Genomic DNA, 132,510 nt, shown 5'->3' with positions numbered 1-132,510 from the left:
TGCTCTGCTCTCATTTGCCTAAAAGAATCTCAGATTGTGCAACTCACGCACCTCCTGCTCTTCCTTTTAATTCTTTGCTCAAAATCCAGTGCAAACTTCCTCTCTCATCCTGACTATTTATAAGTATACATAGAAACAAATGTTTTGTAAAGATGTAAGAGACATTCTTCTTTATTCCCGAGGGCAAATAAAACCTTTTATTTTTAGCCCAGTTTCCTAAGGAAATGAGACTGATGCAATCACATTGTCTATTTGTCTGTCTATCAAATTGGCCCCCTTCCCCCTTCCCTTCCCCATCAACTTCTCACCATTAATTTCTTTCAACCAGATCTGAAAGAAAGGCAAAATTCTTTCAAAAGTGTAAAATGCACACGAGTTTTATGAAAATCAGTGGGTGGGCCAGAGGAGAGATCTTATCAGTTCCCTCATGGGAGAAGCCTGTTCTGGCTGAATTCAGTGGGTAGGCAGCAAAGGGCTGTCACCTTAGGCATAGCTGTAACACCACATGATGCCCATCGTCCCCTGAAGGTAGAAGAACTGGAGTCACTGGGCTGGGAGTTCAGAGGTACTTCTGGAGAGGCTCTCCTGGGTACTTGGCAGTATTTCAGGGGTGGGGAGACAGAGGTGTGACATCCTTGATTTCTCTTGGTGTCCCTCTCTGTCTCCAAAGATTGACATTCTTAACTGATGCTCTCACTGAAGGTGTTGAAGGTGCAGAGTGCTGTTAATACAAATGTTTCAGAACACATAGACTTCCAAACAATTTTGAAGGCTGAGCAATTTTGCCTTCAGCAACTGAAATAATTTTGCAAATATTTAATATATAATTAAACCTTCTTTTCCTATCAGGTGATCCATCCTCACCATATAACTTTAGATGCCAGGATAGAAGATGATGGTGAGGTGGGTAAAATAAAGAAATAATGGGTAGAGTCTTTCTATTTGTAAATATACTGTCAGAAATAACCTGAGTCCCTTCTCCAAAAGGGAAACCCTAGATTTCTTCAGGATCCTTGTTTCATGCTCTATGCATCCCATGCTTGTGTCCATAAATGTTTCCCTGTGATCAGCCACCATCTGCAGATCTGTGTCCCAGGATGCCAGTTGTTGCTGCATTTCTTGCAGAGATCACACCAAGGACAGACACATGCAGTCAGTGTAGCTGGAGAAGTGCACTCTCTCTCAGCCAGCTACTATTTCACATGTATTAGCTGCCGGAGCCTGTGGTTTGGCATCAGCACAAACTTCTTCCTATCACAGCATTAGAAGTTGTCTAATCAAAACAAAAATGGTTACCTAAGCCTGTCACAGCCACCTCCTGGTTAGCAGTGGTGACCTGTTTGTGCACCAGGTCCTGTCTCTGTTTTTTTACAGCAGTTTTGGGTCAAAGGAAGCTCTTCAGAGGACTCCAAGAGGTCAGAGTTCCCTATGCAATAACTCTGTAGCTGCTGCTTATCACCCCTGCTCTAGATCTTGATGCAGTTTCACAACCCTGCAGCACCAGAAACCTCAACTGGCAAGGCCTGATGTAAACAACAGCTGTCAACATTCAGCAGCGTAAGCAGCATCATTTCTTTGCCAGGACCCATCACTGTCAAGTAAGGGTTAAAAAAGACCACTGCTGAAATGCCCTTCATGGTCAGAGCCTTGTGTGTGCATCCTTCTGAAATAACATCACAGTCCAAAACAGGAACAGCTCTTTCAATGGTGCAGGATCCATGCCTGGGCAGCAGCTGGAGAGGACAGGAGAGAAAAAGCTGAATCAGAAGTACTTTATTTTTAGTAGTTTAATAGTGGACTAGGATAGTTTGTGAGCTGGAGTTGAGGAAAAACAAACACATCTTTCCACAGCACATGGTTAAAACATTTCCTTAGGTATTCCATGTTGGTGATAATTTGAAGTCCTAGCCACCCTCCCAGAACTCCTCATGTGGACTTGCATCTGTAACTGTGAATTAAATGTGTGCATTTGGGCATGTTTGGTTTGTCTGGATATCCACATCCACATATGTAAGCCAGGGTAAATCTTACAGCAAGAAATGGGCAGAAGTATAACTTGGCAAAACTTGTGTGGCAGAACTGAAAGCAAATCATCAAGTTTGCCAAGTCCCAGGGCTGCTTTGCAGTGAGAAAAGGGCAAAGCAATAACACTACCACCTTGATTTCAGTTTCTCCACTAAGTCACTGGTTTCACCTTGTAGGGATATAAAGGACCTGTATGTGCATATCCCTGTATTTTTGTAGGTAGGGTTTTCATCTTTAGAAGATAACATGCCCTAGAGCCAGCTCCTCAGTTTGCAACATCCTTCATCTGGCCAGAAGCAGCTGCTGCAGCTTCCACAGACCATGCCAGGTCAGAGTAAACTCTATGTCCCATTGGCATAGGGCACATGGGCTGAGAGCTACTTTAAGACAGTCTGATAGCAGGGCAATACTTCAAGAAATGCTGTTTTGTTGAGGTCCTGAGTCTTGTTCCTGGACAACATAGACACTTGTGTCACAAGCCACGGTGTCCTTCAGAAGACTTAATCTGTACCATGAATGGAGCAACTCTCATACATCGACCAAGGTGAGTATAACCTTGTAAAAACAAGCATGGAGAAATGTCAATAGTGTGCTTACATAAATGGTTTCAGCTGGAAAAATTGAGTTTGCTCAGTGTGGTTTATTTATGACCTGAATATCAAGAGCATTTCAAACATCTACTTGATCAACAAAAGAAGAAACCACTCTGTATTTACACAGTCTTGTACCAACCTCCCCTTTCCCACTAAGTCTTAAACCTGCGGCTATTTTCAACCAAAGGAGAGAGAGGGATAGAGGCCTGGAAGAGATGGAGCTGTAAAATCTCCATCTGCTGGAGACCTGGTGGAGGGGAAGGGCTCTGCCATGGAGTCTGCTGTCAGTTTTGCTGCCTGCTCTCTCAGCTCTAACCAATTTTCCTGCTCTCACTTTTTGGCCATTTTGCAGCTGTGTCAGACCAGCTGGCCCCAGCAGGGAGGCTTTGGGAGAGAGTCTGAACCACGCTGGGAGGAGGGGAAACAGGAAGCATTGCAGGAAGGGGGGACTGAAGATGTAAAGGCAACCATGGGGACATGGAGAGAGAGTACAGGGAGACCATTACAGTAAGGGAGGGGCAGGAGAGCAGAGAATGTTACAGGTTTTGTTGGTTTTGCTGGCTGCTAAATCCTCTTCTTTGACATGTGAAAGGAATGTGAAGCTGCAATTAATAAATATGCAGTAGTTATCAGTGCTTTTCAATTCCAAGGGGTTTATAAACATTAATGAACCTTCATAAGCTGTTGGACAGGTATTTAAGCCATATTCCATTTTCACAGATAAGGAGATGAAAGCTCTGGCTCAAGTCCAAAGTTTTCAAAAGCAGAAACTACTTTTAAGAACCCTCCTTGACACTCAACACCAAACCTCTGAAGGGATTGATTTCACAGTTGTCATCAATGTTGATTATATTTAATCAACATTGCTATTTACTTTCCTATTTACTTCTGCAAAGCTAGGTCTAAACATGCACACTCAAAAGCAGCAATATCTTTTAAAAATTCAGGCTCTGTAGGTCTTTTGGGTTCTCCCAAGGAGAAACTGGTTTATGAGAGAAATAGATATGCAAAAATTGCACCATAACAAGAATGGAAACAAAGACTTTGCTGGCCTACAACAGTTAGAGAAAGGGCAAAGTAAAACAAAGATTTAAAAAAAAACAGAATTCAAGAAGATCCATTCCCCTGTGCAAATAGGAAAGGAAGCAGAGCATGTTTTCAAATCTTTCTACATCTCCTATAAAGACTAGGCAGATGGTTTGGGTGCATTTCTGTAAGTATGTGATGAATATTTTATCCCTGAAAGGAATATGAATATACCACATGAATGTGTATGTATCACCAGCTTCACTGAGTGAAGAAACAACAGGACTTCATCAGCAACCATGTGACTTGGTAGTCTAGAAAAGAAAAAAAAAAATAGCAGTATAGTAAAAAAGGGGAAGAGAGTTGTAGTTATTTTCTTTGAAATCATGCATTCTCAATTTGAATTGTTCTGTGGCCATGCAAAGATTAACATCTTGTTTGCCTACCTGCAAAAACATAGGTGGTGAAAAAGCCTCCAAATTCTGTTAGAATGGCAGGTGTCACATTTAAATTAGCCAGCAGGCAAAACAAAAGGAGATCATGGAACTTTCACACAGAATATGGCAGCCAGGTAGAAGCAGAAATGCAGTGTTGATCAAAGACAGCAAGTTCAAACCCAGTCCTAGGCATGTGCAGCATGATTCCTACCCAGCAATATCAGCTATGTACCGAGCTCAGCTAGCATAGCTTTGAGTGTCATAGTGGGAAGATGTAAGAATCACAACAGAAATGCTCCTTTAGGGATCCCCCAGTGCATAAAAAAGAGGAAAAGGTTGCCAGAAAAGATATGTTAAAGTGTGCTTCAAAGGCACTCACATACACACTTTAAAACTTGTCTCAATGTGCTGACACTTCTGCAACAACTAAGCTTGTGCTGTGACACAGTTTTGCCACTGCTGCAGCTGAAGCTCCCCACAGGTATTTTGAAATGCTCAGAAGGTGAGCAGAAGTGGTGGCTCCTCCCTACACCTTCTGCTGCACCACCATGCCCAGCACAGGCAGCACTGGCAGTCCCAGCACGCTCACCCTGAGCACTTGGGTGATAATGTGACGCTTCCACCCTTGGTGGAAGGTGCCAACTGTCTGCAGCTGCCAGACAGGCAGGCAGGATTCACAAAAAATGGAAAACAGTAGAGCTTTATGTAGCTTCAAACTGGCTGTAGGGTCCCTGTGTGCACAGGGTTATGACAAATCCCATATGGGGTCAGACCTTGTGGCATACAGGTGGGATAGAGACCATCATGACTTCAAGGGACATAATGTGCTTTCATGTGTTTCTGTTATGCAGCTCTTGTGAGGCATCTCTGACTGAGAAAAAGGCACAAGTGATTCATGATTTTAAAAGGCCTTACTGTCCACACAAGTTGATATCCCAGGGGATCAAAGGAAGAACAGGGTAAGCATCTAACAAGAACCTCTGCAGCCAAGAAAAATGGAAATTCTTCCAGTTTTCTAGGCCATACTTTTAGCTAAGGCAAATTGTACCCAAATCCAGCAAAAGACAGCTATGGTAGGAAAACCACTGCCCATCTCCATGCAGAAACAAGATAGGGCACTATAAACAATGCTGGCATACTTTTGGAGGTGGTTTAGGTTTGGGATTTTTTATTCCCCAAATCATTAAAGTATTGCTGAACTCCTGAAGACTTTTGATCTTGGAAGATAAATTGGTATGGGAATTTTGAATCAGGAAACAGTGCCGGAGGAAGCTGCTGCTAACAGAAGCCATTCCACTTCAGGCTTCCTTTGAGACTGCCTGGGACAAGTGAATGCCAGCAGCTGTATTTTTGGTAGCATGTTAGGGCAGCAAGACATTTTTCCTGTCAAGGTAATTTGCTATTGCTGCTGAAAGACCGCTGCTCTACAGAAAACTGCAATTAGAAAGGGGGCAGGTTGCAACCTCTGTTCAGGAGCTGTTGTCCTCTCTGCCCTGGGCTTTTAACCTTGTCACAACTTACGGAGCCTTTGCACCTTTGCTTTTGATTCTGCCTCCTTTGTTCCTGGCTCTGCTAATTTGCTCTATTGTTTAAGGTCTTGTATGTACCAAAAGGTAGAAAAATCACTGGCTGCTTGATTCATTCTCCCTAAAGAGCAGAAATGCATTTTAGGAGGCCAACTCTTCCATTCCCACTGCAGTGACTTATGCCAAGCCAGAAATAAATTGTATTCTTGAAATGCAGTTTTTTTTACAGGGTTGGCCACTCCTCTTCTTTTGTACCAGAATAATTTTAGTGTCTTATCTCAGTGTCAGATAGGGTTGTATATAGGAATCCTGAGAGGATGGGGTCTACCCACTGCCATATCTTGAGAATGAAAATGAGGATGGGCAGGGAGGGTATCCTGGGCAGTGACTTGAGAAATACCTTTTTCTTTCCATCATAACTGAAATAATCTACATCATCTCCTCCCAGCTTCCTGGGGTCACTGCCACTGTGCTCAACAGAGGTCTTCTGCACCTGCTGAAGGTGGGGAGGAAAGCTGGTGTGGCTGAGCTCTGGCAGAGCGCAGACACATTCTTAAGCACTGGTGGAGAGGGTGTTAAGTAGTGGGCAGGGCAAGACAAGGCCTCACTCCCCTGCTGTCCTTTGGAAAAACGGTGGCCATGGAAGCCCCTGCCTTGGTTTCCTCTCTATTACCTGTGTGCTCTGCAGGCATCTTCTATCTATGGGCTAAGGGATTGTTTTTCTCATCCAGCGTTTTGGAGAGCTGGAAGCTTAGTGAGACAAGAAAAAGCTGGAGTTTACTGCCTTAAACCACATGTATGTATTATTTTAATCATGTGTCCTGAGAGAGGCTGTTTCATAGGAAATGTTTGTTAAATGCCTTGAAATGTGATGACCTTTCCAGTGTCACAGTAATTGTGTGGTTCCCAGAAGAGCTTTGACAGTGCTAAATTGCAGAAGTGGGTTTTACAACTGGAAGTGAGGAAATTATGCTGGAAGTAAAATAAGAAGTGGAATCAGCCACATAATCATTTTGGATATTGCTGTTCTATTGCTGGTACTTGAAATATAAAAATGCACATTATAATGTTATTGACAGGGAAAAAGCTGGGAAATATCATTGCATAAAACTGTGAGTCAAGACTTCTAATGTGTTTTCACAGTGTTGCCTACAACTTAATTACACTTGCTCCTGACAGTGTATTGTATCTTCTTGTATCTTCTTTATTGCACAGGCATTAATTTAATCAGAGATAATGAATGAAACCTCTGGAATTAATTACAGGTTGTAACAGTTTTGTTACTTTGCTAGAACAGGCAGGAAGACAAAAACATATGGACCCATAAACATTAACTGGCTTTTGCAATCCAGCCATTACAGGAGAAAAACAATGAAGATTAAATTACTTGGAGATGAAGCAGAGAATGCTCAGGCAGTTTCAGTGTTCCTGAAACTCAGCAGTTCTTGGTGTGGAAGACCTTGACTACTACATTTCTGTGACCCTTTCAAAGCAAAAAACACCTTGTGTTTGAATCTATTCAAAAGATCTAAGCTTAAGAACTGCTTTTACAGATTCCCAGGATCTGATCTGTCTGGCAGGAGGGGTCTTTGCAGTCCTGTTTCAATGGAGGCATGCTGCCAGGATTCGGGATCTGCGTGAGCTACCGTGATTTCCCTTTGGGCCCTCTCATCTCTGCCAAACTTGAAGTGGACTTTCTGTGAGTGAGAAGCAAACATGGCTCCATTCCAACAGCACAATATCTGGGAGGGTGTCTGACAGGAAAAAACCTTGCAGAAGAGCCTTTCAAAGCATCTTAAAAAAAAATCCCCTCTTGTAGGGGATTTCTTGTGGAGAAAAAAAGTCAGTACCTGTGCTTAAAAGGCAGAGGGTATCTTGCTTGGTTGCCTAATTTTTCTGATCACAAAGTTAACATCATAGAGTAACTCCATCATACATGAAATTATTTATCTTATACTATTTCTAAAATGCCTCTAGTCTGGTCCTTGATGTGCTATTCACAGAAAAATACTTTCAGATCAATCTGATTTGCTTAGTAAGCTTAGTACTTAATCTTAACTTCCATTTTTTTAAAAAAGCAAAAAATCCAAACCTCTCATGTTGCATTTAGTGAATCACCATTTTAACGCAATAAATACATAATCTTCTTTGTATTTAACACACAGGTTCCTGTAGGCAGCAATTTTGTTCTTTACTTCAGTTGTCACTTCCAGCTGAGTTCCACATATATCACACCAGTGCAGTGTGAGCTCACAAGTCAGCTTTAAACCCTTAATAATTCCCATTGTTCTTGTATTTTCTCCACTACATCTACATTTTTCAAATACTGAAGTAGTCTGAAATTAATATGATACATCAAGAATGGTCCCATCAGATTTTTGTAGAGGAGGATTATTATCTACCTGGTCTGTGAAGGGGATTTGTCTACTCCATGCAGGAAATATAATCCTATGTTGTGTGGAAAGCCTGGCAGTGTGAGCAGTGGGTATTTTGGATCTTGAGAGTTCTTTCAAGAGTGAACCAGTGCCTGGAGCAGCGTGCTGAGGGCTTAGGGCTGCCACTGGGCACTGACCCAATGTGTCACTACATCTCTCCTTTGTCAGGTGTAGGTGGGAGATAAAGTCTTTTCAATATGGTGACTCCGAAGACTTGTGGCTTCATTTCCTCAGCAAAATCCCTTCCCTGCTCTGAGAGTGCTCAGTGGTTTTCAGCCGGGGGGCTGTGGATCTCTGCATTGGCAGATGGCTTCAAGAGGACATGCCACAAAGAAAAGTAAATTTCCTGATGCCTGTTGTCATCTGATCTACAGGAGGCTGAAGCTGCAGTAGAATATTTTTGGGTTTGCAGAACATAAAGAGTTGAAAACAGCAGCTGTTGATTAATCTCTGCGAGGTGTGGGTTTGTTTTTTTGTTTTGTTTTGTTTTTGTTTTGTTTTTGTTCCTGAAAGAAGTATGTTTTAGTTATTTTCTCCTAGATGCATTAGCCAACAGTTTGAATTTCCAGTGTTATATTCACTAATGTGTATTATTTCCCTAGCACCCTAAACATTTCTCTGCACTAACTGCTGTCTCTATGTCCAAACTCAGGATCATCTGACAGTTTCAGCAACTCTGTCTTGGGAATTGAATCAGCTCACTGATCAAGGTTTTTCAGACACTAATAAACATACAAGTTAAAGAATCAAAACTGGACACATGGAAATGATTGGACTGTGCACCTGCAGAATTATAACCAAATTCCAGCAGTCACAATATGACTAAGGAACTAACTTAAAAAACACATTAATAAATTTAAGTTTTCAACTAGTTTAACTAGTTAAAGCCATTCACTACTAAGTCTGACAGGAGTCAGGGAGGGAGCATGGACAGCCTGTTTTTGCGGCAGCCCATATGTGCATCAGCTGCAATCATGCACCTGCAAGCCCTGGAGCCTATCCTGGAGCACTGCACACTCACAGTCTCCCAAGTTTGTTCATGTGTTGCCAGTCCCCTCTGAAGGTTTGGTACCCTCTGCAGAGGGCCAGCCAGGCAGGAGGACAGAGCACCACGGCTGCCTCCTTCCTGCCATCATTCATTTTATGCACAGGAGGAATTTGCCTTCCTTGAGCACCTCAATGACAACCAGAATAAAAATTATGTATCTGTTTGATGGATGAAGAAGGTGAAGTCGTGTGAAGTTAAAGGGCATGACTAGTGCTGGGAAGGCAGCCAGTGACAAAGGTAAGAAGGAAAAGCATAGTTTTCCCTGTGAGTGTTCCCTATGCTGTCTATTTCATGGATGCTCAGGATCTCTGCAGTTTATTCTGGGTATGACTGATGCTCCAACATAATCTGAATGGCAGACTGCCTTGTGCTACTAGTACTGAAATTTAAAAAAGATAGATAGCATCATAAATAACACAAACACAGTCATTTCAGAGTGTGTGCTAAGGGTGCTATAAGGCCAGAAACCTCATTTTCTTTCTGTTCTTTCCTTTCAAATACATCTTTATTTTTTAAAGCTCTTTTTCTTCAGTCTAGTAACCTTAAGTACCTTCAAAAAAATGAGTAAGATAGTCCTATCTTTTCTAGATTTTATCAGAGAATAAATGAAAAGGTATATAACTTCTCACAGCACTGATTTTTGTCTCATAATCTACTAGATTCCCATCCTCCCTGGTTCTATGTACCTCTCTAGACATCAGCATTTTAAAACTATTGCTTTACAGGAGACTTCGTAAGATCCTCATGTCATCCAAATCCTATTCAAATACTGGTTGTGAAAATAATCAGTACATTACTGTAGGGCTTTCTTCATGAAATAAATTTACTCTTAGCTGTTGCCAAAGACTGTCCAGTTTTCAGGTAGAAGCTGTGCCTCAGGATGTCAGGGACTGCCACGTGCAATGCCATATTGGGAAAGAAGTAGATGCATTCAGTAGATGCATTTATTACAGTATATATTACAAAATGCTTTGTTTTACTCTGTCATCCTGAATAAGTTTTCTCTCATCCATCCCCCTTTTGCTTCTCTGAAGCCATTCCTCAGAGATTCATTGCTAATTATCTGCCACCAGTTCTATGTGTTGGAAAAGCTGCTTAAAAAGCATGAGCACTCCCATTTTGATTGAACAGCTGCTGGGCCAACTTGGATGTGGTTCCAAAGCCCATGGCCCTGAAGGAGTACTGTTGGTGGGGCCCAAGAGAAGCTTGTCTCAGAGTGTAAGTAACACAGGCAGGAATGCATGACACTGGATCCTCAACTGCTTTACTCTTTTGCTAACTCTCAAGCTCAAAAGGAAGTCAAAGGTCAGCAACTTGTTTGGTTCTCTTCTAAATTATGTCTCAAATCAGCTGCCCAAAACCCAAGACTGAATGTAAAAAAAGCCCCAAAACCAATAACCGAAATCAATATTTAAGTATCTGCAAAGGGAAGAAATATTCACCATCTCACTTCACTCACTCACTTCCAAGCATTTAAATTTTCAATACTTACATATCTTCGGGATAGTTTTGGGGGCAGGGGAAATCTCTGAGCTATTCTTCTCCTGCAAGAGCATTTAAAGTAGTTTCTCCTTAAGTTCTCATTAATTTTTAATACATTATTATGTCGATGTCCATCTTCTCCTTTTGACAGTTTTATTTTTATATCAGACAAAGTGCTTGCTTGCTATTCTATGTATGGAAATAAAATTGTTGCTTTACACAGAAATTGTAAAGAACACAGATCAAACAGTGTTTACCAGATTGCAGCTGAATACAGAATTTTGACTATTAAATGATCCCACTAGCAACTCAGAAGCAGTGCACATGGCCACCTTCCAATTCCCAGCTAATAATTACTGCTGGCTGTGCTGAGTAGCGCACTGCAGCACTGGTACCTTTCAAAAAGCTGGTACACAACTCTTGTAACCATAGGCAGAGGTTGGGGAAGTGAAGCTCAGGTCTTTATCCCTAATTGAAATTCTCTACTTAGAGGCATCTTGGCTGAAATTTAGATGTGATTTAACCCACAGTGACTCAGGTCTTTAATCTAGAAGAGAGAGGTTTTGCAGGCTGCTAATTCAGTTGTTGTAAAGTAATTATTCAATATTTGCAGTTAACTGGAAAAGGAATGTGACAGGAAGTAAGTACAGTGGTCATGTTTTAATCATAGAATAATAGAAAGAGTTGTGTTGTGAGGGACCTTAAAAGATCTAGTTCCAGCCCCCCTCCCATGGGCAGGGACACCTATTAGATCGTGTTCAGAGCTCCATCCAACCTATCCTTGAACACTTGCAGGGATGAGGCACCCTCAGCTTCTCTGGGCAACCTGTACTAGTGTCTCACCACCCTCATTAATGACAACCTGTGCTAATAAAAATGTAAAATACAGTGTCGAGGTTTTGAAACATAACGTGCTGTAGCAGTAACCATTGTGCAGGTTCACAAACGGTCCTGTCAGTAGCTCAACCGCAAGCAGTGACAGATTATTTCTTAAAACGAGAAAAAAACCCGAACTGTAAAATTTAGATTCTGACTTTTCAGTCAGATACGAGGTTTCAAGCATCGGCCTTTAAATACTAAAGCAGCTGCGGGTTCACGCTTTAGGCTTAGATCTAGAAGGAAACAGGAAGGCAGAGACACCCCCATCCCCCCAAGCTCTCTCCAAGCCCAGGACACCCTTTCCTTCCCGCACTGCTGACGGATCCGCGGGGGGACCCGCGGGGCGCACGCCGGGGTGCGGGGACTGCCCCAGCCGCTGGAGAGCACTGCGGGAGCGGCCCGGCTGCGGTCCCGGCGGCACGGCATCCTCCAGGACCCCGCGGTACCGCGGCGGCCCCAGCGGGCTCTGTGTGGGGCTCAGGGCGCCACGGGACCCCCGAAAGGGCGAACCTGGCCCTCTCTCCCTCCGGCCCGAGCGCCCCGCCGTCCCCCCTGACGGTGCGAAGCAGCAGAGCCCCGGCGCACAAAGCCCCCGGCTCCGCGGGAAGGGCGGCCCGTGCCCGGGCTCCTCCCCCGGCCCCTCCCCGGCGGCCGGGCCCGCGCCGAGGGAGCCGGAGCCGCCGCCGCGCAGCCCGCGGGGGGCGATGTGACCCGGGCGGCCGGGTGCGGTGCCGTGCGGGGCAGGCGGGCTCGGAGGGGGCACAGAGCGGGACTTCGAGCCGGGGGAAGATGTGGCTGAAGCCCGAGGAGGTGCTGCTAAAGAACGCCCTCAAGCTGTGGGTCACGCAGAAGAGCAGCGGCTACTTCATCCTGCAGCGGCGTCGGGGCCACGGAGACGGCGGCGGCCGCTTCACGGGTACCTGCGGGCGCGGAGGTCGGCGGGGCGCCAGGCCGGACCGGACCGGGCCGAGTGGCAGATCCCCCCTGCGTCTGCCCCACGGGAACTTGGCCGCGCCGGGGCACCCGCCGGCGGGTCGGGCTGCGGGAAGCGGGAGCGGCCTCTTTGTTCGGGCCGGGCACGGGTGGCCCGGCTCGGCGATAGCGGGGGCGCCGCGGGTCCCCCGCCGCGGGCGGTGCGGAGGCAGCTGCCGGCCGGGAGGTGCGGGCCGCCCCGGCTCCCCTCCAGCTGCCTGGGGAGCAGCTTCGCGTTTCTGTAGCCTTGAGCACCCCTGAAGCCACTTTTATTGTTACTTCCCCGCTCTCCCCTCCCGATGGGTTTCTCGGCGTGACTGAGGGCGGGCGCGGAGCCCGTCCGGAGGCGCGGAGCCGGTGCCTGTGGCCGGAGGATGCGGCCGGGGAGAGCCGCCCGGGGCTGCAGCCCGCGGGGCGCGGCGGAGGTCCCTGGGGCCGGCGTGAGAGGTGCAGGGATGGTGCCGGGGCACACAGTGGGATGTGGTACCCGTGCCCCTCCAGGACCGTCCGCGACCTGCCGCTCGACTCCCCTTTCTGTAACGAGAGCTGTATAAGTACACATAGGACTCCTGGCTTTTGGGCGATACATGACATTACGGGGCGGGGGTTGTGAATTCACTGTTGTGTAAAGTGCATTCTGTCTTATTTTTTGCATTAATTCTGCTCCCGGTTATGGTGGCTGTAGATCGGGCACGTTATATCCATGTGGCACTCCAGATACGTGTAGTGAAGGATATGCACGGAGTTACTCACGCTCTACCCTCGCAGCAGTGTGGATCCGTGAATAACTCCGGCGAGAATGATGTGTTAGGCTGCGCTGACGTTGTAGCGTAGGGAATTCGGGCCAAACTTTTAGTTCAAACACAGCAGCAAATGAATTCAAATAAACAAGGCTTTGGAGAATTAATATAGTTTATCAGTGTAGTTCTTACTGAAAAGCAAACGAGGCTGTTTTGAATATTATAAAGTGAGAAGTTTTAATGGTAGCCTATATATGTGAAAAAATTGTCAGATATTTTCAAAATCAGTATTTTCTATGGATTTTAAGAAGCTGCATTACTACATTCGGTATTTATTTTATTAAAATCTTTTTTTTCCTGAACTATTGACCCTTTCCATTTGATAATACTGCTTTCTGCATTGTTGCCTTTTTTAATTGGATCTTATCCTACCTGTCCATAAAGTGCACAAAACTTGAACTGTGGCTTGGTAGATTGCATGCTGTCAATGTATCACTAGTGAAATGGAAGTTTTGCCAGTGAGTTAAAACACTTAACCTCCTATTTTCTTCTGCCCGCCTGTTTGGAAGTCAGGCCGCTCTTTTGTGACAGTAAAGACGATGTGGATTAATTTTCAGAGTTAAAAATAGCCGTTTACAGCTGCTTGATTTTGGTCCAGGACAATCATGAGGTTCAGTTTCACAAATGTTAATGCCTTGTGCCTGAGCTTTTCACTACAGAAATTTGCAAGCTTAAACCAAACAAACTGCTTTTCTCTCTGGTTCAGTTTCAGGTGAATCATTTTGCTGAATCTACAGTGCACAGGCTTGCTCAAATCTCTTTTGGCTGGCAAAGGAAAGCCACTCCTGTCTTGCACATTTTCCAAGGGAACTGTAGGTTCTGACTGTCTCTTAAACCATTTGGAAATGTTTATATTTAAAGGGGCTTAGGAATTTGAATCCTAAAACCAAAATGCAGGAGTTACAGAGCATTAGATATGGCTAGGGTTAGATAGTGTAATTTTTTTTTCAGTTTTTACTTGCAGTGAAGGAAATGGAGATGGGTGCTGAGAAACAGCAAGGCTTTGCTGGTGTGTGTTTGGTTTCAGTGCAAATCTTATCTCCTGATTCTTGCTTTACATGACTGCAGAGACACTCAATTAGTACCTGTCTTTCCCAGACTGGCAGAAGGGCAGTAAAGCTCTGCCACATTTCAGAGTATGATTTGCCAAGTAGCAAAGCCAAAAGCTAGAAATTTTTGTCTATTTTACTGGGGAAACAAAGCTTAAGTGAGAACAATATCCACATCTCTTTTCCCTTTAATAACTTGATCCCTGGGCAATTGCAGTTACATTTTATGAAAAGGAAGAAGTTTCAAAGAAGTGAAGATTTCGGTACATGAGAGCAGGTGCCACAGCAGAAGAGAATCTCAGCTCCTGCAGGGAGGAGGAGGCTGTGTTAGACCTATGTAGGATCTGCAGAACAAAGCTCTGAGAATGTTAGATTTCATACAGGTGTAGATGGAGCAGCTGACTACCTGTGACATGATTTGCTTTCAGCAGGGTGGAAAGGTGTGATGCCTGAGTTGCCCTTGTGCATGTTGCCACAACGTGGTGTTTGCACTGAACCTGTGTGAGGACATCTGTTTTATGGCCCAATTCTCATATTTGCCTGTCGCTTTCTTCTAGGACTCTTCTTTGTTCTTACCAGGGCATTTTAACTATTAGGTAAGAGTAAGTTAGCACAGCTGGAGGGTGTATTTTATGTGGATTTAATTCCTGAAGAATGCACTGAAGACAGTCTCTTGTACAAAAGTGCTTTTCCCCCATATCTGTGTTTCTTTGTGTACTGTGTTTTTGTCAGACGCTGAGCAGATGTTTGTGAGTGAGACTATATTTCCTACTGTTATTTAATTTGTGTCCTAGGGCAGTTCCCAAATGCACACTGGGCTTGCAAGCAGAGGGTACGAACAATGATGGGGGTTGTATTTAACTCTTCATTGCTTCACCAGTCTCATTCTGGTTTTTGTCTTTCTTAGGGATATGCTTTTTCAAGTAAATATTTAACTTGCTCCTTTACCTGGATCTCTTCTTGACAGCTCTGCTGGTTAGAGACTTAAAAAGAAAATTGAAAATGTTTAGAAATACTTTAAGAATATTAGTCGTAATTTTTTATTTAATGACTAATTTTAAGTTATAGATTGAAACAATTATTTAGCTTATCAATATCTGTTGATTTTGGGGTTTTCTTTGCCTAATTGGAGAGCACTGTAGTGATCCCTACAGAAAAAGATTTGTGATGTAGCCATGATTAACAGATCAGAGTTAGTTGGATTTAATACTTACTGATGTCTTTGGTACTGAGATTACATATGAATGATAAGCCTGATATGACAGTAGTAAAAATACTGTTAAATGCCTTGTGGTAAATACTGCAAGATGGTTTAGCCTTTAAATGAATCACTACTTTAATTTTTAGGAAGGGATATTGAAACCTTCATGCACCTTCCTGTTTGCTTAGTTTTCTGCATTTTGACAGCAACACTGCTTGTTCTGGGATAAGTTGGGAAGGATTTTATCACGAGTGCTGGACTGAGCAGTCTTTCACCCTTCCTAAGCAGCTAGTGCTGCAGTTTTTGTTTATACAGTGCTTCACATTGCACACTCTTAGCATATAAAAACCCACTTAGCAACACTTGTAAATCTTTCCTTTTATAAATAAGATTAAATAAGACCTTAAAATGAACTCTTGTTTCAAGCAGCTTTTTGTCTGGTTGAGATACAGTGTGCTTTAACTTCGCTCTTGAACTAGATCAGTAAAAAATTATGTTTTGTTCTTGTTTTACCCATGTTTGTAATTTAGCTATGATATTTTCCCCTACTCTTCTAGCTTCCATTTTCAGCTCAGGGCACTTTCCAAGCTGGATATAGTTTTGCATTATTTGAAACTTGCAGAGGACTAACATTTTAAAAGGAAATTAATTTATTTTTTAGTTCTTACAAAACTTTTTGGTTCACAACTTTGAATATAATAGACTGGCAGAAAAAACATCTTCTGTATATGAATCTAAGCTTTATTATTGATTTAATAAATATAAACGTGGTAGGCATGGTAAATACATTTCCAAGTTCCATCTTTAATGGAGCTTGGAGGATTTAAATTTTTCTCTTAAATAATTTTTTTGCAGGGCAATAGCTTTTGAAATCACCTACAAACTACCTCTTGAGTGGAGAACTGTCTAGTTTGTGTGATAAGACCTTTCTTCCTTATTTTCACTTTTTTTGGGTGTTAGTTTTTATAAGGCATACAGAGAAATGGCTACGGATAAACTCTGGAAAATTTTCCTGGAAATGAAAAATTAAAAGATCTTTTGCTGCTCCTTCATACTCTACTGTCCAAGCAGTCGTGTAATCATTGTCAATAGCTCAGCTTTTAGTGGCCCTGCACATCTCCCAGGGCCTGAAGGAAATAACTTCATAATGGAGTCTATTTCTGGGGAAGGCAGTAAGAGGACTTCAGTGGATGAAGATTGCTGCAGCTCAGATGGGGAATTCATCTAGATTGCCCCTGTTCATTACATTGCAGCAGAAGAGGGTCCAAAATACCTGAAGACTTGGATTTTTACTAGGGAATGCAAATAAGAATCCCCATACTACTTTTTTTATTTTCTGGAGAGGCAAAAGGTGGAATTAGTAGCCTTTCATATTAAATGAATTATTCATTATCAAATATCATAATATTAATTATAAAAATATCATAATTAGTCATTATCAAATAGAATAATATTAAAAGGCCTATCCCAATACAATTTTCAGAAAAGTGTTCCTTTTTGTCTTAATATATGTTCAGGATACCAAAATACGTTAGGCTCAATCTCAGCACAAATGAAAAAACCCCAAACCCAACAGTACACTTTCATTTTAAATTAAGCAGTTTGAGGAGAGGAAGGTGCCACAATACTGATGTTAATAGAGGATATTGGTAATGGTTACTGTCAGTATTCATGGTTTTGTTTCCTTAAGGAACAGCTCTCTGAAGCCTTGCACAGGAGAAGGAGAAATATGCATACTTTATTGAAAGCTTGGACTCTTGTCAAAACATTATCTAGCCTTGCCCACAACTGGAATTCAGATCAGCAGGTTTTTTTTCCCTTTTTTCCTCTCTTTATTTTACTGTAACATTTTTTTAAGGAGAATGCACACTTACAAGTGCTTTCCCAAGAGGATGGCTTCTCCGTTAGTGTTTGGCCAGGAGGCATGAGCTGGAAGGAAGGATAGGAGCAGGGTGCCAAGCTGCCACCTGCAAAGCTGGGCACCCCAGTTCCTGACCTCTGAGCCCCCTGAGCTGTGTGTGCCACTCTGGCCCCTCTGCTTGCCTTTCTGGGGTGAGTTACCTGCTCCTGAGCACTGCTGAGGTGAAATGCAGGTGCTTGTGTTGAAATGTTAGCAGTGTGTTAAGTGCCAGTATTAAAGGTGAGGAAATACCTGTGCTTGGAAAGGAGGGGCTGGGTAGTGTCTGCACAGGGACTGACCACCACCTTGTGCAAGACTAATCCAGTAAACCCTGCAGTGGCTTTTTATTTTCATGATGTGGAGGCCAAATGGCACAGAAACAGGCAGGAAAATCCTAGAATGATTTGGGCTGGAAGGACCTGGAACACCACCTAGTTCCAACCCCCCTGCCAAGGGCCTGGACTGCTCCCACTAGAGCAGGTTGCTCAGAGCCCCATCCAGCCTGGCCTTCAACACTGCCAGCACAGGGCATCCACAGCTTCTCTGGGCATCCTGATTCAGTGTCTCACCACCCTTGCAGGAAAAAATGTCTTCCTTATAAAATAAATGAACATGTCAGTGATGGGTGAGTTAATGTAGCACTAGTTTGGTCTATTCAGCATTATTTACAGAACCCACCTGTAAAAAAGAGACTTTTTTTATATTCCCCTGAGTAGTGGTGCATGTCTGAATAATTTACAGGGCTGCAGCAGCACCTGGTATATCCCATCTTCTTGTCCATTTTCAGGTGGAAAACAGTTTCAGGTATTTTTACTTGTAACATGAGAACCAAAGCATTTGGCTCAGTGGCCTTCAGGGTTATAAAAATAGGCTTGGCTCGAGCTGGACTGATGGCAGAGGACTGAGATAAGCAGCTGTGAGTGCTTTGCCATGGCAGCATGCCCACCTGGGGAAATAGCCCGTGGGGAAGCTGTGCTGGGGAGAAATAATCGGTGCTCCAGCGTGGGGATGCCATTTCCACCATTCCCGGAGAGACAGTGCATAATTCATCTCACTTCTTCCTCCTGTGTGGTCTCTCTCTCTGCGTGTGGTGGTCTGACACAAGCACTTAGCATCACATCCAGGGATAGGGGAGTCATGGGGACCATGGGACACAGCCCCAACGGGAAATGCTTGAATTCCCCACATTTCTCATGTCCACCTTCCCTCCATAGCACTGAGACCTAGGCATAATGATTAAGTATTTTGTTACAATTTGTTTCTATATACCAGGCTGAAAAAAGTCCCAATTAAACAGAAACCAATTTACCCAGTGGCAGTGTTTGATCTGGCAAGGTCTGTGCTGGAAGTAATGTAAGGGCTTGGATGTTGGGTATTTTCCTGGGTGAATAAATACTTGGAGCATTAGGTCTTTGTGCTGAAATCTAATGTTGTCTGTGCTTATCTTTCAGTGTGGTGAGCCCTTATCATTTCAGAGGAAACAGAGCCTTCCTACAGCCGTTGCAGGAGTTCTCCTTCATCCTTTTTCTTATGTACTTACCCAAATGAGTTTTGCAACTCCTTTTTTCTGGTGGTAGAAGTGTCATGAATACTTTTGAATGGGCACTGTATTGGATCAAAACCTGTTTATACAGTTTTGCAGAATTCAACAAAGACAGTGTGGTTGCATTAAGCTGTTGTTATTAGCAGCTTTGCATAACTGATGGTGTTATTATCCATCAAAAACATGGATTTTAGCATGGCCTGAGTGAAATCAACAACCCACTAAACATTTGAGTTCTGAACTTTTAGAGAAATCAAATGATATGAAAGATCTAGAGATGTTCCCAATGATTTATGCTGGGGGCCACCCCTGGCCAGCAGTAGCTTCATGACCACTGCCCTGGGCTGTATCCTACCTTGGTGCAGCTCAAAAGCCCTGGGATGCCCAGGGCTGGCACTCCCTGCGTGAGGATAGAGGCTGCAGGGTTCCTCACTGCATCTCAGCCCTGGGTCTTGCTTTGGGCCACCCATGGGGTCATGGTCACAAGTTAGAGCTCCTGCATGGTGGGTGGTTGAGGCCTGATGAAAATCAGCTTCATGGTCCTGCCATCCCTCTCTCAGCAAGGACATTGGTCTTAGGGAGAGCTTCTGAGATGCCTTGCAGAGCCAGACAAGCAATCTGTGCTATTTGGTGCTGTCCCAGGAGTGCTCTTTGGCCAGGCTGAGCTTATCCGGGTTGGTGTGAAAAGCAGCTTTGTGTTCCAGCTGGAGCCCAGGATGGCAGGGCTAGGGAATGGGTACTTCCACGTGTCCCTCCCTGTGTTCTGCCTGGAGATGGGCTGTTCCTTCAGGCAGTTTGCTTGCCTCCCCTAGCATGGCTAATTGCTGCCCACCACGGCTCTTCTGAGACACTAATTGTTTGTAAATCATTGCAGGATGGAGGAAGCTATGTGGAGAAGTGTAATTAGGATTCAGGGTATGAAGTGCTTCTCTGCCTCAAAAAGCCAAGATTAATTCTGCTTTATTGAAGCTGTTCAATTTCACTGTCCTTAAAAAAATCCCCACCTTTATTTTTATGATCATGTGAATTGTTTGATATTTTTCTTTTCTCCCAATTCACATGCCTAAACAGCTTAGAGTGATTCTTGCAGCTATTAACTCTCCTTGTAAAACTGCAGCCACTGGGAAGCAGCCTGTTCCTTCCACTTCCTGGAAGAGCTTTCTCCTTTCCAGTAAGAGTACAGCTTTTTTCAGACAACTGGGCTTATTTTTCTTTCTTCCCCCTTCTTTCTCTGGTGCAGCAGATATAGCAAGCAGCAGTGAGCTCCCAAGGATGAATTCGAAGGCATGATTTTTCCTTCATGGTTTTGCACTGGAGCAATGCTGCTCTGTGACTGTAATTGTAAATACCCCAATTTGCTGGTTTTGTCTTACAAAAATAACCTAGTCTGCCTGAAAAAAGAGGGTATGAGTACTTAAAACATGGCTTTGGCATGATATGAGTGAGCATAGCCACCAAGTGCTCATTTTCATGTTCCTACAGATCAGTCGCTGCAGTCCCTAGAGACCATGTGGTGCCATAATTTTCTTGACTTTGGAAGTGCCAGGTTCCTGCAGCTGAGGGAAACCTCAGCTTTGGAGTCCCTGAACATCTTGGCAATCTGGTTTGGGTCCTTGTGTGGTGGTGGTCCTGTGCCTGTTTTCTTGGAAGGGCTAGATGTGGCAAATACTTTTCAGTCAGGACTTAGAAGAGGAAGGACAGTTTTCTCTCTGCTTCAAACTTCTGCAGCAGTCACTTTGTTTGTACAGTGACTAAAGGTGTTCTCCAGGATGCTGGAGATGCAGGCTGGACTCTTTTCATTTGTAGAGAGGGTGTAAGTGCTTGATTTGGGAAGTTCATGGCTATGTGGGAACAGGTGCCTCTGTGCATCTGACCCTCTGTTCCCCAGATTTTAAAAGTGCCATCAGAATTTCTTACTGACCAATTGCAGGTACCACATGTAATTGCTTCTTGGAACTACATTGGCTTTCATTCCTCACTTTGTAATGGATGGATGAGTTTGTGTTAATCAAAAGATCCTGGCTGTGGTGACTAAGTGTCTTACTTAAAAACCAAGGAGAACTGAAAGGGTAACAATGCTGAGTGTTGTGACACCGCAGGCTTCCTTGTCACTTAGATTTAAATCTCCTTTTTTATCTTCTCCCTGTTCTTCTTCCCCCAGTGCCCCCCTTCACTTCCTACCCCCCCTGCCCCCATAAAAAAAAAAAAAATGCAAGCAGTTTTGGTCTTTTCCCTTTTTGTTTTATTTTTTTTTGGGAGGGTTTTGTTAACTTGTTAGTCCCGGACTCCTGAGTCCCTCTGTCTTGCAGCATGGTTTAGCTGCTGAAGTGGCCACCCCATTTTTGAGAAGTTCTCAAAAATTTCCCTTTAAGACCTTTCATATATGATGGAGGTAGGTAGAAATCATCTTGCTGTATGTAGAGGGTATCTTGGACTGCCTCTTGAATATTGTCTTAAAAGGTGGAAATAGTAGATAGTTTTTCAGTTTGAGTTTCTAGTTTGAGTTCAGCTTTACTCACACTCTGGCCCATGCATTGGAAGTTTAAAATTATTTAAAAAATCCCATATAGATGATTAACAGTGATTGGGGAAAGGAGCCTGCATTCTTTAGTTTGAAAGATATGGAACATTTAGTAGAAGTTGGTGTAAAGTTAACTTAATATAAACATGTTCCTTTTACTAGATTAGTTGTGAACATGACACAAGAGACATTGTAATGCAATCTTTTATCTTTAAATGGGAGGAGAAACCATATCTTTAAAGAAGAAGAGTAGTTCACTTTTGATAGTTCATTTGAGAACCCGATCCTTATAGAAATATCCTTGATTAATTTTTTGTGTGTGAAGAAATGCTCAGCAAATTCATAGTGCATGATGTCCTGTTTGTGTTCTATGTGGTTATAGGTTGACCTCTGTAAAGCAGAGACGGTACTTACCTGTTGTAGAATTTGAAATTGTTTCATGCTAATTTTAAACTTAAATTTATTTCTTCTATTGTATCCAAAGTATGCACATACATTTGATACAAAAAGATGTGTTTTACTTGGTGTTTTCTTCAGTCAAGCAACCAAATATGCATGAAAGTAGATGTTTCAGTGAAATAAAAACTACCAAATAAAGCATGGGATTTCTAGTGCGTTTTCCAGATATGTTTTGTAAATATACTTCTGAAAAATATAGATAGATGTTGCCTCTATCTGAAATCCAGCTTCCAGCTAAAGTGTTTAGATTTATTGAGAAGCATATAACTTCAGTAGAAAAGTGTCTTTCCACTTCTCTTTCTTCTCCATATGTGTCAAAAGTATGTATATTACACCAGACATCTGCCTATGAATTTTAGCCTAAAAATATTCCTTCTGCATGAAGAAACTTGCACCTTTTGAGGAACCTGCCATGTTCTGTCAGTGGTCTTTCGTGAGAGGCTTTGTAAACCAATGTCTGCAGCTTTCCATAGTACAGTTACTGTATGGTAAATTGCTTTTCCTGAAATATTTCTGTGTCTTGGGAGGTCAGTAAATGGACAAGAAGCTGGTGAAGTGGCTCATTAAAGGGGAAGAGCTACTCTGAATTTTAAGTTCCTCCCAAAAATCTTGTCTCATATAGGGTGGGGAAAAAAAAAAAAAAAAAGGGAATTTTGGGAAGAAAACCAGGGTAGCAGTTCTCTTTCCCTCTTCTGCTTCTGTTTCCTTTTCATTTTTTGCAGTGTTGAATTATAAATGGTTTCACTTTCATCTATGATGTGGAAGAGGTCTGCATCACCCTGACTGAAGGCAAGCTGATACATCAATATGTGAGCCAGAGACTCTTAATGTAATTTATCTTACTAGCCAGATACCCTTCTGTTTTTTAAACAGATTCTCTTTTATAAGAGACCCTTCCATGGAACCAGCTGTTTGGACACGTTACGAGGAAGGTGTTTGCTCACAAGCTGGGTATTTTTCATAGCATAAGTTTCAACATCAGTATACTGTTGTTTGTTTCTTCACTCAGGAATCTTTAGGTTGGTTGTTTTTCAATGTTATGATGCAAAAGTTACCCCAAATGAATTATGAGGCAACTTACCCTGGAAAAAAATTTGCCTCTATTTTTTGTAATTTTCTTGCTACCACAGTTTGAACGAAATTATCATATTGGCCAGGGTGTGTATATTAATGTTGAATCCTTTTCCTCCCTCTGCAAATGCACTCTTAGTAATCTCTTTTCTCTGTTCTCTATCTCTGTCAGTCTCAGCCAAAAAATAAAGGAGCCTCCAAACACGGGGATAGGACCCACTCTTTGTGCTTGCTCAACTTTAGCAGTACTTGCTCTGATTTTCCTTTGCTCCCCTTGTGACCCCACTGCAGCCCCTCCTGGCAGCGGTGGGACAGGACAGGACTCCCTGTGGATGGCTTGGGATTTGTGTGTGGGGTTGCTGTTCCCTAGCACTCCTAGAGGGGCCAGGCCACCTGGGCTTTATTCTGGCGCGTATCCTGATGGCCACACTCTTTTTCTTCTCTTTGTGTCTTAGTTCTGGCTCCTCTTTGTCATCCTGAGCTAATATTTTAGCTATGAGTAGTTTAGAAAAGGGAGGTGATTATTTCTTTGTACAGTTGAAGGAGGAATGGGTTTCTTTTTAATAGTTTGTAAGCAAAATGGAAATTGTAAGCAGAAGTAAACAGTGAGAAGAGGAATTGGGTTTTCTGGTCTGTTATTCAGGAAGAGAAAAAGGAATTAATTTTGCACAGGCTAAGAATTAGTAAGGCAAAACTTTGCAGCTACTTCTGTGCTGTCATGTGTTTTTTTCATGGTTTCTGAAAGGAAAAAAAGATATTTCACAAATCATATTTTCATTAAGCATTCTCTAGGGATTTTGGTAGCACTTGCTGTTAGTTGACTTTTTTCTATGACTTTAGTGAAATGAAAAAGAATCTTTCTCCTAGGCCTATCATCAATTCTGAAATTTGGAAGTTAAACTCTATTTCTGTTCTCTGCATCATTAAATGCTCTCTTACTGGCTTTAATCCAATGTTTTGAAGACTGCACACTAAAGTTTTCTGCATACTGTTTTCTGTGAGCACAGCTAATTTGGTACCTTTTATACTAGGATGAGTTTTATGCTTTTTTCTTGTAGTTATAGGAGAGCATGTAGCAATTTCAGATATTATACATGTCATCAGTCTGCAAATTCAGATCTCCATTTTAAATAGATGGGTGTAATATCTGGTCACATATTTAAGTGAAAAGCAAACTGCTGTTGAAGAGTGTTTCACTGAACAGTTTTAAAACATATTGCATCCAACTTCTGCTTGGCTTTGAAAGCATCATTGATGTTTTGTGTGTGTGCAAGGAGGAAGTATTTAATGTAATTTTCTTTGCTCTCAGGTTATTGATGCTGTTCCATGTGAGCTTCTTACAGCTCCTGGACTCAAAAGTGGTTCAAATGCTGTTTGGTTGTGTTATGCTCAAATTAATTAGCTGTCATTTGTTATCCAAGTGAGAAGGCAATTAGGACTTTGTAGGTCTCTATTATTTCCATTAATCACTTGGGTGATGGACTGGAGAATGCTATATTTAAAACAACATGTGGTGCCAAGAGCTGGCAAACCTTTTGGAGATGGAGATTAGTTCCTTTTGTGTTGGGTTAATGGTGAAGAAACAAAAATACTACAGGTTTAAAAAGTTACAAAGCGAAAAAAAGTATTACCAAAAACTTCCTAGATACTGTAGGGATAAAACAAACATGGTAAAGCTGTTCCTCACTCTCTGCCCCCCCTTTCCTTAGGAGATTGTGTCTCTGCAGAATGCTTGGGAAAATTGAGTATAAAACTGCCCTGAATTGCTATTTGTAGGCACCATAAACCAATTTTGCATTACTTTAATATGCCAGCTTGCATATGCAAATCATGACATTCAGATAACTTTTTCATGGATAGCTTGGTTTTACCTGCTCAGGGGAATGGGTAGCAAGAAACTCCAGGAACTCCAGGTATCCTCCAGACTGGAAAGTCATTTTGGGGTCAGCAATTGCTGCAGCTCTTCAAAATGAATTTGTCTGTACTGAAATCAAGTGGTGATTTGCAGTGGAATACTTCTGCAAGCTTTCTTGGATACAGTGGTAGGGATGCAAGATACAGGAGGTGATCTTCCCTTCTGCCAGTGGTGAGCCTTCAGAAGCAGTGAGCATCAGGTCCAGTTGAGCGTCATTCTTGAAGATAAGCTGGAGAGATTCCAGTGTAAGTTCAAGAGCAGTGAGCTGTTTGAAAAACATGACCAAAAAGGAATAGATGAGATGATTTGGATTTCTTTAGAAATAGAGAGAAATCATTAAACCATGATAATTTTTGTTATGTTGAACATTAATATCAGAAGTGCCTGTGGCCAGTTACTCTGCATGTTCCAGGGAGCAAGATTAATTTCCAGCAGGAAAGTTTAAGATTGTAGTAGTTGACTTGTTTGTTTAGGGTAGGGTTATTTGTTAGGGTTTTTGTTTGGTTTTGTTTTGTGTTTTGTTTGGTTGGTTTTTGTCATTTTTGTTTGTTTGGTTGGTTTGGTTTTTGTGTTTGTTTTTTTTTCTTTGGTAAGAATATTTAATAAAAATAGTGGAAGAGGCTACCTGGAGAAATTGTTGCATCTCGATTGTGGTGGGTTTCGAAGAACAGGTTAGACAAACACCACTTAGAGCATAGGTGTATTTATCCAACTTCGGAGCAGGGCTGGAACAGTAACTTCTTAAGATGCCCTCAGGTCTTTCCACTTTAGTTATGTGGTTATATTCATATATATGAGGCAAAACCAGAAATGCAGATAATTCTATATGCTTTTGATCTTCTAATCTGGTTTGCCTTTTGCCTTCTGAGCACCTTAAATTAGAAGATAAAACTGGGGAAGAATTGTTACATTCTGTATTTTAGTTTTATGGCTGTAACTGTGAAACAGCTTGCAGGCTACAGAAGTAAGAACTGGCATTAATCCTCTTTTCCCCTTTTTTTCTTGGCAGGTCGCTTGGTTGGTGCCCTGGACGCCGTGTTAGACTCCAATGCCCGCGTTGCTCCATTTCGAATTTTACTCCAAGTTCCAGGCTCTCAGGTTTACTCTGCCATTGCATGTGGTGAGTTATTGAATGGATCAGAAGTTTACTGGGCCATAGCTATTGGTGAGTCACAGACGGAAAACCCCAAACTGATTCTGAGCATGGTCAGTGTCTGCATGTCCAGGAAGCTCAAGGTAACCCCAGCTAGCTGTGTGTCTGTGGAAAGCTTGTTTAACAACAAAATTAACCTCTGGTTAAAATCACTGAAAAAGTGTTGCCTAGGAACATTAAGTTTCAATGGAAAACTTGTTTAGCTGAGGGTGGTTTGCTGCTTTAATTTTCTCTGCTGCAAAGTAGTGTGGTTCTGTTCCTATGCATATCTTTTCCTACAGTAGTGGTCATCCCTTACAGCAAGAAGCTACTTAGTCTAGGCTTTCACCAGCCTAGTCCTTCACTTGCTTACTGTGAAATGTCTTCACACACTTTGCTATAATGAAATATAACTGGAACATTTGGAAGATTTAGGAGATGAAGTTGTTGGAGAGGGAGAGAATGTAAAATTGCTGATCTGTTACGCACTAATCCCTTTTGCAATGTTTCTGCAACTTCTGAAAGTCAAGCTCATCTTCAGGAACGTGATATTAACATGAATTGCAGCCTTGCCATGACCCAGTAAAAGCCATCTGAAGTTCCATTCACCCCACTGTTGCTTGGCCAGTGTGTAGGACTGTTCTTTTCTCTTCTGCTCCCATCTAAAAAATCCTAGCACTGAAATTTACAGCAGTTTTCTTTTCGGAATGGTTCAAAGCTGTGGCTGGGGAGCATTAGGAAGCATCTCTTTAATGAAAGGATGGCCAGATGCTGGAACAGGATTCCTTCTGAGAGGTGGCTGATGTCCCACCAGACCTGCCAGTGTTTAAGAGGCATTTGGACAATGTCCTTATTAACTTCAGCTTTTGGTCTGTCCTGAAGTGGTCAGGCAGTTGGACTAGATGATTCCCAGCATTTCAAAGAAAACAAGAAGAGCTTCTTGAAATGCATAAATAACAAAAGGAAAACAAAGAATAATGTGGGCCTGTTACTAAATGAACAGATTGCCCAGAGTGGTTGTGGCGTGTCCCTTACTGGGGACTTCAAGAGCCATTTGGAAACAATCTTGTGCAATGTGTTCTGGGATAACCTTGCTTGACCAGGGAGGTTGAACCTCATGACCCATTGTGGTCCTTTCCAAACTTTCCCATTCTGTAATTGCTGTAGATCCCTTCCAAGTGACAATATGCTATCCTATTCTGTTCTTTCTTATACAGATCAAGCCATGAAATAGTTAGGTAATGTAAATATTGATATGTCATTGATACTGTTTGACATAGTAGTCCCTTAAGTGGAAGAGTCATAAGTTTATATATTCACTCTAACCCTTTCCTCTCTACATGCTCATCCAGCAATTTTTCCTTGGTTCAGCAGAGATTCCTCTGCATGTTCCCCATTAATACTGGGAATTTTTCCCTGGGCCAGATGTGTGTGTGAAGAAGCTTGCATAAAGTCTATTTGGGCAATTTTTTTTTAGCTAGGTTTTCTTTGTTTTACAATTGCTCTGTGCTTTCTATCTCTCCTCCCCTCCTTTTTATATTTAAGTAATGCCCTCTCATGGAGAAATTTAAGAGCTTCATGCTGGTACAGTCCTGTGATGAAACCAGGTAGCTTTCACTGGAAAAGCTTTCATGGCTTCTTGGTTATTTGAACATATGCAATGCTACTCTCTGGGGGCAGATCCTTGCCCCACCCACACTCTTACTGCACACAGAAGTTGGTGTGATTTTTTGATTTTGGTTTTTTATTTTTTGAAGGAACTACAAATGACAAACTTGCTGTGTTGGAATGGCTGAGGATTTTGCTGAGACAAACTTACATGATTAATGTTCTCTAAAATTCTCTTTGGCTCTTCTGAATGGATGCTCATCCCTGAGAAAATGAGATTTATAGTAATAGAGCAGAAAGCAGAGGGGTCTGTTTTGTGCGCTGCATGGGTAGAACATGCACAGTTGCCAGAGCTGCACAGAACTAAACCATGGAGCAGAAGCTGTTTGTGAATAATATTGCTGCTGTGAAACCCTGACATGAGTGTCCAGGGGAGAGCTGGCAATGGGAGGCAGAGGAGCATCACCCCAGCCCCTTCCTGGAAAGCTGGAGAAGGACATTTCCCACACAGAAGTCACCAGTTCCTGCTGCTGTACAGTGAGGGCAAGGAGCAGTTCCAGGAACTCCTTCCAGTCTTTCCTCTGCAGTGGAACTTAATTGTGGACAGCCATCATGTCATCAGGCAGTTAATTAAAATGACATTTTGCATTGTATGTTGGCAGCCCTCTGTTCCAGGAGCTGTAGGTTTAGATGATAATATATGCATAAGGGTCGGGTCTGTTACAGACATTTGCAAATCTCAGAGGGGTGCTAGGAAATCTGATCCCTGCACGGCTGTTCTGGCAGAGATGTTTTAATCCAGATGGTTAATCATGTTATACCAGTACAGGAAAAAAAAAAGTCTAACCTCACCCCTTGTGTAGAGCCACTTGAATTTTCCTTTCAGAAGGCTCCTGGGCAAAAAAGAAGCTCAAGGCTCAGTCAAGCAAAGTTGGTTTTAGGAGAGGGAGAGCAAAGGATTTGGTGAGAAGTGGGTTCAAAGAAAAGATTCTGAGGAATGAGGCAGTGGTTTGCCAAAACACTTGACATGAGCAGATGAAGGAGGTGGTAAAAGGTGGAATGAAATTCTGTGCAGAACAGCAGCACAAGAAGAGGAAATAAGAGATTGGCAGTGCTTGGGTCAAATCACAGAACAACTTTAAACTATGAAATAGAGATTATAAATAAAGAAGGGACTCAAAAAATTGAGTTGGCCTGACCAAATGAAAGGGCCAAAATGATCTTTTGATATTTGAGCAGAAATCCTGGGGGCAGGCAGGAGATACTGCAGGAGTCCCTGTGGAGTATAGCTGCTGCCTGGGCTCAGAGCAGTCCCAGCAGTGGGGATGCTACTATGAAAGGGATCTTGCTCTCAGCTTATTTCACAAGAGGCAGCCTGACAGCTTGCCCATACACTTGGTATCTTGTAGGTTACTCAGAAATAAAAAGTCAACTGAGTATTTGCTTTGTGCAGCCATTTCAATATAAAATTACTCTTATTTCTGGTGTTCTTAAGCATTTATATAATTTGTTTTCTTGACCTAAAGGGCTTTTAAGTGTCTCTAATTGTATGATTTTTTAATTTAAATTTAACCTTGATTAATGATATTTAAGAAGTTCCATTACAAGACCTTCCTGTCAGGGAAGTTAAAGCATGGAAGGTTTCCCTGCCAGCTGGCATTCTGCATGGAAAACAGAGCAGAGGGAAATGGAAAATCCTCACCTAAATTTATCATTTTTTGTTGTTGTGAGGCAACATGATGCATCACTAATGTACACACAAAATAAATCTTGAGATAATGGGTCTTCTATTTGAGATTAATTTTATTATTATATTCATGTGTGATTTGTATTTCTCTTACATACAGCTATTTCTCTTCTTTCTTCCACAAGCAAGGCACTAGGAGAAGCACCTATTACTGCCTTTACTTTTTTACCTATAATGTCTAATTACTGACCAGTAGGATCTGGAGGCCTCAAATTTTCCCTTGTTGGCCCTGTATGGTGCCCATCTTGCTATGACTTTTCCGTCCTTGTGTCATGTAGAGACAATTCAGTTTCAAGCAGAAGGAGCCAAAGCAGATCAGTAATGAGGGAAATATTATTTCTGGAGTTAGTGTGAACAGATTAGATTTAAAGAACCAGCAAACCCCTCAGGTGTTTAGAGAAAGAAGCTTTAAAGATTTGAAAAGCTGTATTAGTCAGAGATTGCTGTTTGCTTTATTTCTTCCCCAAACTGTAGAAATGTTCTCTTGTAGAACCTTTAGGTGCTGCTGAACCAAACTCTTTTTTAGGTACTTTATTTATTGTGTAGGGGCTTGTATTCCTCTCAAAGGGTGTGCATGTGTTTGTGTGGGGGGGGTGTGTGTGCATGTGTGTATTGAGGGAGGGAGAGAGGAAGATCAGGGACTTTTGGGAACAGGGCATAAATCAAGTGGCCACTTAGAGAATGTCATGCTAGAATAAGCTGCAGTCTGGCAGCTCAGGATGAAGTTTTGATGTTTTTTCTGCTTTGACTTTTAGTGCAGCATTTGCTGGCTGAGAGCATTTGAGAAGATAAAACTAAAAGCCCTAAAACTAATTCTCTAAAACAATGAGGGTTTTGTTTTTCTCTAAGTATGCTGCTATGAATGAGACCTTTTTGACCTGTTTGCTACTAAGAATTCTGAGGCTGAAAGTTCAATTTCTCCAAATGAATTTATGAAATAGTGCATTTTATTACTTTTTTCCTCCCTTCCTTTCAATTTTATATTGCAGGATTAGTTTTAATATACTATTTTTTGCTTTTCCAGGTGCCACTGCAGAGGAAATAAATCAGCACTGGGAATGGCTGGAACAAAACTTGCTCCATACTTTGTCTGTGTTTGACAATAAAGAAGATATTGTTAGTTTTGTCAAAGGGAAAGTCAAGGTAAGGAAACTGTCTCACTTGCACCCTCCCCTGTCCAATTACATGTGGTTTATTAGAAGAATGTCATGAAGCTGTTGTCAGTCATCCTTGGTTTTGACCAAATAAACATGACTTGTTTTCTATGTGGCTCTTGCACCTGATGTGGCCAGCACATGATGCTGCTGGCTCACCACAGGGTTGGAGAAATGAGCATCCTTTCGGAAGGTTAAAGAATTTTAAAAGGAAAGGAATTTTGTGACCATAAATCGGATTTAAAAAAAAAAACAATGGCATGTGGGGAGTAACTTAGAAAGCCTGGAGTCCTGAGCTCTGCTTTTAATGAAATACAAACTCTAAGAGGAGCTTGGTGATGTCTGGGTGGGAGCGTGGGTTCACTGGTGGCTGCTGTACCTCAGGTCCTGCTACAAGCTTTTTCTTGCTAAGAGTTTTAATGGGATGCTCTTCCCTCCATAGCCTCTTTTTCAGTTTGGAAATTTTGTAGGAACATAATGTATTTGTTGAATTTCAGCCTTGCTGCTGTGAGCTCTGTGGGCTCTGAATCTGGGGAAGAAGAGGACAAAACCAAAACTTCACTGTACAAATCCTATTTTTTTCCTGCTTTCTTTAAAAAATGGCATATTGTCTTAAGTGCACTGAAACACCAAATACAGTTAATCTCTCTTGATAACACAGTGACAGCCTGTTACCTAGCAGAATACATATCTAAAATTCTTCAGGTTTCATTAGTTAATGTTAAATCCAGGTTTTGGACCCTTGCACGTGCTGAAGACTTTTAGCACGTTAGGATTGCTTGGTAACTACAAACTAATAGCAGGTGCTGTAACATATGGATTATTTGTCTGCCTGGTGCAATGCATACTTAACTCCTTTGTTGTAATACCACTATTAAAAATCTGAAATCTTAATTACATTTATGTAGATGTTCTTGAAATGGTGTTTGTAATGGTTCCAAGCATGTCTCAAGTTGTTGACACATCTGACTGCTTTGCTTCTTCATAGGTAAATAGTACTGGTCAGGAGCCACAACTGTTACTCTATTTTTACTCTGTGTATACAAAATAAGAGCAGTCATAAGCCATAGTGAAAGTGCAGAGATACAGTTCTGCCAGACTTGTTGAAAAAACTATGAATAAGGTAAAGAAGGCCCCAGAAGTCTTGCTTTGGGAGCATTCAAAATGTGTGAGAGATGCAAGCGCCAGAGAAATTTCTCCGTTTGTGAAAACTGCAAATTGACTGGAATTTCTTTGTAATAAAGTGTTGCATTATTAGAATTTGAATGGGCAGCTTGTAGCAGCTTGCCTGAGTGTGCCATAGCTTTATGCTGACATATGGTCTTGTTCTGGGCTCAGGCACTGATTGCAGAGGAAACGAGCAGCAAACTCGCTGAGCAGGAGGAGGACCCCGAGAAGTTCCGAGAAGCCCTGGTGAAATTTGAATCCAGATTTAATTTTCCTGAAGCAGAGAAGTTGATCACCTATTATTCCTGTTGCTGTTGGAAAGGAAAAGTTCCTCGGCAAGGCTGGCTTTATTTGAGCATCAATCATCTCTGTTTTTATTCCTTCTTCCTGGGCAAAGAATGTAAGTGTAAATGCATAAGGAATCTTATGCTGGGGAGAAATATAAATACATTTAAAAGCAAGAATAACCAGGGTTCTCATGAAAAGCCTAGCTGACCTCTGAAGTTTAGTTTCTGAGTTTTTAGTTATTAGGTGAAAAATCCTGTTTAATTAAAATTTCACTCCAGCCTTTGTGTTTTAATATGAATCCAGTAATTAAAATAACACTGCAAGAGCACACAGACATAGTTGTTACCTGTTTTTTCTTTTTGCCATGGTGAAGCAACCTTAACATGTAGCAGACCTCCTACAAGTTCTAAAATGAGGAGTTTTAGTGCTGAAAATGGTGAGGAAGGATGGGTCCCTCCCACAGGTAGGAGAGCAGAGTCATCAGATTGCGGCAGGGTGGTAGGGGAAGGGCTCCTGGGGCCAGGGGTGCCTGAGTCAAGCTGCCTGCCTGAAGAAATCCCAGGACAAATAGAAGGAATGTGCCCTGGAGAACCAGGTGAAAATTCAGAGCTTTTAAGGAAGAACAACAGCAATTTAGGGATTTGTTTGTGTTTCTGAATAGCAGTGCAGTAAGGTCAAAAGAGGCATATCCTGAGGCTTTTTGGCCCTTCAGATGGTTCAGCAAGTTCTAAGGATTTAGTTGTGGTGTTCTTCTACAGAGAAAGAACTGTGAGAATGGAAAGCCTGACAGAAGAGATATTAGAAAGTAAAAATAAAAGTAGCAGATGTAAAATGTAATAATGAATGTAGCCATTTAAACTCTGCAGCATTTCTCTGTTTAGTAAAATTGTGCATAAACCTCTGGCCTTTTAAGGCCTGTTTATCCTGCTGGAACTTAAACAAAGTCAGCAATAGAAACCTATACTGCTGTAAATATAGCAATGTTTGTCAGATCAGTTAGGAAAACTTTGCCATATTCTAACTGGATTTAATATTGAGACATAGCGGTAGATTTAGAAATGAAGTTCATCTTAAGAAAGATAGTAACTTGTAATTTCTAAGACTGGAAACATACAAAGACATTCTTAGAGCTGGAGGTCGTTTCTTCCCTTAGATTATTTCAAGCTACTTATTTTGTCATATCACTAAAGATGGGAGAATTATATTTGAATATATTTGAAGTGCAGCTAAGTTTGGGAGAATTATATTTGAAGTGCAGCTAAGTTTGTTATTCACTATAAAAACAAAAGTTGAGTTATGCTGGGAAGAACAGAATGGAATTTCTTCATGTACTAGGTATGTGAGTTCTTGTTTAATCCCCTTGTTTTCTGGTTAGTATTAAATTTTTTGTCAATCATTTCTTCTTATTATCATTGCAGGTTTTCTCTTATTAAATCTGAGATAGCCAGTCTGCCAGAGCACACAAAGCAGAAATTATACTTATTAATGATAGATAACAGTAGAAGGAGGAGGGAGAGCGAAAAACCCTTTGTATGGTTCCAAAAATTTTGTTTATGCAATACCACAGATTGTTAAATGATAATGGAAATAAAATATCATGTTGTATTGTTTAAGAAGAGATTTATTCTCATATATTTTATGATATTCATTATGAAAATCACACAAACACAAACAAACAATTATGCGTTTGCAACTTTTATTTTGACCATGGAAAATGCACTGTTCATTCATCAGTGCAGTCAGTCACATTGTCTTCCCATTTGCATGGAAATGTGAGAAAACCCCCTGAATTTTCTTTTGGTTAAACAAACTTCCCTAGCTCCGTGGGAAGCAGCATATATGCTGAAATGATTCCCACTTCCTTGATTGTGATAAAGCAGATTACTTCTGTTTCTAGGCTAGTGTTTTGTCATGTTTATGAAATATTTGTTTTACAGGGAATAATCCAGATTTAATACTGTTCTGGTTGTTACTGTTTGAGAAGCTGATGCTGATTACATGCAGAACAAGTGATTCATTGCCTTTGTCTTTTTCAGGCAGCAATCGCAAATGAAATCTGGTTAAATCTGGTCTTGAAAATATTGCTAAGAAATCACATTTATTGTATTCTTCAATACTACACAGAAAAAAACCCTCAATATATGAGTTGCAATAAAATTAATTCTCAATTGTGTTTTACCTCTATAAAAATCCCTCCAAATCATAGACTGAAATCTATTTATAGGCAGAGTGTTACGTCTTCTGCTTCTGGCAAGTCTTTTCCCTTCTTTTGTTTCATTTTGTGTTGAAGTGACCTGGAATGTGATATTAGAACCTGTTTTCAACTTCTCATAAAATTAATTTACGATTTATGTGAATATAAATTCCATGGAAAATTTTTTTCCAGGACAAGTCCCTTTTATCTAAACTTCAAGTGTTTGTAGGATTTCAGAGGTTTAGATCATCAGATAGCTTGGAAGGGTGTGCCAAGGTTTCTTCACATTTTTAATTAAATCTGTGTTTTTCTGCAACTTCGAAGATTTTGTACCTTTTATCAGTGGCTTGAGTCCTGTACAGGCTGTTGTGCTTTTTCTGTAACCAGCACTGTAGAGCCTGTGTGACTCTGACCTGCCTGAACAGCAGTGCTGTTGCTACAGCAGTATTTAATCTTTCTTCCCTTGGCTGGGCTGGTGCAGTTGATTTTATGATCATTTGCAACAGTCTCTGCATGTTGATGCAGCTGTGCTTTATTTAAGTAAGAAAAAACGCAATCTGTAAATAATCTTGACAGCTGTGGTTCATGTAGTACAGAAAACTTGCTGAGGGTTGCTCCTTAGGTAATGAATGATCTTTGATAAATGTCATATATATATGACAATGTTTGTTATTACTGCCTTTTTATTGCTTTATTGGCATCAGGAGACCAGCTAGGGATGTTAAGGGGTGTAGCCTTGATGTTATTAGCACAGAGAAATCTGGGAAGCTTCCAACAGTTGTTAAGAAGAAATTGAACCTGTTTTAAAGTCCTTTCCAGCCTAATTTCTACCCAGAGATTCCTGTGAGAGGCGAGTAACATCCTGCAGTAATTATCTAAAGTAAGCTGATTCTGTTTGCCACTTGTATTTATATGATTCAACAGCTTTAAGTATAGAGAACAGTGTCCTACACTTCTTGTTCTCTATAAACAAGCCTGACTATAGTTAATGTTTAGGGCAAGATGTGCCCTGTGCATCTTTTCAGTAAAAAGTAACCAAATGGAAAGATCCCAAAGGCTAGGCAGCTTTTTTAATGTCTTGTTTATAGTCGTAATTATACTTTATAGCAGTCTCCAAAAAAAGCTTTCTTTTGGAGGGGACCTAGCTTTATTTTAAAACCTAAAGTAACTGCGCATGTAATTGGTTTTCCACCTGCCTAGTGTTTTGTTTCTAGGAGATAACAAAGCTTTTCCCTCTCATCTTTGTATTCTGGAGATGAACTGCTTCTTCTGGTGGTGAAGAAGCAGGCTGCAGGAATGACTTGTAAAGGAATTAGGAGCACAGGGTATGGCAGATGTTCTGCAAAGGTACCACCCCAGTCTAGCATTTCTTGTGAAGATAGTTAAAATTTTGAGGGAGAGATTCTGAAAAAGGAGTGGGTGAGATTGAATGCAGAGTCGTAACAGACATTTCAGCATGTGCTTGGTCTTGCCCATAAAAATTTCTCTCTCTCCTCTTTGGTTTGCTTTTCATTCTGAATTTGATTGTTTCCCAAATCTGAAAGATGGAAGCAAAGTTTCCAACCCACTTTTGCTCTTCTCTTGGATTGCAGTGAAACTTATCATCCCTTGGGTTGAGGTCCAGAAGCTGGAAAGAACCTCCAATGTCTTCATGACGGACACAGTCCGTGTCACCACAGCAAACAAGGAGCGCGACTTCTCCACCTTCCTCAATATTGCTGAGGCTTTCAGGATCATGGAGCAGCTGGCAGATGTGACACTCCGAAGGCTACTGGATAATGAAATCTTTGAACTGGATCCAGGCCTGCAGGATCCTACTCAGATTACTAAGAGGTAAATAGCTCAACTGTCATATGAGCAATAGTGGGATTCATGGTTTGGTGTGTTAGCTGGCTAAGATTTCAAAGCTTTGTTTGATTGGATGCAAAAGAGACTTCATAGTGTGTTATGGTGTATCCAAAAGGTGCATTTTAACTTTATGCAAGATACATTTATTGACTTTACATTCTTCCCTTAAACAGCATAAAGTTTCAAAAATACTGTTCCCATAGAAGGGAAGATTGCAGCAAGGGGTATTTGTCATCTTCCCTGAAGAGCAGCATTATTTTGCTTAAATTTTTGGTAATATGTAGGCTTTCCTAGTACCTTCAGTTCTCTGGAATTACTGCTTTTGATCCCATCTGAAACATGGAATTCTCACTAGTGTGATTGCCATAGCCAATTTAGCAAGTAGTTACAGGACTTAAAAACACAGTTGTGGTATTGCTATTGTCGGCTCTACCCCTCACATCCCTGAAATGCATCCCTGCATTCCTCTCCCACTACAGAAATGCATCTCAGGGAAAGATTGATGGCTGTTTCTCTGCTTACAACTCTGTGTTTTATTTGCTGCTTCGCTAAAGGGGGAGGGAAGCTGCCCTGAGGAATTTTAGGTGGGCAGGATGGATTAGCCCTAACTGGAATTTGCCTGGGGCATCAAGGTTAAGGTGGTGATTTAAAATACTTCTTTTCTGAATGGGATGTTTGTGGAGCAGTTATCTTCTCTTGAATCATGCTCTTTCCTGCTCTTCCTTCCTCTCCCTCTGCCAGGGTTTGAAGGGAATCACTGAGGTGTTGCTTCCTGACTAAAACATGAGGAATGCATGGTACCATTTCCCAAAAAGAGAAACCAGTAGCCATTTTGTTGTTTCTGAGGGACATTTTTACAGTGGTGGTGGGCCTATATCTCAGCTAAACACTTCTGCAAAGTTTCATAGTGGAGTTTAAAACAATAAAATGGACTTCCTCTGCAATTTCATATGTACACACAGTAAGGAAAATCAGTGACACCAGGATTTCATCATTGAAGAATTCACTTGAGGTAACACAGTGGTGAGCAGCCATAAACATCTTTGCAGGCTTTTTTAATAACCAAGGTTCCTTGGATACAAGAGCTGCCATTGTTTTTACACTATCTGTGTAACTTGGTTTTTTTAACATTGGAGGCTTTTGGCTCAAGAGATGTAGGGATGTTAGTGCTTTAGCTAATGCAGAACATGGCTGTGGTAGGTTGTATCTCAGCCCCTTTCCATGGTTTACCATTTTAAGTTCCTCCTGCTTTTGGGCTGAAAAGTTAGATGCAAGAAGAGAAATCCAGAGGAGATGTAACAAAAACCTGGGGGGAGATATTTTTCAGCATCTACCAATTTTTGTTGTTGTCATTTCCCAAAATAGTCTTTGAATCAGGGATACTAACTGAATGGAAAGAAAATAAAATTACAGTTTTAAAGAAAAGCATAAGCTTAGTAATATGCTATAAAAAGGGGCTCTCAGGGAGTCATCTTGTAAGTACCTTGTGGCATTTTTGAAGAGCAATGTCCCCATTAGTGGTCAAGCAAGAGAAACCATTTCACACACTTATTCAAACTGATTCTCTCTCTCCTTCCCTCCAACTAAAGAAGAAAAAAAATAAAGTAAAAGGAGCACAGGGAGAAGGAAGGATAAAAATATATTTACTGGAGATTTCCTGGTTAAGATGTTCTCTAACCTGTACTGTGACTTGGGATGGCATGGATGATACCAAGATCCCATTTCTTCTGCATGAATTAGGTAGTGGTTGGATAAGTTGCTGTTTCTGGTGCCCTTTGTCCCACTTCAGCAACCACTTTGATGTAAGGTGATTAAGCAAGACTGTAGTTTGAACAGTGGATAAACTGGTTTTTAGTGTTAACATGTTTTGGGGGGAATGTTTTTCTTTTTTGGTGTATGAAGTTCTGGTTGCTGCTTTTTTTCTTGAAGCCATTTTAGTACTACAAGAACAATTACTTTCCTCTCAACATGTTCCTTCTAATTGTCATTGTTAGTTCTTGTACATGATTTGGAAGCAACTAATAATCTATGAAAATGAAAGCAGACATATATATCATTTGAACTATTCCAGCTCTGACAAATTAATGAAGTTGTAGGTGTCTTGTGTTTGCTAGACTCTCTTTTGTGAGAGGCTTGTTTCAATATATTTATTTTTATAAAAATACATTTTCAGTGCTGTCATGATCTGTTTATTCTACAGTCTGAAAACCATAAACCTTTGCCATTCCTGAGGCTCTTGGAGTCATCTTACTGAGCAGTGGAGGGATGGGACTCAGAGGGGCCATGGGATTAGGCCCACAGCCTGTGACATAAATTATATCATGGCCAGAGTCAAATAAGTCAGTATGCAATTTTTTGTGCTGTCTAATGAAATTGTTATGCACAGAACAATGAATTATGAAGGGATTAATGGCAATGGAGGTAATTGCCATAAAAAGCAAAATAAAGCTGATGTGTTTGGTACCTATGATTGCCATTTCTTGTAGGCATATGTGTGTGCCATAGAATTTTACTGGAACACATATGTGACTATTTTTTCTTTTTTTTTTTTTTTTTAAAGGCTGCAGCAGTTTCTGGTATAGGTTTCTTGTACTTCTAATTTCCATCTCTTTCAGGATGTAAAAGTACCCATTTCATTTCTCAAATGTAGTGAGAAATTCTCCAGAGCAGAACCCACAATTTCAAAGCTTTAGTGCTGGTATAAGTAAGGTTTCAACAGTGTGATATGTTTTCCCAGGCTCTAACCACATCAGGTTTTTTTCTTCATGTTTAACTGTGAGTTACCAGTGAGAATGACTTTGCTTCATGTGAAGGCAAAGAAGGTTGTTAACAGTGATCTAAGCTCAATGGAAACTGTTTGAAGTATCCTGAGTCATAAATGTCACTTCAATCTGCATTTATTCCTTCAGAGACAGAATCTGAGAATGCTTTAAACCTTGAGCAACAAGTAGAATGTGACTAGAAAAAAGTTCCTTTTATTGCATCTCTGTAGCAAAAGGTAGGGTTTGGGTTATCTCTTTGTGATTGCCAATGTGTTTTTTAGGTTTTGCAGTAAAGGGCATATCAGGATCCATACCAGTACTTCACTGTTCTGTCACTTAGAAGTCTGAGGTCTAACTTGAATCTGCCACACTTTTTGGGTCTGTCACTTTTTGTTCTACTCAGTACTATTGAAGAGATCAGAAGTGCTCACTTTCATTAGAGCACTTTGTGCTCACTTAGAGCAATCATTTGTGTGTTTGGGGGTTGATGTGTATCTTCTTTCTTTTTTTTTTTTAAACCTGTACTGCCCTACTTCCACCAGGGTTTTCTTATCAGTGGATTTTAGCCATTCTGGTCACTCTTCCCTGGACATTCATCGCTGATGCCATGTGGGGGCAGGTGCATGGTGGTGGGATATAGAATTGCCCCAGTAACCTTGCCAGTTCTGGGACTGCCATGCTGCATCTTGGTAGCCAGGAACTTCTGCAGCCCAGTCAGTGTTCCTCTTCCTTCTGTGAGCATGAGGCTGTTGGCTCTTGTTCAGCGTGTGTTCCTTTGTAACATCCAGGGATGGCTCCTGGTGGAGTTCATCTCCGTGCTGCATTTGTGAAGCTTATGATGTACAGCTGAAAATATTTGTAATTTTTTTTTCCACAACATCCCCTAAATTTATGACTATAAATCTGAATTTCATCCTTTTGTTATGTTCATTAGCCTCTACCAGCCTTGCATCAAGCGCAGGTTTAATGACAGTCTCTTGATCCATCATACAGGTTGCTAATGAAGACATTGAACAGAAGCTAATCTAGGACAGATTCCCAAGGGGGTCCTCTTGATACAACCTTCTAATTTATTAGGAAGCCCTGAAGGACTGTGTTTTGAGGCACTCTTTTGCAGCTGTCTTGGTCCAACAGTTTACCAGTTCGAGTTTAATTAGTTCCATGAGAGGCTATATCAAGACTTTCATAAATTTTGGCTAAAACATTCATTGCAACTCCTTCATCTACAAGTCTAGTGTTCCTGCTGTGTAAGGGAACGGTGTTCAGTTTACATGTGTCCTGACAAGACCATGTTGGCTCTTCTCAGATAACATCTCCTGACTTGCTTATAAGAAGCCTTTCTTCCCACATAAATTTAGCAGTTCTTTCAAAAAACAAGACATATATTGTTGGATGTATTATTTCCAAAGTATCTTACTTTCTGGAGTCTCAATAGTAAGAAGGATGTAGTAATCTGTCTCTTGAAGCAAGAGGTCAGCAAGGCTGTTTAGATTTTAGACCGGCTACAAGTGACTCAGCAGAGCTAAAATCTTGCCAAGTTGGCTTCTGCTGGATTTAAAGCACAGAAAAACATTTGACAGTGAGGACAGCATTTGAAGGATCCTGATGGTTTTAGGCATTTTGTTAGACCTGTGCGTGTTATTTCCTTTAATTTAAAGCTCTTGGAAGGTAATGTGGGGGTCATGCACAAGGAGTTATTGCAGTTCAGGCTTGCCTTTCACTTTGAAGTGCTGGAGTTGGAGGCAGTCCACGATCCCATAACACACAGGTTGGGAGCTGCACTCAGAAGGAATTGCTGAGTTTTTTGAAAAGTAGGGAACAAGGCAGTTGCATCTTGTTGCCTTTTATTCTTCTGATGCTTGTGTAAATACTCAGTAAACATTATTTTAACATAACGATAGCTTTCCTTTTTTTATTTAAGTACCACTGCAGTATCCTGCATTTGCTTAAAAACCAAACTGACTTGGAAATAGTTAAGCAAGAGTAGAAATTTTAGAACAGGTAGGGGTGCAAGTAGAAAGACTGCATTTCTCTTTGGTGTTGGAGGTCTTGTGAAACTCTAAATGGAAGCTGTGGAACTTGGTGATGTGGCCCATCTTTGTTGTATTATATTTTAAAAATTGCCTGTCTTGTTTTAGGAGCTAAATTTGTTTGTGGGTTTTTTAGAGTTGTAGGGTTAGGGGTTTTTTTAACCAACTCTAATTTTGTTTGGCTGTGTTTATGAAGGGAGACCTTTAAGCCCTAGAATTTGCTTGCTTAACAGGAAATATATTCTTGGTATTCAACTTTAGAATAAAACCTCTTGTTTGAGCCCACAGTGGTAGGTGCTGACAGGATCTTGTCCCTCTGCTACCATGTTTTATTCCGGGATCCCTCCCCCAAGCAGGCTGGCCCATTTCAGCACTTGTGTCTGGGGCAGCCCTGGCTTTGGTGTGTTCCCTGTGGTGTCCCTGTGTGAGTCATGGGGGAACAGGCAGTTCCAGGGATGTTGGGATTGGCAGCCTTCCACAGGTGAGTGGGGGTGGATACAGTGCTGGTGAATTTACTTGGTTTCAGATGTGACTGTCATTCTTCTTCAGCTTAGAATCCTGTGGTTTGTTGTCTGAAAGTCCCTGCATGTGGAGCCCACAGCCCCAGGAAATGCAGGAAAATCCCGAAGACTCAGAAACTTCAGATTTTGGAGCATAAGAAACAGTCAGCTCTTAAATAACAGACATGCATGCCTCAGTAGAGGGCCCACTCTTCAGTGTAAGGCCTCTTTTCACATAAAGGTCAAGAAATCTCCACAACCAAGTAGATGCAGGGGGGCTCTTACCTTGCAGCACAATAGCAGGAGAGCAGAGCTCTACAAGACCTGACTGCAGATGCTATCAGCAGCATTCATCTGTGCTGTGCAGAAATGGAAAATATTTTAGTGGTGAGTTAGCTAGGAGGCATATCCTGATCCAGCTTTGTCACAATGGTAGATCGCTGCAGGCACTTATCAGAGTTACTCTCGCTGTGGAATTTCAGCTCAGGAGCAACCTTTTTGTCTTTCTTCACAAAGAGGGTTTCTCTTTGTTCTCTGTGAAAAAACAGGAGACTATTTGCTTTCTTTGGATAATATTATTAAGGAAGATAATGCTTGAGAAGGAAGCAGAAGCTGAACGCTGGTTGAGCGCATTCTGTCTTTTCTGTTGCTTGCAGATACAGATCCTCCCTTCTCAGGTCTCTGTTCTGGATTGTCTTCCTCCCTGTTTCTTGTGGCTAAGTCTTTTTCTATGGATTAAACTAAACTAAAAAACCCAAAACCCAAACAAATAATTTATTTACTTATTGAGCCGGTGGCTTCATTTGTCTCAACATATATTTTAACAGGGAACAGGGCTGGGGCAGAGGGAAGGTGTCTGCAGAAGGAGGTGGGTGAAGGAGGGAGTGGAGAGGGGATTTACAGCACCAAGGTACCACTCCCTGTTGTGCTTCAGCCCACGCTTTAAATTCTTTCAGTGGCACAAAATCAATTTTTTTTTCCCTTTTCCCTAAGGTGAATCATGCTAGGAAAAATTTACTTGTAATAAATAAAATAATAGAATTTGAGCCCTAATGTTTCTGGAGCTGCTGTTGGTGAGCTAATAGCCATGGCCTGTTCATAATGTAATTGCGTAGTTCTCTAATTTACTGCAGGCTTCTTCATTAAGAAAGGAGAAGAAAAATAAGTCCCCAAAGCCAAGTCTGTATAACCATGGCTCAGTAATGAAAGTTTCATTTATTTAAATTTTTCTCTTCACTTAAATGTGGATGGGTGGCTGGAAGGAGGCCAAGTTCAAACTGAGTGTGGCTGGTGCTGTTAATCCCAGCTGAGTCTGTAAGTGACGTGAAACTGTTCTGCATTTTGAAACTGTTCTGCATTTTTAAACTGTTCTGAGGGCTCTCTTGCTGATACTCTGCAAGTTAAGGATTCCATCATGTAAATGCCACCATCATTAACACTTCTGTTACTGACCACTTTGGAAGTAGTCATTGAGCAAATGCATTACTTTTGGGCACAGGTGCAAGTCCCTGGGGTGATGCTGGTAATGCTACTGTGAACGGAAACAAGGAACATTAGGCTAATCTCCCTTGCTCAATATGTGTTCATCAGATTAAAGATTTAGTTGTCTCCTGGGCACTGAAATTTGTGACTCTTCGAGTCTGTAAAGTCATAGAGCAGCCATAGAAAATGTGTGGTTAAAAAATAATGTAAAAAACCCCCAAACCAGCAAAACAGCTGATTCAAATTAGTGTCCTTTCCCTTCCTAGTCACTATACTAGTTGCTTTTGACCTTATTGTTGAACAAGCAGTTATTGATAATGTTTTCCTTTTAACTTATTTCAAAGTTGCTTGCAGAGTGCTCTATTCACATAGGCACTGAAGATTGCTGTGCATGGTGCTTTTATTCTGTATCCCTTGCTCTTGGTGAGGCCCACAAGAAAAGTTAACCTCACACTGCATGTCCTGACTTTCGGGATCTTGTGATTCGTTCTTGCTGCTTTTTCTTAAGGGATCTTGAAGCCAGAGCACAGAATGAATTCTTTCGGGCCTTCTTCAGATTGCCCAGGAAGGAGAAGCTGCACGAGGTTGTGGACTGCTCTCTCTGGACGCCCTTCAGTCGCTGTCACACAGCAGGGACAATGTATACTTCAGACAGTTACATCTGTTTTGCCAGTAAAGAAAATGGCTGCTGCACTGTGATCATCCCACTTAGAGAGGTAGAGTTTTTTGTTTGTTTAATTTTGGATCCTTATCTGCCTTTTTCTACCCTAAGCCTCCGCTGCCACTTGACTTAGCTTGACAAAGTGTTGTTTGATGAAAAAGAGCAGAATGTTTGTGTGTATCCTGCCTACAGGATAGTTGTACAGCTTGTTCTGGGACTCCTTAGGGCCTGAGCTCCTAAAAATATGGGTGATTCAAAACTATCCTCAAAGTGAAGTATGGACAGGTAATGTAGCAGGACAGAACACTGCAAAAACAGAGTCTGCTTGGCCCAAGACTTGGACAGGGCTCCTCTCCCAGCTCCACAAACACATACATCCATCTTGATGTTGATGGAGACTGGCTTGGACCTATTCCAGCAATGCAAAAGCATCCTTGCCTGGGATCAGCACAAGTATTGAGCTTTCCCTCCATAGACAGCCTTTAACAAACCTATGGGTACTTTTCCAGGCTGTAGGGCAGAGAGAAAGAGGGGATGTTATGCATGCAGTGATGCGCCAACAAGTTTCCATGAAATCAACAGATGAGTTTAAATGAGGGAGAGCACAAGGGAAGGTGGTGGGAGTAGAACAGGAGAAGGAAGATGTCAGCTAACACCTGCCTTATCTGCTGTGGATACAAGGCTGTTATGATCTCTTAATTAAATCTTTCCTTTCATCCTGGACTAATAATAGAGTAACATCCAAATCATATCCTAACTGTAGCTACTTACCTTCCACTGTTGCAGAAACAGAAAACAATATGAGAACAGTGTTGTATGCATAATGAAAATTAGCAAAATAACTGTTTTTTCCCATCTTCAAAGGTGGGAAAGTAAATTTCCTCCTCCACACCCAGAATTCGATCAAGTTGATCCTTTTATAAATATTTTTTTTTAATCATACACTCCTTTCTTATCTTTCCCCTCAGTCTGCTGTTTAGAATTGGGATGCAAAGTAAATTAGGAAAAAAAAAAAAGCATCTGGGATACTTTTTGGCATCTGCTTTGAGCTTCTGGAGAGACCATGAACTTCAGGCAGTTGGATGTGTTTGATCAAAGAAAGCCAATATGAATAACCACATTTAAAGCATGCATATGAAATGCTGTGTTTTGGTACATGTAGAAGATTTGAATATGTTTTTGTGGATGTGGTGCCTAATATGTTTTCTGTAATGTCTCTGGGAAAGGTAATCAGTATAGAGAAGATGGAGGACACAAGCCTTCTCCCTAATCCCATCATTATTAGCATAAGGAGTAAGACAGCTTTTCAGTTCATTGAGCTGAAGGACCGAGATACTTTGGTGGAGAACCTGCTCCAGAGGTTCAAAGAGGTGAACTCCAGCAACACATTGCACTGCAACAACTTGCAAAATAACAATCAGGTACTGAGCTTTTATTTTATTAATAATTTAATATCCATTATTCCAGTGTCCTGCCTTCTTTAGGAGGCCCCCAAATTGATCTTGAGCTAATGCTTATCTGATGCCACCTTTGAAGACCTGGCTGGTGGGATAGAGGACACTCACAGCATAGTTGTGATTGACATGCTGGGGAGAGCAGGGACTGGGATGGGCAGCTGGGTTGCCCTTCACAGAGACCTCCATAGTTTGGGGGAATGGGCTGATAGAGACCTCACGAAGTTCAACAAAGCAAATGTAAAACCTGGCAAAACAAGCCCATGTGACAGGAGAACCGGCTGGTTGGAGAACAGCTGCGTGGGAAAGGAGGAGGAGTCATGAACAAGTTGAGCCTGTAAGTCAGCTGTGTGCTCTTACAATGCTGAGGGACAACCCCATATCAGGTTCTACTAGCAGGATTGTAACCAGCAGGCCATGGGATGTTGCTATTCCCTTTTATTCAGCATTTACGAGCCTGATAAGGAGTACTGTGTCCAGGTTTGACTCTGCTTGATTACACATGAAAAGCATTGATAATTTGGAGTAAGTCTAGTGGAGGGCTATAGGATGGTCAGGGGCTGGAACACATGCTTTATAAGGAGAGGTGGAGGGAGCAGGGCTTCCTCAGCCAAATAGTGGCAAGCTGGAAGATAAAGGCACACTCTCCTTCCATATGCCAGTGGAAAGAGAAGCAGCCACAGCTTCAAGGTTTAGCAAGGAAAAATCTAAACAGATAAAGAGAGATTTCCCCTCATGGTTAGGCAGAACTGGACCAGGCTGCCCAGAGCAGCAGTGCTCTCTGCTTTCTTGGAACTACTCAACTTGACTGGGCACTGACTCCAGCAGCCAGGGCTGAGGGCTCCTGCTTTGAGCAGGGCATTGAAAATGATAGACCTCTCCAACCTAAATTGTTTTGTGATTTTGTCTTTCAAATCATAACAGTAGAAGACTGTTGGGTATCTTGTCATCACGGACACGTAGAATTGGCTAACAACTTTTGTTTTAAAGTAACAACCCTTTTCCTGACATGCAAATGAACGACAATTTGTATAAAGTCTTGAGTAAGACCTTTCTTCCTGAAAGGTGTTAAAGGTTTTGATGCAAAAGGCAAAGGGTAACCCAGATCTGGCTTGAGGAGAGTTGAGGATGTAGTTCTTAGCCTTTTCAGTCATTACCACTTTGATTTGGCATTGCAGAACAGCCTTGCCTTTGGATCCATGTGCACGCTGGGGGATGATGAGCCTGCGTGTCTGGGAACAGAGGCTTCACACGGGAAAGAGAGAAGTGAATGTGAGAAGGAGAACAATTACTTGCTCAATGCAGAAGCACTAAGGTCAGACTTTCATCAGTCAGGAATGCCAGGCCTTGATTTTGGAAAGGTATGTAACATTTGGGGAAAGCTGTAGGAGATTTAGGTTTTGTTTTTAAAAAGCTAGGGTTATATTCAGACAGATGTTTTTAGTAAAATGCATTCTGTATTGGTTGGAGAAGTTAGATACAGGACAACTTTTTTATTTGGTTGGATTTTTTTCTTCTCCCTTCATTTCATTCTGGTAAATATTTCTAATTTTTATCGCTGTGTGGTGAATGAAATATGCAAAGTGGGGAAAGTCAAAGTCCCTAGAGCAGACTTCCCATTTCCATTGGTAGTGGAATTTCTAATATGTGAAATGCTTTTGTTTACCAGTTCTCACATGATGTTTTTTATTTTTAATGTATGTTCTTGTTCCCAGTCTAGGGAGCAAATCAAAGAGAGCCTGTGGGATGACCATTTTGTGGAGTATGGCAGAACCGTGTGCATGTTTCGCACAGAGAAAATCAGAAAACTTGTTGCTATGGGAATTCCCGAGTCCTTAAGAGGCAAACTCTGGCTGCTTTTCTCAGGTGGGCATGCTTAGAAATGTTGGCTGTAGGCATCATCTGATTCTGGAGATGGCAAAACATTTAGGCAAGAAATTTCTCAAGGGCAATTAATGTCCTTTACATGGGACCTGTGATACTGCTTAAGGAAAAGACATTATCTGAACTGAACTAATAAATGCAAGGAAGTACCTGGGTAGATGTGTAAAAGTTTTACCTCAGGATGATATCATATGACATACAGAAGAATCAAAATAACATCTTTGTAATCTATGTAATTTAAAATTAGCATCATGTTTTCATAAAACAATGTTAATCTTCAAGCAGCAATTAGATTGTAGCATAAATACTGGGTTAGCTCTAGACAAATCAGATTATTGCAAAATAATGACAGTCTCAAAGTTGGCAGACCTGCTCCTGCTTCTTGTTGAATGCTGGCAGGGCTTACAGAAACTGGAGATGGAAAAAACAGCTCATTTCATTGACAGATATGGCAGAGCCAGAATGGGCCTACATTCTGAGGCCCATTCTTGAGTGTGATCTCAAGTTTAGTCCTTAATCCAATATATGGCATACTCAGGCATTTGTAAATGTGGAGCTTTTCCTCCTTGAAGGATATGAGCAGTGCTGAGTACATTTCTCCCAGTAACATGTGAGGGTGGTGAGACACTTGGAAGGAGTTTCCTAGAGAATCTGTGGATGCCCCATCCCTGGAAGTGTTCAAGGCCAGGCTGGATGAGGCTTTGAGCAGCCTGGTCTGGTGAAAGGTGTCCCTGCCCACAGCAGGGGGGTTGGAATGAGATGATCTTTAACCAATACTCTCAGCCCAAACCAATACTTCCTGCTGGAGACATCTTTTGCTCAGTCAGGGTGTTCTGAATGATGTTGTGTCATGTGAGCTTTGCTAATACTTAATTTTTAAGACGTATGTTCTGCTAGGGCTTTGTCTTTTAGGCCTGGATATTCGCAGATCTTGGGGAAAGCCACCTTGCTTATACCCTTTTGAGCAGTAATTCCCACAACACTTGGGAGTGGATAAGGACGATGCTGAACCCATCTTCCTCTTTCTCCCTTCCTGCTGGCTGCAGACGCGCAGACGGATCTCGCCTCGCACCCTGGCTACTACGTGCACTTGGTGGAGGCCTCCATGGGCAGGTGCTGCATGGCCAGGGAGGAGATCGAGCGCGACCTGCACCGCTCGCTGCCCGAGCACCCGGCCTTCCAGAGCGAGACTGGGATAGCCGCCCTCCGGAGGGTGCTCACCGCCTACGCGCACAGGAACCCCAAAATAGGATACTGCCAGGTGGGGCATGCCCGAGGGATTGTGCTCCCTGCTGCTTCCTCCCCTTCTGGTGCTCTCTCAAGAGTGCTTTTGGTGGTGCTTTTTATAAATAAAGACCTTTTAGTTGGAAAAGTAGATATTTAAATGTTATTTTTAGATAATTAAATGTCATTTTTCCTTGGAAAACAACTACATAGTCTCACCAAAAGGCTCTGTTCTACCAACGATATTCCTTCAGCATTTTGCAAACTGATTTATAGTTACAGGAAGGGAAAAAATTGTTTCTGATGCTTCTGTTTGTTGAAAAGGGCATTTATTGGACAATACTTGGCAGCAATGCAGGGTGAATTGGCCTGCACAGATGAGATTTTATGTAGTGCGCTGGGGCACAGGCTTAATGAACCTTTCTGCCACTTTATTCCAAAACTGATGATAAATTATGAAAGTCATTGATCTAGCTGGTCAGCTCCCTGAATTCTGATTAACATCAGAGTGGTCCTGATACTGGAATAAGGGGCAGTGAAAGCAGCTCCAAAACATCTTGCACTATCAGTTACCCGCTTTGTATCTTGGCAAATCCAGAACTGTGCTTTTCTCCATTGTTTCCTATTGCTCTTACGAATAAGCTTGGAAAACTTGCTGTGCCTGTGGGTTGCAATTATGTATTTGTTGTGTATTCTCTCTTTTTCTTGCTTTTTTTTTTCCTTAGTTCTTTACATCCTGTTACGCTACTTTTCTTTCTATAAAAATAGCCACAGTTGAGCTCTTGTCAGTAGGATTTGCTGTCACTAACAAATCCCATTTTCTTCTTTGCCCTTGTAAGTCTATGAACATTTTGACCTCCGTGTTGCTCCTGTATGCCAAAGAGGAAGAAGCCTTTTGGCTGCTGGTTGCTGTGTGTGAGCGGATGCTGCCGGATTACTTCAACCACCGAGTGATAGGTGAGCCTGTGTTCCCTGTCCTGCAGGCTGGGAAGGGGCAGCCATGTGGCACAGGGCTGGGGAAATGCTCAGGGTCAGCTGGGGCCCAGACCCCATGGATGAGGTGCTCCTTCTACCTGTGTGCTGTGCAGGGACAGCAGCAGTGGCTGCTCAGATTCCAGCCAGGGCTGGTTTGGTCTGAAGGGTTTGAGCTGCACGATCTGTAAATGCTCAATTTCACAGTTGTTTTTTTTTTATTTCCTGTTGGTTAGAAGGTGGGGACACTTTTGGCTGTTACATAAATAGAAGAGCTTGTGGGTCTTGGCTAGGGGTATGCAGTGTTAGAGACTCAGACTGTTTAAGATGAACATAGGAAAGATCTGCTTTGTGATCTAGACTCTCTGAATTGCCTGGCTGCTGGAGCAGTGCAGGCTTGCATCTGCACTAGCCCTTTGTAATGAGAGCTGGTACAAGTCCCTGTGCCATGCACTGTGTGTGCTGTGTAGTGCTGTATAGTGCTCCTGCATAGTGCCATTATTTTAATGATCATTGTGCAGACTGCCTAATGCACTGAAAGAGAGGGGCTAAGCAGCATATGTTCTTTGCAGTCACTTCCTTCCCTTACAGAAATGTTTGGTAGCTTTTCCCTTTTTATTGCTAACCTTAGTCTGTAGCTGCAGCATCTGCTGTTACACCCTTGCTGTGGCAGGAGAGGGACCAGGGTCACGTGTGACAAAGTGAGATAGGAGCAAGTCCCTGGCAGTAGAGGTTCTGGGAGCTAGGAATGTTCTGGGCACTCTTGTGCTGCCTGTGGAGTGGAAGAGACACTTGAGAAGATTTCCAGTCTTTTCCTTGAAGGATGGGGTTGTCATATCTCCCTCTAGACACTGTGTCACTGCTCAGTTTCTGTCTTGTCACTGAACTGGCAAGAAGGTAAGTTAAAGCTGAGTTACTCCAAAGTTTAGCTGGATGCTTAGAATGTTTTGTGGTGCTTTGAATGCCATTGGTATTTTCTGAGCATTGTAACTGTCCCACTTGTCAGAATTTTTCTTGTCTCCAGACATGACTTTAAACTCCTATTTTGATTACTGACTTCCATGTTTGTCTGTCTCCTTCCCTGATTAAAGGAGAGAAACACAGCTCTATCAGTACTCAAGCATTTCTAGATATCAGCAGTGTGCTTTGGATTACTCATAACTTTTTGATGCTTGCTGGATTATTGTCCTTAAGTGGCATTCTCTGCTACTCATCTGAGTTGTCTCACCTGGCCAGCCAAATCCCTGCCTTGAGTTGTTCTTGATTTGTGCTTTGTATCTTGCCTGTCACTTGCCATGGCTACAGCCTACACTGTGTAAGTGCTGAAAGTTTTGGTTGTCCTGTCTCTCTGTTTTCTGGCCCTCTTTATCCCAAGGAAGAAGTGCTGTGTCTCTCTGCTGCCATAGCTCATAGTTCACTGTGTGAAGAGCCAGGAATTCAGTTTGGAAGCTGCCCTGCTCTCCCTGGCTGAGTGGCACTGGTGCAGTTTTGCAGCATAGTTCCTTCACTGAGCACAATTTCTGCAGCTCTGCTTTACCCTAGAACTTAACGTGCCCAAATTTGTGCTACTGGTTTTCTCCACGCTGCCCCTCCTCTGGTTCCTGTTGCTTGAGTTAGTGTTCTTGGCTCTGCATTTCAGTTGACCTTCTTTTTGATTTGCAACCAGCTCTTGTCTAAACTTTGTATTGTTTCTTCCTGCATAACACTTCCAAGATCAAACTTTTCCTCTTTGTGCACCCTGCCAATACTGTTTGTCCAAATTTTGATCTCTCAATAACTTTGGTGATCTCTGACCTTGCTACTTGTCACTGTGCTTTTCCTCTGCAGTGTCAGCCTGTAATCTCTGCACTCCAAACAGCTACCAAATTAATGACCTTGGTTATACAGGCCTTCTTAGCTTCCTTTTGTCTCAGACCTTTTCTTTATAACTTTCAAAATCTTCTATTTATTTATATGTGTGTTTAGTTAGTTAGAATTTTTGCTTTCAAAACTTAGGTCCTACTCAGCCTTCTTACTTTTATCTCCCTCCTTCAGCCTTGCCAGCTCTGACACCTTTCATAAGCTTTTTCATTATTTCACTGCTTGCAAATGGGAAAAGCCTGCAGGCAGGGCTCCTTCTCCAGGAATTCCCTCCGTCCTTCTTGTCTCTGCAATGCATAGAGGAAATTATAGGCAGATAGGTGCAAGATACAAACAGGTTGTGTATGGGTTAAGAGTGGTGGCAAGGGTCAGGCATATCCTGTTCTCAATTACCATGACTTTTTCATCTCCTGCATAAACCAGCAGGGCATCTTACCCCACTTTACCTGTTAGACTGTCATCAACTTGACACTGTATTTCTTGAACCACTGAAAACGTTATTTCATTTCTCTGATTTTCCTTTTCAGTCCTGAATATGTCATATATCTTGCATCTAAGGTCATCATTTTTCAAATGCATGCCCTGGTATTTTCCTACCTCATTATGGTCTCATGCTGTAATACAGATTCATTTGTTCAGATTTCATGAAAAATGAAAACATATGAAAAAATAGAAAAGTCCATTTTAATACAACTGTTTCACTTTCATCTACAGTGGCAGCACTTTTTATAAGAAGGTCTGTGAAACATCTGGGCAGTGTTGCATGTTCCTTTTAAAGCTCTGGTTTTGCTCGTGCTGTCTCTAAGTCTGGAATGATCTATTTATATATGTCTTGCCTATCTGTCTCTGGCTTCCTTCAAATACCTCTAAATCCAGCTCTGTTTTTTGGGTCTTTGTTAACTATGGCTATTAAATTGTTTGCATTAAGCTTATTAAAAAACCCAAACAAAAATTGCCCTCTGTTGAGTAACTCCAGTCTGTTTTTCTCCTTTTCTTCAAACTTATGGGAAGCTTTTTCTTCAAAACATCATGCTTGATGTGTTTCTTAGAAGCTTTTTGGATGACCATGGGCTTTTATTTTTGATTTGTGGTGCTGTAATGTTTGTTCAGTCACCAGCAGAAGCTCTTTTGGCCTGATGTGAAAGGTTCTAAGACAGAGAAATGTCTTAGCTATTTTTTTCCCTATGAATTGGATGCAAAGCCAAAAGATGCTGGCTCTCTGCCACAAATTGTTCAGGTTATATTCTGCTTTTGAGCAAGAGAAGTTTTGAGTGCTAGGGATATATATGTTTCAGCAATTAAAATTGTGTCCTAATATTAGCAGAATATGGACTGTAAGAAAGAAATTAAATAACTTGAAAAGAAAGACAAAATAATTGAAAATCTAACTCCATTTTGTATTCAGGAGTATTTTTAACTTGCAGTATCTTTGGTCAAAGCCCTGATGTGGCAAATTTGGTTTGTAGACACAGTCTACTTCATTGAGAAGAAACGACATTGATTCTGTAACAGCTGCTGACAAAGCAGAACTGAACTAGTAGCTAAACCAGAGCCCAGATCTGCTCCTTTGGAAAAACTGGTTGGGACAGTTAGGAAATCTTTTATCTGGGCATTGCAGAAATCTTTTGTTCTTTATGTGTAGATACATATGCTTGTAAGTATATATTTGTATGTGTGCGTGTACTTTCCTGTAAATACTATTCTTCCTGCCTGGTGTGTGTAGGTATATCTGGACTTCCATCCTACATTTTCTCATTTAGAGCAAAACCTTTCCTGCCCACTTCCTTGAGTACATACATCAGAGAGGAATGTGTACTGTCTTATTTTCACTGCATACATCCCAAGTGGAGCAATAAAATGCTTTAAGATTGCTTTTGCTAGCACTTAATTATTATGTGCTTTTGTAGCCAAGACCAACAGCTGCTGCTATTGCTGTTTCATTGCACCCTAAAGGCACTTAGGAGAATTAACACACTTTTTGCAGAAAGTTGTACAGTAAGGTTTATGGACACAAGGGTTGGGCAGCAGGAGGATAATGGCATTTTTCATTGTAGATGTGTGGGTACCTTTCATGTTTAAATTTTAAGAAAGTCTTGCAGTTTACAGTTGACAGCAGTGATTAACTTAAAAATAATTTTTTCCTGTGTCAGTCCTGGCTAATGCTGTTCCTTTATAACTTGTAGGTGCTCAGGTAGACCAGTCAGTGTTTGAAGAGCTTATAAAAGAGCAACTTCCAGAGCTGGCTGAACATATGAAGGATCTGACAGCCCTAGCTTCCATCTCTCTTTCCTGGTTCCTTACCCTTTTCCTCAGCATCATGCCCCTGGAAAGTGCTGTGAATGTTGTGGACTGCTTCTTCTATGATGGCATCAAAGCCATTTTCCAGCTGGGCTTGGCCATACTGGAAGCCAACGCTGTGGATCTGTGTAACAGCAAGGATGATGGGCAGGCCCTGATGATCCTGAGCAGGTATGGCCACACAGGAGTGCTGCTTTCACCTCAGGCCCTTCTGCCCTAAAACAAAGGCATTGCTCAGTAGGCACCAGGGCCCTTCTGTGTCACCCTGCTGCTGCTGCTGCTGTCGCAGTGTCTGCCTCAAACAATGGCTTTGCACGTTGGACGAGATGTCCTGTGAAATTTCCTGGCACTCCGAGAGCTGCATCGCCTGCGTCAGCGTGCAATATTTACTGCTGCTCTCCGTGCCTTCCCTGGACTGACAGGCTTCCTGCTCCAGACTTCAAGGAGACAGGAGTTTTCTTCCTTGGGCAGCATTTAGTCATTTAGCTGGCTTACTGTTCCTCAGATGAGTAATCACAAGGGCATTTTTGAAAAGTCTAGCTTGCCCAAAACTCAATTTATTTCTAACTCTGAGCCATAAGGCCTACTGCATGTTTGAATTGAGAAGAGCACAGTGCAATGTGATCTGTGTTCTTATATATTTCCTCTCTTCAGGTTTTTAGAGCATGTCAAAAACGAGGAAAGCCCTCTGCCACCTATTGGTAATCACCATGCATTCTTCAGTGATGACCAGGAACCCTCTCCAGTGACTGAAATTGCAAACCTGATTCATGACTCCTATGAGGTAAAAGAATTCTTTGTATCTTCTAGTCAGTAAAGTTAGAATTTTAAAGAAGAAGGTTTGATTCACTTTAGATGCTTTGAAAGTTAATACACATCTTTACAGATTCCATGACTGAAGTGCTCTCATGCACAAGACTAGGTGTAGTGTGGGTACCTAGATGAAATATAGACTGTGTGTGCTTTATCTTCAAGGTCTCACTGCACTTAATTATAAGTGTATTTCCAATTAATACAGAAAATAATAACAATACAGGAAAAAATAATAAAACACAACACAAATAATAAACTTCTGTTCCTGTCTTACAGAAATTTGGAGACCACTCTGTGGAACAGATAGAGCACATGCGCTACAAACACCGCATCCGTGTCCTGCAGAGCCACGAAGATACCACCAAGCAGAACGTGGTGAGCAGGCTGTTGCTCTGACTGAGGTGGCTCAGCACTGCCTCTGGAGACACAGGTTTAGTTTATAAAAAGGGGCCACCAGGTCTTGAAAGATCATTGCTGACTCTGCAAAAAGCTCTGTCCTGGGATGCTGATGGTTTTCCTTTGGCAGCCATGTGCATTATTGTAGTTTAGGGTGGCTTTAAAGTTCTGAACAGCTGCAGGACTGTCCAGCCCAGCACCTTATCTGACTGTGGCCAGCCCTTGGCAGATGCCTGGGGAAGAGGAGAGACAGCACCATGCCATGCCTCCCTGGCCTCTGTGACCTGTAGCTTAGGGACTTCCTGTCTTTGTTTCTAATGGCCCTTGAGGGATTTCTCTTTTCATGGATATGTTCCACTGGTGCACCTAAAGAAGGGGGAAACAGCACAAAGATTTTTTTAATAGTGGTTTTCAGCTAAGGACAGCTCGTGAGTCTGCCTGTGTCGGTGATGTCACTAACATGATTTTCTTTCTTTTTAAGCTCCGAGTTGTCATCCCAGACGTTTCAATTCTTCCTGAAGATTTAGAGGAATTGTATGACTTGTTCAAGGTTGGTCTCCCTGAAAAGCAGGGGATGCACCTCATTGAGGCTTCTTTGGGCATAACTTCCAGCTGTTGCTTGGCAGTGCATCAGTACCTCGTATCCTCTGCCTGGGCTGTGCTCCCTGGGTGGGATCCTGCCATTTTGTCCTTTCTGTGGTTGTGCAGTTCTTAAAGAGGAACAGCAATGTACTGATTGTTCAGAGAACTGCTCCTGAGAGCCTTTCTAACTTTCTGCTTGGAAATGGTCCCTGACAAGCTAGCTTCTGTTAACCTTCACATGCAGAATAAATTAAATATTATGTAGCTGTGCTCATTGGGAACTTGGCAGTGCTTTTAAATCTTGTTCTCTAAATGCTCTTTAAAGGCAGACTCTCTTCTCCATGGGGGGAAAAAATCCTAAACCCCACAACCTTGTGTCCTTGCCATTTGTTCCAAATTTTCTCACAGGTTTTTTTTTTTTTTTTTTTTTTTTTTTTTAACTAAAAGCAGTTTCAGTTCCTTTCTGTCAAGCTGATGTTTGATAAAACACACAATAAAGTTGGAGACGGGGACATCTATGCTTGTACAACCATACTTGATTTAGAGGTTCAAGCTGTAATTATTTCCCTTAATGGACCATTTCTTCTGTGTTCATAGCCATAAATACTGAGAAAATGACTGTGGTATGTTGTTAGTGTTGCACAGCTTTGTCACCAAGAGCAGCTGTATCCTGCCTCCATTAGTGGTTGTAAGATGATGCTGCTGGGGCTTGTTCTTCAGTGGTTTTGATCTTTGACTAGCTTCCCCTAATTTTATTTTCTGCTAGTGGTTCCTTTTTTATTTCCCTTGCGCTCCCAGGGACACAGCTTGCTTAATTGGGACTCTTTCTTTTGCCTGTCCCTAACAGAAGACTAATGCTACAGTATCCATATGGAGAGGTGTGAGAGAGAATAAATGAGCAGGCCAAGCCTACGCTTACTCTACATTTTTTACAGAGGTGACCCTCTGTACCTTTGGCTCCTAAGGAACATCCTGGGTCAGATGTGATAAGAGTTTCAGTAGCCCACTGATTTTTTTTTCAAGAATCTGCCCTGTCTCCCTTCATATTTATTAATTATCCCCTGGAAACTGTGAGAGGGGCTGGCTGCTCGGGTGAAAGATTTGCTTTTTCTCACAAGAATGGTCTTGGTATCACGATGACATCTTGCAGAGCAATTTTTGAGCACGTTCCAGTGCAGTTTGGTGTGAATGCCTTTTTCTGCTGCCATGCCCCACAACAAGTGCTGTGTGTGTGCATCTCTCCTAGAGGGAGCACTTGCTGAGGTGCTACTGGGCCGGCGGCAGCGCGGTGCCGGAGCGGCACGACCCGAGCCGGCCGTACGCCGAGCAGTACCGCATCGACGCCCAGCAGTTTGCCGGCCTGTTCCGCCTGCTCTCGCCCTGGACCTGCGGGGAGCACACCGAGCTGCTGGCCCACAGGACCTTCCGCCTGCTGGACGACAACATGGACCAGCTCATCGAGTTCAAGGCGCTCGCCAGCTGCTTGGGTACCGGCTGGGCCGGAGGCAGAGCTGGGGTTGGCACAGGGGGAGACAGCAGTGGTAAAATGCCATGTAACTGGCACAGAAGATGGTTTTTACGGCTTGTATTGTTGTCATCTTACAGCAGGGGTTCCATACTGTTGACTCCTTATTGCAAAGGTTTCATACATTCTTGGTGTTTCTTGTGGGCACCTCCTCCAAGCACTGACTCTTTCTTCTTCACAAAGGTAGCCAACTGACTCCATTTCCCTTCTCAGCCAGCCACCCCACTCTTTTATAGCGCTCTTCTTCTCATTGGTTACAGCTGTGGCCTGTTAAAGTCAGGCCTCTTCCTTACCTTTGTTAATTGGCCCAGCTGCAATTCCTTTAGGGGTAAGATTACTTTCCACACTATCTTTATTTTCTTATATTCTATCCCCCTACGTGTAATTCCTTGTATCAGTGACCTTTACTGATTGTTTTTGTGTTTCAATCATCTGAAGTCAATTGGATTTAAAAGACAGCCTGAGGACGTGATTGAATGTTGTATTAGAATATTTGATTTCTCAGACAATAGTAATTTTATTGAAAATCTTGTATGAGTGAAGAATTATATTTGGGTCTGTGCAGAATGCTGGGAAATCCTCTCTACTGAGTTGTTGCTCTGAGTATACCTCTGAAATCTCAATGTAGCTCTTTGAAACTGCTTCTTGCAGACTTAACCTTACACAGCTGACTGCTGCCTGCTGTGCATGTTGGCAGTAAGCAGAACACAAAAAATCGGGCCAGCAGTGACTGAGGGCTATGCTAGGGTTGGTCTTGAGACCACCAGCTGTCCTAATAGGTAAAACTGCCTGTCCAAAATCTGGCTGAGGAGAAAGTGGCAGATCTCAACGGATGTCTGACCTCATGTGGAGAAAAATGAAATTCAAAGCTTCAGTAAAAATCAGTGATTTTGTATTCTTTGCACTTAGGATTTTTAGATTTTTTAATGTGAACACTAAAGCACCCTGTATTCTCTTTTTATTTGATTCTTAGAGGGATACAACTTTTAATTTAAAGTTCTCCACAGTATTTGAGTGCATTTGAAAGTTTAGAATCTAATTTTTACTGGTCATTGAAAATGTGAATTATATTACATGTGAAATAGTTACCTCCTTTGGGCTTACCCTATAGTACAGTAAGGGCTGAAGGGGAGAAATACTATGTAAGAATATCATACATATGAATATGTATGATGTCCCCAACATTATCTGTCTCCTCCCTCGCATTTCTGTAAACCTGTGGCAGCAAACAGCCTTTACTAGATTCCCTGCCACCCTCCTTAATATTTTTAAATGATGCTGAAGCTCCATAGGGTGAGGTGCTCCCAGTCTGTTTCACAAGAACAAAGACCAAACAGATGGCTGTCAACTGCTGTTCCTCATTGACAGGCACAACATGAAGTTAGACACTGGCCATATGTTTATTGTCCATGTAAACAATAGTCCATTGTGCACAGAGACATACCCGATTTATTTTAAACTGTGGAAGTAAATGCTCCCGTTCACTTCCTCCTTGTTCTTTATTTTCCTTGCAGATGTTATGTATAATGGAGAAATGAATGAAAAGATAAAGTTACTATACAAGCTGCATATCCCACCAGGTAAGAAATCTGAAAGAAAATTAATAACTCAGTTTCCCAAAAAAATCTCTTGCTTTTGGGAAAAAGCTGCTTAACTTAATGAAGAACCCCATCTTCCTTCCTTCCAGCTTGGAGCATACAGGATGTGCATTTGTAGTTACACTCACTGCATTTTACAAATTACTCTGTTAATTACAAATGGAACCTTTTTGGATGAAATGTATAGATTACAATGTCAAAGCTCACACATCTGCTGCATTCAGAGATCTTCTGCAGTCAATTCTATGGTTACTTCCAGACAAAATACAAACTGAAATAATGTTTTTGAGTGGCTTGTACTCCATGTACACTAGACATCTCCTTGTATATCTTGATCCAGTTTTGATTAGGTGACAAAATTCTGTGGTAGTTCCTCTGTGCAAAGTTTTTAATTAAATGTGCAGTTCTTGGCAAGCTTCCAAGTGCAGCACCTCATCTTACAGGAACATTTTACAGCATGATTCAATGATGTTCCTTGATGTTCCTTGCACAATTACTTCGCTTTCATCAAGTATGCAAAATATAGAAAAATAAATTACCGTTATGTCTAATTCAAAGGATTAAATTTGTCACATTACTTGGATAGCTCTCACAGAAAATGAACGAGACAGCCAGTCACCATTAAAGAATCCTTTGCTGTCAACATCAAGACCACTGATCATTGGAAAATCAAACGGTATGTCCAGAATGGCTCTCTCATGTGAGTGCATGAGATAACCAACTTTCCACTTGTGATCCCTACCATGTTATCTCTGCTCTCTGGGCTTTATTTGGAAATGTAAATTTACTCCATGACTTGAAAATTAATTATCCTTTTTATGTCTGCTCCAAAAAAGGTGATGCAGTAGATTACCAAAAGCAACTGAAGCAGATGCTGAAGGATCTAGCCAAAGAAAAGGATACTAAAACTGAAAAGGAATTGCCAAAAATGAGCCAGGTATGTACCTCAGAGGCTGTACTGTTTTTAAAGAAGTGTACTGAAAATGAAATTATCGAATTCAACAGTTTGGCTCTCTCTCATGAAGTATAACTGCGGTACAACTGAACTTGGATTCAGTCCTTCAAGCATTGAGGATCAGGCTCCTCTGATTGAGAGAGCAGGTGCTTAAAAACTTTCAAAAAACTACCTTCCTAACAGTTCCCTCTGTTCAGACTGGCTGGTGAATAGAATTTCAGTCACCCTTACCTGCAGCAGAACATGCAAGCAAACAGGCTTATGCAGGCTGGAAAAAGGCTTCCTCCTAAGCCAAAGAATTCCATAGAATGCACATTTTTATTCTGTTTTCCCATACCTTCTCTCCACCAAAGCAGTAACGTCTTAGTCCACCACACCTGGAACTTGCCCTGTCTTAGCCAAACACTGAGTAGAACTGCAGGAAGACAGCTGAAGGCTGTCACAGTCATACCATCTGTTTCCTAATGCCAATAGCTCAGTAGCTTTCTGCATTGATGGCATAAGGAAAGCTACTGGAGGGAAAAGGCCCCATGCTAATAATACAAATGGAACTGCAAAGAAAGATGGAACTGCCCCCAGAATCCCTTCTGTGCTTGTGCTGCCAAATGAAGCTTTAAATGGGTGGCATGTACCCAGCCTGTCAGCTCTGCAGGAGCTCACAATCTCATCATGGCATCATTTCACTGAGGGCTCACAGCTCTCCTGACAGGATACATGGAGACGTCCTCTGATAACCACCTGAAATGGGTGAGCAAGGCAGAGACAAAAGGAGCTGGGCAGGGAAGATCTCTGAATTGTTTTAGAAGAGCTGGAAAGAGGGGAGACAAACAGAAGGGAAGCTTGCCTGCAGGCCTGTGGATGGCTACTTTGGTTGTAACCCACTGTGTCGCAGCCACCAATAAGGGATTTTCCCTTGCCTTGTCTCTCACTCGCCTGTAGATCATCTGGCAGGTCCTGATTTCCTTCATCAGGGCATCAAAACACCTCACTGCCCTCTTCCCTTTCTGATTTCAGCACAGGGTTTCCTAGCACCACTGGGGGTTGAAATCCTTTCTCTAACAGCTTTTTAAAAGCAGGCAGAAGTTATAAAAGAACATATAAATGTACACAGCACTCCACCTGCCTTTGCACTCCCGTGCCCTGCCTGACTCCTGCAGTGATCCTTAGCGTGGCTGTTCAGGACTTTGATGCTGGTTTTTCATCCCTTTACAGAAGGAGTTCATTCAGTTCTGCAAAACGTTGTATAGCATGTTTCATGAAGATCCAGAGGAGAACGATTTGTATCAAGCCATTGCCACTGTGACCACACTGTTACTTCAGATTGGAGAGGTAGGACAGAGGAGCCTCAGCCTGGGGAGCGGCTCAGACGAGTTCAGCGAGGACTTGCAGCCCGAGGCCTCTGCTTCAGAGCAGGATGCTGTTTTTACTGACACTGTGAAGAGCCCTCACAAAGACTCTCAACCTTCACCTGTGACTGAAGGGGACTGGACTGTCTCTTTTGAACATATTTTAGCATCCCTCTTGACTGAACAATCATTAGTTAACTTCTTTGAAAAACCCTTAGAACTGAAACCAAAGCTTGAGAATGCAAAGCTAAACCAATACAGTCTCAGAACAAATGGAATGAGCTGCCAGTCACGGAGTGAACATGCAAAACCAAACATGCAGTAGCAGCAAATATATCAAAAATGAAATGCACTGAAATTATGCCAAAGGACATACTGTAAAAGGCTTGCAGTTGGCAGTGGACTTCTGGTATCCAATTTGTTGGTCTGTGGTTTTCAGTTTAAGAGCTTTAAAAGCTAAAAGGGTGTGTAGGTTTGTTATGTGCCATTGATTTATTATGTTCTTGTTCTGAATGTAAAAGGAAACATCTGTCTACAGTGTGAAGAACTGAAGCCCTCTTCTGCATTGGGAGAGCAGAGGCTGGCTCCAGTTCTTTATTTTTTTAAGCAGGGGACAACACTCCTCATCTGCTGTCCAGTTTGTTTCGGTTGCCTTTTTTTGCACTAATACTGAAAACTGTTTCAATGCTGGTAATTGAAACTATTTTAATATATTTGATTGTATTCCAATTTTTACGTCTTGCTGAAATGTTAAGTGTACATGGACTGTGCTTCTGATGTTGGTCTGTGAAAACATGCACTTTTCAATAAACCCTTTTTGTACAAAAGTGGAATTGACAGTATTTACTGGTTTAGGGAAGCTAAGTGCCTTTAGTCCCTACAGCTTTAAACAAATCCCCTGGGGTAGCATGATCACAATTATTTCACTAATCAAAACCCTGTTTCTGTGTTGTACACAGAGCTGCTTTGGGAGAAGCCTACTGAGTCTGCCTAAGAGGCCAGTGGGGCACATCATTCACACAAGATTACATACATGAAATATTGATCTAGCAGTTTTGGTTGAGTTTTTCTTATTTTGTTTTTAAACAAACTGAACTTAAAATACCTGTGTAAAGGCTCTTTAATACCCAGAACAAAACAAACCCAGCACAACTCTGCCACCCACAAAGAACATTTGAATCTCCTCCTCATTCCATTCACATGTAAGAGAAGTCTAGTGTATCTTTAAGAAAATTCCACCTTTGTGTTCAAATTCAAAGAAAGCAAGATATTTTAAAGACTGGTACCTGTTCAACTCAATGCTTCATGGTTGAGAGCTTGAAAAGACTGGACAATAAAAAAAACAACTGAAGAATATATTTTATATTTTTATTGTAATGGAAATCCATTTAATTTTCATCCACATTGACTGTCTGTAGACCTGCAAAACAAGACCACCACCTGTCATATATATTGAAGTCTTCCCAAGAAAGTACACCTACATTTTCAAGGGTAGTCTGCTGACCTACTTCTGGAAGAGCAAACTCTATAGACAACTATTTCTGCAAAGGCTAAAACAAAAACTTAAGTTGCATTTACAGAATTGATTTTTATCAGATGACAAACAGAGAGGGCTTAACCTGCCTGAGCTTTTAACAGCAGAGGATGGGCTTAGGGACTTCCCTAGTGACCATGGCCTGTGTTTTGCAATCTCTCAAAATGTACATGATCATTTCACTCCTTTTTGATGTGGATCAGGGAGCCCTGTTCCCTACAGCAAAGCCAGGTTAAGCCCGTGGTTTGACTCCTGCAGCATGCTTTTCATCTGAATTTTGCACTGCAGGAGGAGCTGTCCTGCTTTGCTTCTTGTTCAGACACATGGCATGGGAGATGCCGGAACACCTTCCTTACCTTTGAATGTTGTGACTGGTACGTACGTAACCAGGGTGTACAGCTTGTTGGGTGAATCCTCGTCCTCGTTGCGCTTTCTGGACAAACGCACACGGATACGGTAAGGAACATTCCTGAAATGAAGATGGCAGATTAATTTGCAGTCAAGTGTGTACTGAAACCCATGAATTCATAGCAGAATTCTTTCTCAGTAGCATACCAAGAGCAAAATCTTGTACCATAAGAGACTGTATTGTTTGCCTTAGAGGAGTTTTTGTTTGTTTTCCTTGTTTTTATTCAAGTCTAGCAGGTAAGATTTAACTGAGGAAATACACCTTGAAGATGATCAAGTGAACATGACCAGCAAGCAGCTGTTCATAACAAGCATTTCTTCCTACAATATAAAATAGTAAGGAAGAACCCCAACAATCTACCCTGAAAGCCCAAGGCTTCTGTAAAAACTCAGAGTAATGCCTATCTTTATGCCAGAAGCTGTGGACATTCTAGTGAGCATCACGCCTGAACCAAGATCTTACTTAAGGGCACAAAATGATCATCATTTCTTCCTCACAAAGACCATGGAATTGCTAACTAAATTGTTTAATAATTTTGTTTGTAATAGGCAAATCACAGCTTAGTTTCCTTGCCTAGTAATGCCCAAAATACGCTGCTGAGGGGAGGCACAGAATTTTTTCTCTACATAATTTTCCACATAACCTGCCACCCTGAACTCAAGATTTTAGGAGACTCCTGCTCAGAGTACTATGTGAAGGAACCTGCTTCTCCTCCCTGCTGCAAGAACAGCCTTTTAAAACTTATTACATCAGGTGGACATAGCACTTAGACACAGCAACTGGCTTTGCTTTGTTCCCTTCCTGTCAAAATCAAAAGCATTTTTCACTAATTTATGTAGATTACTGACTACCATACCAGCCAACATGGTGATTTTAGCCTCTGCTGATCCTTCCAGAGGAAGATACCTTACTTTGCATACATCATATATTCTAACTAGTAAAATCTGCAGATTCACACTGGAAAGACTGATGTGGTGACATCTTGCTCCACAGACTGCACCTGCACCAGTCAATACGAGGCAGCCTTGGTTAGCAGCCTCACTGCAAAGCCCTGGGGTTATGTGTGCTGTCTCCTGGTTCCACTGTCACTCCCCATGAACTGGGCAGTTTAACAGGGAGGACACAGAACCCCTGCCAGTAATACCCAGTAACTCAGTCTCATCCTCCCACTCTGCTTTTCAAGGAATGGTTGGCCACAGGATGCCAGGCAAAGCACTCTATGGATGTCATAGACCAGACTTAGGGATCTAACTCCCAGAAGACATGGTTTAAACCCATGTGCATCTCTCGGAGCATCAATCCCAACCAGTTAAACTTTTATTACAGTTTAAAAAGTCCCACTCCCCACAGGAGTTCTGCTGGACCATCTTAAAACATATCATATCAGCTGCCTTGGTAGCAGTGATTTAACACAAGTAGTTTTTTAACACAAGGTCCCCAAACTACTTATTTGTACTGTCAAGAAAAGATTAATGGTCCTGTTGAAAATACACCTCCTTTTGTGCAGCATTTGTTCAGCATGCTTCAAAACCTAATCCTGTTTAGACACACTGCACAATCCCACTCAGCCTGGGATTGTAGCTATCACTGCAAAGTCAGGTCTATAAAAATTATCTGCTGCAACAGGGATCGAGGTCCTACAGTATTACAATACCCCAATCCTTTCTCTTCCCTGCCCTCCACCCCCAAACCTGCACTACCTCTTTCCCTTGCTTAATTTTTATTAAAAGTAGAAGAAATTCTTTCAATCCCAGAGTTTACCAAAGCTTTGTTATAAATATGCCAGGACAGCTGACCAGAACACAGAGGTGACAGATTAGGTTGGTGTGTACACCACAAGAGGAAGGCACTTGCAAAGAAAATGCAAATACTGCAAGAAATTTACAATTTTTTCCTAATCCTTCATGTTGTTTTTTTCCTCAGCCAGTAAAGAAAATTGCAAAACCCACCTTATTCCCTTTGCCCAGACTGCCTTGTTGAGTCTGGTATCAATGCGGACGTCAGGAGTACCCATCTCCTTCATGGCAAACTTCCGGATTTCCTTGAGGGCGCGAGGTGCTCGCTTCTTGAAGCCCCTGGGACAAACACAAAAGCCATTTCTTTAACTTCAGGACACTGTCAGCACTAGACACTTGTTCCATGTGTTCTCCCAACAGAAAACTCCCCAAAGCACTGTGCTGAATAGCAAACAGCTGCACCAGCCTGAGCAGACCTTCACCCTGGCAGGCAGATGCTAACTTTAATAGAAACCACTTAGGGAGAATAATTTCAGTAAAACTTTGCAACCACAAAAATCTCCTGGATCTTAAGCCTTCATTTTAATGTCTACACTTTTGAGTATCTCAGTAACACTGAAGAGCTCAGAGGTGTCACAGACATTCTGAATAAAACCCCTTATGAGCAAAGCAGTGCAACAACAGTATCATAAACATAACCATGACAGAACTGTATCAGTATTGAAATAAGCAGCAGAAGAACAAAACTGATGTTATTCTGAATATCAGCTTTTGCTGAACAGTACCTGATGGTTATATTCTTTTACACTATCAGGACTGCACCAACACCACCACCAGAACTGTTTTTCTCCCCCAGTACAGCCTGTTCCATGCCCATTATGGGCAGGTCCTGCAGGACTGGGCATCCACAGCAGAACTAAGAGCTGCAGCATGAGTGTTCTGCCATGTTTATTAAACCCACACTGTGACAGGGGCTGTGCCAGTAGTGCCTGAGGTCCCACAGTGGGTTATATCCAGTTATATTATGTGCACACTGCTGTTGATACTTTGAGCTAGAAATGGGAAGTGGGTACTTGATCACAAGTGAGACAAGCATTAAATAAAAAGCATTTAACTCCAGCATATCATGCCCAAAAAGAAAAGTGGACAGCACATCACCCAGCATTAAAACAGAATGAAGTGCCAACCAACAGGCGAGGCCAGAACATTGTATTGCCAGAGCACCACTGCCTCCCATTCCCAGCCACGGTTCTGCAATGCTCCACTGCCTCATTTCTCTCCTATTCCATGTCAGCCACTGCACCAATTGTTTGGATTTGGATGGTGCCTTCCCTGTGCATGCAGGCACACACAGAATGCAAGGGCACTGCCACTTCCTCTGAAGCACTTCTCCACTACAGCTTCATGAGGTTCAGCATCTAGTCAATCAAAAAGCTACTCTTACCTACACACAACAAACATCCTTTAACACAAATCATATCCCAGTTTACACCTCACACAATTCTTTGATAAGCTTGAAACCAATAATTTGACTACAGCAGTATTTAATTTCTGGAACTTTCTCAGTGGGCTGAAGTTTAAGGATTTGCTTGGGAAAGAATGACAGAAGTAAACTGATCTAACTTTAGCTTAAGTCCCAGAACACTCACACTCACAGAAACAGGCCTATTCCTGAAAGCCACAAGCCAAGCCTGGGGTTGCACACGTCTGTACCTCGGGACACAAAAGAGGCACAAGGGACCACAAACACAACACTCTACAGAAAGTCCTTCTCTGCTCTTTAAACCTACCGAACCTACTTCCAAACGCCACTTCACAGAAGGCAAATTTCGCTGATAAGGAGAACTTACACGCCATGGATCCGCTTGTGAATGTTGATGGTGTATTCCCGAGTTACTACTTCGTTGATGGCAGAGCGCCCTTTCTTCTTCTCGCCGCCTTTCTTTGCGGGAGCCATCTCAGCGACGCTGAAAGGCACCGCGCACACATCAGACGCACATCTCGCACCTTCCCCGTCCCCAGCCCATCGCAAACCGCACAACTCCCTCATGCAGAAACTCAAACCCAAGCTCCATTAACCCCCGGGGTCGCACCGGTCGCAGGCTTCACGCAGCAACTTCCCAGCACCACAGATGCTTTACTTCCATCTCCCCGAGAAGAGCAGGAAGCACATCCGAGACTCTCGGACCACCTCGCACTAATATCCTGGCCAGCCCCAAGCCCCCTCCCTCTGCAAGGCGACCCAGGTGCGCAGCTCAGCCCGTCCCGGGATGCACATGAGGGGCCAGACCGGCTCCTTCCCGGGGCAACAGCACGGGCCGTATCCCCGTCCCATGAGTCCCGCACGCCTCCCGGGCCCGGGGCGGGCAGGAGAGAGGCCCCATTCCCGCCGAACGCGGACGCGCCGGGAGATCCCAGCAGGTGCCCCCCTTGCCGGGCCGCCCCCCCGGGCCGGGCCGAGGTGCATTGGCGCCGCGCCGCGGGCTCTGCGGGACGGATGGAGGCGGATTCGGCGGGAGCGGCCCCGGCCCACACTCACCCTGCCCGGGCACCGGCCGGAAAGGAGCGCGCGGGGCACGCCGGGAAACAGGAGCTCTTCCGGGATCGGGCCGGGAAGCGACTGCGCCGGCGGCGGGAGGGGCTGGCCCGGGGGGCGGTGTCTGGGTGTGCCCGGGCCGGGGCTGCTCTCTGGGTGTGCCCGGGCCGGGGTGTTCTCTGGGTGTGCCCGTACCGGGGCTGTTCTCTGGGTGTGCCCGTACCGGGGCTGTTCTCTTGGGCGGTGTCTGGGTGTGCTGGTACCGGGGCGTTCGGTGCCTACCCACCCGCTTCCTCTGTAGGATCTCTCCCTTTTCCTTGCAGTGGTGTGTGAGGAACCCAGCTTGGCACAGTGGTGCTTCCAGCAAGCACTTTGCCTCTTGCACATCTGGAGCTCTTGTTCCCGAGACAGAACCGAGGCATCCCGGCGTGGAGCAGTAGCCTGATGTAATCACCCTGCCTGCCCGGAAAACCGACCTGAGGGATTATGTTGGGACAAGCTGAGTTTTGGCTATAATGAACTAGAACAGCCCAGCTCTGTCAGGAGGACTGGTGTCGCCTTGTGTGTGCAACAGAGAACAAGTACAATAATCCTAAACTGGAATGTGTGTATGGGGAAGAGCAGGAAAAACTCAGTCTTGACGAAAATCTGCTCTTGTGAGCTGTCTGTATCCTTCCAAACAATGCATTAAACCAGCTCAGAAGATGGTAACCCCATGCTATTTACAGCATCTCCCTGTTAACAGCTTACAGCACCACTGGCTTTAGAAAGTTAAGTGTTTGCTCCAAGGCTGAGTTTGGTTTGGACATACCACTGGCAATTGGGAGAGATGTGGGTTTGTAATCCCCGAGAGTAGAGCAAATTCTTAAAGGAATTTTCCCTCCCTGTGTTTCCTGTCATAATGGTTGAGATCTATCAGCTGCTGCTTCCACAGGTATTTCCTCTGAGGTGCTCATATTCCTTCATTACCTCTTCCTGAACTTTGGGCTTACAGGTTTGTCCCCTCCTTTCCCAGGAGTGTCTGGGATTTATGAAGTCAGCCTCTAGCTTAGCCAACCTCTTGCTTAGGTTTGTCTACATTAATGGAAGGAGAGAAGTTCCTTCAGATACTGAGTGAAACTTTCACATCTAACTTTCTAATCTTCATCTGGTGGGGTCACTCTTGCTTCACTGAATACAACAATTTAAAGGGATGAGCAGGCTAATTCACCCTGGTAACTAAAGTTAGCAGTAAAAACGCTTTCTTAGAGACCCAGTATTTGATTCCCTCATCTTCTCTCAATGAGGGATGAAGGACTGAAATACACATGCACCCATCAGTGCTACCACCCAACCTTGCAGTTGAAGCACCAGGGTAATTCTGTCAATGAATTTTCTTTGGGACATTTTTAGCTTTTTCAGAACTCAGGGCAAATAAGCTTTTTTCCTTTCCATGAAAGCTTACTTTCACAATTTCCAGCTCCTAGCCCAGTTCTCTCTATTGTTCCTATATGGCATAGGAACCTGTGGGCCCTGCTGAATGTGATCCTTGGTACACAAGGGAGGGAAGGCCATGCGTGCACTTTGCTGAACTTCATGCTGGCTCCAGTGGCTGCAAGCTGCCCTGAGGGCCATCCCCTTTCAGTCTTACTGAGGAGAATGAAGACATTCCTGCGCTCAGTTACCCACCTCAGTCTGTGCTAGAGCTTCTCCCTGTCTGCAGAGGGAAAGCAAGCCTGTACCTTGGCTGCTCCATCCTGTAGTCAATTTGAATTTAACACGAAAAGAAGCCTACACAAGGATGCTAAAGTGGAAGCCAGACTGTCTACAGGGCAAGTATTCCAGAAGAGATGTGCCCCAAAACTCAGGACAGCAGTGTCTTAATACACTGAAGCTGGACATGGGTCAAAGCCCTGGCCTATGCTGAATCAAACTGTTCTTTAAACCATCTGTTTTGTGCTAATATAAAACTCTTTGGTTGAAAGTACAAAGCTGCCTGAGGTCTTTAAAGGTGCTTAAAGTTTTAAAGGTGCTTAAAATGAGCTATCTTCACTTGCAGCTAACAAAACTTCCTGAGCTTTCATTCTCAGTGTCTATGCCATGACAAAAACTACAAGGGAAAATACTTGGTTTTTCTAACTGGGTGCCCGACACCATTCAAGTCTGTGGCTAAGATTAAAAGTCTAAAGTGAATCACATAGTTCAACAGTCACAGGAAAATGTGTGCAAGTCCTGCAATAAAGCCTTTTGGCTATTTTATTTTATTCTACAAATAAAGACAACTGTCCATCATTAAATGGAAAAAAATAATAGTTTGAGTTGTATATAGCATGAAACAGTAGTTCCCTTCACAAAAACATTTCTAATTCATTAGTTTATTACAAAATACCCACTCACAAAAAAACACAAGCACAATCTTTATACTTGTGAAATGAGTTGATATTTCATATACAAAATAATTTCCACATAATTCCATATAATTTTATTTTATATAGAAATAGGTCATTATTACAACAGCTGTACAATACACTACTTTTTATTTAATAATTACATAAAATCTTTCTTAGAAACATATCAACGGAAAACATACAAAAAAAGCGAAAAGTGCATTTTCTTTTGTTTTTTTTCCTCCAAAGGAAAATTTAATCCTAAATGTTATAATGAAAGAGATATGTAATAGTCTGCAGCATCCCAAGTCAGTGGGCCAAAACACAGTGCATATTTCTCAGAGACTTGGAGTGGGTGAGTTTAGGTTGAAGAAGGATTCATGTTGTACTACCGGAGAATTGCATGATTGTGCTTACAATTTGAGTTCTCCTTTGCAATCACAATTCATGTAGGAAACAGTCCAGTGTGGGTTGTGGGTTTGTTTTTTTTTTTGGTTGTTTTGTTTTTAGTAATGAAGAACAGTTAGGGTAAGCTGCATAATACTTTTCAGATTCTAAATCAAGGGTTATGAGCTGTAGACCATCTTCACCAATGGCTGGGCTTTTTCCTCCATTGGATGTGCTAATTTGGCCACAAGAATAAAGAAACAAACTTCTCTTTACAGAAAGTGCCTAGTTTTCTCATCTGTGCAGTTGTGCAAAATAATAACAATAATCATAATAAAAATAATCTCTTGTTCTCTCCTCGATAGACCTTTGATGCAGTGCTTTTCATACACAAAAGAAGAACTGAAACAGTGAAGGCCAAGTACCTCATGAGTCTGTTGACAGTCTTTTGCAATTGCCAGATGGCTTCCAGGGTGACAGGGCGGGACTGACGGCCTCTTCCTGTGCTCCCAGAGGTGATGGAGGCTGCACAGGATAGTGCTCCTTGTGACTCTGCTCTGTCAGTACATCCTGTGCTCTTGACACAGCGCAAACGGAAGCCAGCGTGCCGGGAATGCGCTGTCCGTGGCAGTCTGCACTCTGGGCGTACTTCTGTCACAGAGCTTGGAAAGAAATGCTTGTGCAAAAGCCAGAACAGTAAGTACAAAGTCATTCTCTTCTGCCTCATGTGCCCATTGGTTAAAGCTAATCGTGCATTGATTGTGCTGGTGGGACTCTATCGCAGTGGCTGTGGTAAATTTGATGATTCTGATAAACTATTCCTCCTTCTTGATGTTAGCTGCTGTTGCTGTTGTTGCTGCTGTTGTGTCTGATGATACCCCATATTTCCTTGCTGTGGCGAGTAAGATGGCAGGAGCAAAGAATCGGGTTGTTCATTGTGCAAAGAACTTGGTGTTTGCACCTACAGATAAAACAAAATTTATCGTGCGGTTTGATTCTTTCACGCGTTAATGCTCTTTGTCCTCAGCTTACAGGATGCTTAAAAATACTACTGGTTTGCTGGCTTCTATTTCTGGAGCTGTTTGGCATGAGATTAGCTTAACTAATGCTAGAAGGAGTGGACATAAATTGCAACAAAGAACATTGAAATGGTTTTCTCACAGTAATGCACTGCCTGGGATGTGCAGGTTATCCTGAAGAGCCTGTTTGGGAACCGTGTGGGTGAACATGTCAGAAATGACAGGGATGGGTGGCAGAAATGAAACAGCATTTTCTAATGTGCCTCATGCTGTCCCTTCTAGCCCTTCCTTTTCCTGAGCTTACAGTTGGGTGTGACCTTGCAGTGTTGAAGCTGATGTGAATTTTGCAGATGCTTTATTGGAAACAGTATCTGCCAGACTTTTTTCATTAATTCTCAGGCTATGATAAGGATTTCATTTCAATAACAAGAGTTTAATAATTTGAGGTTGGTTATACTCTTTGGGTGATGCCAGTGGATATGTGACCAGGTTTCAAAGACTTGGTTCAGCTCCTGTTGAACTAATACAGACACACCTCATTTCCTCCCTTTATTTTAGTATGTGTTGAATTAGGTCAAAAATAAGTATTTTTTCATATTCGAATCACCTGGTTCTTCCAGGCAACGTGCTCCACTTTATCTTCTTTGCCTTGTGGAGTTGAGAAAACAAGTTAGTTTCCTGAAGGGATCCAGATATCTGATCCAGATCTATTTTATGTTGATGCTGGTAATTAAAAATCATCTTTTGACTTGTAAACTAAGCAAATTTTCTACTGAATAAAGAGAACAGAACAAATCCTAAGGCACTGATTTTCTCCAGCTGGAAATAAACTTTAAATATATCCAAGATAATCTGATTATGCTTTAAATGTACAGAATTAGTAATTTTCTTTTAAATATTCTGATTGTTCCCACTGCTCCCTTGCTGTACTAGTACCAGCCACCGTAGCAGTGTGTCACAGGTCAGAATCTCTTAAATGGCCATTTCTGCCAGGATCAGGCTCCAGCAGAAACCTGGGCCCCATTTGCACAGCCCACTCACCTTGTTCCTCTGTGTGCACACTTTACACATCATCCTCTTTGTCCTACCTGCAGGTAGCGTTGCTGCTGATGCTGTTGGTGCTGGAGTTGCATAGGTGGCAAAGAGGATGGCTGGGAAGGAGGGGTAGTGGTGAACCCTTGGTTTAACACTGCTTGTCCCATCAGTACGATTGGAGAGCTGCTGCTGGAAGTCTGCACTTCCAAACTTTGAAACATTTGTTGGGTTTGAGAATACCTATGGAAGAAAGAAGCAAAACAATCAAGAACAAAGTGTTGGAAACAAAGGTCTTCTCTTAGAAGGGGGATGGCAATCCCTAGTCTTCCTAAATCATAGAATCACAGCATGCTGACCTTAAAGACTGTCTAGTGCCAACCTGCCTCCCATGGGCAGGGACATCTTCCACTAGATCAGGCTGCTCAGAGCCCCATCCACCAATCTGGCTTTGAACACTTCCAGGCATAGGGCACCCACCACTTCTCTGGGCAACCTGTTTCAGTGCCTCACCACCCTCACAGTAAAGAATTTCTTCCTAATATCTAATCCAAACCTGCCCTCTTTCAGTTTAAATTCACTAACTTTTTTCCTATTCCTATATGTTCTTGTAAAAAGTCCCTCCCCTTCTCTCTTGTAGCCCCTTTTAGATAGTGGAAGGCTGCTGTAAGGTCTCCCTGTGCCTTCTCTTCTTCAGCCTAAACCCCCCAGATAATTCCCAATAAATTATTCCAGTGCATGGGACCTGCTAATATGAACAACAGCATTACTGGCAGCACTGCTTTCCCTTACTCTGTGCATGAGCTGGGCTTGGAGGGAAGAATACATCTCACCTCAAAATCCAGATCACATTTTAGATTCATTAAGAATTCTGGTTTATGCACATCTTGTCTTCAGCCACAGCATTCACATCCCCGGCTCATTAAACCAAATGGCCTTTGATTCTGTTTTAATATGCTGAGCCCTGAACTGCAGCAAGAGAGAAGCCAATGCACCGCCTGTCCTGCTGCCTGTGCTCCCCTGGGGGGGTGGTGATCTCCTGCAGACACAAGGCTAGGGTTGATTACTTCCTAAGCTGCTCATACGCATATTGCCACTTATCAGCAGTTCCCATCACCATGAGCCCTGCTCTAGGAACAGAAGAAGCCTCTAGAAAACCTCTGGAATGAGGGATGTGACAGAACCAAAATACTCATCTTCTCTTGCCATTCTGCTTCTGCAAAGCAAAACTTAAATATGTGTTGTTTTGTGGAAGGCTGTGGGCAAAACCACAATGGAACTATTGCCAACCCAGCCTGATTCTGTTTATCCTGTAAAGGGTGATGAGATCATAGTGTGGCTTGTGTTCACTCAACAGCTGTTCAACATTAGGGTTTAGTTAGAAATGCTACAGTCTGGGTACTTGTATGAGGATGGGAGCTCCTATAAAGGGGTCCCATGAGTCAAGTCTACATGAACTGGGAGATGCATCTTTGCAAATAAGGCCTCTTTTATTCAGAGGCTTAAAGCAGAGCTACAATATTTACATTTGACAAATTAACTCAAGATAATTTTAAACAACAATAATGATGTCTAAAAAAAAAACAAGTACTGAATACGTACATTCCTGAGATAACATTAGAAGAGTACTGTTTTGTAAAAAGAATTATTTTTAAAGGAATGATGTGCAAACAGTTGGTTATTATTTTATCAGTTCACTATTAAGTACAGTGACAAAAAACAGCGTAACAAAGGGTATATTTTGACCAGTGTGTTCTGCCTCCTTCATCTAAGTTTTGAGGAGATAAAACAACTGAGCTGATGCTTTCTATTTTCACCAATCATTTAACTGAGCCAGTGCTGACTTTCTCACATTTACCTTTGGTGGGTCAGAAGTTCTAGTGCTGAAGCAGGCAGCATGTGAGGGACAACAATTCCCCCAGCCATGGCTTGTTAAAATGCCACTGGCACTTTGTGTTTCTCTCTGTCACTCTTCCTGATATGACCAGGCAGGATAAGGCCGACCCAGATGCTGGAAGGCAGGCTCAGCACAGTAACACATTCCCAATATTTATAACTACTTAATCATCTTACAAAAGAAGGCTACTTCCCCTCAAAAGCAACTTTAATGTTTTATCTTCAACAAGGCACGTACTTGGCCTGGGATCCCGCCATGCTGAGGTCTGAAGGGTGTCTTGCATTACAGGACCCAGGCATCATGGGCTGAATAGGCTGGCTAAGCAACAATCTGGCACACGAGGGGAAAAAAAAAAAGACATTGCTGGAAGACAAGGACCATACAACTCCCACAGTGTGCAAAGAGAAGCGGCATTTTCACGGGCACGGCACCGGGCTGAGGAGTGTGAGGAGCTCTGATCCAGCTGCCGGCTGTGGCAGGCGCGTCCTGGGCACCGCGAGGCGGAGGCTGGGGCAGCGCCTGCCCTCTGGGGTGGTATAGGTACTGGACATCCACCTCATAAATCACATTTTTTACCATTATTATCTGCTAGGTATATGGATGCTTGAATAATATTTTACAACTTCGATTTAATTCACCTTGTGCTCTTCAAAGCCAGCAGCAAGGCATCAGTTTTCATAACGCTATTGGGTGACACAGCTACAGTTTGGGAATTTTAATCCACCCGTGCATTCCTGCAGTCCCAAAGCCGGGGTGCGCCGCGCCCGCTGTTCCCTTCGGGCGGAGCTGTACGCCCAGCCCTCAGCCCCCGAGCGCGGAGCCGGCCCGTACCTGAGCTGCTGGTCGTGGCTGCAGCCGGCGGGCGCGGGGGTGCCGCCGCGGGACAGGCCGCCAGGGGGCGCCGCGGGGCCGCCGCCGCCGCCTGAGGCGAACGGCGCGGGCGCGGGTGCGGGGCGGGGCGGGGCGCGGCCGCCGCCCGGCGCCAGCTCCGCGCTCCGCGCCGCCTTCGGGCCCTGCAAGAGAAGAGGAGAGAGCGGGGAGACAGCCCGGCTGCGGCACCAGTGCCTGGCGCTGCCGCCAGCCGGCTCCTGCCACCGTACGCGAAACGACTGTCATGGCCACAGCTGCCCCGGGCCCGCTCCTGCCGGCCCGCAAACCTAAACGACCCCCCAGTTACGGCAGGAGCAAAGTGAAGTGTGAGGAGCTGCCGCCGACCCCCGTCATAGCAAGAGATTAAAGAATAAAAAAAAGTGTTGTTTTTCCCCCCGCCCCCCCATTTCACAGAATGACAGGCCAGGTCAGGTTGGAAAGGACCACAGTGGGACATCTGGTCAGGCCTCCATCCTCCAGCAGGGCCATCCCAGAGCACAGGCACAGGATCGTGTCCACAGGCACAGGATCGTGTCCAGACCGTGATTGAGAATCTCCAGCGAGGGAGACTCCACACCCTCTAGGGGCAACCTGTTCCAGTGCTCGGTCACTTGCACAGTGACAAAGAAGTTCTTCCTTGTATTCTGACGAAACTTTCTGGGCATCAGTTTCTGCCCCTTGCCCTGTATTTGCTATACACTCTCTACTTTATTAGAGTCATTATAACACAGGAATGAAGGAGGTGAAATGCTACAGCTGTGGGCTCAGAAGACAATAATGGAAATATGCTTGCTACGCAATTGGGAAGCAGAGGAACTGAGTTTTCTGTGAAGGGAGGTACAACAGGTGGGTGGAAGAGCAAACACTGGAAATGTTGAGAAACCAGCAGTATGAACAAAAAATACAGTGCCAAACCTAATAGCTTTCACAGATCTCAGTTACTGCTCAGGCTGAACTTTATTTTGCTCTGCAGGAACCTGTTAACGTTGACAGCCTGAGGGTCTCAGAAGAATCTCAATGTATTCTGTGTGCCACCACAGCAGACAGGCTTTGTTGTGTTGGTGGTGTTCGACTGGGCTCAGGGAGCAAGTATTCTGAGAGGTCTCACTATTTCAAGTTTCCAGTGGGATCAGTCAGGTTTCTTTCAGGACCACCTGAAGACCAGTAAGTCACTGACACGTTTTGCATGCCTCCCTCCTCCATTTTCAATCTGAAACAGCTGCTCAAGTAACCCTCCTGGCTGCGATATTAAAAACAGGCTTTAAGGTAAGGTAAACACTGTAGGGAAACCCTTTTTATAGGCTGCCCTTTTACAGAAGCATAGGAAAGGGAAGGCAAAGGCATAGTTACAGGACTGACACGATTTTACTTGCTTGCTTAAGAACAGCTCAGTGTCTCCTGTCCATCTAAATGCTTCTCTGTTCAAAGAAATGATTACCTGGCTCGATATCACGCTTGCTTCTCTCAGTGACTGCTGGTTCGGCGTTTGTGAAGATGTGATTTGCCCTTGAAGTTGAGAACTGGGGACAAGCTGCTGCTGAGAAAGGGTCCCTGACCTCTGCTGTAGCTGTTGTGGGTCCAGCTGCTGAGTGCTGCTAAAGCTCAGGGACACTGTTGGCTGCTGTAAGATCATCTGGAAAAGAAGAAGGGAGGATTTATTTACATAGCCCAGATGTTTTGAATAATGAATGTGACAGAAGTAAATCCAAAAGTATATTCTAAAATAAAGTTATCACATTTCTGGAATCACAGCACGTTTACTGTTAGTTGGAAATCACCTATCATTCCTGCATTAACAGCTCTATTGTCTCTAGTTCCTTGGTTTCTTGTTCTGCAAGTGCACCCATTACTTGTGAAATGTGTCTACAAGGTGCAAGTCCTCTCTCCATGGGGCAGGCACAACCCTCTTAAGAGCAGTTCCCAGTACATTCACTGTGTTCTGGGGCATCCTGACCAAAGAGAAGAGAGTAACTCCATGTCTTTTCAATCCTTTCAACAAAATCCACCTGCCTTTCAGACAGAACTATCTTTTAATTTGTCTCTGGAAATTCCCAACAGTTTACACCCAGCTGAGTTGTCAAATGTTTTTAATGAGGCCACAGTCAGGCCAGAGCTCTCCAAGCTGAATGGCCGTGTCCTTATCACTGACAGGATGTGTAAACAGACAGTCACTGTCATTTATCTGATTTCCCATCAGGTAACTGTCACCTGGTGTTCTTCCTAACTGTGCCATGCATTCCACTTGTGCAAAAGAGCTAGCACCTCCTCTCTTAGTGTTTCTGTAAATGATGTCCTCTCTACTTTTGCATTTCAAGATGAAGCTTTCTTCTTTAAAAGTTACAGGACTTGGGAATTTTTGCTCTTCTAGGGGCTATTTTTTTATTACAGCTGTAAAGAGGGAAAAGTAATATTTTAAAACAATGTGTTATTAATGCCACAAGCTCTCTTTGCAGTATTTCAGACCTAGCCTTTCTGCCACCAAGGGCTGTATGGAGATACACATCCCACACTGTTGACAGAATTTTTGGATCTGATTCTGATTCCACACCACTGTTGCATGTATGGAACTTCATTAATTTAAGTGGAGCTACTTAAGTTTTAAATGAAATCAGAATCACAATTATTCTCTTTATTATTCATCCATCAGTCTCATGCCTAGCAGTACATCTGAGGTATGCCCAGTAATTAGTACACCTTTGTGCAGCTTATTGCTGTATTAACAATTCCCTAAACTATCATGTCTCCTCTCATTTTTCCTGGAAAAAGCCCATAGCTTTTCCAAAGGCCCAGCATAATGTATTGCTTTTCTTTGCAAAAGTATGGCTTGATCCATCATGGTTGTACTTATTTACCTAGCTTTAAAAACACAGCTTATTTAAATATGATAAATTTTTAATTAATTTATGCATGCCAAGATTTTACCTAGGAAAAAAGGGACAGACAAAGCTTACATTAATCATCTGGGAGAAGGGGACGATTAAGGAAAAGCAACATCTTGTTTCAGGTGCTGTAGGCTAACCACATCTCAGAGATGTCTGATAGGAATAAATGGGTCAAGTGACAGGGTTGGGGCTGCTGCTTGCAGCGGGTCTGAAACTAGCTCTGAGTGTTGTCTTTTAAAAACACTGCTCACTGAGTATGGAGCCATTACATATCAGAAAGACAGATGGTCTTGCAACTTCTGCCAAGTAAATAGGCCTTATTATGAATAAATCAAAGACAAATATAATGAAAATTCATTTAAAATTCATTTTCTTGTTTCTTTTCTGTACATAGAAGCTAAGTTTTGGACATGTTTAGTACATGAACTCCCTTGATTAGCCCTAGCCATGAGACAGGTCGCCACTGATATAAAATTTGATATAAAACTAAGAATGGGCAAAGCAAGTGGTGCATGTGAAAAAAGTGATGGGAAGGGCTTGTGAGCCCACTGGTACTGGACAGATCACTGCAAATTAAGACATTTAGGAGGATTAGCTTAGTGTTCTCCTTGTACATGGCACACAGCACTGGAGAAACACTCAGCTCACCCAATGCAAATTCAACATCTATCAAGGTGAATGTCAGGTGGGGTGTGAACTTGCAGCAGACTACTTATTTAGCAGGAACTTCCCTGTGTGCTTACTTTACTTCCAGATGAAGGCCAAGGAGTTTATCCTCCAAAGAAAGCAGAGTAACCTACTTTGCAATTATCAGAGTGTGCCACTGGGTAGGAACGTGCACAGTTAATGGTTGGCAGCTAACACACCATAAATTCAGAACCAAGTTTATCCCAGAAGGCCAATTTCATTTGTTCATGTGTTTGTACCCTGAGAGGGCTCTGAGTGCTTCATACCTGGGGACCCTCTGTTGCCATTATAATGGCCAAAGCAGCATTGTTACCCTCTGGACATAAATGACCTGGAAAAAAGCTTAGAGCAGGAAGCAATGGTGGTTGTGTCCCTGCAGAACTGAAAACTCAAGAGTTAACCTGACAGAGGATCAAAGCATGACATTTCCACTTGTTAGTTAAACCTAAAAGCTTAACTTGTACAAAATTAATGGTGGTTTTTCGCAATGTGCCTCTTTTGTGATAGTCTTGTCAGAATTCCCCCAAAACGCTGAAATACAGCAGCTTTAAATAACAAGAAAAACCTTTTCACAAAAAATGAAATCTTTCCCTAAGTAGATAAATTAGCAGCCCCCTAACTGTATTGCTGCTAATGATATGTCTCGTTGGTGATTTTGTGGACTGCAAGGTCAGTGAAGCATCTTACAAACATTTTTTAATTGGCCAGATTGTTAACATACACAGCAAAGCAGCAAGGGAGAGGAGGGACCCTCTGACACTGCTGCCCCCTCATTCCAAGATAGAAGAGCCCTACAGCTAATGGCTGAACCACACTGACAAGGCATCCTGAGGAAAACATCTTTTTGACTCTACCTGTCCTTTGGATAATCAGGGGATTATAGCTTTTGGGCTCATCATTACAGGCATCAAGACTCTTTCTTTATGTAAAATATATAAAGATGAGAAGCACAGCACTGGGAAGCTGAGATTCATGACTTCGAAGAGAGCCTGCTTTGCAAATGATGGGTGGCTGTGGATGGTCTTGATTGTAGTTCTTGCAAGCTGTTCTGGTTCAGCCTTTCTGCCTTCCTCTTGCATCTGTGAATCATTAGCTAGACTGTTCAAACTGGAGCAGACACAGCATCCTTCAGACTTCTGAGGTTACTCTTCCTGCTCTTGTCCTTCGTTGTCAGGAGAAGCAGTAACAGGGATCTAATGGGGTTTCGAACACTTTTATTCAGGGCCTGCAACCCTCCCGATAGTTTCATCTTTCTCTGCACAAGGCTCCTGCAAACAGTTTCTAATGCAGACTACTGTGCTCAACATCTGTCTGTCTGGGAAAGCATTTCTTAGTGGACTGCTGTACTCAGTTTTGAAGATCTCTGAAGGAAATGGAAATCGAGCTTAATTCTCCATGGAGCTACCTGTACATTTCTATGTGGAAGGGAGTGAACCGGTGGGGATGATATGCTAATAAATCAGCTAATAGGGGAAAAGCAGGAAGCACTTCCCCCTTTTCAAACAGCCTACATCACTCCCCCACACTTACAGCTCTATTATGCAGTGTATTAAAGACACCAGAAATGTGCTTGATAGTAGCCAGTTTGTTACAATGCATTTTAGCTTTGATAGTAGACACAGATCAATGTCTGACATCCAGCTCCCTGAATGATGAAATCTGTGCAGCAAAGCACGTGGTTGGATTTCTGATTTAACAGTTTACTCCTTGCTGCTTGTGAGTCACAAAAGAGCTGCATGCAAAAGTGTGCAGCTTTCTTTCAAATTACCCCTAGCCAAGTAAGAGAAAAATTATTCCTCATGTCAATCTATCCTTGCAACAGCACAGTAATTTCTTTGTGTGTTTTTTGTTTTTTTTTTACCTAGAGAAAGTTGGAGAAGAAAAAGGTCCTGGCCAGGAGTCAGTGTAACCACTTGCATCTCATCACCTTGTCTGATTGCTCTGAGGAGACCAAAAGGCACACAAAATACAGAGGATGTGTTCTCCATCCAGCATTGCTGGATGATCCCTGTCCAGCATTGCCATTTAAGGCAAATATGCAGCCCCCTGCATTTCCAAGCTCTTTCCATTCTCCCTGCCTCTCAGTACTGCATCTGTAAACTGGAAATTGGTAGGTACTGACAGAAAAGAACTTGTAATGGTCTGAAAATACTTGGTCCAACCTGGTGCAGTCTTCATGCGAGAGGGCATCACCCAGATGATGTAAGTCAGAGCTACAAACTGGTAATGGGGGGGGGGGGGGGGGCAATACAGATCAACTCACCATTAATTTACCCTCTGGGCTTCTGCCTGAGCTCCCTCTGAGTGTATGTGAGAATCTGTCCCATGGTCTTTGTGCTGTTAAATGCATCCTAATGCATATAGGAGATAGCTTTCTAAAACCAGAATCTGTTTCTTGCATATAAGAATGTGCTCTGAAATTCTGTTTTTGCCTGAATGACGAAAAAAAAGAGTGTGTATGATTATTGAAGACATCACCAGGAGAGAGTAATGGTTGTCACCCAATTAAAAAGAGAGAAAGTGAGAATATAATGTCTCTTGATATTCATAATAACAATAATAGCTTTCAGACATATGACATGATTCTGAACTGAACACCTGTTAATTGCATAGAGAATTTTTCTTCCCATTAATCAAAGTCAGCAGAGAACCAACAGAAGAAACACACTGAAGCTAAACCCGGTCTCCCTGTGTGATTGTATGGCACCAGAACAGGGAGTTCTGGGTTTGGAACCCACAGCTGCTGTGTCATCTTACAGCAGTGCACATGCAGCAACTTAGGTGGCAAAGTTTCTAATTTGGCTTTGCTGATCCCTTAATTACCTAAACATACGATCGCAATTTGTTAATGTGTGAAACTGCATTTCACAGATGCTGATCATGGGTGAGAGTCTATTTCAGTGTGGAAGTTGCAAGCAAAATTCTCACTGACTTCAGTAGGTCCCGTCCTGTTTGTAAAATACTCTTGAGATGTTTGTTTCCTTGACAAAGCTTGTCTTCTAAAATAATCTTGTTAGTATAGTACTCACCAAGTCCCCAGTGCCACATTTCTAGCAAGGATCATTTAACCTGGCATTTATATTTAAATTATGAGGAATATAGTAGTAATCACCCACATTCAGAAAACTCCATAAAACTGGATGATTTGTCCACTTGTTGTTAAAGGAAACCTGTGATCTACTAAACTTCACTTACTATTATTTCTGAGGTTTGGTAGACGGAAGGGGTACAAAGCACATACTGTATCAGAGAATTCTACCTCTGTGTAGGAGGTGTCAAAGGCAGAAGCAGAGCAGGCTCAGTCAGCTTCACCCTAAAGGCTTAAGCCTGTCTGGTGAAGAAAAAATTCAGATACCTCCAAGGTGTGAACAAATTAACATTAGCAGAATTTCAGGGGTTTTAAGGTGACAAGGAAGTCTGAACTTGAACACTCTTTCTACTACAGCTCCTCAGTCTGAAGACTTGGTAGATAAAGTAATAAAATGCAATTGTAAATGACCCTAATTATTCTTCTCCTCCTCCTAAGGCTGAGGTATTCCTTCCTTCTCTTCTTCCAGAGAGCTCTTAAACCTTTCTTAACAGAGGTTACTCAAAAGGCTTTTAGAAGGCAACATCCGTCTACAATTCAGATGAGCTACTTTCTACTTGTCCAGATATCCTGGACTCTGGAACAATTTTAAATTTGCCAAGCCTATCAACAGAGAGAGGATGCTTGACTCTGTCCCTTCCAGCAGTAACGCACCTGTACGCTGGAGTCTTGGACCAGGCAGAGCTGCTCCTGGATCTTCTGGAGCTCCTCCTGCTGCCAGCGGATGTTGGCCTGCAGGATCCGTGTCCGCTGCTCCAGCTGGTCCTTGATGGTCTGGAACATGCTGAATTGTGCTGAGAACTGGGGGGAGGAAATAAAAAAAGAGGGGAGGGGGGGAAAATCAGTCATTCTAATACAAACAGCCTCAGTAGAACACTGTTCTGTAAGGAGTTACTGGTCTCTTCATTGTAAAGCACAGCTAAAAAATAAAAATGTCTTTGTAATATACTAACATGCAGACAGAGACATCTTGTCTATTTTCAGGGTTATGCACATATATTAAATTTCCTCGGCTAGAATGATCTGCTTACAGTTGACCATGTTCTGCTGTAAGGACTGTTTTTGGGAATATGCTACTTTAATATATCAAGAGCATCTTAACTGGATGGCAAATGAATGCATTATTTTCATTAGCTTGTAGTTTGGAGCCCTTAGTGTGGCATAACAGCATAATCCAGATGTGTTTTACTAATGCTTTCCTTTTTCAGATCAGAAATAGCAGTTCTGCAATGCTTTGTTCTGCTGATGACTTACTAAGGCATCACACAATAGACCAAAATAAACATTTTCTAGATTTGTACAGCTGAGTAGCACTTAAATGACAAGAAATACTCATTAAGTTATTTTTATATGTGATATAAAATGAATAGCTCAACTCAGTGGAAGAAAGGCTGTTCTAAATAATAGTAAAAAATGGAGATCGTTAATCAAGGTCAAGAAGCAGGTGCACCTCCAATAGCAGCAATACTGGCACAAACTGAAATAATCAAGAGTTGTGGAGAGGACTAATAGCAATAAATCCCTAATAGTTGGTGCTTTCAGGTACAATTCAAAGTTCACCAAAGTTAATTATTACTTTGATAGGCTTTGGAATAATTGCTTTTGATAAGCTCATATTCTAAAAGTAAAAAACAGTCTTTGAAAAAAAGAACAAAACCCTTCAAAAATCTTTTTAAGTTTTTATGTAATCAAGGCATCCAAGATCTTCTTGAAAACATGCAGGGCTGTGAGTGTACAGGCAAAAAAAAATAATTGCTGTGACTGGAAAATGCTGCCCTGCCCTATATTTGTTCCAGTGGCTCTGTGCTAGTGGGTGAGCTGATGCTCGCTGCTGGAGCCTTCCTGCTCCATGGTGCACTGGCTTACATTGTTTCTGGCTTTTTAGTAGGGGAAAAAAGATAACAAGACAGGAATTAAGGAGTGCTCTGCTGCTAGCAGCACTGTACACTTCCTTAGATGAAATTTCTGGCTACTTGGAGAAGGCTAAATGTGACAGAATAGATTTGTATCAGCTAACTAGCACATCTTAAATCAGTTAAGTATGTGAAAGTACCTTTACCTTCCCTCTAGCAAAGCTGACATCTCCAAGTAAATGGCCTTTGGCAGAGAAAGAGCGAGAACTTCAGGAAGTTTATTTCCATTTATCAGGCAGAGGGAGGCTTTCCCACACAGCCTGGGAGGTCACTGCACAGAGTGATGGCCAGGTGGGGGTCAGTCTCTCAGCCAGCCCTGCTTAGGGGCAAGGAGGGCTGCTGAGGTGGTACTTGCAGCTGCTGGTGACAGAGCCCCTTGGCTGCCAGAGGCATCTGTGAGCACTCACTGCTTGCACAGTCTGCCCAAGGCGGGGAAGGGAGCCCTTGGCCCTGCTGTGACTCATGGTGCTCGTGCCTGCAAACAGCAGTGCCATCATCTGCAACCCACTCCTCCCCAGAGCAGAAACATGGTGTCAAACCTCCCAAAGGGAAGTCTGTGTTACTTGGAATTGGGGTTACAGAAGCCAGATCAGGGTCTCCTTTTTTCTTTCTTATCCATGTATAAAGAATTAACCTGAGGAATGGCTGAGCAGAGACCTCAGATGTTTGGGAATAAGAACAAGTGACTCAAAGGGGAATCCACTGCTGTTCGTTGCAGCCCAGCCTTTTGGTTCCGAAGAGTCTCAGGTATCCTGGTTTAAGGAGTGGAATGATGCTGTGAGCAACACATCATGGAGGAGATACAGCAAATTCCTGCTTTAACCTGGCCTGTACAGAAGGATCTTTTAAAAAGACAAGTCTTGTTATCTAATTATATGAACTCTTTTAGAGAGGACTGCTTTTAAGTTTTTAAAAGGATCCTTATTAGAAAAGGAATTAAAAACAGTTTTAGCAAAGAGCTTCATTTTAACTGCCTGTCTTCGTGATGGCAGACTTTTGATTAATATGCAAATTCCTTGATGACCCTTTGAGAAAGGAACCTGATTTTCTTCAATTGATCAATGTAAGGAATTTTAAACTAAGTAATTTCACAATCACTTTATACTTCAAAAAGAAATAAAATCAATTTTCTGGTCTTAGTTTTAAATTTGAATTTGCTTTGCGAAGTTGCATACAAGAATGTATTGCTGTTGATTTTAAATTATTATTCCTTAATTTTTTTTGTGCAGGTTCTTATATTTAGCATATTCATCTTATATTGTCTTTTTGTTCTCTCTTTTACATGCTTTCTGTATTAAAATACTTAACATCAACAATTAGCTGGTATACTGGAGTGAAAGCTGTTATGGATGAAGACAAGGAAATTTCTCTTTTGCTTTTTTCCTTTTCCCACTCTAACCCCCAAATTGTTGATAACTCTAACCATGATCTCTGTGCTTACAGAGCTCCTATTGTTTTTGTACAATGAGACACTAACAGCAATTCAACTGCTCCAGAGAGTATTTATCTCAAGATCATTAACCTCTCTACTAATTAAGGGAGAAATCTCTACTTGTATAATAAATTAAAAGAGCTTAACTCAAAACCTTTCACAGAAAACACTGCTCAGGTTTAACTCTGCCATTGGCATCCGATGAAGTTGCTCTTCATCTCACTTAGGTATTTACAAATCCACAGAATTCTTAGATAAGTGCATGTAATACACAGAAAACTGTCATCTTCCTAGATACAAACACGGGAGACTAAACCTGTGAGATCTCTATAGTTGCACCAGTTTAATCAAGGTTTGTTAATGCAGGCAAAAAAAGCCCTCAAAACAAACAAGCAAAAACCACAGCAGTAATTTTAGTCTGGTTTCTTAAAAAAAGAGTAAAATAAAGTGATGCATTTGGGATCATGTCAGCATATGTTCTGGTAGAGAAGGGCTTGATGCACTAGTGCTGGGTACGGTCCAGGGAAGTTCTACAGACCAGGGAGAGGGGCTGGCACTTCCATGCTGTGATTCCTCTCCTCCACCATGCCCAAGGAGAGGTGTTTTTCTCCACTGAGTGCTACCCCACGGTGCCAGGGTTACTCCCTCTCTCTAGGTGCTGGGGGGCTGCAGCCAGGAGCAGGGACCTGTGGCCCCTGTGTCTGTCAGGACGGTTCCTCATTTCTAATGTGTTGAACAAAAGATGGATCTCCCAAGACAATCTGTTCCTACAAGTGTCATGACAATAGGTAGCTAGGTAAAGAAAAGAGACCCTATTTGCTTTGTAGCTGAGTTTCCTTTAAAACTTTCTTTTCTGCCTGTCTTCCAGCTTTCTTTCAATTCTTCTGGCCCAAGAGATGAGCCATGTTTCTTGCTGGAGACATTCAACAGAGTTGAGAGAGTGTCAAAAATACCAGATTGCTGTAACTTCATGAAGGCTTTAGCTGAGCAAAGGAGAGAAGGATCCACTCATCCCTTGCTCCTGTGGGAAAGGCTGGCTCCATGCACCAGTCCTGCAAGGCACAGCCCCTGGGAAACTGGATTTCATTAATTTTGCAGCTCACCGAACGACTTGTTCTTTCTTCCTTCATCTGAATAACACCTGCTCAATCCCAAACGGATTATTAGTGTTAATTATTATTCAGTCATCAACATCCGCTGTGTTGCAGGGGATTTTAATTTATGACAATGAGGAAGGCAAACAAACAAATATTCTAATTGGGAGCACTTGGTTTAAAGTAAACCATTTACATTCAGGTGACATCTAGGGTGACACTGTGCTGTCTGTTCATTCACACAAGCAAGGCACAAGCTAAAATCGCATTTCAGTGGAGACAAAACCATCACAGCCTTTGCTGGAAATAAAACTACTCAAAGTTTAAGCAGATGGTGCCCGAGGCAGCAGCTAGCTGCTCACTGCAGACACAGTTGTGGCCACTTATAATGTTTTCCCTGCTGCTGCCACCCTGTAGCCAAATGTTAGCCACAAGGATACCCAGGGCCTTCCAGCTCCTGCCATCAGTCACCATCAGCTAAGGACAAGTGGCAGAAAGGCAGAAGGGACAAACCTGTGCAGCTCCTCCTGGCAGCGGGGCACCTGGCCACACCTTTTCTACAAGCTATGGGCTTGTGTTTTGCCACTAAACTGCACAACTGGAAATGGTCAGCTAGGAAGCCAAGAAAGTGTTCCTGGTAGGATGCACACGTACCTGGTTTTGTTCCTCACTCACCTAGTGCTGCAGGCACCTTTGTCTTTTGAATAATTAATTATATTGCTGTAGGCTGACATGTTAATTATTTTAAAGTGGGACGTACAGTGTAGTATCATAACATTCATAACAGTTTATGAAAATCACACGTGTGTGGAGACTTGGTACTCTCTACAGGAGTTTTTCTATGGAGTGTGAACATCAGCAGCCTGAGCTGCAATGTCCTGGTGTTATTTCCCTGCTCCAGGTCAAGCTTCATCCTGAGCTTTGCCAGGAGCACTGCTGTGACTGCTGCCAGAGGGCTGCCTGTGTAGACAGAGTCAGCCCTCTTCCTTTCACTAAGATTTCAGTGGCCAAAGAGGCTTAATCAGTGACTGGATGGCGCTCTAATTTGTCAGAAAAAAAAGAAATGTAGCTGGTGTGCCAGAAAGAGCCTTTTACTGGGAAGGGACAAGGCAGTAGGGGTCTTGGTAAACAACTGGAAAGCTTCTCTTCACAAAGAGCTTTGATGGAGAAGAAAGGGAGGTAGAAAAAAGTCAAACAAAACACACAGAGACTTATAATACATAAACTAATTGATGTTTGAAAATGCATTAATGAATAACGGGGAAAAGTATCTGCAAAAGAAAATGAATGTTCAGAGCAGATAATTGATATGCTGTTTATTCGCTGCATGCTAGCGTGGAGTCATGAAGAGAATATTAAACATGGAAGATAAATGAGAATTTGTTATTTTAAAGCCAGGATCCTCAGGACTTTATATGCTTTATGTGCTACAGAAATAAACTCTGGGGTCTTGTGAGTGAGTATGTGGTATCAATGGTAGAAGCAGTCTAGGTCCAGCAATACTCTGTCATTCCTAAAATCAGAGGATGATGGGGTGTATCATCAGAGCAGAACCACAGGAGAAAAACAATGTGCTGGGACCATGGTATGCAAATCTGTTCTTCAAATTCCACTGCAAATGTAACCCTGAGGTGATGTTTTGGGCCATCACCCACTTTTTTAATAGACTGGAGGAATATGAAATTTGTCTTCAGTGGCATCCTCACCATTACTGGCACACTCACAAAATGGGTGTTGTTGAATTTGCATGTCCTATACTGCTAGTTAGTTCTGCATCAGCACAGCCAAACAGGTGTTTTTAGCAGGACTGGATGTCTCTGTTAGTTTTTGGTTTTAATTCTCATTGTGAATTTGATCTTGAAGGGACCTGGTGCTGTAGAAGTGAAGTTGGAAATTCTTCTTCCATCTGGTTTTTGTCCTCTCATGAAACAGATGTGTGCACACCTGAACCTACATGCACCTGGGCTTCTGAACACCTGCATGCAGTTATATGTTTAAACATACAAGTGTAAAATTCATATTACTTTTCCCACAGTATTTTAAGTGGTTGAGAGTTTGGATTTGGGGATTTTAGTTACTAGAGAGGTAACTTAAAAGCCCCAAAATGAGAAAGTATCAGGAGATAAGCAAGTGACCTATTCCACTTCCAAATCCCCAACTAACCTGTGCCAGAGGTGCAGGCTGATTTTGCAGAGTTGCTTGAGGCAGCAACTGCTGTGGGAGAAGCTCACATGGAAGCTGAGAAGGCAAAGAAACCTAGGTTAAAAACAAAACAAACCAAAACTTTATTTAGAAGTTTGGCTTCTTTAAATTTTAGGTTTCTTCTAATGCCGTGGCTTCTGTGTAAGTTGTTTTTAATTGCTAAGCTGCGTATGTGGCACATGCTGTTACACCCTCTGCCTGTTTCCATGATTCCTTGTGAAGTTACCTGAAGAGCAGTAGGCTGGCTGAGTCTGTGCACAGATAAATCCTGCTGTGCGCTCGGTGCTCTCGGTAAGGGAGTGTTGGACTCTGTAATCAGCTTTGTTGGTGTAGCTGCAAGAAAAGCACCAGTGAGATCTCTCATGCTGGAAATCAACCCTGTTTGAAGGGGGTAATACAACAAGACCTGGGTAGAAATTGTAATGGCCTGGCTAAATTCTAGTGGGAGTCAGGGCTGTTCTTGTTGACTTCAATGGCAATAAAATCAAGCTGATAAGGAGGGTCTGGGCAAAGATAAAAGTAAATGAGACAGATTATGATTCTATGCTCCAATGAGCACTGCAAAAAGACCCATGAACTGTTCTAAACCAGCTGGAACCCCCTTTGTATGGGCCAAATAACTGTAAATTTAGGTTAGCTCATTGGCTTTTTTTCCAGACCAGGAAGCAGAAAGAGTATACCCAAGTCAACACTGGAGCATCCTAAATCTTGGCCAGAGGTGAGTCACCACAGGCTGTTACTACTCATGTAAGTCTAGAGAAATCTTATATTGCTCACAGAGGTGCCCTCAAATCTAAACACAAAATCCTCTTTTTTGTAACAGATTGAAACAGCACATTTCATGTCTAATCCCAGTGTTCATCTTCCAGCATTTAGGTGGCTGTGCTAGAACCTTCTCTCTTGTACATCACTATTTCAGCTTTTGCACTTCTTTGTCAGTGCATATCATCAATACCTCATAATTTACTGTTAAATTAGCAGCTGTGGTATATAAGCGCACATTCTTTAACTTGGCTAAATTAAAAATAATTCCATAACTCAGGAATGCCACTCACATGCTGGGTCTGACTTGGGTGTGTGGGAAGATTTTGGTGAGCTCCTGGATGATACTGAGGGTGTCCGACTAGCGCTGAGGATTGAGGCACCAATATCAAGTGCATTAAAGTGCTGTTCAGGATCCAAGCTGGCACCACTCTCCTAAAACAAACCAGAAAAGGAGAACAGCTATTGCATCTGTCAGAGGTAAAGCATTTTGATATTTAGTAATGGTTGCACTCCAGTTCTTTGGCAGACCTAAAATGACTTGAGCAGAAATAATCTCAGGTAGACCAGCAGACTGGGACAAAGGCATCAATGCCCCTTCCAAACAGCATCAAATGAATACATTTTACAAACAACTATCACTGAGCTAGAAATAAACAGCAAGCTACTGCCATAGTCACTTTGTGCCTTCAGATGTTTTTCCGACTCTTTCTTTTGTGTTCAGTTGGATGTGACAGCAACTGCAACCTCTGTGAGACACTTGGCCATGCACTGAGGACCAGCTTTGTTGTCTTTCCTAAAGAGATCACTGAGATGTTGCCAAGAGGGCTGATTGCCAGAACTTGTCCAAATGCATCTTTAGACTGTAGTACCTTGCCAAGGAAAAGTGAGATATCTTACACTGCCCCTGCCCATGTTCCACTTCATTTGTGGTTGCTACTAGTCTCCAGGTTTATTCTTTCATAAACTCACCTGATTTATGTCAAAATAATTCAAATGAGCAATGAGTTCTGAAGTTAAGAGAATCCACCAACATTGCAGAAAGACAATGCTGGAGTCTTCAGTGATGTTAACACAGAACAAGTTGTGATTGCTACATAAGTTTATGAAAAAAACTTTTCTCATTGTACCTTTAGTGCTGAGGACACCACCTCTGAGGATACTTCTTCCAAGCCCATCTCCTGTCTCCTCTCCACACGAACATCTGCATAACTGAATGGAAAACATAATTCTATGTATCAACATGGAATTGCTATATTTCTTAAAATGTGCTTTAAGAGAGTGGAGAAATAAATTACTGTACATTTTACAGGTTAAATGAGCAGCTGGAAAGTGACTTAAGTCAAATGCTACTGAATAAGATTTGAGAGTGGTTTAATTTTCAAGTTTTGCTCTGTTCCTATCTTCTTGAAGTCAAGATGTATATTAAAGAACTATATAAAAAGGTCAACTTCACATCCTACAACCACTTTATGACTTCACTGGAAAGCTTCTACACATCTCTTTAAAAACAATATAAGGATTAGAGAACATGAATATTTAGGATCTGTCTATTCTCTAATTTTGCACAAAATTAAAAAATGCCATAGTTTATCTGCCCCTAAACTAAAAACAAAAAGTAAGCTCAACATAAACTAAGGTTCAGTCTGATAATTTTTCTATAATTACCCTATTTCCTTCAGAAAGTTCAGGCTTAATTTTTTTGTTATGTAAGTGATGTTATATTTTTAAAAGAACATTCTGGCAGATATGAGGATGCTCCTATCTTCCTGTCCTTTATGTCCTGGCGAGTTGATAGGATTTTCCATACCTTACCACCATGTGAGTGCACACAATGAACTCTGGCTTGGAGTTCCACTGGTGGTAGGTGATGTAGTAATGGGTCTGGAGCCAGATCCACTGCTGTCCTTTGGTCAGAAACCGATAGCAGCACGACTTCCCCTTGCCGAACTGCATCACTGCCAGCAGAAAATACACACAGCTTGGAGCACAATTTCCCATGTGAAAATGACATGAAATGTGAAAAAAAAGTGACAAAAATATCTGTCATAGGTAGACAGGAGTATAAGCAGCAATTTTGAGTAAGTGCTCCTCTCAGCCTTCTGACAGAACAAAAATCATAATGATTAGTAGGTATCTTCTTCTGACACTTTGGATTCCTACACAGCACAATTAACCTTAAGTTTGGACACTAATGAATTAGTGTCCTCTACAATTTAAACAGAGATCTTACCCAGCTTTATGTGCTGATCACATACTGCTTAATTAGACACCTGGGATTATTTTCTAAGAGTGATCATCTTAAATTCTAGAGCAGAAAAGTACAGGATAAATATGCTTGAAAAGATGAGTATTGTGTGCAGATGGATTTAGAATGAAGTAAACATATGAGATAACAGTGTGCAAAGACAAAATTTGAAAGAAAATTCCCAGATTGATAAAAATTCAAACTACACTAAACCAGGGTGTACTAAAGGTTTTGTAGATTCAATAACCTAAATAATCTCTTCTTTTTCCCCCCGGTGATTTCAAGGGGTTCCCAAACATCCACATATTTAGCTTTTCTATATTTCAATGTCAACATATAAAAACTAATGTTGACAGGATACTTTCAAGACAGGCAGAGGTGGTAATCTGAGATGTTAAAGCCAGTTCTGTAAGCAAATATTTGAAAAGCATTGCCTTATTTTCCTTACTTAGTGAAAGAGTTTTTCAATTAAATCCTAGTAGACCGTATTTAAATAATCACAGCTAATCCCAAATACACAGTGAACAACATTAGGGGAAAAAATCCACAAGAATTGCTTGAACTATTTCTGCATATTCTTTACTAATAGAACAGGGGTCAAATCTGACATATTTTATCCATTCAGTGAGTCTCGCTGGCTACTTTTGGGGATTTAGAAGGGAAAATTGTATTTTTCAGAGCTTGGTAAGTCTGTCCCAGATGTCAATCAGCTGCAGTGTCTGCAGTGTGCTACAGCTCTGCTAAGATATACGGGCTGAGGCAGAGTCAAACATCCCCTTCCAAACAACCTTTCACTGAAAAGAGGAGTCCCAGTGTCCAGTGATTCCCAGGAACCCGGGCCATGTGGTACTTACAGTGTTCGTGGCACCTTGCCAGGAGCTCCAGGTCGTCTATGTGGTAATAGTCGTAGCCAGAAGTTCCCAGCACTTCAAATGGAAGGTATCCGATGATCGGCGGCGCTCTGCGGTTGGGCACGACAGGAGGCCATGAAACACAGAAGCAGCAGTTCTGCATGCTGATGCAGAGATGCAAACAGCCCAGATCTACTTTCACTCATCAGTGTATAGCTGTTCACCTCGGGGGGCTGGATCCCCCACCTTGCGCTTGGGATACCCAGCTGGGAGCAGCAATACCGGCAGGGACTATCCCACCAGGACAAGACTATGGCAACACCCCTCCTCCAGGGAAAATGTGACTGTGGAAAGCAGGGCAGCTTCTCAGGGACCTTTATACAGGAATCTGCTGTGAGGGAGTCCTTCCTTGGCTGCTGCTTGGTATGGGGCTCTGCGATGGCTCCTGCAGCCCTTATACAGGGAAAAATGTGTGAGGAGGTGTTTGGAAGCCATCATCTGCTGGGACTGGGGGGATAAGAGAGGAAATCATCTGTGCTGCTTTCCTCTGGGTGCCTGGAGAGCTCATCTGTGGCATGCTGAGGCACTTGCTTTGTACCTTTGCCAGCACAGATGCCTCAGGCCAGCATAGACTTTCCCTCCATAACTCAGTGGGAATTGCACACACGCAATCAATGACTGGATTTGGAAGGAAGGATTTCTGCAGCTGTATAATAATTAGCTCATTTTGCCATGTGACAGACTTTGGTCTGTTGATAATTTTAAAGGAAGGAAGAACAAGCTAACCACAAATTCAGTTGAAGAAATAGAGTCCTTTTGTTTCAAAAGCCCATTAAAAATAAAAGCAAAAGTAAATGCAAAATAGTAAACATCAGCTTTTGTAGGAATTTAGTTGGCAGCCCTTCTGTTCATGAGATTTAGATGTGAAATGGAGCACTACTTGAGAGAAATGTACTTGTGAAATAGTAGCAGAAAAGCACCAAACACAACCAGCAGGGCTTTTCTTGTCACTAACCTGTGATCCAGGAATAAAAATTTCCACTCCAGACTGTGTCTTGATGTGAATTCTTCTAGAGGTTCTTCTACGATGCACATCTCCTGTCCAGTGGAGAAAACTGACTTACTGAGAGTTGGAGCTTCACCCCTCTGCTTCATCTAGCTTTTGTTAGCTATAAATACATGGTGCATAAGAGGAGAAAAAGGATTCACCCATTTTCTGGCCATTCCAGAGAGCAAACTATTGTATTTATCAATGCCAACATTTTTTACAGGAGACAGGGAGAAGAACTTGTAATGCACACGTACTTAAGAGCTGAGACTGTGCCTCAGGGTGCCAAAAGTTTTTTGGCTTTGAAGCAGTGCCTGGGGTGTGATGGCCGTGGGCTTTCCCAGCACCCAGCCTGTGCGTGATCCCACCAGGGCTTGCCACATCTTGCTTCACTCCCTCTGTGTTACTAAAGATACCCACCACCCTTGGTCCTTTTGGATGTCTGCCCACCAAGCTCTCTGAGAAAGGGGGACACTTTCCTTCTCCCTCAGCAGCTGCAGAGGAGCAAATGCCTTTTCAGGCAGCCAGCCTGCAGGGGATCTGTCCAGTGGGTTAAGGGGTCAGTGTTGCCTTGCACTTCACCACCACAGAAACAAGCTGGCCCTCAAGATTCACAGCAGCCCCTCAGTGCTCATGAGCATGATAATAAGTGAGTTATGCAAGGCAGGGTGAGGCAGAACAGCCTTGCCCAGAGAGATGAGGAGCAGGAGGCAGTCGGTGGGGGTCACTTGCTGTGTGGAGGTGGGAAGCAGAGGGCAGGATGGCATCACAGTGCACAGCCATGCATGGGCTGGGGCTGGCGTGTGCCCCAGGGCCACCTCACTGTGGCCATCTCTCCTCTCCCACTGGATGCTTTGCAGGGGCAACTGCAGCTTCACAAGCTGCCTAGAGTCAGCCTGGAGGCTCCTGGCCTGGGACTTCCCAGCATCAGCATTCTGGATTTGTGGCATCCGGGGTTCCTGTGTCCTTTATGTCTCTCCTGCAGGAGGGTCTCCCTCCTCACTGGTCAGGACAGCCCGCCCACTGGTCCCCAGTGCTGCTATTCCCCTGCTCCGTGATGCCACACCCCCCCATGCTGTGGGCCCATCATTTCCATTAGTGCTTTCTCTCTGCTGTCCCTCAGGCAGAGGAGACCACTGATGTTTTAAACCCTGTTGGGACCAGAGAACAAGCTGAGGTGTGCTGCAGTCAAGCAGTTCTTTGATACATATCAATGCTGACAAAGTTCTTTGAAGTCACTAGCTGCGCAGAGGCAAAAGGCTTCACCTTCAATTCCTCTCTCCCCCTCTCTCCATTTAGGGCAAAATACATGCTGATGCCAAGATCATACACTAAAGTTCAAGGTACAAACACTGCTGTGTGCAACCAAACTGCTGAATTCTGTCTTCCTTAGATGGTCAGATAAACATTTTACATTCATTTTACAGCAGAAAGTCAAGAGTGGGAGTTAGGTGAGTCACCCAGGTGAACTGAAGTGTGCTCAGGACTTTGTGGCAGTTAGAACCTTCTCAGGGCTGTTCAGCAGCTGCTTCCTCCCTAGCACTGGGCAGCTCATTGCCACAGGTGGTCCATTTTGTTTCCTTGTTTATTTTGAGACGCTAGCTCCCCAAAGACAAGGACTTTGCTTTTAGGGTTCTCAGAGAACCTTTAACTCCAACCCTTCTGCTAATATGCTTATTGTGGTTAAGATGCATGGGAAGTGTCCTCACTTACCTGGAAGGGACTCTACTTCCCTGCAGAGTCAGGAATCAGTCTAGAATGCCCTGCAAGTTCCAGAGCACGGAATGGAACCAGGCCAAGGGAGAAGTGTTTTCATATTGGTCACATCTCAATTACATTAAAAAAAAAAACCCTCTTAAACTCTGGACACAGGATACCTGATGCAGCAGTTCACATTTGTCAATTAGGGAACAGCAGTGTTAGGCACAAGCTTGGTTTGTCTGTCCTTATAACCACATGCAGCTATCTTTGAGGATTTGTGAGAAGGGAAACAAGCAGTAATCCACCAAACACACTGAGAAGCACAAATGGAAGTGTTGGTGGTCATCTGTATCATAAAATCGCAGGATCACAGAATTAGCTAGGCTGGAAAAGACCCTTGAGACCTTTGTATATTGTCCCATTGCAGGAAAAGAAAGCAGCAACGAGGAACCAAATTTCAAAGTGATTTTGCAATTCCTACTGCAAGGAGGGCTCTGTATCCTGTGCAACACGGGCAGAAGTGACACTGCTTCCACAGATCCTGGCTTGCAGTGATAATCCTCTTCACTGGATTTTTATGCATGAAATGTGATACCTGTAATCCATTCAATTAGCAAAACTAAGAACCTTCTGTGTTGCCCCATCTGAAAGTTTTTAGTGAAGTTCTGGGATGCACGGCACCCAGGGTGAGCACTTACCTTTAAAAACTGAGGTGTTGCCAAGCGAACTGTTGCCACAAAGCAGATCTGCTTTCCTGGGGATGCTCTGTAAGCCCTTGGGACAGCCTCATCAAAGCCATTGCAAGTGGAGTTAGGCACTAGTTAGGGAAAAAAATGGGACCTGGAGTCATGCCTCATAAAAGATTCGCTCTCCCTGAATATTTTGCACACTCCAAGTGTACTAATACTATTTTTATTCAGAGAAGAGCTCTAAAAGCTTTTAAAGCTGATATGCATATATTTAAATCCAAGTCAGTCATGTTAGGCAGAAAGGCATCAGAGCTTAACTTCAAATATGAATTTTACAGGTTAATCCTGATAAAAATAAGGCCAAACCTTATTACAGAGCATAAACCAGTTTTCTGGAAAGAAACCCCACGCATCCAATTGCTCTTTTTCACCAATCACAAGGAAAAAAAATACATTCTGCAGCGTGCCTGGTGCTGTAACTTCCATGATGCAGTGAAAAAAAGTGTTGGCAAAGGAGGAAGCTCAAGAGAGTTCGTCAAGTCATCAATGGCAGAACACGGGGGCCCACAGCCAGGGAGGCTTCATCAAACTAGCAAGAGGATGCTTGTGATTCTTGGCTGCTGAAGAATGCCTTCCCCTTCTGCATGGAAAGAACTGTCCCCAGTATGCTCAAGCTCTCCTTGTTTTAAAGAAGAAGGGACCCCATGTATGGCACTGGCCTGCAGAGATGGGCACATCTGGCGAGTCTGCAGAGGGCCTGCTGCGTCCTCCAGCACCGGGCAGGGGGAAAAACTGGATGTGATGTGGTTACACATTTTGTATATGCTTTTTGCTGTGTCTTTCATGATTGCATGGCTTCAACTGCTTTGAGAGCCCACTAGCACCTCCTGCCACAGAGATACATTGCCAAAAGGACATGTTGCTGAAAACCAGCCCACAGTCCCATGTTAGAATGACATAATGCAAATTATTCCTCCAAGTTCAAGTTTAGAGATGGTAATCCCACTCCCACAGCTATGAAAGAAAATGGTGTGCCAGGCTGCAGTGGGAACTGGGCTGGATTCTTGCCCTGCCTGGCTGACTTCCTCCCATGGGGGCAGAGAAGGTCCTAGCTAACAACCAGAGTTCACCAATGTGAGCTAATTTCATGCTACCAGGGATTAAAACTAACATGAAACTCTCTTTCCTTACTATTAGGTCCCTACATCCATCATGAAGTTTCAACAGTTTAGCTCTTCTGCACAGGGCAAAGCATTACTGTGAAATTTAAGAGCTTTGTATCTATATGGGGAGAAGATAACAAGCCATTTTTATCCTGGGGTGCTTCTGCACTGGGATTTCATTCACTATCACAAATTGCAGAGATGGAAGAAGTCTCAAGTGATCACATGTGCTTTTGGAACCCAATTCAACCTATTAAAAGCCTGAGAATATTGATGCATTACTGGTAACAAGGATAACAGGGTATGAGACAGAAAAGAAAGTATTCTGAGTGGAATTCACACCTGTGATTAAATGATTTAGGCCACTGCGTGTACAATATATATTACACCAAAAAAGAAGAGAAAAGTTCTTTATCTGAGAAGACGGCACAGATATGAACATCCCCAGAGATAAAGTCCTCTCTCATAGTTGAGACTGGAGGGCATGGCTAACTGGATATAGAGAGAAAAACTATGGGCAAAATTCTCCTCCTTTCACCAGCAGAGCACATGTGCTCTCAGGACGCCCTAGGAATATGTGCTCCCATTCTGATCCTGGAGTTATGTGTATATATGTGGGCTTCTATGTGATTATTAACACAAAAAGCTGAAAAGAAGAAGAGTTAAGTTCTACAGGACACACGAGTAGCCTAAGTAAAGAGTTATTGATCCATCTCTGATATTAGAATTTTGTGCAAGTCTGTTGATTTCTGTAGTTGGTCCCATTTAAAAATTAATGGGAATGCTATAAACCCACATTACGGGCACTGAGAAAAGTTACTTCTGAGCTTGCTATGTAGTATGCTGAGACATTTGAAATCAGTGGGGCTGTTTCTCTTTGTAATAGCCAAGTTCAGTAGCAAATTTTTGCAGTCTGGGCTCTAAGATATGAAAACAAGATACGCACATTTAGCCTCTGAGATACAGGTATGATAAGTTAACCTAGTTAGCGAACCATGGGCTTGCAAATGACACCAGTTGTAGAAGGGAGCGGAGACTGAGTCACACGAAAGAGAGCAGATGGCTTTTTTATGTCAGCTGCTGGATGTAAACAGCCATGAGCCGGAGACATATTCCCAGAAGGCAGCAGAATACATCCCTGAATGTGGCATTTACAAAATAGGATTCTATTTCCAACAGGTAAATGCAGTAGTAAGAGGGTAATAATTATTGTGTAGGACAGCTAGGCAGCAATTTGGGATTTCCTCACAACATTTGGAAATTATGAACTTAAGCAGCAGTGAACGAATAAGCCCAAAGAGATGAGACACAGCTGGCCTGGCTGGATGTTATCCTGTCTTTGAACAGCTACTGTGCCATCTCATACTCAGCTGCCTTTGACAAAGTCCAGAGCATTAAAAGCCTCAATGAAGCAAGCAGGTAGCCACTACATTGTCAAGTACATCTCCATTTGAAAATGACAACTACAATAACTGAAAGGAAAAAACCACTCACATTTGCTTCTGAATTATTTTGCTGCCTGACTTTGGCTGTTGGTATCTTTTCTTTCCACAGCTTTATCTGCACAGCCTGCTTTGCTCTGCTTTTGCAGCTGGTCAGTGAATTTCAACCTTTTTTGGTTGATGAATTTTGAAGTGTAGTTAAAAAAAGAGGTCATTAGATGAATTTTTTAAAAAATACAATCCTGGTATAACCTTTTAAAAAAGCCTTCTGAAAAATCATACCTTATGACTCTCCAAGTCTCTTCAAAAGAAACACAATACCTTGAGGTGGTTCAGTAGTGAACTTTCTGAAAGCACCACAGAAAAACAGTGGAACAGAAAATAGAGGATGAAGCCTGAGGCTTTGCAGATATTAAGATTTATCAGTCAAATATAGGGCTTGGAGTGTTTTTGTCAGAAGATGCCTAATGAAAAATGTTAGGCTCGCCATAAACAGGTGGGCTTGGGTAAGTGAAGACCTGTGTGTTTCACAATTAAATAATCAGGATAAAATATATTGAGTAAGGAATCTGAAGGTCATGTGACAAAGCTAAATACATCATCAGAAAGGTGAAACAGTTGTCTCATATACATCAGCTAGCTGATGCTCCTTAGTGTGAATTTTAATTGTTTTTGTGGTAACCTATCATGCCTGTTGCCCCTAGAGTACCACAAAATTCTTTTTCTAGAAGTACTAAATACCTGCAAGTATCTTGTAAGACACAAAGAAACTGATTTACCTATACAGAGATATTTCTTTGATTATTCTTTTGTTTATTTTTTTTAAAGACCAGGACACTTAGAACAGAAAGTTACAAATAAATAAAGTACAAAAGGAACCAAACCCTTTGCTATTACAGGCAAAAGGATTTTTATCCTTAGGGAGAGAAATCATGCCATATGAAGTGAATGAAAACATGTTTTAAAAACCCCAGATGCCACTTTATTCAGTTAATAATAGTACAGCAGTCAGTTGCTCGGTCATCTTTCTTCAGCTTGGAATGTGTAAAACATAATCTTCCTAAGATAGCAAACCTCCTGCTTATGCCATTTGAAAGAAGAAATCCCTCCTTCCTAGTTTGTCAAGAGATGTTAATATTTAAAGAACCAGACTTAGTGACTGTCAAACAAACTGAACAGTGATTTCAAAAAATACAAGCCAAACAGACCAGAATAAAATCAAATTTGTTTCATATAAATTAATTCAGGCCTCAGATGAACAGAATATTTGGCAATTAACAGATATAATGAAGAAATCCAAAGTGCTGGTGGCAAGCCAGACTGCTCTCAGGAGTCATGTAGATGAGTAACAGTGACACTGTCCATACATCACCTGTCCACTTTGATCTACTCTCTCCTCTTTCCTCCTCCTGTTTCTCCCCTGGCCATCCTGTGCTGAATGATATGAATGGTATGATATGTGTGATATGAATGCCAAGCAGATTCCTTAGAACAGGAATGGTGTCTTTTCTTTGCGCAGAGAGCCTAGCAGGAGTGCTGCATATGGTTAGCTGTAGCTTCTATGATATTGTTAATAGCAAGTAATAATATGTGGCTCTTGGTTCTGATCAAAATATTCATTTTGGATTGAGTTATTCTTGTTTCAGCACATACGTATGGAGGCTCAAGATCAATGTATCTTCTGTATGAACTGTTTACTTCTTTTAAAAATTAATTCAGATGCAATTAATTTTTCTGGAAGTTAAGACTTTTTTCCTCCTCAACATAGTAATTTTCTTGATGCTTATTATTATATCTGAGAGATGTATCAGCTAACAGTAGAGTATCTTCCATTATTAGCATTCAGTAACCAGATACTTCCTGAGTTTCCATGTAATTGGGAATAAAAATGCACAATTTTAAATTCCACTATAATATTACATTACTTGATTAGGAACTCTTTTCACATAATGCTTATCTACTTCTTCAAGAGGAAAGCTTCAGGGATTTTGGATGAAAGGACAGATCTATCACTTAAAAGATGGTGGTGGTCCTTTTTAATGTTGATTAACTCTTTGAAAGGGAAGACTCTGGTTTTGTCCCTTTCAGGAGTTTTTAAGCAAGTGTGTCACTTCAGAAAGAGGATACCAGAGCCAATATTTGGATATATAATTACGAGAGATCTTTGTGTGTTTACAAATTACAAACAATTTTCACAGGAGGAATAAATCCAACCCATCTTATCATTTCTTATCTGAGTGAGCTATTAAGCGGCTTTTAAAATAATGTATTCTCACTCGATCTGACATTTTATACTGGAGCCGAGCACTTCCTTGGACTTTTGGGGAGAGTTACCTTCATTACCTGCCTTCCCCCTCAGCCCTCAGGCAAGACTGGGTGAGAGCCACTGTATTATTGATTGGTGATGCTGATATGACTCTCTCTCTTACCAGGTACTACAGGTTAATAGGTACAGTGATGCACTTGGCTCCCTCAGATGTGAGCTCCCTTCATGACTCTCGTTAAAATCTGGGCTACAGACCCAGAACCTGAAATATATAAAAATACTGGACAGAGTTCCTATTTACAAATAAACCAGAACCAACCCTGGTGATCTGACAGCAAGTAGACATTTCTCACAGAAGCAAAAAGGAATTCCACCTTCCTCGTCTGAGTGGCCCGTGGGCCACCTCCTTTCCTCTCATGGGACTACTGAATCTTCACATCAGGTTACAGTCCTGCTTTTCTCATTGAAGCTTAATTAATGATGATTATATAATCCTCCCAAATGGAAAATCAAATCTCTTGTATTTGATTTAGCACAGGCAGTGACTCATGCAGCACTCTGCACAGCTTGCACTGCTGTCTCACTGGTCAGCTGCTCTCACTTGGGCACAGCCAGTGCAATGGGGATTCACTCATGTGCAGGCAGCTCATGTCACATCCCTGGTGCAGATACAGCAGCAGAAATGCTCTGCAGCAGGGTTTGCAGAGTACAGATTCCTCAGGACCAGCCAAAGTGTGCCTGCTCTTGCTAACCCTGGCACTGGGCTGTGTAGCTCCTCTAGCCCACAGCTGTAGCTGACCCTAGGAGCTCCAGGGACAGTGATCTCCTGAAAGACAGAATGCCTGCTGTGAACTGTGAGAGCTTTCCTGGGCAATTTCTGAGCCCTGTGTATGCATGTCCTTGCCTCTTCTGGGATCAGTGAAGATGCCAGTGACTGCTCCTCTGTGGGAGTAGCATGGGTTCAATGTAGACTGTGTGTGATTTGGCTCCCTGACAGCAATTCTGGTGACAAGTCACCTTGGCAGATATCAGGTATTTGTCCTACTTCAGCATGAAAAAAATTATCTTTGGCATCTCAGTACGACGGCCTTTAAAGCCTCAGAGCTCCCATTAAAGTTAGGGAGAGAAGCTAAGCTCCTAACTGGCTTTCTAAGCTGCAATCCTTCAAATTAATCCATTCAAACCCATCCCTATATGATGTTCTCAGCCAGAAGTCAACAATGAGATTAGGGGGAAGGCATAAAGGAGGAGGGAGGGGGGCAAGGTGACTGGGGACTCACAGGCATGACCTCCTTGCCCCAAGCACCAACACTGTATGAGTAATGAGCAATAATAAAATAAGCCTAAGGAGATGATAATTCAAAAGAGGTTACATAAAAGGCTATGTGGAAGTAGAATAAAGATAGTGACATTTCTGTTAAGGAGGGTGAAGTAGGACCTACCAGTTCTTAAAAACATCAGCAAAAGTTAAATGACAAGGCATGGAGACAGATTTACTCCTGCAAGACTCTACATTAATGACAACAGAATAGCTAAGTATCCTGACAGGATATAATGTGCCCAGGGATAAAAGAACTTCCCTGGCCATAGAGGCTCTGGCATCCTTGTGGCAGGAACAGGCAGGCTGAGTGGGCTCAGAGTACGCTCAGCAAAGCATTGGAAACAAAGGCAGGAGTTTGCATTGGGTGGCTAAAAAGGAATGGCAGGATTTGTATTTAAGGAACATCCTGTATCAGTCTCCCATGTGTAAAAACATGCTCACACTTCCACTGCTGTGAAAAGCTACAGGGAAAAACATTCTTCAGTACATTCATAAGGAATGTCTCCTGCTAATTAAGCCTAATTTGCAATTTCTGTCTTTCTCCCCCAGCTAAGTCTTTTCTTATCTTTAGCTTAGAATCCCTCCTTCACAAACATCTCCAAAAAGCAGGCTTTGGGGCCAGCTGATCCTATGCATATAGGACAAATGCTGCCCTGAGTGATGTGTCTCTCCCACCACCCTTGTCACCACTTTCTCTCTTGCCCACTTGCCCTCACACCTGGAGGATGGATGATTGGAGAATGGGTATTTATTTAACAGGAGGAAAAGAGGGCAATTGCTGTCAGGCCCAACAGGTGACAGCCCCGAGGAACATGGGCTGGGGGATGGTGCCTGGTAACTGTGGGCCAAGCAGAGGCAGGAATCCAGCCCACCCCTGCACCCACCAGATGCTTGGAGTTGTTTGTGCCACAAGTCCCTGTGCCAAAGCACAGGTGCCTGCCCCCAGCCCTTGCGTGGCTTCCCCAAAGGGTGGAGCATTCCTATGGTGCTCACTTGAGCTGATTCTCCTGTGCCTTGCTCAGGGTGCAGCTGGCTGGTGCAAGGAGCCCAGTGGATCCAAGGACAGCCACTCTGGAGGTCTGCACCCTCGTCTGGCTGCTCACTCTGTAAGCCAAGGGTATCAGCTCCCAAGCAAACAGTTTGCTGCTGCTACATCTGAGTCCAGGGCACTCGCTTCCACCCTTGCTGGGAGGCAGCCATGGGAGTGACTCCCAGCCAAAGGGGAGCAGTGCTGGACATGCACTTGGTGAGGCATTTCCATCAGGCTCTGCACTGAACTGGTGAAACTAAAGTCAGATGGCAAGGGGCCAGGAGGCACCATCTCACAGAGCCAGGTAAGGCTGCCCCTCCCTTCAACCAGAGGGTCAGGCTGCAGCAGAGACGGGAAGAAAGTGGAAGAGACAAAATAAAGTGAAGATTTAGAAAAAAGTGGCACAAAGGGGGAAAAATGTGAAGAAGAAAGCACATGACTTGTTTGAAAGCTATTAAGACGGGGTCTTTGGAAAATGATTTGGTGTCTTCTGAAATCAATATGTTCCCATTTAGTTTCCATGCAGTAAGCCAGGGAAGATATCTGTAATGTAAGTTTTATCATTTTTCTGAGAAATAGCCACTGATGAAATAGTTGGGATGCGAAATCCTAACGGGTAAGGGGGCAATATTAATGTCAGGCTAAAATAAAGGGCTGAAAATCCTTGAAGAAAATGGATCAGAAATTCCCCTGGTAGAAATGCATCCTTATGAGTCAGCACCTGAAATCCGGTTTCTGCTCTAGAAAACAGAACAGCTTGGTGTGCGCGTCTGTCAGGCAGGCGCATTTCACTTCATTCAAACTAGAAAGCATACAGGCAGCTACATTTTTTTATACAAATAGAGCCTCAAATCAGATGGCACCAAACAAGAAATACATATCTCCATCCTGCACGTAGGTTTCTATTCTAGTCATGTGGAGCAAAAGCAGAAAGTTAAATGGGGACAGGGACATTTTTTTTCACAGCGTGGCGTGCAGTTTTTGGAAAGCACGGTGGGGAATTTTTTTGCAGAGGATGACCTATTTGGAACAATACCAGCAACTTTGGAAATGCCACTCTGGAGTTCAGTCAGGCAAGTAACTAAAGCAAACTTGGGCAGGCAGGAGAAGGAAAGAAATAAAAGAGTATTTCATTTCTGACACTAATGGCCGTGCAGCAATCTGTTTGTTAGAGAATGGGTGAGGTGGAAATCTGCTCTACACCCCTTGAAAGATGGTTTCCCTGGACTGACTGTGGTGCATTAGTGACTATGCTGACTGCATGTCTTTCCCTTTTTTTTGGAGAGTAGTGGGTTCTGCAGTGCTGGAGAGGAATGCAAAATGGCAGCTGGAGAGGGAGATGGGTGGCAGTGTCCACAGCCATTCTGATGAAACGTGGCACTGCTGCCTTTCCCCAGGATTTTGCAGAGAAGGGTAAGAAGACAGATTTGGCAGGTTATCAGTTCTGGCATGGAATTTGTGTTTAAAGTAAACCAGCAGATAAGGCAGCAAGATTATAATTTTGCTAATAGGTGGGGTCTTAGCACACAGTATCAGTGAGCACAAATAAACCCTCATCTAAACCTGTCATTATTTGCAAACTTACCCAGAGTCCAGGATCACTGCAAGTGAAGGGCAGTAACAAAAGCAACTAACACAATTTCACTCATCACATGTATTCATCCAGCTACTGCAACTCAGCCATGAGATCCGTGAGAAGCAAAATTTATCCCGTAATGTAAAAATAGTTCTGTCAGTTAAAAGCCTGTCTTGTTCAATGGAGCAATACTTATATTTTATTTTACACAGCTAAAGGAACATTTATACAACAATTAAAGCTTACCATTGCTGTAAGACCGAAAATTTCCTACAAATTTTATGTATTCATATGTTGGAAATTCCTTTGGGTTCAAACTTCCTCTCAGAAGATGACAATAAAACTCTAGTTCATTGTCAGCTGGATTGTTAAAAGAAGAAGAAGAAGAAATAAATATACTATTTCAGCTAAACACAACCAATGGTGTCTTCCAACCCCAATCTTGCAACTGGCAGCACAAGATCAGCTTGCTACCTCTCAGGAGTCTCAAACACCAATGTGCTATACATTGCAGGATCAGAGGCTCTGCAAGAAAGCCTTGCAGGGATGCAGGTTGCTCAGCACTGTGCCCAGGCGTGCCTGCAGCTCGGGGACAGCTTTGGAGACTTGCCCTTCTGTGACACACCTCATCACAGGAGTTACACAGCCACAGCCTCAGTGCAGCCACAGACAGAACTGGGTCCTTCACTTACTGCTTTTTTCTGCTTAGGCTCCTCACAACTCACAGCTGTTCTACATCCTGTGTTGGAAAACTATGCTTAATTACCTCAAAACATCTATTAAATTAACTTGGGCATATTAGCTTTCAGCTGCAGGTTTTGTATGATACAGTAGATTGGGCAGCTGTACATCTTACATTATTGTGTCTTTTTTGGTTTTCTGCATCTTACCTCCTAGAGTGAGTAAGGCTGAGGAAGTAAAAACATTTCCAAGGAAATCAAATTTCAATTGGAAAAAGAATTGCAATAGTTTTAGAGGGTTTTTTTGACTGTAAGTCAAACCAAAGTTACGCCACATTAGCTGATCTCTGAACAACATCTTACTTGAACAGGCTGAAATATCAATTAAGATGTGATTTGTCTCAGGCGAACTCTCAATTTCCATCAGCTAACCTATTTTTCTTAGCTGTCTCAAATGATATGATATTTAATAATTAACATAACTGCAAGTAGTCTTAGCCTAGTAAAATAAAGGCAAAGAGTTTCATTTAAAAATAGAACCAAAGGGTCATTCCAGGTGGCAAGATCTTTTTGAAAGGCTATGAACCTAATTTTTTAATGCACATCACATAAAAAACTCTTTCTGTGAGAAAATTTTTTATCCTGCCTGTGCTTTTTCATTTACTAGAGAAGATAAAATGAAACTTACTTTTTAGGTAATCAGATGAGGCAGAATCTGTCATAAGCATACAAGAAGATAACATCTTATAAATTTCTGAGTGTTCTTGTTCTGGGAGGAAGTTTAACAAATTCTGATCCAAGACATCACACTGCAAAGAGAAATAAGTTTTGAGACAAACAGAAATATCACAACAAGCAACACTTGCAGAGATGTGCAACAAGATGTGATACAAAGCCTGTGGCATTTGACAGGAGTTTCCTCACTGATTTCCAGGTACTCTAAAACAGAGGAGGAACCTGTTGGACAAACTGAGTGGCCACTTCCCTGTGGGCTGGTCATCAATTAAGTCTCAGCAATCAGCAATATTCAGTGTTTCTCAGAGACCATCAGATGCAGCAGGTATGTCCATGCAATTAAATGATGAGACCTGGGAGAGGGCTGGAAAAGGGTGTCTGGCTCCCCATAGTGCCACTAAGCTCCATGTACAGGCCTGTTGCGGATCACTGGAATTTGTTCTCTCCCTGACAGAGCCTGACCTGCAGGAGCAGTGAGGCTGAGAGTCATCCTGAGTCAGCCAGGTCAGTCCCAGATCAAGCCCTTTCCTGGGGGGATCCCCTCAGCTCCGGGGAAATGCCCTTGGGGTGGCAGGTGTGGTTCCCCATTTCCTGCATCCTGGCAGGTGGGAGCAGGGAGAAGGCGACTTCCACGTCTGGACATGACTTTACAGCAGTTAGTCTCCAGGGAGGGGAACTTCACAGTGCCACCAAGTCCTGCCTCTGGCCAGCCATGAGCTGAATGTCCATGTGCCTCCAGCCCCATGATCCAAAATCTAGGAAGTAAGATTTGGGAATGGAAAGAGGAGATGGATTTGTGTAAAAGGCCATGGCTGGCTCAGGGTGGAGACAACAATGAGTCTGTCATGGGCTGCCAAGAGGAAGGTGTCCCTGTGCCCAGTGTGGTGACTAACCCAACAGAGTGCCTCTGAAAGGAAGCCTGAGATAAACTGACCCTCCAATGGCATCAACTTACATCTGTCCCACTTGAGACTACCTCAGGCTGAGCTGGCACACTGACACAGCTTTGTGTGTCATCAGAGCAGCTTCTATCAGACTGTACACTCATGCTGAAAACATGTAAGCTGTGTATGAGACTGGCAAGTTATTAACCATCATTATTTGTGTAATATTGTGCTTTGGTTTCCATCTGCTTTCTATTCATGCTAGCTTTTCTGTGTGGAATTCCTGTTTAGAGTGGTGAAACTCATTGAGCAGACTTTAAAAACCAGAGTGCTATGCTTTATACACACACCTTAACAAGAATATATCACTTTAGATGATTCAGTTGTAAGTATTATATATGCTCATTACTTGAATATTCCTGTTGTGAAGAATAATCAAAAGTTATTTTTGTGGCTTTAGTTTATATCTTATTAATGTGAATCCTACTGATACAGTATGTGATAAAGGTTTTTTATGTATGTATAAATACTTACATACACACTTCTATATACACATACTATACTTCACAAAATATAGTACATTGTTTCATGTAATTTTTTTGCTGTGCATATGAAGAAAGAGCCTTTGGAAACTGCACTGGTGAGTTCTGTTTAAGGCTTAGGTGCAATTTCAGAATTTTTTTTCCTGTAAATGATAATGATACCACCAGGTTAATTAATCTCCCATCTACTCTGCAGTAACTGCAGGAAAACTAGATGTGAGCCATCACTACTCCTCTAACTGAAACCTTTTGTCTCCATACTGTGACCAAGCTCCAATTCCAAACTCACCTCTTGCAGAGGTCTGGCACACCAGTAAAACAGTGCACAGAACAGAACTTCTGGATCTTGTACACATCAAGACTTCAACAATGCTCTTGAATCAATATGTCAACCCAGAATACATTGCTAAGTCAAACAGAGAGATGGAAGCAAATATTCCACTGTCTCACTGGAACTGTGGAAAATGCCAAGCAAGCTGTTCATAGCTAATTCTGCACCACACCCAAAGAGCAGACATCTGATGTCATGGCAAAAAGGTAGGTGGTGAAACAGATAAGCTCTGCAAAGGGATCTGGACAGACTGGATCAAAGACCTGAGACCTGTATGAGGGTCCAACAAGGCAAAGAGCCATATCCTGCCCTTGGGCCACAACAACCCCAGGCAGTGCTACAGGCTGGGGGCAGAGAGGCTGGGAAGCTGCCCAGTGGAAAAGGACCTGGGGGTGCTGGTCCACAGCAGCTGAACATGAGCCAGCAGTGCCCAGGTGGCCAAGAAGGCCAATGGTGACCTGGCCTGGATCAGCAATGGTGTGGCCAGCAGGAGCAGGGCAGGGATTGTGCCCTGTACTCAGCACTGGTGAGGCCACACCTCGAGTGCTGCATCCAGTTCTGGGCTGCTCAATTCATCTCACTGAGGTGCTGCAGTGTTCCAGAGAAGGACAACAGAGCTGGGGAAGGGTCAGGAGCACAGGTCTTACAAGGACCAGCTGAGGGAGCTAGAATTGCTTAGCCTGGAGAAAAGGAGGCTCAGGGGAGACCTTATCATACTCTTAAAACTATCTGAAAGGAGGTTTTGGTGATGTGGAGGTTGGTCTCTTCTCCCCGGCAACCGGTGACAGGACAAGGGGAAATGGACTCAAGCTGCATCAGGGGAGGCTCAGGCTGGACATCTGAAAAAACTTCTTCATGAAAGAGTGATTAAGCATGGGAAGAGGCTGCCCAGGAAAGTTGGCAGAATCACCATCCCTGGAAGGGTTCAAAAAATGAGAGGACATTGCACTTTGGTTTAGTGGCCATGGCGGTATTAAGTCAAAGGTTGGACTTGATTTTGCAGGTCTTTTCTGACCTGATTCTACTGATAAAATTTGACCATCAGTGATAAAAATGGATCACTTGGAGGGGAATGGTTTGCAGCGCTGTCTAATTATTCTGTAGTGAGCAGTTCTGTGCCACTGTCTGAGACAGCCAGAGTATTGCTGAATGAGATAGGCAAAGCAGACAAAGATCAACTACAGTGACTGTGGGTAGACTTGTTAGATGAACTATGTTAATGCACAATTATGCTGCTAAGCCTGGAATCTACTCTGCATCTTCACATCTATGGGAGCTGCTAAGCAAAGCTTTGGAGTATTTACTCCTGAAAGCTAAGGCAGGCAAAGAACACCTTTGCCTACATGGATGCTGGTCTGCTCTAAACACAATACATCAAGTTCTGCAATAATGGGATGCATAGTTAAAATATTTCTGCAGTTTCAACAAAACAGCTGTACTCCAGAATGGAACTCCCTCATAATTTCATTGCTTTTACTGTGGAATGGGGGTAGTGGTTAGGTGGAAAAATTCTTGCTGCAGGGAGAAAAAAATCAAAGGATCTAAGCAAACATGGTGACTAGGAAAGGGGTGGTGGAGGGCTGCAAATGAGATGGGTTTCTTTCCCATCAATACAAAAAATAAAGATGGCTATGCAGTTGTGTGCTGGGATTTGGCCCCTGTATGAACCTGTATGTCCTGCACTGATTCCCACTGCTACCCTGTAACAGCAACACAGCATGATTAACTTCTGCACACTGTAAGGTGCCATGTCCTGGATTCTTCCACCCTGAGGTTTGCCTTAAGCACCCAACACAGCAGAGCAGCTCCTTGAGTTTCACTGGGTAGCCCCTGAGGAGAAATCTCAACCCTGCCAGGGACCTTCTGGAAAAGCAGGCAAGAAGGGACAGGGAGGACCCCTCCCAAGAGATTGCATATTCTTGGAGTCATAGTGTGCCATCTGACTGGCAAATGCTGAGTTGTGATCAGATTTCAATGAGTTCATTTCAGTTAGTCATCCTTACTATGTGAGCTAGATCTCTCCATCTCAACTGACTCTACAAGTAGTCTCCAGACCTCATTAAAAAAAAAAATTTAGAATTACAACAGGGGAAGTTTGTGTCTGAAAATTTTCCATGGAAGTATGGGAAACTGTGTTAAAGAGAACCGGATATATTTGTTCTCAGCACTGGAACTTTCATGATTTTAATGAAAAAAGAATATACATCAGTTTTATTAACAGGAGGCCTCAGAGTGCCCGCTCTGCATTTTGCCCAGTTTTGCATTCTTTTCATTGTTCAAGGCAGAAGATTTTCAGAGTATTTTTTCCCTGTTGCCACAGAGTAGAAAGAATTGGTATTTTGTCCCTCAAGCAGTGACTGAATTTAGCTTACAAATAGATCCTCAAGGTAAACAAAATGAGCCACATAGATTTTCCAGATAGCACTCTGATCAGTTTTAAAACTTAAAAAAACCAAACGACAAGGACAGAGGAAGACTAAAATATCCAGTGTGCACTAGAAGCACCCTCAGCTGGGCCCCTGCCCATGGCCATAGTGATCTGCCAACCTGGGCAGGGAGAAGCCTTTATTCCTTACTCAGTTATGGCCTCTGGATGCTCCCTCTGCATGTGTGGGCTGGTGTTAACCATTACCACTCCAGCAGCTCCAGCAAGGTCTGCTCCACCTGCAGCCTGGTCAGGCTGGTCCCTGACTTGGATTGCCATGTGCTGCTTCTGTGCAAATAAAAAGTAATGTCCATCTTTATCCTTATTTTGGGCTGGATACCATGTAAGGTTATCACACAAAACACAAAGTCTTTGGGAGAGAAAACCACTTCAGTTTCTGATGGTGCAACTCAGGAATTGTAAACCTGAATCTATCCATGTTCAGTCAGGGCTTCAGACTTCAGGCACAGGGTCTGAAATGTGTCTTCCCGAAGAGGAATGCTTTCCCTCAGCAGATCTATCATCTCCACTAAGAATCAGTATTTGAAAGGGATACCAATGAAATCTCCAAATGATGAAAGACAAGGAAATTTCATGGAGATCAGTAAGCGTATGAAAACCCCACAGCCTGTGTGTAGGACAGAGCTCTCCCCACCCTTGAAGTGAGGAAAATGTCAGAAAATAGTCAAGTACTGGTCTTCTAAACTGTTGAGGATGAAAGAAAACTGAAATAGATAGACTCAGTTCAATCTGTTGTTGCATAGCAATATTTTTGCATTTACCAGGAGCTGCTCTTTCATCAAGTTCTTTTGTCTCAGAAGAAAATAATTTTTGTTCTTATTCCAGCAAGGTAGTGTTGTGAAATACATTTGTCTGGGTGAAAAACATAATGCATATTTGGTGAAAAACTAAATGAGAGAAAGAGAATTGTAATTTTCTTAAGAACATGGCAGGGGGTAGTACAATAATGATTTGGCAGCTAATTTTTTCTCCTGGGCATGTATTTATTTGAGACCAGGGTACTAAAAATGAGTGTGAGGATTAATCCATAATTATTGTGCCATTTCTCCTAGAGCAGCCTTAGCAACAGGAGCAGGGTTTGGAGCAGTCCCTCTCCCCTGCTCCTCCAGCCCAAGCCAAAGCACAGGAGTGTCTCCTGGAGCAGCACGCAGACAAAAGAAGCTGAATGTGCTGAGCATCAGCTGCACTGGTGCAGGGCTGCACCAGCACTGGCTCCACAGCAGCTCCTGGGAGCAGTGTGCTCCCCTTGGGAAAGCACAGGGCAGCTGCAGGGAGAGCTGTCAGCAGCCTCCAGCTAACTCCAGATTCAATGGGGCTTTTGTCCTTTACCTCCCTGGGAGCAGAATAAGGCCCTTAACAAGCTCCTCACTGGGCTGCCAGCAGCACTGGTGCTATTCTCTGCTAGCTTAAAAATAAGAGATGGAAAAGATCAGCCAGGTCACCCTGTCCCTCCCCTGGCCAGACTATTCCTGCAGAGCTTTTTCCATTCAAGCTGAAGTGCCTCATAGCAACAAAAACCTGAAGGATATGAATCAGACAGAGATAGTGCAGAGCTGAGCAACAGCAGCAGCCAGCATAATGCAGGGACAAACTCCCTCACCACATTTTCAGGAAAACACCACCCCCAGCACTGCTTTACACTGCTCCTACAACTGCAGTGCCCAATTCTACAATGTGTAGTAGAAAAGGCAGTGCCAGAATTACTCACCGGTAAATGCCCCAGAAGAGGTGTGATGCTGTCAGACACATAGATGATGCTTCCACCTGTGGTTACTGCTATGATGAAGCCATCTAATGCCTAAGGAAAACAGACAAGTGCAGAGTGCTTTAATAGGAATGAGTGGTGTAAACAGGACATCTCATCAGTATGGATCAAAACAGTTTGACTTCGGCACCATATTGTTATCTAGTTGTAGGAATGTTATCTCAAGTTGCAGAACAGTAATTCTCTGATTTTACAGTCTGATTTAACTTTTACAAGACTCTTTGTAGTCTAGTAAAACCTACTATTGAAGCAACAAAGGGCTCACAGGAACATTTCATGTCTCAGTTTTTAAATTAATCACACATTTTAATAATGCAAAATTACTAAGACTGGATCCCTTGGAAGTTATTAAAATGAACATTTGAGCTCTGTGTAAATATCAAAGGACGATGAAAGGATGCAGTCCTATCTCAAAATGGTACTTCTCTGCAAACCCCATAAATCTCAGTTTGTATTAATGTAACATTGTATATTACTGGGCTTTCATGTAAGTAAAAGCAATGCAAATGATCAAATAATCCTTAGCCTGAGTTTTAATTGAGTGATTTATTTTAAAGGTCATGGTATTAGATTACTCATTCCAAGACAAATTCACCCTTCTGCAGAGTTTCTTCCTCACTTTGGTCCCATCTTGTGGTAAGCCCCTCCACTCCTAGAACTGAAGGGAAATGTCAGCCTTATTCCCACCCTCTGCACGGGAGCAATTTCACCTTCAAAATGAGTCTCCTCTTTAGTCTGAGCTGCCAAGTTTTGAGCTAAATTTTGCTCAAAATTAAACCTAGGTGGATTTCAAGATCTAAGGCAAGATTAACTTATTTTTTTGGGGGGATTCTCCTCAGAGTGAAATAAAACTAGATGATCTTCAGATCACTGTAAGGAGAACATCTCAAAAAATTAAGACACAACAGTAGGGGCTCAGATAATATATTAAAACCTTCCTGTTGTCATTAGGGAGTCACCAGTGAGGCTCCCAACCCTTCAAGTGGAGCAAGTCTGGGCCCTTCCTGTCAGTTCCCCGATGTTCTGGAGTCAGTTTTGGCAGCAGTACTTGAGCAGCAAATGCCCTGTAAGCACAGCTGAATCAGAGCAGTGTTTGACAATGCTCCAGGGGCCATACTTGCTCAGGAGACAGGTGTACTGCAAACAGCCTGACCAGAGAGCCACGGCAGCATTACTAAACCATACCACAGATCCAGGCCTGCCTCCAAGCCAGACTTGCAGTTGATCTTGTAAGCCCCAGCACATCCTTCCCCCCCGCTGACTTCAATAAGGGAAAGAATTCTGAGAAAACTGGAAAATGCTAATTGTTAAGAAAAAAAAAAAAAGGAAAACACAAAGCCTTGAATAAAGACACAAACATATGTTCCTTTTTCCAGAGACTGCTGAGCACCCACAACTATTTAAGTCAATGGGAATCTGCTGGTGCTTCAATCCTTTGAAAAGCAAGTCAATAACTTATACCCCAGTAGAAGAGTGAGTGTTTAGCATCTCTGAAAACCCTCCAGCTGCTATAGTTAGTTTGATTTTGTTAATCTAGGTGCAGAGAATATGTTTTTCTTTGGTGCAGTACATTCAAGCTGTTTTCTAAAAAAGCATGATAGCTGTTAACCCATAGAAGAGAGCAGTTTTACAAGGCAGTTGGATCGTGCATGTTACTATGGTGAAGGTTGTTAGTTTTTAAAAAATCAAGTCTTTATTTCATATCCAATGCAAATTACACACAGTGACTCATATCAGAGCTTTGTGGTAAAATCAAGTTAATGTGTGCATACATAACTCTGTTTTTATTTACTTGCAACTGGACATTCCAACATTAAGGGAGCATTTTCATCTTCAAAGGTTTTACTATTGCATCAGTCCTAGACAGACAAACAGAGCCTAATGCCCACTGTAATTTGGTGACAGCCTTTTCAATGTGGTAAGAAAAGGCCATTTTCAGGAAAGCTGATATATTACTGCAGTCAATTATGCCTTGAGTCTTTTGAATTAGTGTTCAGAAAAAGCCCTACCCATCTTTTAATAACAGGACAGGAAAAACTTCAAGCAGTCTTGCCCATATGCTAATAAAATAAGATTAGTAGAAAGGCAAAATAGCAGGGAATAATGAACATCTGTCACAACAGGACATCCCAATACCCAATGTTATCTTGAAGGGCATGGAAAATCACAGTAGCAAGAAGGTGATTTATAAGCTGGGAAACCAAAAGTGATTGTTTTAATCTAAAATTGTGTAGCATACAAGTAGAATCAACAAAGACCCAACCTGTCAAAACAACAGTCAATTTACTGCTATCAGAGGGACATATATCAGTGCAGACTGAAGGAGTTATGTGTGTTAAGTTCCTGTGCACAGAGATGGAAATGGGTAGTTGTCAGAGCAATGGGAGCAAAGTGTCTCATAAAACTAGTCCAGGGGAGTCTCATCACAACAAATTGCAATGGCCAAAGGACTGCCAGCCTCTGGGAGCCAGCAATGTGCTCTGGCTTTATGCCACTCCTTGGTGGTGAAGTTGTTCCCCACATCCTTCCCTGCCCATCACCAGAGCCTGGATCATGTGCCATGTTCACATCATTTGTGGGAGAAGAAGCTTGTTCTCAAAGGACACTGTGGGGCTATGCAACATCAGTGTGTTTAGTATAGAAGACCCTGGCTAAAGGCAGTTCTAGCTATTACTGAGAGAGAAAAATGCATTCTAGCAACTCATTTGCTTTTCATTTCGAACCTACATAAACACCATTGCATTGCCTCCCTTCAAATCCCAGCTAGCATTAAAAGAACTAAGCATCAAAAGAATATGCTATAATTGAAAAACTAGGATTGGAAAATGCTAGAATAAGAGGTGTTTGATAAGGGCCTTGAAAATCTGAGTGGAAGCACCAACTGTATCAAGCCAAGAGGAGCTGTCAGGCTTTATCTGCTTGTTCAGCACCTAGCACTAGAGGGATGCGACACCACTGTGTTTCAGGTGCTAATCTTGCATAAATATTAGATGCTAACAACGCCTTCCAAGAACAGCAGAAAAACAGCCATGTGCCCTTTACCTCACCTCTGCTTATATAAAAAAAAAAAACAAACCTGTGATTTAAATCTTTGCCCTGAACTTCTTTCCTTGGGAGTTGCTGCACAGTTCTGCAGGCTGCAGCAGCCCAGCGCAACAGTACTGCTGAGAGGGAAGAGCAACAGGTGACACCTCTGCTTGATAGTCAAATACAGCAGTTCCCAAAACCTCCTCTTCTGGAAGGGCAGATGATAGTTTGTTCTAAATGCATGGGCGTTTCCATGAGTGCTAGACAAAATTAGGAAAGGTGTATGTGCATGTTTACCTCCAACATCAGCTGGGTGAATTCTTCATTGCTGAGAAATGAAGGCTTCCAGTCCTGCTGAATTTCAGAAATCTCCGTCTGTGCTGAGACTTCTAGACAAAGAGAATATTTACATCTTTAAAATTCAAATTAACTTCTATCTTGAAATATTACATATGAGTTGCTAGGAAAAGAGAGAAATAACCTTTGTATTCAAAAATTGCAGTTTTCAAGCCTGAAATGTTTTCATTTTTTACTCAAGTCAACTTGTACTGACTTCAGTGGGAGCTTGTATTCACAAGGCTATTGACCTCAAGCAGCATTACAGGGGTATTGATCAAAAGATAAAACCACTTTGCATGAAATTAAAATCAAGGCAAGGATTAGCATGTGTCCAATTGCTATTTACAATTTACAGCTTCAAAATCAGGATGCTAGAGAGGCTTCAGCCTATAGCTTCTGTGCCAAACAGAACAGCAAGAAAGCTCCTTCAGAGGAGCCCCAAAGGGCTGTGATCCCAAACTGCAGAGCTATTGCTCTGTTTTCCAGAAGGAGAGCGAATCACAAGCATTTGCAGCAACTTTACACTGGTGCTACTGCCACCACCCTCTCCCTGCCTTCAGCCACATGGCGCAGGGCAGCCCAGGAGAAGGAATGGAGCTCCAGCATCTCATCCCAAATCCTGTCTGGAGGGCAGGGTCCCCTGTGCTGCCAGCCCAAAAGGTCCCAAGAGGAGATCTGCCCCACTGTTGTCCTTTCCTGACCACGTGGCAGAGGGCTTGTGCCTGGAGGGCTTTCCATGGAGGAGTGCAGACACACCAGGAAAACAACTCACAGCTTTGCACTGAAATTGGGACTATACTGGATTGCTGGTTTGCCTTTGGAAAACAGTCATTTATGTTAGCTCTGAGTCAAACAGGATTCTGGGGGATAGCTCTAATTTACAGAAACTTGAGCTGGTTTATAGTTTGCTGCTCACTCTGCTTCTCTAGGAGGGCTCCCTCACTCAGGTCTAGTAGTGAGGGGATGGTGAGCACAGACTCTTCTCTTTTCAGCACCTCCTGACAATTAGCACTTTAATTAATCCTGTTGATTAACACTTCCAGAGCATGTAACACTCAATGCTCTGTATTCAGAGCACGTAGGCAAACTGGCCAGAGAAACACAAATGGACCAATGATACTAAAGACAGTAAAGTTCTTCAAGTGTCAGTGCATTTTGTCACCAAGAAAGAAATCAAATCCTCTGTTCAGGCTGTATTAGTGGAGATGCAGCCATTTGCTCCTACCAGCTCATTTGAGTTGCTTTCTGCACCACTTGGGGCTGTCACTGGCAGCACAGCAACTCTCCACAGCTCCCATGGTTTTACACACAGCTTTGAAAAGCAGACTAAGGAAAAAGAGTCCATCAGATTTTTAAAGTAGTTTCAGAATATAGGATACTTTCAGCTGATCTGTAGCTTGGAAAAGCCAATGCACATGAAATGGTGAGTGTTGGGAGAATTACTTGAGATTTGGGAGATTCTGTGGATTATAATGAAGGAGGCTGTTCATGAAGGAAAAAATCTGAAAATTTGCCTTCTTCTCTGTTATGACTAAAATCTTGGTTTAGCCTACCAAACAGAGGGGGAACATGACTCAATAAACCAGATCCAAAGTACACTGAGGATAATCAACACTTTTAAATGCTGATGCTTTGTATTATATTCTGACTACTAATCTGCTTTAAAAATAGATAACATTTGCTTTTTTTAGCAAGTGCACAAACCCCAGTCACATTTTGACCCAATTGCTGTGGAAAGATTTGTGACTGTTAGCTTTCCTTCATCTAGCTGTTTTTCAAGGAAAAGCACCTTTTGGAGTAAATTATTTAGACCTTCAGCTACATTTACACACCTAATTTCAAATCATGGGTGACTGTTCTTTGCTTAGCTTTATAACTGAGCATATTCATATCTTCCCATGCCTTAGGCAGCTAAAAAAAAAAGGTGAGTTATTACTACAATTTTTTGAAAGTGTACATAACTATTAAACCTTGAGATGTCCTGGTCATCCCCTCCTGTACAAACACAGGTTAACAGTTGGACTTATTGGTCTTAAATGTCTTTTCCAACCTAAACAAATATATGATTCTATCTTGTCTGTGGCAAAAATTCATTTAAGAAGAAATTGCACTCTAATGCCAGAACCATTAAAGTTATTTCCTCAGTAAGATTGACATCTGTGACTCCATTCTGTTACAAGTCATGATATAAGCGTTTTAATGGTCTTTTCTGTTACACCCAGAGCTCTGCAGAGAGTGCAGGAAGGAGGTGCTGGATGAGCCAAGGTAAGCCAGGTGAAGTAGTGCATCATCTTGTGAGACCCCTTTATGCTTTCTGGGACCAGGGGCATTCCCCACAATCACCCACTGAAGCCTCTTCATCATAGGGGCAGAGCAGGAGAGCCCCATTTTAATCAGTGGCCTGATTTACAAGGGAGGAGCATTTCAGTGTACCACTACTGGTGCATGTCAAAGAATCAGGAAGGCCCCATTGCACATTCTCCCCTCTGAGTAGAAACTAGACCTAAGAGAGTAGCTCAGCAAGGTCAGAAATCTCCTCTGCCCTCTGTGAAGGTACATTTCTAAGGGACTTAACTGTCTCTGGTGCAAGCATTTTAAAAAATTAACTCCTGGCTTTCTGATGCTGAATTTGACTACTGCAACTGGATGCTGTGCACATGTGATGTAGCTTCTGCTTGTGCAAACTGGGTGAAGCATGTCAACTATCTGTGGATGCAATTTGCTGCTGCCAGCTTCAAAAAAAGAGGGACTTTCTGGTCTGAGTTTTCTACTCAACGTGGAAAATTGAGTCCTGCACAGTTCACTGAGGAGCTGGGGTGCTGAACAGATTGCTTCCCTGCATTTTTTCTGCAGAGAAACTGGGGCAAATGCTTTGTTCTACTGCTCAGAATATTGCAAATTTCAAGTAAGGCAATATTCCCTCTCCTCCTAAATCTCTCTTGTTCAAAGCATCTGTCTTCTTCATGAATGTTGCAGGGCACTGTTGCCATCCTTCTCTCAGCTGCTGCCATTTGCCCCCTTCTCTAGCAGGTTGAGAGTCATCTTCGACTGAAGAGCAAACAAGGAGATGGATTTGGGCAGCACAGTGTCTGCAAATGATCTTTTTTGATGAGGCAGGAAAAAACTTCAAATACCTTATGTTGGCACTTCTAGGTCCCTCAAGCCATTCTGATAATCACAGAAGGAAACAGGATATTATAGTAACTGTCTGGCAAGTGCATGAGGAGCAGCACTAAATCTTACCATTGTGTTTCTGCAGAAAGCCGATGACTTTTTCCAGCACAGTGGTTTTGTCCATTTTGCGAGTGTTGCCTGGAAGCATGGAGCTGAGCTCTTTGATGAGAACATTGAACTGATCGCGCCTCTTCTTCTCAGACTTGTTACGCGAAGCCCTGCAGACGGGGGAAAAGAAACAAAGGATGAGCAGAGCAAGAAGGAAAATGATCATGTACCTGCTCTTTGCAATGTATTTACATAAAATCAGCTTTAAGCCACCTTTAGTGCCCAGCGTGGAGATGGAGGCTCTGCTCACTTCTCTGTGCTGCCTCTGGACACTCCAGCTGAGCTTATCAGAACAGCATTGAGCTTGTAGTTGAAGGAGCTCTGTCCATCTCCCAGACATATGTAGGATCTTAAAAATTCATGCAGTCTCTGGGGAGGCACTCAGAGTGAGAAGAAATAGGAATACTGTGACAACAGTAAAACTGTCCATAAAGAAGAAGAGTAGAGACTGGATCATACCCATCTGTGCAGTCTTAACAGAAGAGAGGGATCCCAGTTCTGCAGCTGTTGCACAGAAGCTGGGTTGATCTAGAAGGACTTGCCCACTTTGGTCACAGGTGCTCTGCCTACCTCCAGGCTGGCAGAGAAGAATCAGGATATTGTTTTCCAGTCATTAAGATCAGAGACCTGGGTAGAAGTTGCTGCAGCTCCCATCTGGTTTGTATGCCACTTTGTTCAGTCTCCTTTCCAAGGTCACAATGACAAGCAGGAGAGGGCATCAGCATGGATTGTTTGAGGCTGGGATGCATTGCCATACTTGGGGTCTTGGAAGTGCCAGCAGTGCTTGCCCTTAATCTGTGCCACTGGGAAAATCAGCGTCAGTGCCCCAATCTCTAGGTCTACAACAAAGACTTTACAGCTTTCTTCACCAGTCTTGTCTGTTTCAATTGCAGATTCCTCAGAGAGAGTCTGCTTCTGCTGCTGCATTTCAAGAGCTCAAAGGAAGAAAGGATCTGATTTCATTTGGGGTATTTTGGCACCATCATAATACTGTCATTAAGGCTGTTGATAATCTTTTCAGCATGCGCACTTTAGTTTTTTTTAACCCTATGCCAATCCGTACACACACATTTTCTGACTTCTCATGAATACCACAACTGTTTGACTCAGAGGTTATCACCTGGACTACTGTATCCACATGGAAATAGAAATAAGTATAGCCCAGTAGGTTTGTTTGTTCTTCTGAAAGCTCCTCAAGCAGATGAGATTTGCCTTGTCAATTATGCAAAGACTGAAAAATCTTGCTACAGGTAGATGGAAAAGAAAAGCCAAGAGGCCAGTTCTCACTATGACTTTATCAGTCCCAGCTAACTCTGCTGTGCCTCAAAGCAGCTCTGGATGCACATTGCTGAAAGTCAGAGCAGAATTTAGCCCAGCATCTACATCCCCTGTAAGGACCAGGATGGCAATAAACATTTTCAGCAGAGAAATCACTACAGAGGCTTCTGGATGTTACTACTGACAGAGGGGTAATTTTTGTTTGTCTTGCTCTCAACCCTGAACGCACTTGGAGATACGCTGGATAGAAGCCAATGCTTGATTATTTTACAGCTTTGAACACAAGAGATTGGGTGGATACTGCCTGACTGATTTCAGCTTGCTCTTATTACACTGCAAAAGGCTGTCAGAACAAGATGTGAAAAGCTCCAGCCTTATCCTCTTTCTCAACAGTTCAGGGCAACATTAAGAATATCAACATTTTACTTCCTCATAATTCAATCCTCAGTTCATTTTAAGCCTAAAGAGTCCAGATTTCCCTGAAAATAAAGTAAACCACCAGCTGTCAATAGGGAATGTGTTGCTTAAAAAAAAAAAGGAAAAAAATAGAAAAAAAAAAAAAAGAAAAAAGCCCTGACAGAAATATAAAGTATCTATTTTTAACACTTCACATTTTATTCACAAAGGAAATATAAAAACTCCTCTAGTGGAAATAACTCTACCAAGATATGAATCAATGATCACAGTTAAGTTTTGAAAAGGAAAAAAAAATGAGAAAAGATTGGAAAAAATGATAAAAACTATCCCTGCACAGTTGAAAATACTTTGTTTAGTACAGTTATAAATGCATGAAGTAACATAGTTTTCATCACTTCCCTTTGAAGATTATTTTCTAGCCTTGCATACTTCACTGCTAGGGCATACAATAACAGTAAGACAAAAGAACCTCTGTCTTAATTCCATACTACTTGTCCTAGTTCTCCTCCTTCCTTGCTACTCCATAAAGATTACAGCACATTCAAGGGGAAGGAGGAGACACAGTATGAATAAAATCACGATTTTTAGTAAATACAGTTAAAAGCAATACAGAACAACCTGAACTCAGAATGAACAAAATCAACAACAGCCATTTTTATTCACTTACATATATGCTGCTTGTTGTCTTAGACAGATACTGACTAAGTAATAGATACTGCATTTTGCTAATTTACAATGAAATGTGACTTTACACTAAATTTCAGATTTCTTCTGCCTGTCCAGTGGAGTGTGTTATATATGCATCAATGCAAATAACTGTACCACATATCTTCATTCAGATTCTTAAATTTACTTTTTATTTCAGTGGAAAATGGCAGGTAGTAGTCTTCATGATTAAGCACTTTCTCATGGTTTACTTCAAGCTGGTTTTGGTTGGAATTTGGAATTCAACTGAAATGTAAAAAAAGTATTTTAAAATTATATAGTATTAAAGTAAACCGAAAGAAGAGCAAATAGAGAAAAAAGTGCACAAAGCACACCTTTTGTTTAAAATTATAAAAATCTAAAACCAAAATAAACCTCATCCCACACCAAAGAACTGAAAAGGAAACTATGGCTTCTGATCTGAGAAGATCAGAAAACCTCACACAGGTCTTCAATGCTGCCAACTGTGGTGCCATCATACCCACATTTTAGCCCTCAGGTTATGAGAGTGACGTTGCGCCTTAGGGAGTCAGGTGACGCAGAACAGGGCTCAATTTAACCAGTGCTCTTCCTGATCTTGGCCAAATATTAAACACCTGGCACAAGGGTGGGAGTGCAAGTGCCTCTTCTCAGGAGAGGATGGATCCTTTTTCCATGTCTGTGTAATGCAACCTGTAGGTGCCTAATAAATTGCAGCAGATAGACATGGTGTGAATGTGTATCTCTACACACACCTAACCTGAGAAACTCACCTCCTGGCTTGAGACCATCCCAACAACTTAGGTCCAGAAGTTTTCAGTCTCACCTACTTTTAACCGAGAAAATAAAAGGAGAGAACAATTTCTGGGGCTTTTTAATCCCCTCTGGTGTTTCTCAGCCCTGAGGGACCCAGTCCTCATACCAAAGAGAAGGAAAAAAAAGCACTTCCCTTGTGGTACAGGACAGGTGAGAATCCTCAGCTTACATGACATAGCAGCAAAATATTAATCAAATAGCTTCTCCTAAGTTTGACTCTCTCTGGAAGAAAACCTGTAGCTTTTAAATGAATCTGAACCATTTCAGTATAATGTATTAACTTTAGATCTTCGTGAAGCATCTCATGATTTCAAGCTCGATTTCAACTTTAGCTTTATTGCTAAAAAGAAAAATGAACTTATATTACAATCTGAAGAAGCAGTTTCCTTTTCTAATTTTGAAAGTTATAACTTTTTTATGCACGCTGATAGAGGCCAGCCCCAGGGTACGACAAAAATTCCTTCTGGGAACAAACGGCATGAAAACCATACCAGATGGTGATGACAATTGCCGAGAGCGAGGATACGTGTTATCCTACTTTTTACATATATGCATTCATTTAATGAATTTTTCTTTTACTAGACAATTAGCACACAAATATCTTGAAGATGATCAGGCCTTTAGCAGGTGAAGCAGTGCTGCAAGGTGGGCTCCTTTCTGCACCATCCAAAAGGAAGCAAAGGGGAGCAGCTGAGCCTGGCTGCAGCCTTTGCTGACCTATATTGGTGAAACAAAGCTGCAGGGAGGGAAAGAAGCAGAGAAGGAATCAAAAGAGATGAAACTGGATCAACTGCTTGTGCCTGGACTGGAAATACTTTCATTAGAAGGAACCAAGGGGAAAAATGTGGGCAACCTCCGTCTCTCTCTAAAGTAATTAAACTGTGGGCTGCGGCATTGATAACCTCGAATGCTTCCAAACTGCTTTTCTGCAGATGCCGGTCAGCTCTGACAGTTACTAAGAGTTTCATTGCCACAGGTCTTCTGCCTTGAAACACACCTTTTCTCTCCCAACAAAGGGTTCACAGTGAATTCCCACCAACTGGGACTCAATGGAGTACAGACTGCATGTGAATATAGGTTTGTGCCAGTTTAAAGCTGACTTTTTGTGGTCTTTCTCTGCTCCGAAGGTAACTTCTGGGTGTTTTCATTGCTGTGAGACAGGCATTGATGAATAAATGAATAAATGGCCATTCTAATAGGGAAAAACCCCACTTTTCCTGTTCTTTTTCTTTTGCAAAATGTATTTAAAGAAAAAAGAAAACCACAACATTTTTGTACACTCTGGAAGCTCAGATGATGTATTATAGTGGCAGAAGAATGTTGTTGGTGCTTCACTTCTGATGTTCTGCAGTCATGTGAAGAAAATGATCAATGCCTTGGCTTTTTTAACATTTTCCACAGGAAACACTGCTAGGTTATTTTCCTTTTACAGTGCAGCCAGGAGTAGGAGTCTGTGAGATGGCAGTTTTTCAAGTTGTGCTTGACTGTATTTTACTGTCTTGCTCTTTGATTAATTGATTATGGATAAAACAGCTTCTGCAACAACAAGCAGTATCAAGCTCATCACAGAGAGTTATAAAGGAAAAGATACTCACCTCTTTGCCCTGTCTTTCTCATCTTCATCCATTAGATTGTCTAAGCAGTTTTTTCTGTTGAAGGAATGCAAGAATCAGTATGAACTGTCACTTTTTTAGCTCTATTTGCAGGTTAATCTCACAGTCACTCTATTTCAATTTAATAACACTGTGATGATATCCAGGTCAAATAAATGTGTCAGCAGTGCTCTATGCCACAGTCCTTGATTTTAGGAAATATCCATTGTGGGTAATGTTATTCCTGAACATTATGCTAGCCTTAGGGTCTCCTAGGCAGGGATCAAGGCTTCCAGGCACCACATGGTGCATCAGCACAGTACAAAAACAGCCACTTCTTGGGGATTTTTTTGTGTGGCAGTTACTCTCTGCAAACTTGCAGGCTGGATGAGCCTGGGGTCTGCTCAAGCTGAAAAGCATTTTCATTGCCCCCCATGTTCCCACCAAAACCATCTTCAGCGCAAGAGCCAGCATCACTGATGCCTTTGACCTCTCTGCTCTTCCTACTGGGAAGCTCTTCATCCTCCTCTGTGGATCTTGACCCAAAGCCAAACAAGATGTTAATAACTCTACTGAATTACCCCTCAAATTGAAGTGTCCTTATAAATCCCACTGCCTAAGCCATACTAAAAATCCCTCCTGCAGCCCAGTCAGACCACCTGCCCAGCCATGCTGGACCAAGCATGGGGACTGTCCCATCCCCATCACTCTTTTTGCTAATCTTCCCCAAAATGTTGTGACCTCAGCTTTGTAGTACAATTTCTCCAGCAGTGTGAGCTGTAAGGAGAAAAGGGTAAATTGGGTAAATTGGGTAAATTTGTGTAGGCAAGGCAAAGGGAAAAATACAAAAGCAGCCCAGCCGAAGGCTGAGCGCCTCAGAAACCCTTGTCACTAGCTCACTGCCCACCCTCCTTTGCTCTGTGACCTTATGAGACAGTGATGCTTGATCTGTCACCACTTCAGCCCAAGAAGGAAGCTCTGTGCAACTGCACCTCTCATGGCATCTGGCACCCCTTTTGGGTACAAAATCCATGTGCGGCTGCATCCCACACACTTATTTTCTGAAACAGCAGCACAATGCTACTGGATATTGTCAAAGCCTCATTTTCAAAGCAGAAGTGTAGTGATAGGCAATGATAACACTCTTTTTCAGCAATCAATGTTTCTCATTTAATGAGTCCTCAACATGTAAGACATGAATAAAATTGGAAGGGAGGAGGAAGGAAGTTAATTGCTAGGCTTTATTTAAGCCCATGTTATTTTCCACATATGAGTCACACATAAATTTGTCTGTTTAAAGAACATTTTATGAAAAAACCAAAGTGAAAACTCAACAATAGTAAAACCAGTGCTTCTGTTAGTAGTTCTCTTACAGCAACATTCTACCTGGTCATTACTCAACAGTTAGCTAAGAACACAAAACCCATAACCTTTTATCAAATGAGTTATGAGGAATTAGATCCACTGGTCACTGATTGAGGGGTAAAGCTGCTACTTAATGGCACTCAGCTCTTTGATGAAGGATAAACAGGAAATATGAAGGCCAAGGGACTAGTTTTTTCAGTCATAACTGATGAATTTAAATTGCTGAATTCCCTTATACAGAAAAACATAACAAATAATACCAAATCGTTTTTAGATTATTTTTTTTAGATTATTTTTCATTATTTATATTTGTTTTGACTTGCAAAACAGCCACAGTCAGCCATGACTTTTGACATGCAAGTCAGCCATATCATAATCCATATTTTGGACTAGGAAAATGTATAAGGCCAGCAAAATTCTATTAACCAGTGTTTTACATATATTTTAGGTGTTTATTTTCTTAGTCCCATAATGAAACTGTTATCCCAATCACTATGTTTTCAAGTAATTCAGGCTAAAATGTAGTGACAATTCAATGTGTTTTGTTGTTATTTGCTCACTTATTGCAACCTATGCTATTCAAGAATACAGAGGGGATCATTTAAATGGCAGGTTAGCATTCAGGATTTTGCAGTGTTTCTTGGCTAAATCCTTGCTCACAATCAGCAGGATGTTAAGGGGTAAGAAGGGACCATGAAGATCATCTGGTCCCAATGGTGGGAGGACACCTTGCACTAGACCAGGTTGATCAAGGCCTTATCCAACCTGGCCTTGAACACTACCAGGGTTGGGACACCCACAACCTCCCTGGGCAACCTGTTTCAGTGTCTCACCACCCTCACAGTGCAGCACAGCACAGCACAGCACAGCACAGCACAGCACAGCACAGCACAAAATGTTCTGTGGCATGCACACATGTTGAATCTAGGGTATGACAATCTAAATGGGGCAGCATCACCAGCAGAAGTCGCTCTCCCTGAATCCCTAAAGGTCTTCCTCTGGCTGTAACAGACTCCCAGTAGAAAGCAGGAATACAAGTGTGCTGAGTGGCTGTGAGGAAGGGTGGAGGTGGACGAGACAGTCAGTATTGGTGCTGCTCAGCCCTGGCTCTTTTGGAGAGGCACAATGCACCTAATGAAAGGGGCTTCCTACAGCTGTACCCCATAAACCATCAAGAAGAAATTACACTGCCAGGAAGCCTCTACTCTTGAGAGAGAGCAACAGATCAAACTGGTCTGTTCTGCCAAGGATTTGGCTAGATCTGTAAAGCAATTCATGGCCAGCTTCCAGTAAACAAGGTTTCTGAGTGACTGACATGAAATTCTGGACCTGCTGTGCTGTTGTTAGCATGAGACAATATCTAATTGTCATTTTGCTTCTGTTTGCTCACATGGCAAAATCTCTAGAGCATCATAAGCATTGCTAACAGGGTTTGCTAGTACATATGTACCATATGAAATTCAAACTGTTCTCAACAAAATAGACACATCAGAGTATACAATTGCTGCAAACTACTAGAGACTCACAGACGCTGCCTTACACCTTGACAGAGAAACCCATGTCAAGGAGCTTAGGCATGTGCTTAGAGCAACCTGCTTGCTTTATTTTATTCTCCCAATCCCTCAGCTGTGAAGGTCCCAAACCGCAAACTGGAAACCTACTGTCTCTTGATTTAGGGGAAAATTCTGACTCATTGCAATGATGGAGGCAGGCAGTAAATACCAAGGTTCTGTGCCACGGTTCCCCTGCAAAGAAGTGACATAAAAAAACAAGTGGCACAAGTATTTCTCAAACTATGAAGAATCCTTTCACAATAAGAAAGGGAATTTGGAAACCTATAGGTAAGAATACCACATGATGTAACTCCTGCTGGCAGAGTATTTCACAGTGACAGTTACATTTGGAGCTTCATTAGTATGATCATTATCAAGGAGTGAAGACTATCACTCAAAAAGATGGGAACTACTTGGAACAAGGAGGAGGAAGCTCACATACTCCCATCAGGGAGGAACTCATACAAACACACAGAAAGACGCATATCCACAAGTGGGGAAGAATGGTATTTTGGAAACAAAAGACTGGCTAAAGCTGTTAACCATGTACCCCTGGCTTGGTTATCAGATGGAGAATTATAGCACAAACATCCCCCTCACATTCATTCATACAATGAATAGATGCTTGGGAAAGAAGTAATTCAGGCAGAGTGCCAGCTCGCTCCAGGGACTCTCCGGAAGAAAGGTTGCACATGTTTATTTTGATACAGTCTATTCCCACTGGACACAGAGCTTGCACTATAAAAAATCATCTGGCACTGATCACCTTATCCTGTGCTAGAAACATGTTTTTTATTGAGCTAAACTACTACTTTTCTGGGCTGGTGAGGTTGGTTTCACTCCTTCCTGCCCTACTGCCCATAAGGATATGCTGTAGACACTCAAATGTAGGTAATCATTGCTGATTTCCCATTAAGTTGCCTCAAAGCCAGCTAATAGTTTTTACAAATCTGACTGATATTTATCAAGAATTTTTTAATCATATTCATTTAACTCAGCTGGATTAAATCAGAGATGTAAATTTCTTTCAGAGGACCTGAGATGTGCCTGGGGAACCTTTGTGAGAAATCACAGCATTTGTGCTTCCCTGGCCCTTATGTTTGGCAGCTCAAGGAAAAGACTGGACTTTTCCTCCTCTTCCCTCTCTAGCAAGGTGGGGTGTTTGCCTCCATCACCCCATAGGTTTGCCTGGGTATTCCACCACTTTTCCTGTACAGGTATGGTCAGCCCTGGGGAGAAGGATGCTCCCACCCACTGCAGACATACCTGAGCCTTACACCTCAGACCTCACCCCCAGACCACTTGGGATGCTGGTACAATGCAACCAATCCTAATTAAAGATGATGATATTGCACTGGAGAACAATCCTCTCAAAGACAAGGGATGGGCAAGGCTTGTATGGAAAACTGGGATGCTGGGATGAAACACCTTGAACTATCCTCTGACCTCTGGGAAGACCCTTCCCAACAACTGCTGTGTTGTGATGGAGGAAGAAACAGAACAACAGGGTAGGCATGCTGCCGTGCCTGCCAGACACATTGCTCAGCCTCAGGGCCCATCTCTGCTCAGCACTGCTCCTGTTCTGCCTCAACAGGGCATCCACTCTCCATGCCCTCTTTGAAGGGGAGGAAATGGCTGTCAGCAAAGAGGTCAGTGCCATACAGGAGGCACACGGGTAAGTTTGGTGGGGCTCAGGATTCAAAGGCCAGATCCAGCCATGCATGGCATCCTGTGCTTAGTGAGTACATATGTGAGTACATATCCAATACACATGAAGAAGGCACCAAAAGAGATTAGACAGGTTCTAGGCATGATCCAGGGACACAGTTTCTAGGCACTCTAGCACAGGGGACAGTGTAGCTTGGTCACTGTGCTGGCACTGCTGCCAGATCCCCTGCCCAGGGAGGATGAACAAGGTCTGATGGGCACTGTGGTTGGTCAATAGCATCATCCCATGTGTGTTCCACATCATGGGTTAGATGGGGTTTGCCCACCCTGGGGAGCACCACTGTGGCTAGGAACTCCACCTGCTGCCCTAGGCTAAGCAGAGCTCTGAAATGAATCACACAAACAAGTGTAGTATTTCCCTTCCAAGCCCTGCTGGAAGGCAAAGAGAAAAATCAGCAAATGGGAAGCAGCAGGAAAGGCCACAGAATGAGAAGCAAGAAGTGATCATCTGACCATTTTAGGCACCTGGTTTCAAGTTCTGTAACATGGATGAAGCACTCAGATATCCCACCAGGAAAGGTACAGTGTGAACACACAGCAGAAGGATTTGTACAAACACAAATCAGAACAAATCAACAGATTCACAGACACATCAAACTGAAGTGTACCACTCTATTCTCTTTTCATAGATATAAACCTATGAACTGTTACAAGAACATGCTGGACTCTATAATTAAGTATGACACATTCCTAACCATAGCAATAAAAATTGATTTATCAAAATGTGAACAGACTAGCCTTTAGAAATCTTAAGATAGTAAAAATTCACTTTCCTGATGATATACATGGTTATTTGAGAAAGATACGTGGCTTTTTAGTGGGAGAATGACAGTCTGGAGTCACCATGGATCATGTTATGCCAAGATTGTTATGAGAATTACTGTTTCAAGAGTAAAGAAAAAATCCAGAAGCATTGCTAAGTGTCCAGCTTTACAGTTTTTTCCTGACAGTGTATAGCAAGGTCTTCCTGCATTCAATAGGTTACTACATTTTGCTTACACAAGAGATATTTAGACCCTTCAAAAAAAGAAAAGAAAACTTTTTGAGAAAACACTGGACTTCATGAACCTCATGGACAGTTTCATGTTTCATACATATGTGTACAATCAATCTTTAGATGGTAACAGGCTTAAAGCAAACATATATTAAAAACAATCCACATGTGGATAGTAAAAAGAATAGAATTTGACAGAAATTAATGCTCCCCTCTTCTGAACTGGGGATGACAGGAAGATGGTTATAGATAATAAGAGTCGAGTAGTAAGAGATTATGATGAATAGAAATAAAGACTCAGAGCATATTCTGGTTTTATTCTGTTTGGTGGGAAGGGGTTTTATTTTCCACATGTCAGAAACCTTGCACCTATTGCCATGTGTTAGACCCCTTTCCCCCTCTGCCTGGTGCCACTGAATTTTGGGGTGTGCAGCCTGCGATCCCTCTGTTGATGCTCTGTTTCACATCGGTTTAAGCCAGGGGTGAGCCGGCTGACGTCAGCAATGCCGGGCTGGAGCGTGGCCAGGGTGAGAGGCATCTTTCATCTCTGGCTTGTGAGCAACGTGTAAAGTTTTGTGCAGCGTTTGGATCTCTGATGAAGATCAGTACATACATGCCCATTATGTTCCTCACTGCTGTTATTACTACTGAATGACTACAGCCATTCAGACTTGAGTGCACAGGCTGTGAATCCCTATGTTCAACCGCTGCTCTGCTCTCCCCTCGCACGGCTGGAAACAGAAAGGCAAACAAATTAAACTAACATTAATCAGCAAAGACTGCCATCTGTATAACTCAGAGCACTTCTCCGCGTGCCCGTCCCCTTCCAGCAATGCTAAACAGGATTAGCCTTCCGTGGGCGGATGGGGAAAGTAGGTCAGTTCGGTAACATCGCTGCGTGTGATGAACGGAGGAGGATGTGACTGCAGTGGTCTGCTGGCAGCCCTCTCGCCTTCTCTATGAGCCAGGAGATGAAGCACCTGGGCTTGTCATGGGGTGCATGAGGTGGCTCAGATCCTACATCCCTGCACGGTGACACCTGACAATTCTAGGATCAGGGATTTGGCAAAGCCTGGCTGATGCACTGGCGTTAGTGGGTGCATTTCAACAAGGAAACTGAGGCACAGGGCAGCTAAATGCTTAGTTATTACTAGTTTGTGTACAGCCAAATATTCGTCAAAGCTTACACATAAGCCAAAGTGGCAAGGCATGGTAAATCACCTATTGTCTTTCTGCATTGACTTCATTGGGTATGTAGAGATGGTGGCAGGAAAGCCAAAGCTCACTTCAAGTGACGTCTGCAGGGCATGACAAGGGCAGCAAGAAGAGCTTCTGCTGCTACATCAGTAGCAAAAGGTTGAACAAGGAAAGTGCAGGACTGCTGCAGTACTGGAGGTGTGTGAGGAGGTGAATCAGTTACAGCAAAACAGGTGAGGCTGATGCCCGTTTTAAGGCAGTTTTCAGCAGCAAGGTCTCCCAGCCTCTGTGCTGGAGGCAGGGGCAGGGAAGAGCAGAAGCACCAGCAACAGGCGAGGATCAGCTCAGGGAACTTGAGGAAGCCTGGGTGAAGTTGACCACACAAGTTGATAGGGACTGACTGCTTCCCTCATTGGGTACTTGGAGACTTGCTGGTGTCCTTTACTAGGCTGATCTCTTTTTTTTTGAGAGGTTGTGAAGGTGCGGGAGGTCCCTGATGTTTGGAAACAGGCAAATGCTGGCCTTCAAGAAAGGAGCAACAGGCCAGTCACCCTCACTTCAGTCCCTGGAAAATCATGGAATGAATCCTGTTGGAGCACAAGGCTGGGCAGATGGAGAAGATGATCAAAAACAGCCAGTGTGGATTTACCAAGAATAACTCGACTGCCTGTTATGATGAAATGACAGGATCTGTGGATGGAGGGAGAGCAGTCGATGTCATTTATGCTGGCTTCATGCTCAAAGGCAGGGCTGTTGTCTAGGGGGAGACTGAAGGAAAGGACAGACAAGAAACTTTATGAAAGTGGTGCCAACTGCCAAGTCCTGCACTTAGGAATGAAGAGCCTTGAACTCTGACACAGTCTGGGGATGGCCTGATCAGAAAGCAGCTCTGCAGGAAAGGCCCTGGGAGTTCTGGAAGGCAGCAGGCAGCATGCTGTACATGAACCAGTGGCGTGCCTTGGTGGCAAGGATGGCCAGCAGGACCCTGGGCTGCATGGACAGGAATGCAGCCTGATGAAGGGAAGGATTTATGTCCCTTCACTCAGCACCTGTTATACCACATTTAGGATAATGTGACTGGTCTGGGGCTTTCCAGGACAGAAAAGATAGCTTTTAGGATAGAAGGAAGGTCAGTAGTATCCCCAGTGGTGGTGCCTGGAGCCCCTGACTTACATGAAGAGGCTGGGATAGCCAGACTGACTTAGTCTGGACAAGAGATGGGTTTGGGGACAGCTAAGAGTCCTCTCATTGCCTACAAGGGGTCAGTAAAGAACCAGTGGCGGACTCCTCATGGTAGTGCAGGGTGGGAGAGTAAAAACTAACAGGTGTAAGTTTAAAGAAGAGAGAAGGAACTTTTCTCCATGAGGACAGCCAGACAATGGAGCAGGAGAGAGGCTGTGCCATCCCCATCTACAGGCCTGACTGGGCAAAACCCTGAGCAGCCTGGTCTGACCTCAGAGCTGGCCCTGCTTTGAGCAGGAGGCTGGACTGGAAACCTCCTGAGGTTTCAACCTCAACTGTCCAGTCATTCTGGATCTACTGAGCTGGCTACATATCCTAAGCAAATCAGTTCGCTTCAATGAGTTCCTATATTATATATATGTTCTTGAAATATATTTTATTGTGCTTTTGGTTTCTGTACTAGAAATAGCTTATGCACTGTCTCTCCTACATTGACATTGCTCCTGCTTTATAAACAGATAAACATCTTGACGTTATATGTCTATATTTCAGGTGTTTGTCATGCCACTTCTAGATGTTAATTAAAAAAGCATTTAAAACTTTATGATAGAATTACAAAAAAAACCCAGACAAACAAACAAAAAAACCCCCCAAAACAACAACAAACACCCAAAAAACAAAAAAAAAAGAAGAAAAAAAAAACAAACAAAAAAAAAAAAAGGGGAAGAAAAAAGGCCTAACACGAGAATGGCCCTTGAATGTAAAACCTGTTTTTCTTCTCTCTCTACTTCTCATGTTCTTAATCTGTTTTAGGTATTTATAAAACTTTAATCCTCATAATATCAGAAGTCCCGAATGTACAAAGACTTTAAAATGTGCTTAACTCTATACTGCTATAAGAAGGCCCTCATGTATGTGTATCTCTGCAAAATCCAGGTCAAAACGTGGAGGCAGAACTGCACAGATTATTTTGCAATTATTAGCTCTGAAACCTTTTCTTTAAAAGGGTCTCAGTTATAAAGTATTCGTAGTTGTAAGAATCTCTTTATGTTCTTCTGCAAATATTTAAATAAGTAGAGTAATACAACATTTGACCTATGATCCTCTCATGGTCAAATGCTCAGCTGATACAGGCAAAATATGCAAGGACAATACTATAAATATTTATTTGTCAAAAATGCAAGGATTTTTATTTTGCTTGACATGAACTACCTGGGACACACCAACGAAGCAGAAAATGAGTCTTTTTCAATGGGACTGTTATCAGTCATTCTCTTTGTTTTCTGGCAGCAACAGTTTTGACAAGATCATTTTCACCCTTTCCATATGATTAAACAAGCTATGGTGGCACTGGAATGTAAAGCAAGATGTCCAGGAGCTGACATAGTTTGGTCTCACTCCTCCCACTTCTTTGATTGTTAAGTGTTACTCCCCCCACTTTTTTGTTTGTTAAGTGTTTATGTATGGCTCTCAAATAACCAAATTACTCTTCTTTTAAAAGGCTCTAGGTCTAGAAGTAATTTTGCTAACAGAAAACTTTGTTCTAGAAATAAATTCTGATTTTTTGGTAGTGTTATTCAATTAATTGTCACAATTTACACCAGCTGTGATCATTCCCTCCATACACAAGATGTTGAAATAACAGACTACATGTTTCTGTGGAGATTTCATCAGGAAAGCAGAAACTAAACATGAAGCCAAATTTCCTTTGAGTTTTAGGCACCTATCCTGATGTGGCATCTCCCTCTTATTAAACAGCCCTAGGGTGAAGGGCTGTCCTCTCTCAGTGTCCTTGCCCTCTCCCTGCCCACATGGGATTTGTTTGCTTCTTCAAACCAGCAAGAACTGGAGGGCCAAGCTCCGAGGAGCAGACTGGGACTTGAGCCAGGCAGTGAGCGCTCTCCTTGGGCCTCCCCATCCTCATGGGCACAGCAGCATGGTGACACCCATGGGTGCTCAGCTGCTCTGCCACTGATGGGGCTGCAGGTGGGAGGCATGAGGGGACAAGGGGACTGTCCCTCCAGAGACCCTGCAAGACAACTTCTCTGCCCCATGCAAGAGCCAAAGCTGTGGCCTAGATCTGCTGGTGACAGGAAAAAAATCCCCATACAATATTACAGAAATAAATAC

The 132,510-nt window shown here is 42.6% G+C and overlaps 3 protein-coding genes and 1 long non-coding RNA gene across 4 annotated transcripts; 2 read left to right on the top strand and 2 right to left on the bottom strand.

The window, feature by feature from the left end:
* The first annotated feature begins 12,240 nt into the window (after window positions 1-12,240).
* On the top strand, window positions 12,241-61,189 carry TBC1D8 (TBC1 domain family member 8). Its single transcript, XM_059465869.1, has 20 exons — window positions 12,241-12,367; window positions 25,892-26,047; window positions 30,394-30,512; window positions 31,862-32,090; window positions 35,765-36,005; window positions 43,303-43,510; window positions 44,682-44,876; window positions 46,088-46,270; window positions 46,625-46,775; window positions 47,840-48,054; window positions 48,857-48,974; window positions 53,033-53,318; window positions 53,802-53,931; window positions 54,237-54,335; window positions 54,838-54,906; window positions 56,185-56,425; window positions 57,978-58,043; window positions 58,648-58,737; window positions 58,898-58,998; window positions 60,229-61,189. The coding sequence occupies exons 1-20, from the start codon at window positions 12,241-12,243 to the stop codon at window positions 60,685-60,687; spliced, it is 3,483 nt and encodes a 1,160-aa protein (XP_059321852.1). The 3' UTR covers window positions 60,688-61,189.
* A 527-nt stretch (window positions 61,190-61,716) lies between these two features.
* Window positions 61,717-66,675, bottom strand: RPL31 (ribosomal protein L31). The gene is made up of 5 exons (XM_059465870.1): window positions 66,581-66,675; window positions 65,892-66,008; window positions 64,255-64,380; window positions 62,253-62,365; window positions 61,717-61,782 (listed from the first exon to the last, which is right to left on the bottom strand). The coding sequence occupies exons 2-5, from the start codon at window positions 65,996-65,998 to the stop codon at window positions 61,751-61,753; spliced, it is 378 nt and encodes a 125-aa protein (XP_059321853.1). The 5' UTR covers window positions 65,999-66,008; window positions 66,581-66,675; the 3' UTR covers window positions 61,717-61,750.
* A 2,141-nt stretch (window positions 66,676-68,816) lies between these two features.
* Window positions 68,817-122,418, bottom strand: NPAS2 (neuronal PAS domain protein 2). Its single transcript, XM_059493741.1, has 20 exons — window positions 122,365-122,418; window positions 117,536-117,684; window positions 114,251-114,342; window positions 110,870-110,959; window positions 104,912-105,032; window positions 103,790-103,903; window positions 94,755-94,873; window positions 92,323-92,405; window positions 91,311-91,417; window positions 90,019-90,166; window positions 89,339-89,420; window positions 88,502-88,643; window positions 87,673-87,779; window positions 87,408-87,500; window positions 81,460-81,606; window positions 75,587-75,781; window positions 74,110-74,291; window positions 73,516-73,608; window positions 71,438-71,624; window positions 68,817-70,291 (listed from the first exon to the last, which is right to left on the bottom strand). The coding sequence occupies exons 1-20, from the start codon at window positions 122,394-122,396 to the stop codon at window positions 70,106-70,108; spliced, it is 2,469 nt and encodes an 822-aa protein (XP_059349724.1). The 5' UTR covers window positions 122,397-122,418; the 3' UTR covers window positions 68,817-70,105.
* LOC132070279 (uncharacterized) lies at window positions 69,923-81,425 on the top strand. The gene is made up of 3 exons (XR_009417932.1): window positions 69,923-70,026; window positions 79,583-79,919; window positions 81,275-81,425. It is a non-coding gene; the product is annotated as an uncharacterized LOC132070279 (long non-coding RNA).
* Window positions 122,419-132,510: the final 10,092 nt, after the last annotated feature.

This window comes from Ammospiza nelsoni, chromosome 2 (genome assembly GCF_027579445.1).
Source record: "Ammospiza nelsoni isolate bAmmNel1 chromosome 2, bAmmNel1.pri, whole genome shotgun sequence".
NCBI lineage: Eukaryota > Metazoa > Chordata > Aves > Passeriformes > Passerellidae > Ammospiza > Ammospiza nelsoni.
The sequence above is the reverse complement of the archived record's forward strand: the minus strand, read 5'-3'. Positions and strand labels throughout refer to the sequence as shown.

Bases quoted from the DNA above. Each gene is read 5' to 3' on its own strand.
- RPL31 (XM_059465870.1), bottom strand. From the start codon at position 65,998: ATGGCTCCCGCAAAGAAAGGCGGCGAGAAGAAGAAAGGGCGCTCTGCC. The intron at 62,366-64,254 runs GTGGGTTTTGCA...TCTTCATTTCAG, and splicing joins GTCTGGGCAAAGGGAATAAG to GAATGTTCCTTACCGTATCC. The intron at 61,783-62,252 runs GTAAGGAAGGTG...CTTGTTTTGCAG, and splicing joins ACCAGTCACAACATTCAAAG to GTCTACAGACAGTCAATGTG.
- NPAS2 (XM_059493741.1), bottom strand. From the start codon at position 122,396: ATGGATGAAGATGAGAAAGACAGGGCAAAGAG. The intron at 105,033-110,869 runs GTGAGTAATTCT...TTCTCTTTGCAG, and splicing joins CTCTTCTGGGGCATTTACCG to TGTGATGTCTTGGATCAGAA. The intron at 81,607-87,407 runs GTTAGTTGGGGA...TCCTCCCCCCAG, and splicing joins AGCCTGCACCTCTGGCACAG to TTCTCAGCACAATTCAGCAT.
- TBC1D8 (XM_059465869.1), top strand. From the start codon at position 12,241: ATGTGGCTGAAGCCCGAGGAGGTGCTGCTAAAGAACGCCCTCAAGCTG. The intron at 43,511-44,681 runs GTAGAGTTTTTT...TCTCTGGGAAAG, and splicing joins TGATCATCCCACTTAGAGAG to GTAATCAGTATAGAGAAGAT. The intron at 58,044-58,647 runs GTAAGAAATCTG...TTACTTGGATAG, and splicing joins CAAGCTGCATATCCCACCAG to CTCTCACAGAAAATGAACGA.